Genomic DNA, 144,179 nt, shown 5'->3' with positions numbered 1-144,179 from the left:
AGTAGTCACATATTCCTCACAAATACAGGACACTCTTTCACTTCAGAAGGGTTTCAACTTCAAAGAGCAAGCTGTTGGACTCAGTGGAGCAGAGTTTGAAATGTTTTTTCAGGTCCTAAAGCTACAACACTCAATCTCTTTTACTCACACAGGACATGCCATTGTCTTCACTAGGCTTGAACGCACAGACATGTCCCCTCTCACATGAGCAGAGGACATAAGACAACACAGAGTTCTGTGGAGCTGCCCACAGCACAGATATTCTTAAAATCAATAGAAAATAAGATTTCTGCATGATGGAGTATGTGCTTGCATGCATACAAAATGGTATGTGTCAATTTACATATAAAACTGTCAGCTCCAATATATTTATATTCTAGACACATCCAGTAATATTCTGAAAATATATGGGTAAAATTGTAGCTTAAGAGCCATTTTAACCACTTATTCCCTTGATACTGAAGAGCTGCATGAGAAAAGAGAATAGCTCACCTTCATGACAAGATATTTAATACAGCCTCATAAATCATTGGTGATTGAAAAAAGTTGAATTAATTCTGGTATATGTTTTAACAAATAACAAAAGCAAATCTCCATTCCCTTTGGTGCCCCTCAACCAAAACAAATGGTGCCAACCAGTAGCTTTTAGTAATGTTTATCTTTGGTTATCCTTTGGGCTCTTTGGGTGATTAATCGGACATATAGAAGTAGGTAAACACAGTGCTATTAGCTTGTCTTCACTGTATTCTGATATAGACCAAGCTTTGCATAAGCCAAAGGACATGAAAATCTTACATGTTTAGTGTTTCGGAATTTAGTAAATTAATAGCTTTAATGCATTTTGCCACTTGCTGTATACTTTTGTGGAAAACATATTGATAGGTTGAAAAAATCCTTGCAGAAAATCAGAAGTACGAGGTAATATTGAGGAAGAAAAAAAGAACGGGTTCTTTTATAAGACAATAATCATCACGAGCTTTTATTACTTTAATTGGGGGGTGAGGGGTGAGAAGTAAGATGATTCAGTAAAATGTTGCAATTTTAGTCATGAAATCTTTGTCTGCTGACTGAAACATTCACGAGTTTATAAAAACTACAGGTTATGAAAATAGTACTCTCTCGTGTATGTCTTTCTAGATTATTCATTTGGTGTTTCTGAAGAAACTGCAATTTGTTTACAGATTCATTTACAGAATGTTTTCACATTTGTAACCTAACAGCTTCCTTCTCTAAAGAGCAGTAATGGAAAAGTAAATGTGAAAAAAAACAGCTAGAATAAATAGAGCAGAATCAGAAAGGATGCCAGTAAAAGTACAGAGATCTTAAAAAGAGAAAATCAGCACACATCATTTTAGCTAGAAATGCATATATGTATTTCTTTAATTACAGTTCTTTATGAAACAAACCGGAGACATCTAGACACTTGTACTGATATTCTAGCTTCGCTAACGTTTCCTTTCAAGCCAGTGTTGTCTTACTTCATGAGTTCTAATATAGAGTGAATATCTTTCTTTTGCTTGGTGGTAATGTAATCAGTCACTGGCAGAGCCCTGATGCAGCACTGTGAGGAACTGGGCTGCATTCCTAACTGATCTCTTATAAAGTTGCCTCTCTAAATGTTGCTGTCTCCAATTTCCTTGGTAAATTTTGTATGCATTTTTTTATTAAAGTCTGAACTTTTGGCGCTTTCTGCTTTAGTGAACATTTATCTGGGACTGGAGCATCTGGATACTACTGGATACTGGATACTACTACTAATGCAGACAGTATGATATTTAAATAGCAAAAAAGTCATCCTTTCTCCGCTATATAACTCATATTCCTTAAAGATTAGTGTCTGTGCCTCATTTAAGAATATGATGAAGTTTTCTTTTAACATCTGCAGCGTGTTAACATCTCTAATTATCACACTGGTGAACTGAAAAGGTTTAAACCGAAAAAGAAAAACATCAGGATGATATTGGAACAGTGTAGAAAACTATAACAAAGCAAGTACAATGCTATAAATTTTAAGTAATTAAATTATTCAACAAAAATTAATGGTGATCCTACTTGCCTAGGTCAAAGCCTGTAATAAATTATGCTCATATTTTAGCATTTTGCTAATATGCCAATAATAACAATATGCTTGGTAGCAGGAATATAAGAAAAAAAAACAGCTACAAAAATGTTTTCTGAATTTGACTGAATTTAATGAAGTGTAGGGAAACTGTAGAAATGGAAACACTGACTCAACAACTAGCAAAATCAACAAGAGAGACAAAAATAAATAAATATCTAGATGGAGGGTTTCCGTTTGCTGCATTCTCAGAAAAGACGGAACATCCGCGCTAACAAAAAATTTCTTTGAATTTTGATGTAAGATCTGTTGTAGAGCTCTTCCATAATCCACTGGGTAAGTGGGAACTTTTCCATAGTCTTCTGTAGTTACTGGACAAAATCTTAAGTGGCCAGGTGCAAATCTAGGAGAAAGTATTGCTAGGGCAAGGTTTGTGGCATCCAAGAGAAGAACTGACAAAATGGAAAGGTTACCTGCTGAAATAGAGTCTAGCAAGCCAAAAAGGACATATCACATTATGAAAAATGTAAAAAAAAAAAAAAAAGGTTTCTCAGCAGTCTGTCAAGCATCTGTAAGAAATATTGATTTTGTACAGAATTTCCAATGAAATACACTTTTTAAGAAAAAAGTAAAACACATCTGTCATTTCTGATATTAAATCTTATCTGAGGAAAGATTGATTCTGAATTAGGGCCTGTTCTTAACTTACTGTGAATATATGATTCTCGCTGGTGATAAAAGGAATTTCATAGGAAACCAATTGCAATTCCAAATTTAATAATGAAATGATCCCTCTGAATCCATGGAACAGGAATGAATCCATGAAGAAAAACATGGAGAAGCTCAAAAGCATCTCAGTAGACTCTAAAGCATTTTTATTTTTCTAGTTTCTTTCAGGATTATTTCTGATTACTAGTATCAATTACCTGATTCTTTACAGTGCCTGAGATATGATAATTTCTTAAGAAAAGGTATACTGGGAGAAATAGTTAAAGAATATTGCAATATCTCTTTGCACGGGGCTTCTCAGTTTTTCTTCATGTACCAGAATGCTTGCTAAGAATATATTTTAAGTATCATATAATTTATTATTTCTATTAGAAACCACAAGTACAAATTTACCACTCAAAATGCTATGTTAGTCTAACATTTAGAAGCAATTTTGTGTTAAAAATCTGCATAAGAAAATAGTGATTCTATTACATGGACATAAAGTGAACTCCACAAGAAGCTACTTGTTTAATACACAGTTGAATATTTTATCTAGTGTAATATTCCTAACTGCACCAAGAACCTGAATTTCATCTCATATGTATAGCAATGTAAAACAGCAATGAGCCTTCTAAAATAAACAGCTCTACACTGAGGTGACAATGAAGTTGGATCCATCCACTACAAATGTAGTCTGTTTTCCCATAATTTGAATATTAGACTCATAAATATATTATAGTTATCCTTTTTTTTTTTTTTTTCTTTTTTTCCCATCTCAAGTTCAGGTTATTCTGAAGTTTCAAAATATTGCTAGAAGAGAAAAATAAGGGGCTTACATGGTCCCAGGCCCATTAAAGAAAGTGTCTAAGAACCGTGAAGGAATTTAATTGAAATTGCACTTGAATCCAAAACATCACCCCATCATAACCTTGACTCCTAACATGAAACAATTCCCAAATACTTCTTCACGTCATTTTTCTAAGAAGACAATACAAATCTCATCTGATTTGCAATTATTTTTCTATTCTGTTACTTAACACAAAGATAAATGCAAAGAAAGTGAGTGAGGGAAAGATGGCTGTTATCAAAATGTATTCCTTATTCAAGGGTGGATTAAAAGCACTATACAACGTTATCTTTCTTGACATTTTCCATGGTTTCTTTTTTTTTTTTTTTTCCCTCTGGCCTATTTCAGACATAGCCAAAATTCAGACTTACCATAAAATTCTATTTCTCCGCTGGGAATTCAAAAGGATGGCAAAAATCATTTCAAAAGGGAAGCAACATGGAGATTCGCTGCTTGAGAAGAAAGATGACCACTCATTAAACACAGGTAGGAAATGAAACAGTAAGGCTATCAGATCCAGACTTCCTCCATGCATAGAGGTTACCAAAACAAACACACACAAAAAATGAGGAAAACACTGACATTTGGTCAATCAGGACAGAACTGACTGGAATCATTCTGGTCGGAGTCTGAACTGTTGTGACTCAGATAAGATAGGAAAGCTGTCAAGGGCCAAATGCCAGCAAAAACATGGGAAATATGTTAGTCCACTAGCAGACATCCCACCCTCCCCATGGCTGCTCTTATCTTCCTGGTAAAGCTACACTTGAGCAGTTTGGAGCTTTTCAGATTGCTCTTACTGAAGCTCTAACCTTCCCCTTGTGCTTGGACTGTCCCTTTCCATCTCCCCAAAACTTTTTGCAAAAAAAAACCTTTACAGACATTAGGTCTGCTTTCCACCATGGCTGTGAAGAGGAAATCTCCTCCTCTACTCCATGAACACAGATGCACTGATACGTCTAATAATCCCTAGTGGCAAAAGTGAGATGAAAGAGTAGTAAGAAGCAAAGTCAGGGTGAGCTTTTGACCTGAAGACATTAACATCCACGAGGACTACTATCACTTCATCTGAATTCCAGCCTAGTTCTGATTATGGAATTTCAATAGTGATAGGTTTACTGAGAATCCTGAATTGTTGAGTTTGAAGAGCATTTTTCACGATGATTAGTCTTGATTTTAAAGTGTAAATATCTGAGACTACTTCTCACAATAAACTGCAAAAATGATTAATTACTGACACTTTAAAAAAAGACTTTACATTCAACCTTGTAGGGACTGCTGGATGGAGTATTGAGATCAGAACCTCATCTGAGGTCATTTCTCCTAATTCTAAAAAAAAATTCTGAATTATTTTAGACCTTTCTGTTGCAGAATTTAGGTTATATCACATTCTTAAACTTCTTCTCAAAAGCATCATTATTTTGATTACAGAGTTTTAGTTCCGAGTTGTGAGTTTACAATTTCATATAATCAATATCAGAAAATAACCAGCTATAGCTCTCTTTATCAAAAAGTTGTTGAAGTTACAGTATTAGTAATGTCTTTATAACTGTACATTAGTATTACCTCTGATTCTAATGGTTCTGACCCAGTTAACATGAAGAAATTACAAATTATCAAAGGTCTCAAAAGAAAAATGAAGCCGAAATGTTAAAGTGAATTTTGGTACAGACACTTTGCAATATCGATAAATCTTGAATTGGAGCACTCTACTAACACTGGTTCAGATATGAAAATATGTGCACCTTAGCTAGTTAGTATAAGTGATAGATAGAGAACACACTTTATCTTCTCTGCAATTTTTAACATAGTCATTAGTTCACAATTTCCTTTTTATGTATCTAAGGTCCTAATCCTTAAATGCGGAATGCCACCAGTGAAAGGAATCAAGTGAAATGCATTAAGTGCTATTCCAATTATGTGCTGTGTATGAGCATATTCATAATAAAGGGAGTGTACAAGGTTGTGAAAGACAGATACACAGATACACAGAGAAAAAGTGGATTCTCATTTGCAGAATTCCTCAGATAGGTACATTTTCTTAGTTCTCCTCCATATATTCAGATATCTGTTTTCAAGGGGGAAAAAAAAGCCTAGGAAATTGCTTCCTTTGAGAGTTTAACTCTCAAAATACATCCACTGAGTTGAAATTTGCTAAGGGGTTCATGTGTTGCTGTGGGCACAGTGAAGACTTACGAGTCCTCATATCCCTATGAAATCAGTCCTGAAAGGTCACATCTGTAAATCTTTCAACACAGTTTGCTCATGTATAGCAAGCAGAAACCAAGAAGAGTTTTATGCCACATAGCTGGAGCAACTAGCTCCAGCTTTCAATCCTGCAGTGAGAGTTGTGGAAATTCCTGCAGAGGCTTTTCTCTCATATCACTTGGATCTGCCCATATTTTCTTCCTCTCACTGACAGTTCTGGACATTGTTTTTTTATTCTCCTAGTCAGAGCTCTAGGAAAAAGATGTTGCACGACATGGATGCCATCATATCTGTCATGCTTCCCAACCCCAAATCACAGAATCTCTTCATCAGTCAAACAGGAAGCAGCCTTAGGAGATCTCCAGTTCAATCTCCTGTTTCCAAAGTTTCTCTGAGCCTTATCCATTTTCTGAAAGTCTCAGATAATGGAGATCTCACAGCCTTTGCAGTCTAACCATTCTAGTGATTAACTGCTTCTATGATAAAGATTTCAGTCCTGACATTGAAATTACCCTTCTTTCAATGTGACTATTATGTCTTGTCTTTCTTTTCTGCACTGCTGACAATGGATTGGCTCCATCTTTCCAAAATCCTTCTTTAGGTAGTGGAAAATATCTACTTATCCTTCCTTTCTAAAGAAGTCCAGTTTGCTTATCCTTTTCCTCTCTTCTTCCTCAACTGCTGTGCAAGAACCTGCATGTCAAAGTACATGACAGAAGTGCATAACTATCAAAACACATCACATTACAGAGGCTTGTCTGACCATGTGCTAAGCAGCCATGTGGTGCACCTGGCCTTGTGGCACAGGAAAAAAATTATATTTATCATGCTGCACCTGGGGAGCATCCTTTCTAATGATGATTTTCCCAGTGCACCATCCCACTGTGTTGTTACACCCACTCTTGCAGCCAGGTGCCAAGCAGAGCTCATTACCAGGCTACACATCAGATTGAAACTGTTTCTTGTAGAGGGAAGAAGATCACTTCTACACAAATGTCAGGTAGGTACACTGAGCCTATGAGACTGGACAGGTTTCCTTTAGAAGCCTTTCTATTGCATAGGTCACTCTGAAAGTAATTCCTCCTATTTATTTCCATGGAAATGTAAACAGATACAAAGAACACAATAACACTATTTGATAGAAAAAATTCTCACCTATAAAACACTATTTTTCAACATACTCTCTGCCATTAACTATGAATTTTCACCACCAATGAACAACAAAAGCTTGTATACCATGCTTACAAAAATCTGTACCAGCAGAGGTGACTCACTGTCACTGTCACCACTGTTGAAATGCACAACCTACCACCTCACTGTGCTCACGTCCACTGTTTCATCTCCTTAAACATTCAGCAAGCATCAGTGAATGTCAGTTTTTTCCACACAGAGGAATTCAATAACACACCTTTTCTTCATATGCATTTCTATGTCAGATGCCATTCTGTCAGACTACCCTTCTGCTCCCATCGATCACAGGGCAACAAACTGTAATGGGATATTTGTGGGAAGGTTCAGCCTCTACTGCCATACCACCAATATCTGCTTCTGATGTCCTGGGCCACCATCATAATAAAAGAGCTTTTGGAGCAGCCCTAATACTTTGTATAAATCAGATTAATTTGTGTTCTAGTCCTATTCTACACCAGAATCTGGTGTATTACTTTGGCCCATTCTGGCACAGTCATCAACCTTTCATGATTTTCTGTTTAAAATGAATGAACAAAATGTAGTTAGTATGAAATTGTTCAGAAATGTTCAAAGAAATAAATATAACCCTTGTACTCCAAGTTCCTGGTAGTATAACTGGTTAGCTAATCCTTTTTCCTCATTCCTCATGATCAGGTCATGAGAAAATACAATACACAAGCGCACAAAATCACTGTCCTCTAAATGCAACACTTGTAAATATAGTGAAACTACGTGATGCTAAAGAGGAGTGCAGGTGTAGACATGCAAGTGTTAGGCAGCTAAGTCTGAGTTGATCGCTTTGAGGTTCCTCTAATCTCAACAGAAGGAGAAGCAAGTAAGAAGTGATTCAGCTCTTTGAAAAATAGGCATCTGAGATGGGACAGATAATTTCCCTTTTGAGAGAGCCTCTTCCTTTCCACTCTGAGAACCTGAAATGATTAAAACAAGTACAGAGACTGACTTTTTGATATTGAAAGTATTTGTGAGATTCTCCTCATATGAAAACATTCTCTGTATCATGAGGAAATTCAAGAATTCTTGAGTCAGAAGAATTGATTTCTGTGCATCATCAGAGACACAGCTTTGACTGTGACTGATCAGACTGATCAAAGGACTTACAGAAACTTTGCTTCTTGTTGCGTGTCTTTAAGCCATATTTACTTTCCAAGAAAACTTCCATACTTTTCAAAAGAAGCCCATCTGTTATTTGGCTATAGCAAGAAATAAATCTCTTCAGAAAAATAATAATATAGGAAGTGTTTGAAGAAAATTGTAAAATAGTTCTTGTATACATAAACCCAAGTTTTCAGCAACTTGCTGAGAAGCCTGCTCCTTTCTTCTTGCAGCTAGAAATAGAAAGATATTTTAAAAAGTAGTAATTGCCCACCAAGTTCTGGCAAGATGCTGAGATCAGCTCTGAAATTTCCAAAAACTCAGAAAACCATAGAGTATTCCAATCTAGAAGTGACCATGGGGATCATTGAGTCCAGCTCCAGGCTCCACACAGGACCAGAAAAAAAACTAAACCTTCTGTCTGAGAGCATTATCCAAATATTCCTTGAGCTCCAGTATTCTAGGGCTGTGATCACTGCCTTCGAGTCTATTCCATGCCCACCGCCTTTTGGTGCAGAACCTTCCCATGACACCCATTTGTCCCTCCCTGATGCATCTCCATCCCTTTCACTTGATTCTGTCACTGTCACCAGAGAGACAAGATCTGCTCCAGCCCTTCCTCTTCCCTCATGGGGAAGCTGTAGGGCACTACAAGGCTTCCTTTGGTCAGTTATGTGGATAACCTTGTCATAAAAGGAGATTAAGTTCATTAAACAGGACCTTCCCCTTGAATGCAGATCTTCAGATTGTCTTCAGTAACCCCCAGAATAATCTTCTCTGTAATTTTGTCATGAACTGAAATGAGACTGACAGGCCAATTACCAGGGTCCTCTTTATCATGCTTCTTGAAAACAGGGTCAACATTTGCCAACTTCGAGTCGACTAGGAACTCTCCACATTTCCAAAACCACTGAAAAATAATCGGGAAAGGTCTTGCAATGGCATAAGCTAGCTCTCTTAGTATCCTGGAGTGACTCCCATTGGGCCCCATAGACTTCTCTTGAAACTTGAAGGCCTGAATCCCTGAGCCTTTTGAGGTTCATTATTCACTTAACGTTTTAGAAGTGACTCTATCCTAATCACCAATCCTTGGACTTAGTAGCCCAGAATCTCCTTGAAAAACATTGTTAACGTCATAGGATCATGGATCAGAAGAGAAATGAAACTTCAAAAGGAGCAGGGTCACCCCTCACTAAGCTCAGATCTTTGCAAAGCAAGCTCATAAATCAAGAGGTGACTAATTTTATTTTTTTTTTTAATTCTTTCTTTTTTACAGTGTATAAACTCCGGTATAAGCAGAAGCCTAGTTTATTTTATGGTTATGATGATAGCTGTGAAGAATGCTGCTAAGTGATATGGATGAGACAGTGGCACACCTGTAAACTCCAGAACTGAAAAAGAGAAATATTTGCATCTGTCATTCCAGGAAGAAAAAATACCACGTCCTCCTTCCATAACACACCCTAAATGGAGCCTTGCTGTCCCAAATAAAAAAAAAAAAATAACATACAAAGTATACCTTGTCAATCTTATTCTCAATCATTATGTAGACCCTGGTATGTGGAAGTTTTATAGAGCAATTACATCCATTGTGACTTTGTAATTAGAGTATTAGGAGGTCACAGACAGAAACTTTGCCAACTCTATTGATTTTTAAGGCAAGCCTGAACAGGATATAGATTTGCACTGGACTTGCAAATATTCAATATGTACAGACAAAATGCAGTCTGTTCAGGAGACAAACATTGATAAGTAATGTCCATGGTAGAAGAGGTCCAAATTCTGATTTCTACTAATCTTTCAACATGAATGTGCATAATCTGTGTGGAAAAATAATGTTTTTGAGGAAATTAGTAGTTAGGGAAACATACTAGAGACTAGAGGAAAAGGAAAAACACATCTCTTTATTTATTTGTTTGTTTGTTTGTTTATTTTTAATGAACTTTAATAACTTATAAATGAAAATCAAACTCACTAACTAGCCTGGCTTAGATTGACAGGGTTCTTACTTCTAACACTCTGCCACAGAAAGGGTTGCCACCCATCAGATCAGTCTGATCAGGGCTCCATCCAACCTGACTTTGAGCATCTCCAGGGATGGAGCATCCACAGCTTCTCTGGGAATCCTATTCCAGTGCCTCAGCACCCTCTAAGTAAAGAATATCTTCCAAATAGTTAACCTAAATCTCTCTTATTTTAGTTTAAATCCATTCCTCCTTGTGCTAACACTATCAGACTGTGTAAAATGTCTGTCTCTTTTCCATCTATCACAGAATCAAAGCATCACAGGATTTGGAAGGGACCTCAAGAAATCATGGAGTCTAACCCTTAAAGCAGGTACGCCAGAGTAGGTCACACAGATAGGCATCCAGATGGATCTTGACTATCTCCACAGGAGGAGACTCCACAACTTCTCTGGGCAACTTGTTCCAGTTCTGTCACCCTTATATTAAATAAGTTATTCTGCATGTTAGTGTGGAATTTTCTGTGTTCAAGTTTTAGGCCATTACTCCTTGTCCTATTGCTACACACCACTGAGAAGAGCCCGATTTGTCTCCCACCTCCCTTTAGATATTTACAAATATTTATCAGATCCTCTCTCAGTCTTTTCCCCAGTTTGAACAGACCCAGATTACTCTGCCTTTCCTCATGTGGGAGATGTTCCAGAACCTTAAACATCTTTGTGGCCTTCCTCTGGACTCCTTGTAGAGATGTCTGTCTTTTTTTCAACTGGGGAGCCCAGAACTGGACACGATAGTCTAAATGTTACCTCACCAGGGCAGAGTAGAAGGAGAGGATCACCTCACTTGACCTGCTAGCCATGCTCTTTCAATGCACCCCTGGATACCGTTGGCCTTCTTGGCCACAGGGGCACACTGCTCACTCATGGCCAGCCTGTTGTCTACCAGGACACCAAAGTTCTTCTCTGCAGAGCTCCTCTCCTGCTCCTCTCTTGCAGGTCATCCCCCAACCTGCATGTGATTATTCCTCCCCAGGTGCAAGACTCCACACTGCACATCAGGTTCCTTCTTGCCCAACTCTCCAGTCTGTCCAGGTTTTGTTGAATGGTAGCAAAGCCTTCAGTGTTAGTCACTCTTCCCATCAGCAAACTTGCTGAGAGTGGACTCAATCCCTTCATCCAAGTCATTGTTGAAGATGTTGAACAAGATTAGATCCAGCATTGACCACTAGTTATAGTTCCTTCTGTTGTATCAACTGCACCACTCATCCTGGTGTCATCAGCAAACCTGCTAAGGCTGTACTCAATTCCTCTCTCCAGGTCATTGATTATGATGTTGAAGAGTATCAGTCCCCTAGGGTCACCACTCATCATCAGCCTTAACCTGGACATAGAGCCATTGACCATAACATTCTGGCCACAACTATCCAAATAGTTCTTTATCCACTGAATAGCTTAGCTGTCAAATCCATACATTTTTAATTTAGAATTAAGAATGTGGTGTGGGACCATGTCAAAGGCCTTGCACAAGTCCAAGTAGGTGATATTAGTTGCCCTTCTTTTGTCAACAACCACCATCACTTCATCATATAAAGCCATCAGATTTGTCAGGAATGATCTTGCCTTAGTCAAGCTCTGCTGGCTGTGTCAGATCACCTCCTCTTCTCACATGTGCCTTAACACCTCTTCCAGGAGAATCGTTTCTGTGATCATCCCAGGTACAGACATAAGGCTCACCGGCCTATTGTTCCCTGGGTCTTCCTTTCTCCATTTCTTAAAAATGGGAGTGATGTTTCCCTCCCTCTTTGCAGTCCCTGGGGACAGCCATGACTTCTCAAATATAAGGCAGAGTGGCTTGACAACCACATCAACCAGCTCCTTCAGGATCTTGAAATGTTAAAATATTTTACAAAATCATCTGGAGATGCACAAAGCTTTCCACTCATTCTGATATGATACATCTTTGATTTATTTCAAGCCTGATAAGGTTTTTATATGTCTTTAATACGTTTGCAGAAACTCTGTAGGGAACAAAGAAAAGTGATTTGAAAAAAACATCTCCACAGAAAATATTGAAATGTAAAGAGTAGACACATTTCTTTTTCTTTTTTTCTTAATTGAATAAACGATCTGTAGGTGGCACCACTAAACGTTTTGCCATAAATGGCTTCTTTTTCACTGAAAATAGCATATTCAGATGTTTGGTTTTTTTTAAAAAAAAAAGTCACACGATTTTTGAGAAACCTTCAGTGGGCACTGGAAAAAAATTCCATACTCAATTTGATTCTGAAAAATCTGGAAAAGAATAACGCACCAGTGATATTTAAATCAATCTTCCTTTAGTTTCCTTTTGGTTTCCTACTCTGGAACATGCATATTCTAGATGGATCTGCCTAGAATCTGACCCCAAATGTCCTACAGAGATGATTTTTTGTGTTGTTTGAAAAAGAGAAATGCTTTCAAGGAAGAGAAATATCAAAAAAATATATAAATTAAGTTTTCAGTGGACAAGACTCATTTGCACTAGGATTACTGAGCATTGTGCTGCGTAACATAATGGGAGCATTAAATAAGGGTGAGTGTAATTAATACATAACATTAGTAAGAGTCAATTTTCATTCTCTTCTTGAGGCCAACTGGCATTATCATTATTTTATTTTTTAATTTCCTGGTGATATCACTTTCTTTACTAGCCTTCTCATATAACTGAGATAAGCTGTTGCACATTTTGATTTGAAAGGAAGAGGAATGGTAATTAAGTAATTTGAAAATGAAAAGAGCTTAATCAAGGGGGAGCTTATTCAGTACAAAACTGTGCAGAACCTCTATCTACCTTTGAGAAATACCATCCAAAATCTATCCTGTTAAAAAACTGGCAACCCAATCCTTGTCTCGTCTGTTTAAAGCCTCCACTGGTATCTATGACATAAGACCTAAAAATATTATTTCTTCAAATGGGTGATTGTTATTTTTTTATGCATATTTTTGACCTGGGAATTCGAAAAGAGATCAAGGCAGTTTGAAATCCAAGGTGTGAATTTGGTCTATCTGGGCACCTAGGCATACCAGGTTGCATAATAAGTTTGTCACATTAGTGACACTGAGTTCACACCCTGGGCACACTAGTTTTGAAGACTGCACAATTTTTCTTCCACCCTGTGACAGAGCTTGCTCTGTGCTAGCCTAGTCTGTGAATAGCCATGAGCTCAGTTTGGAGTAAGAAGGGTCATAAAAGAAGAAACTGGTGCTGTGCAGTCGCAATGTGTGAATCATTTCTAGAGCTTCATGCTCAAATGAAATGTTACAGAAAGCTCTTTTCTTCGCCTCAGCCAATGCCATAACTTTCATCCATTATCTGAGAATATTTTAGTCATATTCTTTACTAAAAAAGCTGATGCTGGAACTCATATCCACACGTGATAAATTTGTACAGATCTACAAGAACTGACCATTTACTACAGGGATCAAGCTACTACATTTCTTCACAAGCCAATGGAATTTCCAACAGAGAATAGCAAAAGAAACCAGATACAGGTAGAGCTTGCTTTTCTTCTTGTGCTATTTGCTTTTATTTCCTTGGACAGGAGTAACGCACACCCAAAAAAATGCATGGGAAGAAAACATTAAAAATATATCAGTCTGACTTTGTACTAATTATGCAATTCTATTAAAGCATTATAATACAGAAGTCTTCAACAATTCTTCGCAAAGCTATAGTTACCACCAGTCAAAAGAAAGAGGGTAAACTGTATTCTCATTCTATCACCAAGAGTTTCTCATCCCATAGCTTATGCTCTAAATTATGAAACAAGAAATAAGACTAGTATGTGGACAAAAACTCAAGTTTCCTTTTACTTGAATAACATGGCAGTCAGGACATAGACACATACAGTTATAGGATCCCCCTGGCATGAACTCTGCTCTGCACAACAGAAAAACACATTACTTTGTTGCAGCTCTCAAAAAACCCGCTAACTAGTGATTAGGCTGTGCCTATGGAACAAAAGATGATGGAAGTTTGAAGACTCCTTGCATAAAAACAGACTGACATTTGGTATATCCGCATTCTAGACAAATGATCCTATGTATATTATGCCTAGATAAGGGAGAAAAGAGGCAGGTCTTGTGTTTCCTTTCCAACTAATATACATGTGTATGTGCATATAGTAAGATACAGATTGTCATGGCCATTTTTCTATACAGATTATGGTAATGATTAAATGAGCATGAATACGGACATCTGAAAATGATAACAAGTAGGGGAAATTCCATCCTATTCTGTATCTCTATCTATTCTGTGAACATTACTCTGTTATCTACAATATGCAAGCCTTTTGAGTAGGTGCTATTAATTTAATATGCATTTATTCTTTCTGATTCTTTCTTTAATTTTAAATTAAGTGAAGTTAGTGATCAAAGAAAGGCCAGAATAATAGCCCTGTAGGTTGATTTTTTTTTCTCTTTTTGTCCACAGGAAACAAGATGAAGTGGCAGCATCTGTTTTTATGGGCAAATTCTGCAATACGTACCTAGATGACAAGGTGGCTTGCAGTTACAGTGAGGTACACAGGAGTCACCCAGACAAACAGTTACCAAGTAGAGCAAGGTAGAGTAGTTTGAGCTCTAGGCATTCATATTTATCTTTTGTACTTCAACAGTTGCTAAAAGCCACAAGTTTATTGCTCTAAGCCATTAAAGTCAGAACAGAAAGATGATCCTTGCCCCAAAGAATTTGCATTAATATGTTGTTTGATTCTATGTAACTTAATCTCATCAGGAGTGAAAGATGTTTGCTCACACACCCAAACTCTCAACAGAATATTTAACAATGTTCTGTAAGAATCATATCCCAGACTAGAAACATCCATGAGCTACTAAATTCTTTATTATTCAGCTGAGAACAAAGTAATGTCTATTACAGAATTGTTATCTAAACAATACTCAGGAACAAATGAGCCTAAGATTTTAACATAAAATTTCTTAGAAGCTACTACGAAAACATTTTTCAAGTAGATCTCTAAGAAGGCATAAAAGATCTTCACCTAGCCAAAGGGTCTGTGCATCAGAAAGAAAGATAGAGTATACTTCTTGTTTATTTGTTTGTTTGCTTGCTCGTTTCTAGTTAATTTCATTGCTTCTTTCTTCAAAAGTTGCCTTGCATCCATAGACAATTCCATCCAATTATCTGATAGGCTGTAAGATGTCCAACCTCAGGAGACAGCTCCAGATTGAATAATCATTTTGAACATAGATGCCTCACTGGGGAAAGTACTTAAGCCCTGGTCTGAGGAAATTAGATGGGAGTTTAAAAAATTTCTTGAAAATTCGTCCCACTTAATCTAGGGGCTTCTTGGCTAGCCCTTCACCAGGCAATTCATGACAATAAATATGAAACCCTAAGGTCTGTACTCTCCATTCTGGAATGGCTGAGGAGGACAAATGCTAACTTTAAAATCTAGAAACCAGAAAAGGCGTTTTTTCCTCTTTTTCTTAGAAATGCCATGGAATATATTGAAAACTTTGTATGTTTTTCCTTGACATTTTGAATTGTAAAATGTGTACGTACAAACCACGTCCCAGAACAAATTTTTCCTCTTTCTGGGGTGGACTGTGGGAGTTGCTCATTTCACTGGTACACTATAGGATAAGATGGGAGCCACAGATTACTTTAATATTCACTGCCACTGGGAAGATGATCAAGGCAAGTACAAATTTAGGCACGAGTTTCCATTTCTGGAAAGCATTATTACTATTTGGAAAACTTTGTGGCATACACAGGGTGTAAAGTTAAACATCAGGTCCTAGTAACAGTGGAAATTATCCCCTATATCAACAATAAGAGTAATTACTTACCAGGAGAGTCATCTCACCTAAATTTAGTTATCTACAAGTCTAAGCTAATCTAAGCTAACCACCTAGACTCTCTCTGTAATCAACAGACAGAAATAGACATTGAGAGAGAGATTCATTGCATCCCAAGATAAATGCTCTGCGATAGGTAGACTGAATCACCTTCTAGTGTTGCCTATCTCTCTTTATTGATTGAGGAAGGAACATTGATAATTAGCCATGACTAGACACCTAATTTTTAGATATCCAGGCACCTAAATTTTAGCTAGATGAATCAGAGCTTAGTGATTACCACTAGGTAAACTTCCTCCTGCCCTCATTCATCAGTGAGAGGATGTCTGAAGCCTGAAATAAAAGGCTTGGATTCTTTCCAAATGATTTTTGTGTTTGTTTGTTTGTTTGTTTTTGCTTCTCATTTAGATTTTTTGTATTATTATTATTCTGAGTACTGCATTGCCTCATTATGAGGATATTTTGGTAGGGGCTTCACTTAGACAGTTTGTTACTCTATGGAAATTGCTATTTTTATAAAAATACCTGAAACAATGTGCTTTCAGAAAGGGAAATGACGGCACATGATGGATACGTATATAAAATGCTATAATAGTATAATCAGTGTTTTATTTGCTTGTCTCCTAAATCTGGTATAATTTTATGGATCGCTTCTATTTCCTACTGGATTTTTAAAATTACATCTTTTAAGAAGATCAGTGCCTACAAATAAATCCAGCTTCATTTTATTGCAGTGCAGATATAATTATAATTTATAAATTACAACCTAATAAAAGATCAGAGATCAGGGATCAAACTTTTCAAGACACATCATCTGTTTTTTTCCCCCCAGTAGAGACAGCAAATTATGTTTTTTCTGGTTCTATTCATGTGGTTCATCTGCTTAGGAAATTTTACTAGACCTCCTGCTTTGGTCGTCTAACAATAAGATTCTTCCTATGTCAACAAGTGAAGCTTAGAGGAATTCTGATACGCTTATATGCAATGTGAAAAAGATAGGCAGGAAAGGCATTCTTATTTATTTAAGCACATACTTAGTACAAGATTGAAGTTATTTGCTTACATGTCGCCCTTAATATGGATAGACTTAAAGGCATTTCCCTGTATTTTCCTGACTGGGAAACACATTCTCAGATGTGCAGTAAATTTTCACTGTTGCTTATTTGATGTTACGTATATTAACATTAGACATGTTAATATACACAAATGGAGATAGATCCTTTTAAATAATGTTTGTAGAATGCGATGGGAGCAAAAGAATAGAACAGCAAACTGAATAAAAAATCATACCTTTGGGATGAAATTTTCATGTTGATTTTTGCTCACGTTTCAGGTGTGAAAGAAGTGTTGTTACTTTGGATCCTGGCACATTTCCTCTCATCCTCTCAGTCTATATTTAGTTAAATATTTGGGTAGGGCAATGTATATTTTTCAGAATCAAGCTTCTCTAAGCTTCACTCGATAGCACCGAAAGAAAGACAGGCCTAAACTGACTCTGTCCAGGATTTGTGATAGGAAGTGAGATTTCTTTCTTAAAGGAAATTGGGATGAATAAAGAGAGGTAGGGTTTGTGCTGAGATGGCAGCTCAGCTGCCTTCACAAGGAGTAAGGAGTCAAGTAAAGATTTTACCAACAGCCAAAATCCTCAAAATCATATAACCCATTGCAGTACCTGTAAATGTGGCTATCGAAATTCTAGGGCCAAGTCGCAAAGAAAGTGAGACATTAAAGGAAGACCACATTAAAAAATTATCACAGATCTTCAGGTGATAGTTTTTGTTTTATTGCCTGTGAGAACAACAATGAAACTAAACTGTGAAATAATTATGATAAATCAAGCTGAAGTCTGCAACAAACAGGTGGGTATTATTTTTCTGTTTCTGAAAGGTCTGACAACTTCTTTTCCACAGGTTAAAAGCTGTGGTTTTGTGGCTAAGGTACTGAATTAAGACTAGGCAGTTCTGGATTCTGTTCACAGCTTTCCTTTGGTGTGCAGCTGGGAAAGGCTTTCACATCTCAAGTCTGCAGCAGTACTTAGGTAGGTGCATATCTGGAACCAACTAAAATGAATCTCCCTTAGGTCATCAGTTAGTGAAGTTAATAGAGAACATCTACATCTGCAGGACCAAAACTGAATTTCTCTCTGTCCCACTTCCAAACGTGGAAATTTACGTATAAACTACTGCCATCTTTTTCTGTCTTTATTTGCCCTGTGCATTCAAATAAAACCTTTGAAACATCCCCTTGGTTCTGCTCTGCTTCATTTGAAATACGGTGTTCAGTATTGAGGAAAGCAGTTTAAAAACAGAGTTGAGACAAGAGAGCATCCAGAAAAACAGCAAAAATGTGGCAGACCACTGAGGAGAAGATAGCAAAACTGTGGCTTTCTTAGGGCAGAGAAGAAATATGGTATCAGTCATATGCAATGTAAAAAAAGGTAGCTAAAAGAGTTAATGTGTTCCCCTTGTGCACTTGTGGGAAGGAAAAGTGTGTTGCAATAGAGCACCCTCTCAATGTTCTCTCCAGCGCTATTATTTGTATAAATTTTGTTGGATATAGGATGTTTTCATAGCAAATCCTATGCTTCAAATACATCTCCATTGCTCCTGCAATACGGCAAAACTGGGCGTAAACAAACATCTTTGGGTTGTGGTTGCTTTTGGCCAGAGTTTATAAGAAGTCAGCCATCAAAGAGTAAGAATGCTTACAAGTTCTGAGTTGAGAAAGTGCAGCAGTGGGCTTTTGGGAGGATTTCACAACACTGATTTCTTGGTTTGCAGCAAAATACATTTACAAGAGCATCTGCTGGTGTGAGTCTCTTAAATGTGGCATATACTCCATGTTACAGCTTCATCATCATGTATAATTGGCAATAAACCTATTTAGAATTCAAGATGCATAAAACTGAAAGTCTTTGAAGGGAATAGCTGCTGAGATTATATTTATTGTGCTTTCCCACAATATTTTTCTATGCATAATGTGATAAACCTCCAAGGTGGTTGTAGGCAAAGCTAAAATATTCAGAAGTATGCAGTTATTATGAATTTAGACAGGTTGTAAGACATTTTGATATCAAACTCTTAATGAATGGCAGTAAACATATTCTACATTACTATATTAAAATGCCTATTAAAACATACACATCCACAGAATGATCACTGTATGTGTTTACTTGTTAGTAAAAAGCCCATGAAGAAAACAGCATGGAAATAAATATTCTTTTCCTGCACTACTATGATAAGAATTAAGGCATGCATTTAAGGTTCATATTATTTTCAGTTTGTTCACAGCACGTCCAGATAGACAGATATTCAAAGAAGCATTCCCAGTGAATTCCAATATGCCACCACTCACGGTAAATCAAGTTGTGGAAATGATAACTACAATTGCATGATGGTTTTTGAGATTCCTGAAAACCTGCTCCTTCCAACAAACAGAAAACAGCCAAACAAACCAACCAGAAAAACAAATATACAACAAGTACTTTGACTAATTTTATACATTTCAAACAAATTTATCTATTTTTTCTATTTTTATAATTTTTTATTAGCAAAAAATTTAAAATAAACATTGTCAGATTAAACCAGAAGAGCAGGATATTTCTTTTCTTTTGAATATTCTGAAGTGTATATTGACAGTTTGGGAATAAATATATGTTTATGAGTTGAAAACCCAGGAAAATTTATTCTGTCCTAGTACAAATTTTTTTCTTCACAAATTCCCATTTAATTCTAGTAACAAACGTAAAGCCAAGACTAGCAGTAAGAAAAGAGCTTTGTACTGCACAAGAGGTAAAGCCTTGGCCCCACAGTAACTGGGGCTTTTGTTCCCATTCCTTTTAACAAAGCAACTGTCTTCCCTTGACGTATCAGTTTTGAAGTTTTCAAGGGAAGTCAGATTGTTTGGATGGGGAAACTGAGTCCTGACAAGCTGAATTAACTTTAGGAGAGGTTTGCAAAATGGGTAACTGGATCGCTCTCTTTTCCCTTAACCAGTAACTCCGTGGAGATGACCAGCACTATGGTGAAAGAATAATGCTTTACATCCTGATGGATTTTTCTATTTTTCTTTGCCACAATTACACAATAGCACATTCCTACCTTCCTGTTGGAAGTATTTTCTTATTCAGAAATGAATTTTTGGATAATGTACAACAGCAACATAGCCTACAAAATTCATATTTATACAGCACTGCTGTTGCTATATGAACTGTTTGTACAAATAAGTAACGTACCCCACAGTGTAATATCTTTCACTTCCCTAATGTACTTTTTGACATATGATGAGAAATTGCAACCCTTAATCCCCAAGCCTAGGTTAAAATCACTGAGCAATGTACCATCCAAATGAAAGACTGTCATTGTTCTTGCTGGAAACAAACACACTTATTTTCATGCCTGGCAATAATATTGTTTTAAATATTTTTTTAAAACTGTGAAAAAATTATGCAAGCTGAATCAAATGTTGGAATATACCTTTAGATATTGTATTAATAGGCTTGAAAGAGCATGCATATTAAAAAAAAAAAAAAAACAACACCACACACACACAAAAAAAACCTTTATAAGGAACTGTTTTTCCTAAGTAAATTCTACATGACATATCTTTGTTTACACTATTATAGTCTTATAATACCCCATTAGAGCTTCCAGTATCACTGATTAATGCATTGTGGGATAGCAGATGGACAAAGATAAGAGGATGAGCAGAGAGAAGATGGGAAATAGAGAATTAACGTTAAACTAGAATATTTCTTTGTGTCCTGGGAATGACAAAAAAGAGCAAACTCTTCCCAGTGCCCACACCAGCTACATGTTTCCCCTCTTCTTTCCACCCTTTCCCTTCCCCCCTCTTTCCAGCCCCATTGCTCAACGGAGAAAGTAACAGAGATATTTGAGATTATAAAGGGTTTTGGATGAGTGAACCTGGAGTGAGTAAAGCTCTTAGAAAAGAATTTAAAGGATCGCAGTGGCATGAAGTCATGTTATATAAACATATTCTGAATGGTACCATCATACACCCAACCCTGGCGCCACAATTGCATTAAGTGAAATTTTATACAGAAATTGTGAAAGTGCACCAGGATTGGTTGATTATCTGCTCTTTCTGTTTCCTTTCAGATGGAAAGAAAGAAGCCAAGGTGCTGGAGAAGAATGTGAACAGTGTCAAGAGTTTCCCAATCTAATCTAAGCAAGAGGTTTTCTTTACCTTTTTTTTTTTTTCTTTTTTTTTTTTTTTTCCATTTTTCTTTTTTTTTTTTTTCATTTTTTACAACTTTCTTTTTCTGGTTTGGTTTCTTCCACAGAGTTCAAAGCTGTCACTCCAGTCAGAAATGAACACCTGGAACTGACTGTCACTGAGATTTAAAATTTTCAAACATCAGGAGAGAAGAAATTGGAATAAGGCCATGGTGTAAAAGCTATATGATAACTTCCTGAAATGTCTAATAAATATTTTCTCCAAGTAACTTGACAGTTTTGAAGTCTGGGGGGGGAGGAGAAGGGGGGCTACAATACTATTCAGGGATTGTTTATTCTTGGCACAATAAGTTCATTAAAATGAGGTTCTGATTAAAATGAAAAGGTATGGCTCATTTGCAATATTATTTTAGGCCTTGAATTCTGCAATCTGCCTGCAAGGGTCTCCCTGCATGATCAGGGCTATGCTTGTTAAGTAGTAAAGCATTGTTGCAAGTAAAGCCAACTTTTCTGCTTTTAATGTTGTCTGATCTCTTTCACAGAGCTAGCCCAGGTCTGTTGACCTCCAGGGCAAACTGCAAAACTTCTCTGATGCCTGGACTACGGATGAGTATATGGTTTCTGTTTGAAGGGGGAAGGGAGATGGGAAAATGGATAATGTAGGGCATAGGATAGGTTTGTTTGGACGTTATCTTTCTCAGCAGTGCTCTTACTTGTCCCTGGTACTACCACTCAATGGATATCCCTTCATTAATTTGCATTACTGACAGCCACTGCGCAAGCAGTGAGACAAGAGACAGTCACTATCCAATCACATGTGAACTATATTGAATCATATCAAGTAAAGAATGCAATTCTAAGGCCCAAGTAATTTAAAATATGTAATACATTATATTTCTAGTCCCTAAGTTATGTGAAACTCTGAATTAAACCCTTATTTTTTCACTTTCTCCACACACACACACATACAGGCAGACACAAAAATATTATTTTTGATTATTTATCCTTTTTTTTTTTCCATCAACTCTGATTACATAAATTAACATATCTTCTTGTCTGACTGAGGAATTTAATACTGTGACAGAGCAGGCCCCAGAAAACAGAAAAACTCAACAGGGAGCATCTGTGTCAGAGTTAGCGTCAAGAGAATTTTTCCAAAACCCTTACACAGATGGAGCCTGGGAAATCCCTTCACTGAAATCACATACAAAGCATTATATATAAACAGAGCAGTAATGAGTTCTTCCTATGTAGGAACTTAAAACTCCACCAGCCATGTCAAATAACGTCTGTTTTTACTACAAAATGAGCAAAAACATTGCAAAAATTCCATGTAAATCCTATTATTTCACTGGCTACGCTGACACTGAAACAACTAGCAGAGAATCTCTTACTTTTCTTTAGACAACTCTGGGTCATGCTGGCAGCACAGCACGTTTCAGATCTCTGGAGGATGCCCCACTGTTTATAGCCTCACTAAACAATATCTGCTGTTGGCAGGGCAGCACGGCAGCTCCCTGTGGGAAGAGGGGAAGCTATCAGATTGAGCCAGTTTTCATTTGTTCTGCTGTAGCTGCTGGCCCCTTGTTTCCTCTGAGCCAGAGGAAGCTAAGGTATTAAACTGTTATTAAATCGTTTAACATTACTCCTATTTCTTTTTTGCCTCCCAACCTGAAGAACTCAGATATCAACTTTAACTTAGGCTGTAAGTAAATGCTGGGGTGCAGAAGGGGACCAGGTCTCCAGAAACAAGGACTATCACACACCATAAGCAGCAGTTGTCAAAATATTAATGAAAGTGTGAGAATATCCAAATAGTCATTGAGTTAAAACATACCCACAGCAACAAAGTTATAGAAACATTCCTACTCTCTTCCACATCTGTGGGTACCTGAACAGAGTTCTGAGTGAGGATGCCATGAAAAACATCCTTGTCTCATTATCACTTAGAGGATGGGAATTCCATGGGATACTATGAGATATAAACTGAATAAGAGGCAAGCCAAGCCATTTCAGATTTGTTTACTTGCATTTTATGCTTCCATGGCTCCTCTGCTACTCAGCTTCATTCTCCTAGCTGCCACCACATACTCACTCCAAGGCTGGGCAAAGTTGCAGGCTATCTTAGGGCTGCTGGGAATTGCATTTGCTACAATTTGCCTACAAGAAGTCAGTATTTTGACCTGTCTCGAGGCATCTTTCTGGTTTTTGGTCGTTCTTATTTTTCCCAATGAGATTGAGTGGATAATCTTCAGAACTTGCAGAGATCATCCCTCTACTCAGAAGTGAGCAGCTTGCACAGTAGTCTGTCTTCTTCCCCTTTTGGGTAGGAAAAGGTCAGTTGGGAATAAGACAGAACACTCCAAGAAATGGACAGACACTGAGTGCCTTCCAAATACTCAATGACAGTAATTCTACTAAGTTACTGCATTACTCCCCTCCTGAATAGAAAGTAGATGTCATTCCATTTATATTGAAGTCAGCACATTAAGCATGATCTGGGAACATTCACAGAATAAAGGCTATTGAAGAAGAGTAGAATGTAGGATAGGATTCAGTTCAAGCATAAGATATCTACAGAAAAGTTTCTATATGAGGTGCCTGTATGTGTATAAGAAATCTAATGTGCCATTATAGTCAGAAGAAATATAGGGTTCAGATGCTTCAACACTGGCATTTACTGTCTTTGAGAAGCCTTAGGGTAGTGAGGCACAAACTGAGCGTCCTGAGCATGCCTTTTGTCCTGCTAGGTATGACTTATTCCTTGCAGTACTGACTTAACAGATGAGACAAGGACATGGAAGACAAGAGCCTTTCTGTAAGAACAGCTGGAGGCCAGGTTGCATTGCCCTGAGGCAACTTTAAGTGGCACTAGGTACCTGTTATGGGAAACAGAATCAGGCTCTTAGTGTGATCATCATTTATATCACCAACGTACAGTTACCTGTATCAAAACACTTAAACAAAGGAATCTCAAACTCAGAGTGAATTGCAGTCCTAATTCTTCAGGGCGGTTGGACTAGATGATCTTGTAGGTCCTTTCCAACCTTGTGATTCTATGATTCTGTGATTCATCCACCTGTTTCATGAGTTCAGTCCTAAGGGCCCATATCAAGAAGGCAATGCTCTGGAATGGCAAGGGAAACTTTCATTTCAAAATGCGAGGTGTCTCTAGAGGTTACAGTTTTACAAGTAAATTCAACCATACCAGGCTCACAGACATAGTCACACTACATGGCTCACAAGAAAGACAAACACATGTGGCTCTGCACACCACAACATTGATAAAATGCCACTGCTTAGTAGGCCAAGTAGCATTTTCTCCAACAATTACTAAGCATGATCTGGGACTCAGCACAGGCTAGGAAGTAGAACCAACGAGCAATTTTGAAGCAACTAGATTATTCAGAACTCATAGAACATGGATGTCAGCCATGCCATGCTCATTAGCCTCTAAGCCAAAGAATGATCCTATAATACGTGCTCCTGTAGCTCTGAACTATGTAAGATATGGTTGAGGGTCAGCTACATGGGTTTTATTGGGATTTCCATTTTGAGTTAGGTTCCAAAATCCCATTTTATTTCTTTGCAGCCCGCAGTCCTTAACTAGAGCTGGAAAATAGATCAGGTTTTGATAGGTTAAAATTAAATTTCCAACTGAACTAGTTAATTTCAGGGAACATCACTTAAAATGACATTATGCCACACAACATTTCTGTGAATTTCTGTGATCTGGACTCCCTTGTAGTAAGTGTGCCGAGAGGCATAGAGACCTCAGATCCCATTGGAGCTGTCAGGGTTCCTTTGGTCATCTGCAGTACAGTTTATACATAGATTTGAGTATGGGTCTGATACTCGAACCTCTAGTCAGAATTGAAAATTCCTTCTGAGGTTGCAGAGGCAGTCATTCCTCCTCCAAGTGAATTTGCAAGGGAAGTTACAGCTCTGCCCTTCTCTTCATGGAATCTCATGCACAAACACTAATTATGAGACAGGAAAGAGCAAAGTTCCCCTCCTGAGTGTAGTTTAGCTCACCTGCTCAGCCTCCATAAAATATGCATCCTCTTACATAAATTTCCTGAAAATATTTGTATGTTTTCTTTATACAAAACACCCCCTCTCAGTCCATACTTGTGTTCCAGTCTTGCTGGTGTGGGTCTTTCCTTCCATCACAGTGCAGATATTTGGCAAAACAAGATCATGCGCGGGAGCTTTATTATGACCCAACGACTAAAACTGAAAATTCTGTCAGTGGGATGTTTTTCTGATGGAAAGTGAGGCACCAGCTGCCTCTCAGGGGCAAAACCTTTCCCTGAACCACTACTTCTGTACTTGTATTATGTGGTTCTTCTTCATATATCTCTCTTAATTTTCATTTACATCAAGATTGTTTTGTTAGAGTTGTCTCACATAGAGAAGAGGAAGGAAAGAATGAATAGACTATTGACTGTTCTAGCTTCATATATAATGCATATGGCACTTTTAGCTGCAGAAAATATTATCTTTATAGCAGAATATATTTAAGAGGTCAGAGCATTCAGTTTGTTTTGGCAGTGGAGAGGATTCAAAATGACTAGCCATGTCTAAGTGTTGTAAGAGTCAAGACACTTGGATTCTGTTTTCATCTCTTTCTGCTTTATCTTAGGAAGTCATAGGGCTTTTTTTGTGCTTGTATATGTTATATAACCACTTCCAGAACTGCAGCAAGCTTTTCCTTCACTCAGAGCAGCATATTTTCCTCCAAAGTAGCGCATTTTGATGCCTCTCTTCTAGTTTAATGGGAGAAAAGATAGAGGGAGTATTTACCTGCCTCATGGTGAAGCCACTTTGTTTCAAGACTCTTAGCTCCTTCTTCCAGCTTCCCTACCAGCACTTCAGACTCTTATAGCTGCCTTTGATATAGCAGGGCTGCCTTTTTCTCTTCTCCTGCTAGCTTCAGATTTAGGGTTCATTCAGAAGTGAAGAATGATAGAGAAGGTTCCATGCTTAGTTTGTAAAGGGGTTACTCCTGCCAGTAGGAAAAGGTGAAGCATTCCAGTGAAGCAAAGGGAAGGAGGAGAGACTGGCATAACACTGTGTACTCAGACCCTTCTGCATCTCAGGACATAATGGTGCTTGCTTGCTTAAATTCACCCAGATTCTTTGAAATCTTCAAATGAAAGATAAGGTGATAGCATTGTTCTGGGTCTGCATGAGTACAAAGAACCAGGATTCTCTTCACAAAAGCTGAGTAGGTTTGTTGAAATTTTCTGTTTCACTAGGAATTTCTGCATTCCATAGAGTAGAAACTATTTCATTATAGTGTGCTTAGAGATGTCGAGCTAAACATCTCCCCAGGAGAACGCTCCTCAAAAACATTACTGTTTATACTGCATACACAAATATATTTGAACAAAGGCAGATAGATGCGAGAGAAAAACAGCACTTTCCTGCTTCTTTCACGTACACTGTTGTGAAAGCACTAAATGAGAGAAAAAGAAAGCAACTTTCAGAAGTCCAATTGAGACTGGAGTCATACCATGATAAGTAGAGGCAGTCCCTGAATGACAAAGCAGTGCCTGATCTAGCTCAGAACCTAACAAGAGCATAATTGTGCAGGAGGGGAACTAAGCCAGGGGTTTTCAGTATTACAAGTCGTATGATCCACTGGAGAGTATTTTGGTCTTTCTGAAAATCAAATTTGTGTAACCCGAACTCCTGCTTAAGCACTTAAACCACAGGACTACAGCTGTTACTATGGACAGAAAGACTTAAAGTTCAGCTGGTCTAGAAAATTTATTACTCTTCATTTCTCTTATAGGTTGAAATACAACAAGTGTGTTTATTGCCACTACGCTTCTTGAATTCACAGAAGGTACAAACTTTCAGTCAAAAACTTATGGCGTAGCTACACAGAAATGAAGGATAAATTTGCTGGATCTACTCACCTGATATGCAGGATATGCAATTTAGCAGTTTTGTGTACATCTTCGGTAGCTTGATGATCTTCAACAGGGTGCTCACTTTCTTTCAACCATTTCAACTTAGATGTAGGTGCCCTCTATTCCTACACAAGAACTTTGGTACTGACAAAGGAAGGACACAGAAGCACATGGCGAGAGCCATTTAAGCTCCTATTTCAAGAAAACATTTCCCATACCATTTTGCACAAAGTGGTGTTTTCCAGTGACAAAAGCAGAAAGCTCTTCAGAAGTTTCTTCATGAGCTGGAGATAAAAGTAATCCCTGCTAGGGATGGTTTAGCAGTATGCATATATGGGGGAGGAATTTCAGAGGAAGGGAAATACCCCTCCACCCCATCCTGACTTTTTGATACTACTTTGTAGTTCTGCCCACTTTTGAAGTAGCTTAAAAGAAATGGAAGTAGTTGGAATGTTTTTACACAATAAATACTTCCTTTTGTATAATTAAAATTATTGTGGTTGGCTCCTAAAGTGAGAGGTTCATAAATTTGTTTCCAGTAGCAATCAGAATAGTTAATATTCATCCTATCAAACTGAGTTAACTCGTGTTCATTTTGGGCCCCATCCAGATCTCACTGATGTCAGAGGAAATAAACTATTGATTTAAATGGTCTTTGGAGTAGACTCTACAAGCTGAAGAGAACAGATAACCTGATTATTTCTGTAAAAAAGGAAAGGGACAGACAGTGAAAATAAAAAGGGTGAGATTCAAAATAAAATAATAACAAAAACAGAGACAGAGGGACACCATGACAAAGGTGCAGTTTTGGTTTACTTTGTACGACCCAGAATTGTGACAGAAATAAATAAATATTCTAAGACTTCTGGAGGATGACCACATCAAATGTTAGAAATCAGGAGGCATAATATGATGAGGACAATTTGCCTTTCATATCTTGTACTGTAGGATTAGTGTACCTTTCTATGAATTAATACTTCTCTATCAATGCAGAAAAAGCATTACATGAGGTGGCATGATTTACATGTTTTGGACAGAACTGTGATATTGAGTGTCAAAGATGTCCATTTAAAAAGACAGATTAAAAAACACTATGATGCAAGTATCCTGAATGGTGCACAAACTTAGGGAACATTTATAAATCATCCGACATGTTGGGTGGTTCCAGTCTGGCTGGATGAGCTATTGAAAACTACAAGTACCTCTGAAATGAGTTCAGTACACAGCAGGTTTCCCATGGGAACAGGCATCCGCAATGCAAATTCTGCACCAGAGCCCTCAAGCATGATTGCCAGATCCCAGCACTACAGTCATGAATAAATCCCCTTTTCATCCCCCCTTAAAACAATGAAACCATAAGAAATAAAAAATTCCTGATTCTTTTTAATTGTGTCATGGTTTAAGGTGATAGTAATAGCATTAGATCTGCAAAATCTCTTATTTCCAGCTAAGGATGTAAAAAATGGCTTTATTGATAGTTTAAAACCATCACTGGGATACTCACTTTCCTACAGATCTCAAGTTTCCCATAGATATCCATTTTCTGTAGATCCTATATAGATCTATATTATATATATATATTCCTATAGATTTCCACTTTCCTTATCCTCCTGCTTCGCTCGTCTGCATCTCCTGTGTCCCATTTCCATATCCTTTATTTGATTTCTTTCCTCCAGCCCTTATTGCGCACGTTTTCCGTGACATCCTGGAGGTGAACATCTATCCTACAGTGAAATCAATATTAAAATGCTTATTGAATTCAAGTGGGGAAAGTTTGTGTCGTTAACAATTGGCTTCACTTTCTACTCTGCAACTTTTTTTCTAACATTAAATCATTCTGTGAGTTTCCCTGCTCTGGAAAACCTCACCAGCATTAACACTCATGGATTTCATGTGATCAGGATGCCACAGTCCCCCTGCATAGTCCCCCTGTACCCAAACATGTATGTTTTATGTTTGAGTTATATGTCATGATCTCATTCTCATCACAGTTACAGCCACAGTGGCATTATATAATACCATACACCTGACATTGGGTATTAATTCTTACACATCACTCTGTATTTGTTTTAGTGTGGGTCTTTTTTTTCATATTTTCAAGGTGCAATTTCAGTCAAGTCATGATTTACAAACTGTCTTTCTTTTCTACAGAATTTTAAATCTATGTGAAGCACCATGCCATTTAAATAATAGCTTTGGTATCACAAAGTATCGATTCAAATCTCCTAGACCAAAGAGCTGATGTAAAAGTTCAGTATTCCAAAACCTTCCTTCAGTCTGCAAAATATCTGTTAGGTGATCAGATAAATCAATTGATTTTTACATGCCTTGCAATCTCCAGTTCTGAAGTGAGGTAACGTTTATATTTGGAGAGCAAAATAAGATTAATTCTTCTATTGACAAATTATTCTGGAGACTTCTGTTAATGTAAAGTTTTACTAAAACTTTCCAATAAAACAGCTCTAGCAGAAAAGCAATACAAAGATATGAAAATAAGAGAAGACTAGAAGGGATCTAACCCCAACTGACAATTGAAAATATAAGATTTCCTGGTTGTGAGATTAATTCCTTAATCCCTGTTCACTGATCCATGACAAAGAACAAGAGTGTGGAAAAGAAAAATTATAGCTTTTAGTTCTGTATACATTTTTAAGACAACAGTTTCTTAGTTGTATGTGTGCATAGTGAAAGCAACTTCCTTTTCTACTAAGTATATAAAGGGTGCTGGTTGATTTAATGGTACCAGGAGCAGGCTCTTCACAAGACATTTATTTATATATATATATGTATATATTTTTTTAATGGAATAAAAGGCCTTCATCTTTAAAACAAAGCAAAGTTCTAGACTCTTCCCTATACTAGCCCAAACTACATCATAACTGGACTGTCAAAATGACAGATGCAATTAAAGGAAGTAAATTATAACTACTTGGTAAGTCAAATAGAAGGCTGTTTAATTCATCGCATTAAACGAAAATAAATAAATAAATAAATAAATTAAAAAGTGATTATTATTGTAGCAGTATGAATGCAGATGTAGAGGTAATATTTACAACATTAGTGTGAAGGAAGTTTTCCTGTTTGTTTGCATATGGGAGACAACATTTTATTCCTACATTCAAATGAGAGGGAATACCTCACATCCACAAGCAGATTTACAGGAAACAAAAGAAAACAAAACAAAACAAAAAAAACTGTATATTCAAGTACTTTGCTGGATTCGAGCTGAAGTTATATTGTCTCAAATTAGGTGTATCTTTGTGATCTTTCTTTGTCTTCCCACAGTTGATTTCTCTCTTTAATGAGATAAAACTTAGGTATTTAGAAAAAAATTATACCAGTAAATGTCAGTTTCCAAAGTAAGTGTCTCCACTTGTTTTTTGTCATCCTTAGTCTCGTCAGTGGAGAAATGTGACATTCTGAAATTGATATCATAAATAGATGGGATGGATCATACCTAAAATACTTATGCTTTCCATGAACTCTAAAGGGAATTGAGAGAGGTCAGTTCAGCTGCAGTCTTCTCACTATAGATGATTTGAATTTGATGTTACACGAATCATTTTGTCTGTCACCTTTGTAACTAGAGTAAAGATACAGAAAACCATCAGAGCCTAAATTATTCTAAAACAGGTGGAATAATTTGTCTGATGAAGCTGCCTACCTCTCTTCATACTAGAGAGAGATTTTTGATTCCTAATGTTTAGAAGGCTAAGTTAGACAAGACAAAATCCAGCCACAAATACAATGCAAGAAATCTATGACCCCAAAGTGAACTCTGCTTCTACAGCAGTGCAAATAGCAAAAGCAACATGGACTTACAAACGCAGCTCAAAACAGGCTGAAAACTATTCAGTGTTTTTAGACCAAGTACATCCTTCCATCCTCTGTTGATGTTGCTTTTCTGCGCTGAGCCAGAGGAGAATAATTTGGACTTTACTGGACAAGCAGTGTCCAGACAAGCTAGATACCAATTAGTGCAAATCCCAATTTGTAATCACGGTTTGTGAATTTACTGTTCAAAATGCATAGTTCTGGATTTCTCTCACTTTGTATAAGTGCATCAGAGATACCCGTATATACAATCGTACATGACTCTAACCTGAAGCTTGTTCTCATATTACTCAAAAATACCCATTTCTTATCAGTGAAATCTCTTAAAACCAAGATTATCACCTGATATAGTGACATTAACATCCACATCTACCTCAACTCATATTACAACTCAAATGTCAAAACACCCTAAAAACAACTCTGCAACCAACTCCCTTTAAATATCAGTGCACAACTGACCACAAAACTCATCAAAATCACATCCCTATCTCTTCTCCAGGACTGATCTTTAACTTAACCATTTTATTTGCAGAAATAAGGAAAAATGTATTGGTCTGAGCAAAAAAAAAAAAACCTAGAAAAATACAAAGAAAACTCATGTTGCCCTCCTGCCTGCTGAATGAGTTGGATAAGAAAAGTCACAGTCACCTTCTTGAGGATGTCGCATGGCTACAGTTAGTAATGGAGCCACTTTAGCCCTCCCTTCTATCTAGCACAAGCATACCTAGAATTATAGCTGACCTCTGACAGAGAGATGTGCATTGCCTCCACCAAATCTTGACTCAAAACATGCAAAGTAAATGATTCCTCAGAAATATACTCAGAAAAAGTCTTGCTTGACTGACAATAGAAAGATCCTAAGAAGGATAGTTGGCTTAGAATACAGAAGTAAGAAAAAAAAAATGCACATAATTATATAAAAAAGCCCCTTTTCAGTAAATCAAATTAGCTATGAAAGAACATTTAATTATAAAAAGCCAGCCAATGTTTTAAGGAGGCAGGTTTGCATCATATCCACAAATTCAGTTTGTGGATATTCAAGATACTGAAGATACTGAAGATGATTTTCAAGATCTAGATACATAAAATTACTGACAAAAACCCTGATGCATTTTAATCCATAACTGATAGAATGGGATGCAGACCATTCATACATCTTCGTGTAGATATTCTTTCAGCATTCCCAGCTGAAATGTTTTAAATAGAGAGTAAGAAAAAACATTAAAGCAGAGAAAGAAAGCCCTAATGTGCTATTCACAACTGAGGAGATTTATGTCAGACAACTTGTACAAGTCTTGGGAGACCAGATTCACTGTTTCCCTCTGTGTATTTATACACACATCATTTAAGAAATCTATAGACTAATTGATGGTAGACTGAGTAAATGGGAAATGTGCTGAGGTATATCCTTGTTTAGAAACTGTCTTCAGAACAAAAATGTAAGCAAACAATTGAATAGCAACAGAAGGACTTGACTTAAGAGCCTTGTAATTAACTGGCTTGCCTTTGATCAAAAAGCAGTCTAAGATGCTGTGCATCCTAGAGTGATTCCTGATAATTTCATATGTAACAGTCATTAGACAATGTGCAAAAAGCAGTCTTCAACAGAATGACTGGCATGTAGAACTCCTTCCATTCAAATGACCCCTCAGTCACTAATATTGGTACTTTCTTTTAAGCTTTTTTTGCCAAGAGGAGGGTGAATCTTTTTTTGATAACCTTTAAATAGAGAGTATGGAATATCTGAAAGTCTCCAGAGAGCTAAAGGTTAACATTTTCCTCAGGGAAATTGAAGTTTGGATTGTGCTTCTGGAGAACTTGATCAAATATACTATGCTCTTCATTATTGTTTTATCCATTGCATTACAGTCACAGTAAACTTGTTGGCTTAGTCAGTGAAAGGGATCATAATCATCTATGTGGGACTGTAGATCAGGCAATGAGACGTGAGTAAATTCTACTTTGCCTATCTATTTTGCCCAAATCTTTGGAGGATGAACCATGTTTATATAGTGAGGATGCTCACCCTTCAAGTAAGCGCCGAATTGAAGACATAACTGAATGGAGATATCTTCTCATAGCATCGAGTCAATCAGCTTAAGGTTTAGAAATGATAAGATGCAAGGTGAAACAACTGGTGCTTCATGATTTCTTGAAAGTAGCTGCCCAATCTTTTGTACTGATGAGATATATCATTCTATGGTAGCACTTCAATGCATATATAGTTATATATATACACAAGGCATATATAAAAGACACATAGGATGCTTATGTGACCTGTTTGTCACAATTTATCTAATGCAGTGCCAAAAAATCCTGAGATGTTAAAGTATTAAAGGTATACTGGTAATATACAAATATAATAAAAGGTATCATACTTAGGGATCTCTATGAGATTAATAGAAACTAATTCAATTTCATTAGAAGTTGTCCCGATTCCCAGTTCTGTTAATGCAGAGACTCTACAAAACAAGTGGAAATAGAGGCTGCTGATGTGGAAACACAGCATCCTGAAGGCAGTTTGTTTAAAAGCTCCTATGTGATTGTGAAAATACCATGGAAGACTAAATGTACATGCAGTTTCAGGGCAGATGCAGGGAAAGAATTTGCTACCAAATAATGGTAAGCAACAAGCATCCTGGAAAATGAGCCTCCTGCTGTTGTGAGCTGACAAACTGATATGCAGTGGGAGAGGACACTGCATTTCTCTTGGAAAATGAGAAGCACATGGGAAATAAAATTGTCAGGGTTTTTGCTTGGAATTGAAAATTGTTGAAGGTTGAAGTCTTTAATGTAGGGGGTTTATCAACAGAAGCAGAATCTGTGGTTTTTATCTGACTAGCAGTGAGGTCTGCAAAAGGTACTTCCTGCTGATGAAATTATATAGCTAGAGATTTCAGTCCAGATTTTGCACTCAGGAAGCCCTTGAAAACTTGTTTGCTGCTGTTGAGCTGTGGGAATTAATAGATTTTAAATTAACTACTTACATATTTTTGAGGCAACCCAAAGTGTAATGGGAGTGATCCCAGCTCAAGTGGAATGGAGAAGTGACCCTCTGTGTCATGGTGGAGAGTGCTTCAAGTGACAACCAACAAAGCCATATTTTACATGAGAGGAAGTTCTATATTCCAGGATCAATATATACCTTTTATACCATCATTTCCTTACCCCTTAAATGGATGGGATACAAGAGTACAAGTCATTGTGATCAAAATGTTCAAATATCACTCTTGATTTTCAGTGTCCACAGTGAGATGTCTCAAAGATACCCAATTATCAGAAGCTGGGGAGAAAAAAGCAAAGAAATAATACCCCTTTTACAGGGGTTTAGCAGATGTGTTCAGTGATGGAGAAGCTCGACATCGGAGACTGCAAGGAAATGTCTAGATCTCTATTTTAAGGGTTTTATTAGCTGAGGTGAAGAGTGTTACTTTACTGCTACTCATTGACAAAAAAGCCTACACGTAACTTTAATGCCTTAACTTATATACAGGCAGAAATTGCCTATTCTTGATTGTCATATAGGCAGGGGTTATAGTACAAAATAAAAGGACTCAGTAAAAGTACAGGTAGAGTTTTCTGCTTCCACAGAATTTTTTTGCTTTTGTGAGTATTACACATGTTCCTCCCTCAAGCAGGCCAATGAAGTAGAATGTTCCTTTAGGGCATGTTCTTTTCCTGAGGAAATCAATGAGAGCTTTGCTATTAAAAGTGTTGGTAGCAGGATATAGCCCAAAATCTGATAAGCAGATGTTCTGAGTATATGCAGACCGACTTATCAAAGATATACATAGATAAAAGACTCTTATTTTCACGTCACACATCTTTCTTTGTTGTAGCATAAAAGTCTGTAAAATGTTACTTTAGTCCTTGCTCACAGTACAGCTGTTTTACTTATGCTCAAAATATTTTGCCTTGCCAAGATGTGATGGTGGATAATCTTGTTATGTAGGTAATTCCACACGTGCCTTGTGGCCTTTAGGGAAATGACAATTTGAGACTAGATCCTTCAATTCAGGCATGGCTTAATACTAGAAAATGCAGAGGAGCACAATCTTTTCAGCTTCATAGTCTTGCTATTCTCCTGAGGTTTAGGAGAATCCTCATGAGAAGGACAGAGGCAGTCTGAGGTGGTTTATCTGTTTGGACTGAAGAAAGAGAAGGAGAGAAATCCTTGATGGAAGGTAAATGACCATGTCTACATCAGATTTTGTACAACAGTATAAACCCACACTGCAGCATCCCTTAAGCCGTTGGTATAGTAGAGTACATAGTAATTTAGTAAGATTGCTTGATGGATTCTTGCCTTCAGAGTGTGGGCTCCTCTGGAAGATGTCTCAAGCTATATCTTAAATGGGCAACAAATATATTGTCAAGGTGTGCTGTGGAGTGCCAGCTTCTGATATAGCAGAGTTATGGCTACAGAAATTGTTTGTGCACTGTACAGAAGAATGCCTTTTGCTTGGAAACCAGGCATGGGGGGGGGGAGGGAGGTGCAGTACTGGGTAAGGATACCACATGGCCTCACGCTATGTCTTGGCATATAATGAAAGGATAGATTGAAAGGTCCTCTTACATGATTTATCACAACACTGAAATCACAACTCTCCCCTTGCACACTCTTTTCCATCCCAGAACATTTTGAAAGGACAGCAGTTTGAGGCTACATGGCACTTTCAGCATCATAACATTTCATCAAAGTGGCTGGAACTGAAATCATTTATTGTGAGATGATTCTTAGCTCTTTTCTGGTTTGTTTTGTTTGTTCATTTGTTTTCTCCTGACTTCTTGCTTCTACCTACAACTACTACTCCTTGAAATCTCTTTCCCTTCTGTGAAACATGTGGAAGTCCCACTGTGGAAGGTAGAACGAGTTCTGATCCCCATTGTGTTTGGGCAAAGGCATGTCCTCCTGACTGCCAACTAAGCATGTCAAGGGCCCAGCTTTCCCAGAAGTGCATGAGAGAGTTTTTCCAAAGCTTCAAAATGTCATTCCCTGAGATTTTTTTCACTGATGGAATAAATTGATTCAGCACAGAAATTATGCCCCTTACCTTTCAGGAGTCTATCTAAGCCCGACAGGACTCAGGCTCCAGCTCTCTGTTGGCAGCTGCTCTGAGTTTTTATTCTCCGTTCTCACACTCATCCTCTCGTTCACAGTCCATCAGGTCTGGATCTCAGTCACAGTCCCTCCTACTGCAATTAGAAACATGTGAGAAATAAAAAACTCAGGTGACATAGGAAATATAAGTGAACTTTCAACCTTGAGGTTGACAAATTCTACTTACCCTGCATTTGAGCCTCTGTGGCACTGTAATGTTCGACTATGGATTTTTCCTCTTCATTGGGAAGGTGGATTGAGAATGTTCTAAGGTGAAGGTGAAAAATGTCTTCTTTAAGAGGCCAACATGCCCTTAAATGGCTTTACTGAGAGCCAGCACTGATTCTAATCCCTGCAAAGCTGAGGATACTTCTCCCCTTTCTGCCTCCTTAAAACTCTACATTCATTTGGGACGCCAGTTGGACTCACTCCCTATTAAATGAATAGGAAGTGTTATTACTTCCTCACAGCAGATATAAACTAAAGCTAATGCCTCACCAGATGAAAAACCTCCAAATATTGCATGTGTGGTAATAGGGATCCTTGAGATTTCAGATGCACGTGTGGTGGCCGTGTGTCTTGGAACTCTTTGAATTGAAGTCCATTGGGGTCCTCTCTGTTGTCTACTCCTGGACATCAACCAGTTTCAAAACAAACATGGGGCATCTTGCCGCTTCCTGACAGATTATCTTATTTATCTTGCAAGAGGGCAAAATTATTTCTATATCTGCTCTGTCTAATCACAAGGGTTTGAGTTTTTAAAAATCACACAGTGTTGAGATAAGCCTATTCTGACTCACGTCAGCGAGAATTCAGAGTCTGGTATCTCGGTACATGCAGTCAGTCATGCAGTGTCTGAGAGGAATTTCCATCCCAAATCCCAAACTGTGATTCTATAATTTTCTTCGTAACACTAGGGGTCACCCAATCTCATCTCACTTATTTTGCTTTACATTCCCTGAGACACTTAGGATTATGCATGCCTAGAACTGCTCTTCTGGCAAGATTTGATAGAACCATACTCTTGTGTCTAGACAGCTTCGCTGTCTACCACAAGTTGCTCCTCTGCCCAGGTCTCATGAAGAGGCCAGCTTGGCAGGCATCATCAGAGCTCTCCTGACATGAATCAACAGGCTTGAAAGCCCTAAATAAAAGCACTGATTCCTACCACTTTGTGACTGCTGGACTTACTCTGGCACTCATATAAAACCTCTAGGCTATATCCCTTTCTAAGCACTGGAAAATTTAAGTGTTCATTTCCTAATTTTGTTCGATGGTGCTTCCTCTTTGAAAATGTGTCTTTTGTCTCCAGGCCAAAAGATATTTGGCACAGGAATGTTCTACCCATCCTCTTGATGTTGGGCAACTTATGCAGGAGACATGTCAAGCTGGAAGAAAAATTGTGATTTTAGTGCTGGGCTTGTGACGTTCACTTGGAAGGGGCATACCAACCTTCTTTCTAATGTCAACTATGGCACTGTGCATTGATGATCCTTTGTTTAAGAACAGAAGCCATCCAGGATGCATGGATTATCTATCAGGAATCACACCTTTTTTTTAGAGAGAGCTGTAATTATGAGGCTACAGAACTAATTTCTGCCACATTTGTTCTTTGTTTCTGTTTCTTTCTAATACTCTTTCTCTCCACCTCAATCTTTCTGCACAGTCAAACCATCTACTTCTAGAGGACAGGAGAGTCCTTACTCACAACTGTCTATAGTTTACAGCTCTTCTCAAGAAGTGATGCACATGGCAACACGAAGGAGCAAACTAGGGAGCATTTTTCCTCATAGAAATTTGGGATTATAGCTACTTTGAGCATCTTTAATGCAAACTTTTTTATCTGATCTAGTTTCCTTAGATTCCATTGGTAAGCAATGGGATTAATTGTGGCATAATTCATATGATTTATTTTCACAACTACATCAGGATATGAAAAATTACTCCTCAATATTTCCTTTTTTTTTTTTTTTCTCCACTCAATAACAAAGGCAGCTGAGGGAGAGTAGTAAAACTGTAAATGTAAGCACTACTGATATTTAGAGGTAAGTGTCATGCATCTTACCATCTCACCCTTGACATTTGTGGGACCTTATTCAATTTGAGATGACACAGTACAGTCCATTCAGATGCCTCTAGACTTGGAAGAGAAAATGGGTTCAAGAAGAGATAAAATTATGTACTCTGGAATAATGTCTAGTCTACAAATATATTTATTCATTTTATTCCAGAAAGTTTTCAGAAAAAGTAACATCAAGTCAATAGATATCAGTCTTACTGTTTCTGCCAATGAGAGACTAAGGTAATTCTATGATTGATGACAATCTTCTTTGTATTTGCTGAATTTCAGAGGAGGAGGATGGAGTTCATAACAGGCTGAAAGATTCTGAGCTGAACAATACCTCTTAAGGAATGTTGACACACACTACAGTAATTCATGAGAATGTGAAAGCAGTCTCTGGAACATGACAATTCAGTGACTAGCTGCAGTTAGCAAGTGATTGGAAACGTGATCTAAAACTTCAGTCTCGCATTTATTTCAGACTAACAGTTGACAAAACAGTTTTCAAATTTTCTAAAAGGCAAGAACATGTTATAAGGATTCAGGCAAGCATTTCTTGCCTGTAGCTCCTAGACACCTATGCAATGCCTTTAATAGTTCTAAACTAAAAGAGGAGAAATTTAGGTTAGATGTTTGGAAGAAATTTTTTACTCAGAAGGTTCTGAGGCACTGGGACAAGTTGTCCAGATAATTTGTGGACGCCCCATCCCTGGAGGTGTTCAAGGCCAGGTTGGAAGGGGGCCTGGGCAGCCTGAACTGGTGCATGGCATCCAGCCCATGGCAGAGGTTGAAACTGGATGATTCTATCCAATCTAAGATACTTATGATTCTATGTTTATATGATTGTTTAATAGTGTAAGCTGATCAGAGAAACCATTAGCATTCCTTGTTTTTTACCATATACGTGTGTGTGTATGCATTTATACATATGTATATATGTATACACATTATATTTAAGTGTATTTATATTATATGTGTGTATATATATATAGGTGTATGTGTTTTAATCTGATAGCCTTACAGTTTGGAGTTTCTACTAATATTGCTTTTCACCCAAGACTATCATGCTAACACTGGTTGCATGACTATGACGGACTGCAAAAGGAAAATTTAACACTAATGTGATGAAGCATCTCACAGCTTTTCTGATCTCCTGATAAACAAAGGTGAACTGCTGGCTTGAGGAAGGAGAAGGTCAAGTGCCTCACAGCATCCTCCATGGAAGGCTCACTTTAGGTCATGCACTCTGCTGCCTCATAGCACACCCTCAGTGAAGATGCATCTGAGCAGGAGGTCAGACCACAGGATCCTGCAGCAGAGCTCTTGTTCATCTTCTTGTTTACTGACATGTAGGCAAGTCCCTGCCTGACAAGCTGTAATTTCAGTAGAGCTCAAGGTCAGATTTTCCAAGCTCCAAGCTAGGGCTATGTTTTTTCAAGATTTCACACCTGTAGTTTACCTAGTCTTTAAAAAGGTTAGTCTCTGCCTTATTTTACTCCCATGTAAAAGAGAGTGAAGAATTCCTACCTTCAGGTTAAATATGAAGCAAAAGATCTAATTTTGAAAGGAAAAATGCTGGAGACTGGTCCATTCTAACCAGAAAACAAGAGTGCATTTATCATTCTTTAATTCTCAGAAATCAACCAAGATTTTTTTGGTAGCAGTATAAGTAATATAGGAAAATAGAGACAGATGTACATAATTTATTAGAGTTTCCTCTGAACATACACATGATACACATGCACATAAGTCTAACAAAATTATTTTTTTAGCACAGGACTTACAGCCACTTCAGTCTGACAGAGGTCCTCCACCAAGCATCAAATTCTCTCTTCCAATTTTGCATTCCATAGGGTCTCCCTTCAGTCTGTTCATGGATTTTCCTTCTCCACCTTCTTCCTTCTTACAGTTTCCCATGTTTTGACACTCTAGCCCAAAGGCTGTGCTAACCTATTCAAAATTACTATTCTTATTGCACAGAAAAGGAGTCAGTCTTGTAGAGCTTCTTCATTCAAAACATAAATTAAAGCTTTGTGTTAATAATTTCCTTCATGAGCAGGCCTCAGTTCCACCAAGCATATTTGCATTTTCCACTCGAGAATGTAAAGTAGTTTTGAAGATTGGGCTTTCATGCACGTGAACATCTGATCTCCTAGACAGCAGATCAGGAGCCCAAGAACCCTTGAATTCAATCTGAATGTAGCTATTAACAATTTCCATTGAATTCCTTGGATTGAGTTGGCTGACTTCTCTGATCAAGCAAGCTTTCTAAATTTAGAAGAATATTTTATATTGTGCTTAATGGAAAATCTACCCATAAACACTGATTTTGATGATGATAAAAACCCTTAAAATTCAAATGTTCCAAGTAAAACTTATTGAAAACTCATGCTTTCATAATAATTATAATTATGGCTAAGTATTTCCACAGAAAGCATGAGTGAGTGTTACAATCTAATCTGAGCCATTCACTTAATAATTTTCTTTTGAAGTAACAGCAGCTCCTGACATTCAGTGATGCAGCAAATGTGTAGTTTTGAATTTAGATGTTGACTGTGGGTAGTACTTACTGGTACTGGTATGCACCACTGTTTAAGTCTTGGAGACAGCACAAAAAACTAGGATGAGAGGAAGAGATTGCCCATTGTAACAAAGAAACAAAACCTGTCCTGATATAACTGTGGGAGTCTTCCATCTCAAAGGGAACTTTCCCTCCATTTTTGAATAAAAGTAAAATTAAAAGGAAAAAAATCAATCAGCTTCCTGGATATGAAGGACGTGATTGAAATTTGACTTCATTTTTTAGGTAAAGCTCAGTATTAGCTCAGCCAGCATCACAGTGGGCAGTCCTGTATACAGTCTACTTTATGACCACACGATAATTCAGCTGAAAGTCATCTACTCTGGCATTCTGGACTAACTGTGCTGTTACCAAGCACTGAAGGCAGAGAAATCACCATAACTTCTCACTATAAAACTTTGTTTTTCCAGCACTCAATTCTAGGTTCATGCCAAGCCGTATATCACATCGGAACACTCTTTGCTTAAGTAAAGGAAAAGCACTGACATTAACAACTTGATGTCAAAATCTGATTCACGTTGAGCAACTCTTTGCAGATTGTGCTGATGGCAACTGTTTTTGAAGATCCTTCACAAATCATCAGCCTACTGAAAAGCTGGCTTCACTCTGGAAAGCAACATCTACAAGAATAAATTCTTATTTCAAGACCTATTTCTGTGTGATTCTTAATGGAGCCAAAGATATTCTTGAAACACAAATATGATAATATTTCACACAGTATAGTTTTATGACCCTTGGAATGGCTAGTTGCAGAAATAGATCATGTCTGAAGTCTGAAAAAAATGCAGTTCTTAAGGTTTATTCTCTTGTATTTAACAATTGGTTTCAATTTGCAGAACAGAGATTTACTCTTAATCAGTAATAGACAGAAGGGTGACTTTACCAAAATCTCAGAGTCCTCTGCAATCTATGATGATTTTTCTCATTAAAAGACATTATTATTAATAGAGATATATCATTAATAAAGAGGTGGATACTCTCATTCACTAAAAGAGTTCACAGAAGCATAGGTCACCCTATGACAAGTGGTAAGGACAAGAGGCATTGATATAAGCAGAAGTATCACTAATAGAATGAATTTTAAAAGTTGCTTGAGACTTTCATTTTTTGCTAGAGGAGAGAAAACATAGAAGCCCTGTCATCCATATCTTAAATGATGGCCTCCTATACAGGAGACTCAAAAAGAGGAAATCAGTATCTGATTATATGATGCTCTGCGCCTAAGATGTTCCTTGCATAACAGAGCTTGCAGTCCAAATAGAAGCTTACACTTCAGAGGTAAGTCTAATAAAACAAGAGGCAGAAAACATTTTCTGTTCCATATTATTTGTCCTAAGATTACAACTACTAAGCACAATACATCTTAGATTACATTGCCAACCATAAAAAAATCAATCTCAGTTTACTCAGTTTTGTTTTGGTTTTGTTTTGTTTTGTTTTTTGCAGCAAAGTGTTTTGTTTCCAAATTACATGCATCATCATCTGTACTATCTTTCCATGACTGAATGAGATGAGCTTGTAGGCTGAGCAGTTTCTAACTTCCTTTGATTTTTTTAAAGAAACTTCATATGCACAACATGAGTTGGTTATTTTACTTCCTTTTTTTTTCTTATAGTCAAAGGAATTGTAATTCAGAGAGTCTGTTCTGTTATTATGTACAATATTCAGAAACCATTAAGCAGCCAGCATGTTATCACCTACTCAGTAATTCTCCCCATATTTTTCCCCCTGCTAACAGGTTATCATCTTGCCATGCTCTGTGCTTTAGATTCAGTCATCTCTGGCATGCAAGGAAAGCCTGCAGCAACCAAGCAAGGCATTCCTTCAATCTGTATTTAACAGTTAATTGCAAACCTGTGCCTTGAAGTACTGCCACAATTCCTTGCTTCACTGCAAAGTCTTTGATATCAACCTACTGCTTTTGGAAAGATTACAACTTGTACACTTGGCTACTCTGGTCAGATATGTGCAAGAACATCAAGTATGAAAGTAAAATTTCTTACTGCACTGCATGTGAACCCAACAAACCTCTCAATTGCCATGTTAGATATGCTTCAAACCAGTGTAAACCTGAGAAGAAGCTGCATTGAGAGAATGGAAATTTCCAACAAGAAGGCATTCTTTCTGGGTGGGAATGGGGGAAAGAAATGCTTAGGGAAGCAATGATTTTGGGTAAATTCACATAGGCTGTTAGAGCCATATTTACTTCAGATAAAGATCTATCCCCACCCTAGTACTGGAGCATCAAACATTGTTCTCATTTCCACTAGTACAAATTCAGAGTAGCACCCTCAAAGTCCATTCATAAAAAATGATTTTAATCAGGATTAATAATTTCTATCTGTGTGACAGACATTGAATGAAAGCTTAAAACGACACTTTCCAACTAAGTAGTTCTGTTGATAGTGAGTTAAATTCAGAGCATACAGAATACAGAGAGTAAAACTTGCAGAGAATCAAATGTGCTGAAGGATACAAAGTGTTATATGACTTCCTCTTTTATGTTGATATTCTGAGTCTACTAAACAGATATGAAGTTACTTATCTTCTGCATAGTCACATTTGTGTAATTTCACTGTCCTCAGTACCTCTTGCACTTCACTAATGTTTTACTGAAGTCCATGTCGATATTAATGCATTGCCCCAAATGTATCTATAGTCTGGCATTAGAGAGTCATGTGCTTAAGTGCTTAAACTGACTATGTATTGATTTGCTCTTTCTTTCGTGGAAAAGGACTTTGAGAAGAGAGAGGTCAGGAAATGTTGATAGTATTGGGAGTTTTTAGATATCTTTGGCTCCAAGCAGTCTTACTTTATACCTGGGTATGGTCCAGGACTTACATGGGCTGTGTGTAAAGATATCAGCCCATGTTGATTTTTTTTTTGACTCATGTAATATGTTGAATACTATTTGACTATGAGAATCTCCATAAAGTTTTCCAACTTCTCCATGTATTTAATGACCTTTTCACCACTTTTGTACAGACAGGAAAATTATTTACCCATCCATGCAGCTCACCATCTGCTCAATGTATGTCTTCACAGTAGGATGTAGTAACTTGTTCATTCCCGGCTTGTCTTGCAAGATCCTACTTCAGTCAGGAAATCCTCTGATATAGCTATAGACATCCCTATTCATTGTAGGGCAGTTGTACCACATGGCACTTAAAGGTCCCTTGCAGCTCAAATGATTCTATGATCCCATGACCATGGTCATTGTGATACCTCTCCAGCATTGTTGAATCCTGTTCTAACCTGTATACATAGCTATGAACCACAGTGCATATTGACAGGGTTAGCAAAGAAAATTCTTGGACTTGAGACCTGTGAATGAGCTGATGGGACTCCAGTATGTGTAAACAGTTGCTCAGACAAGCCTTTTGCATCCATCCAGCTGAGATCAGGAGTTACATGAAGGCATTTTGAGTTGAGATTTAGAATTGTAAGGGCTGGAAAATTCTTGTAGAGACTGGAAATGTTATCCTCACTATACCTATGCTAGGAGAGAAATGCTTAGATCAAAACAATTCACAACAGTAACTTTTTTTTATTTTTATTCTTTTTTATTTCAAGCACTGAAGAGACTGCTGCAGTCATTTTGCAGAGAGGCCAAATAACTTCACTAAAGAGTGAATATTTTTTGTTTGGAACTTGAACTCAAATTATTCTGCAGTATTCAACACTTCCCAATTTGTTTACATCAGGTTTTATATATGAATAGCAGAACTACACCTATTATTTTACTATTAATCTCAATGATGTCATGCATATGAATAGCATTACTTCTTTACGGAAACTCAATAACCTACAGATTTTAGATACTAACATGCATTTCTGAGATATTTAGACATCACTAAGTAATTGTGTTACCAAATCATTTAGAAAGGCTTTGAGAAATAAACCTATGATTATCCCAATAGCACCCTACATTACTTGAAGAATTCACTCAGAATGTTATTTTCTTCATGCAGGTGAATTATTTAGCTAAAGATATAAGATTCCAACAAGTGATTTTGTAAAATGAATTTTAACTCTGCAAACATTGTTTCAAATGCAGTTGAATAATTTTTTGCTGTTTCGGGGCTGTATTTACATGGTAGTGGTACTTACTGCAGATCAAGTAAAGGACTATATTTCTTCTTTACTTCTTTTTCTCATGTAAAAAAAAAAAAACAGATCTGGAGAAAAAAAAAAAGAATATTTTCAATGGATTGTATGCACATAAATCACTCTAGAGACTTCAAACAATTGCATATACAAGGTTATAAAACTGAGAATAGAGAGCCCTAACGTAAAATCTTGGAAATTAGCAACGTGAAATGCTGAGCGTACTTAAAAACTGGATCCGGAACTGAAATTTTAGAACAAAATTGTTCTGACTTCCTAAAAACCAGTAACAAGATAAGCGTGAATTTTGGGAAGTCCAAACACCACTCATAAATCTGGGTGTTGTTTCATTTCTAAAATGTGTAAATACCAGGATGGATACAACAGGTTAAGAAATTTTGCTTTTGAGTTCAAGAGAATCAGGTCTGTTACCAGGTCACCTTTGCCATTATTACTAGCAACATCTATTGAAAGCAATTTATCAGTCATACGTTTGGAAGTTCAACTTAAAAACATATAGTCTTGTGCTTTCCTTCTATCTCAGAATATAAAAAGATCTCTACCGTTACTCCTCACAGAAGAATGGATTGTTTCTGTGGAACAATTAACTTTCCAGTTTTCCACATCAGGTCTTTATTCTCTTTATTGCTGAGTTTACCATACAAAGTCACAAACATATTCATTTCTCTTTTGCTAGCAATTAGTTCTTCAATACATGGGCAGATGTTACTCTTTAGCTGTAGCCTAAATATATGAGCTCCTATTTGCCATAAGATGTAATAGATCATGTTCCACTCTACAATTTTCAAATGACTTCAAACCTTAATCATAATAAAGACTCAAGAGTTAACATTTCTTTTATCTACAGATTATTACTGAACATTTCTAATAATCTAGTTAAGTTGTATGAAAAGCAAAGAAAGAGACATGAAACAGATTTCTCATTTTCTTCAGTACTAAGGGAAAGAAAAAGACATACCCAACAACATTTTTTTTCTTTGTCTTCTTGCCTTAACACAGTGAGTGATTTTCTTTGAAAGAAAATAAGTGTAAGCAGCTAGGAAAGCTATTAAATGTTACTCTTGTTTTCTGTGCCACCTGTGAAATATCACACATGAGATTTTAATCTTTGTTTCAGTGCTTTTTCCTTAAATTTGTTTATTTGAATGGAACTACAACTCCTTTGATTTAAAGAAAACTACAACTGCATATTCAATTTTTATGATTCATTATATGCCTTTAAATAACAAACTGTACATTTAAAAGGTATGACTTTGTTGACAGGCTGGTGATACGCTTTGGTAATTGCATTATACCAGTCAATAATTACCATTGCCAATGAGACCTTCATATCCTGCCCCAAGGACAGATAGGAGAAAGAAAAAGGAGAAAAAGAATGAAAAGTGATTCCCAGCCAGGTGGGAGTTTGTGTAAGATCTTTTGTCAAGTTGAACTTGTAACAGTTTTTGTTTCTCATAGAGTACTCGAATCAGATTAAATTAATTGACATGGCCTAACAGGCTGGATATTGACTCATAAATCAAGAAAACATTCCATGAGCTGGAACACGTGGGTTCATGAGAAATGCAGTTATGGCAAAGAACCCAGGAAGAAACACTGAACATGACTCATCTAAGCTACAATTTCCCTTACTTTGCAACAGCATAGCTGGGAGCAAATGAAAGCCAAAGTAACACAAACACATTTCAACATTTCTGACAAGAGCTCATGAGAGTTTTTCTTTGCCCTAAAATGTGACATTTTGTCCCAAAACAGAATGAAAATAAATGTTAACAGAGTGAAAATTTCTCTGTGTTGAAATTCCAACTTTAGTTCTGATAACCCATATTTGGTTGAAGCCACTGGACATTTATGTGTTATTTATTGCTGTTTATATTCAAGGTACCCTATCCAAACCAACATGAAAATATTTGGCCTCCGCTATTTAGTTCTTGTGTCATGCTATGACTTAAATATAAACTGTTCTCATATGGAAAAAAGGAAATCAACATTTAAAAAGAGAAAAAAATAGAAGAGTTGCTTCTATGATTGCTTCTTTTGATAAAATCATTTAAATTAAGAGAATGAGTTAAAATATGTGCTTGTCAGGAATGACATTTAGGAGCAGGCTCTGCCCTTCCTGAGGAAAGTTCTTTAGAAACTGAGCCATCAGTACGATTACCAAAGAATCAGAATAATTGAATGGGTTAGGTGGAAGGGACGTTAAAGATAATCTAGTTACAAATCCCTACTGTGGGCAGGGTTGCCAAACACCAGATAAGGTTGGCCAGAGCCCCATCCAACCTGGCCTTGAATACCTCCAGGGATGGAGCATCCACAGCTTCTCAGAGCAGCTTGTGCCTCATTAAGAATTTCTCCCTAACATCTAAATTAAATTTCTACTATTTTAGTTTAAAGCCATTCCCCCTTGTTCTATCACTGTCAGTCATCTTCCTCTTGATTGTAAGCTCTCTTTAAATACTGGAAGGCCACAATGAGGTCTATCTGGAGATTCCTCCAAACTAAACAAGCCCAATTTCCTCAACCTTTATTCTTAGGAGAGGTGCTCCAGCCCTTTGATCCTCTTCATGGCCCTCCTCTGGACCCGTTCCAACAGTTCCACGTTTGTCCTGTCTGGGGGCCCCAGATCTTGATGCAGTACTTTAGATGGGGCCTTACCAGGACAGAGTAGATGTGGACAGTCCCCTCCCTCCCCTGCTGGCACCCCTCTTATGATGCAGTGCAGGATACAGTTGGCCTTCCAGGCTGCAAGCACACACTGCTGGCTCATGGCCAGCTTTTCATCCACCAGGACTCCCAAGTCATTTTCCACAAGGCTGTTCTCAGTGTGTTCTCCTCCCAGTCTGCAGAGATACCTGGGATTGTCCTGACCCAAGTGGAATACTCTGCGTTTGGCCTTGTTGAACCTCATTAGGTTCTTATGCACCCACTTTTCGAATCTGTCCATGTCCCTCTGGATGGTATCCCTTCCATTGTGTCAACTGCACCACTACATAGAGCAGGATATGCTTGCTTCCCTGCCCACTCAGCAAACATTTCTCCATAGCTCTGCTCCACTGATTGGAAAGGCTGCTGCTTAATGGCTTTTCACTGCAAACTTCCTTTCAGGGCCCAGCCCAGCAATTAGGCCCCAGCCATGCTTCACGACCTCTGGCTGCCTCTCTGCAAGCTTTGATCAGATCTTTGCTCGCTGACACACATCTAATAACCCACTGTGGCACCAACCAAGCTATCAGGTCCTAATTTATCCCCTACCTTGCATCCTAAGCCAAATAGGGGGTGTAATTAGCTATTATACTAGCCAGAAGTTTGACCTGACCTCCTGTTTGAAAGTTAGGCAGGGAAAAGGAAATAAAGGAGAAAAGCTACTGAAAATTATTGTTTTGTGGGTCTTTGTAAAAAATGCAAGATCTGTATACAGGCAATAGCCCCTTCTCAGAGAAGCCTACACTGATATCAACATTTCTGCTAATTACGTAATCTTATTACTAGTCAAAATTACAGTTTGTCCTCCCTTTACCTGGAAGCGTCTGTTTCATTTTGGTTGCAGATAGTTCCTCTAAAATATGTACTGTTGTTATAAAGATGAGTACAGTTAGACGTATGAAAAATGCTAAGCACAACAGATTTATGGCTAAATATAAGAGTTCTGAAAGGCCTAGATTTAACTATCATTTTTCCTATACGGCTAATTTTATTTTTAAGTAACAAAAAAGAGAGGTGGAAGCAAGGCAAACAACACCAAAATAAAAAATTTCATTTCTAGTCTTCTTTTCTCTAGGCTGAAGTGAAATGTTTTGGTTCTGAACCCTTGAAAAGGATGTTTATTCTACTCTAAATAAAACTAAAGTATATTTTTAAATGAAACATCACCTCAAATTACTTTGAAAGAATCCAAATAAAAACATTTACATTTTTTTTCCAGAATCTCTTTCCCATTTTCCTACTGCTTTTTTAAATTTATTTTCTCTCAATTGAAAGAGTTCCCTTCAATCAGCATGAATTCACAAAGCATTCACTCAACTGACTTGTCTAATTGCAGTGGGAAAAATTCTTGCTTGTATTAACAGTTCCATACACTGTGGGCTAAAACTGCATCAGGGCAGTGCAGTGCATACTCTCATTTGGCACAGACACTCCAACGTGCAGATATCCATCAGCCAGAGCAGGCAGAAGAAGATTCTTCGTGTATCTCAGTCAGATAAGGTTGAGTGCTTTATGAATACCCATACCTCTACTTCTAGTTAAGACACAAACCTCTGTGTTCTTACCAGTAGAAGAGTAACATAATGCACTGTATCCAACATTCAACACAATGACCAATCTCCTTTTGGCACCTTTAGGCCTGCTGTGGGATCTCTGACAGGAGCAGCTAATGGTACGAAAATACTGGATGGGTTTTTAGTTTCTCTAAATACAGAGAAAAACTTAGTACAGAGAAGAGTTAAGGAGCATCACTGAGCGCAGGATGGAGAAGTGTCTTTGTTGGGCTGACTGATAGATACCTAAGATTTAATGCTGTTCTATTTCAGCTATGTTACAGATCATAAGTGATTTTTAAAAACTGCAGGTAGACTGTTCATGCATTATTGCCATCAGTTATTTTCTATCAAATTTACTCGTATCTTGCACATAAATTTAGTACCGTGCCTGCTCTTTAAAACAGGACAGTCATAGAGTAGTTAGTCATTAAAGTCAGATCTTTTTTTTTCAGGAATGGTATCAGGTTGAGTCTATTGAGATGTTCTTGATTTTTAACAAGATACTTCCAAATGAAATTTTCATATTGAACTGCTTTTTCAGAGCATTCAAATTAGTGTCATTTTTGCTTTGACACATTCCAGGAAAACTTAGGTTTCAGTAGCAGAATTTCCTGGAGGAGAGTTGTTATTTCTGAGAAGAAAGTTTTTCTAAGATGGTAGGGTAAAAAGCCATTTTCTTGGAAGGAATGGTTTCCACATTAGGACTACATATGTATTTGTGAGGTATATAGGACTAATATATATGTGTAGAAATGGATATGGGTATAGATCTAGATCTAGATGATATAGATAGATGAGTATATTCAGGGCTCAATATTTTTTAGAAAAAAAATAAACTGCTATATACAATCATTCTTACATGGGATCTATGTGCCTGCCCACACAGAGATCTCCTGGGGAAAAAATTGGAAAAAAAGGTAAAACTCATGGGTTGAAATCAAGACAGTTTAAAAGGACAGAAAAAGAAGTAATAATATAATAATAGAAAATGATGCAGAACAAGTGATGTACAATGCAATTTCACAAAACCCTCTGGTCAGTTCAGGTCGGATGCTTTGGATCTCTTCCCTCCCATCTACTTGTACATCCCCAGCTCCTCACTGGCAGGGCAGGATAAAAAGCTGAAAAATCATTGACTTCACGTAATCAGTGCTCTGCAAAAACTAAAACATTGGTGTGCTATCAACATTATTCTTATTGTAAGTCCAAAACACAGCACCATACCAGATATTAGGAATAAAATTACTTCTAGCCCAGCTGAAACCAGAGCAGCATGTGAATGTGCAGACACTGTAGAGCAGTAATAGAACATGAGTTTATGGCCTTCTTAGTTCCCTGTAAGCCAATACTCAGGCTTTAAACCAGTAAAATATTGGGCATTCCTGTCTAAAAGAGAATATTCCTGAGTTCATAACATGATCAGATATTCCGGAGTACAAAGCCATCAAACACAAAATCTATCTTTTTTTTTTTCAAGAAGCATCACAATGAGTAAAAAATGGTGATTTAAAGAATATAAATATCAGTTTGGGGAACTTTTTTTCCTTTTTTTTTAACTAAATAATAAAACTCCAACGTCTTTTTCCTGATTGCAGTATTTCAGACTGCCCTGAGAGTAAGAAGCAATCTTTCCGCTGGCATCGCAATCCTGCTGCAGCTGGAAGGGGCTTGATGCACATGAAGATGTGATTATCCACAGGAAGGAGAGATCCTGCAGCCCTGGCCATGTCGGGGTGTAGTGCTGACTCCACAAAACATCCCCTGTCAATTTGACAGCTGCGTGGTTTGCAGTTTTGGAAATCCAAGCATCTTTCTGGGTATTAGTCTGGAGGCTGTGGGCAAGAAAGAAGCTGCAGAGTGGTGGATGTGGGATTAGCAAGTGCACGGAGGTCACGGTATTAAACAATATGTAAACTTCACAGGTTAGGCCTTGCTTCAGCAAACAGGGTCAGGAATTGAACAGAGCTATTTTCTTCCATCTTTGACTGTTCTGAAGTCAGTACCGCAATAATATTTGGAAGCTGACAACAGAATTGTGTGATTATAAAATTCTTTTGTAAATACCTATGTGACAGAGGCTGGTTACAAAAGTGCTGATAACCCCAAAGTAAAGGTTGTGAGCACAGGCAGATGCGATCCAGGACATCCTTCTCTGCTTTGTTTTGTAGAGGAGACAGTAGGTCTAATGCTCACTTTTTCTGCTCAGTCTTCCCTATCAATCTGTGCTGGGTTAATTTAAGGGGCACACAGTCCAGCTTTGAATATCTATTGAGGTTTAAGGAGTTACTACTGCTTTATTGCTGAAAGACAAAACATGGGAAAGTTTTAAGTGCACTGCAATACAAATTAGTGGCAGTTTGAACAGAGCCAACAGGGAGCTCAAATTAAAATCATAGAATCATCAAGGTTAGAAAAGGCCACTAAGATCATCCAGTCCAACCAACAACCCCAACCCCACCATGCCCACTAACCATGTCCCTCTGCGCCACATCTGTCCTTCTCTTGAGCACTTCAGGGACAGTGACTCCAACCCCTCCCTGGGCAGTCTATGCCAGTACCTCACCACTATCTCTGAGAAGAAATTTTTCCTAACATTCAATTTGAATTCCTGAAGTTTCTGCTGTGGTGATGATTCTCCATGTCACAGAGAAGACAACTGTGGCGCAGAGGGTTATAGTACGGCATGATGTTGCTGCTGTTAATACAGGAGCAGTGAAATAAAGACATTTGCATTTCACATTTAACGAAGGCTGCCAGTCAGTGCAGCAATAGCTCCTACCAAAGGCTTGTTTGGGTCCTTATTTCTGAATAAGAAGAAATGTCATTAATGTTTCAACATCTGGACAGTGGTTTGGAAGGGAAGCCAACCATCCACATCATAGATGCAGTGCTGTATGAGCATTTTCCTTCATCCTCTCTAAATGGATTAAGAGCAGAAATGTGAACTGCAGGAGGGAAAATGCAAGACCTATGGCAACTTTTTCCTCCTTCAAGTATTTTGCTGCAGCCTGCCTCTCTTCACTGGCTGAGCTGGGTTAAGTTTCCATGATAGGAAGTCAGGAATGTAGATTTATTCAGACTTGTTATAACAGTGGCACATGTCCCAGGGAAGACAAATAGCCTTTTGTGAGATAATTTGCTAACGCAGTTCCACCCTAACATGTATCTCTCTTGTTATCGAATGAGTAATATGGACATAACCCTGTGCACTTTTATCAAACATGCATATGTATGTTAGCCTGATTTGTGTCTCACTGGTTGGGTGAAGAAGCCAACAGTCTTGTGCCCAGGCAAAACTTGTTGCACTGCGATCAAAATCTGCTGTGTGTTTTTAACTTGTTGCTCATGCCTATTTACAGTAAATGGCTTCAGTTCAGATGAGCACTTGCAGTAAATCTGTTTTCTTTAATTCAGTCATGTCTTTTACATATGAGGAAGAAATCATAGAAACAGAATTTTTCCTATTCACTGCCAACATCACAGTACTTTCTGTTAGTCACCTTACTCTTTTGGTTGAAAGAATGGTGGGCATTTGATCAGGAGAAAAATCTACCCCATAAGTAATCTTACACCATGAGTAATAAATACTCTCTTGTAGCATTTTAATGATTGCTTAAGAATTCTTTTTCATATGAATGACTAATCTGACGTCAATGATGTTATTACTCTTGCTGCCAGTTCAGCAAAATTTCTGCTAAGTTTAAACAGAAAACAGAGGTCTATTGGTTTCAGCACTAGCACAGAATTCAGAAGATATGGCTGTGCCTCTGCCACGGATTTCTTGTGTTCATTTAAACCTTTAAAGTGAACAGTCGACAACAATGCTGCCCTCACAAACTATCTGGTTATGTTGTGAAAGTTTTAGGGACAGGAATAATTCTTTCTCAAACAGTCTTTGCCATAATTGAGCTCTGCTATTAGTGTTAGTAAAGAGACAGAATGTTGCTGAATAAATTTTGGGTTGAAAAATAATTTTTTGATTCTTTCAAAATACTTGACTTTGACAAAGTCAATCTCCTTGGAAGCTGAATGCTTCCATTTTCCAACAGACATGAAAATTTCTGACAGTGTGCTTTGGACAGAGGTCCCTGTTCCCTCCATGCAAGTAGTACATACTGTGACCTACTTACAAAGAAATTTAGCCAAGAAAACAATCACTTAACTCCCAATCAGGATAAACAACCAATTCCAGGCATATTCTAGACGAGATTTCCAAAAGTACCTACATCTTTCTCTTCAAAACCAAACAAACTAAGAGATCCCACAAATAATCATCAGTGTTCATGTCTTGCTGAGAGGTATTTCTTTACATCCGCTTGTGTTCCATTTGAAAGGAAATCAGAGTTCATAATTTTATTATTCAGCATATTTTAAGATCTAGTACAGCTCAGGTGGATTATCCTTGAAACAGTTATCTTCATGCTTACTCAGCAGTATCAATCAAAGGTAAACTTTGTAATATTTATTAGACCTCGTTCAACCACCCTTAAAAAGATGTAAAGTACAGAAAATATCAGTGGCATTATGGATTGAGGAAGAACTGGTCCTTCTGAATCTGCATTGCTGCACAATTTGGCAGAAGTGACTGCATTGCCCACGAATGAAGAAATTTGTTAGCAACGCTAAGCCTGCTAACAGTGCTTATTTTTTGGCATAACATAAATCAGGCAATGAGTCCTTCCAAACACCATTCACACTTCTCTGTTATTCCACACTACAGGATGACAAGAGTTTTCACCACTCATAATAAATCATTCCAGGAAGACAGTAATAGGGCTGGGATGGGGGGAGTAGGGAAAGAAAATGCCAATTAATACCTGAATTACTGCGAAGTAAGTGCTTTTATTGGAATTGCTTTGATGTAGAGAGTAGACTCAGGTGCAGAGAAGTGGATTTAGTCGTAATGCATGGATTAAGACAGACATGGAGAACAGATTTTCTGTATGTTGAGTAAATTCTGTTAGTTCAATTCTGGTACATTTTCATTTCAACTTACTTGTTGCCTCTCCCAGATAGATAGATGTGCATACATTTAAGAGAGCACACAAAAGCAGAAAAAGCTTGTGCACAAAGATTGTTCACTTTCAAGGAGCTTTGTGGCTTGCTCTTTCATAAGACTAGCCTTCTTTCTACCATGTTTTGATAGAATAAGTAATGCAAAATGTAACTAGGAAAATTTCAAAGCACCTGGAACACAAATTTACGGTCTAACCCAGCTGAGTTATTCTAAACATATTTCTGGTGATCACTGCTGTGACCGTGTAAAAGCCCTTTGATTCCAAATTACTGTGGAAATGAGTTCAGCTATTTTTAAATTTCTACATCCCACGTAATCTTCCCGAGATCTCCTGATTGTCAGGATGTGTCATTCATATGGGCTATTTTACACATTCATTTTATGATAGGGTGAACTTTGTGCTAAAGGTGAATATTTTCTTCCACCAATCACCAAAGAAATGTAACATAGATATAGTTTTTAACTGCTGATGGCTATGAAGAACATAGACATGTTCTCAGTCTCATCTCATGCACCCAGTTCCTGTTTAGCTCCAACAGCTGAAGCCACACCATCACCATCTGTCCCCCAGGCTGGTCCCTTAGCTGGTGATTATCTCCTTGGTTGCAGAGGCACTAGAAGCAAAGAAGAATAAGATACTTGGATATCTCAGCTAGATATCCCTATCTGGGAAGTTAAACCAGACTGACATGAGGCTGTGAAACAGCAGAACGAACAGGTATATCTGTGAAAGACAATGTCTGGCAGGCAGGTGAGGCAGAGGACAGGAAGCAATGGGAAAGGCAAAGTGATCGTTATCACTAGACTTATCAAAATCCAAAAATTCTGAGTCATAATCCTGTTTAGGATCTTGGTGTGATCTAAAGTAGCTTTCAGTTTGCTACTAGCTATACGGGGAGGCCGCTGTCATTTCCAGCTCACTGAAGAATCAGATAGGCGGTCTAAATAGATTGGTTGTAACATTCTAAGCAGAGCATGATGCCATAGTGTGATGCAACCAGTAAAACACAAGGAAATAAGCAATAAAAAATGTTTTCTGCAATTATTTTTTAAGTTGACCTGGACAGGCAGGAGGGCAGGGCATAGAGGAACATGCCTGGTTCAGCAAGAGCAAGTGTAGAGCCTGGGGTATTCTTGAGGAGGAATAACCACACACATAAGTACGGATTGGTGTCTGACCGGATGGAAGGGGGCTCTGCAAAGAAGCACCTGGGTGTCCTGGTGGACAATAGGTTGGCCAGGAGCCAAAAACATGCCTCTGTTGCCAAGAAGATCAGTGGCATTCTGAGGTGCATTAAAAAGAGTACAGCCAACAGGGCAAGGAGGTGATCCTCTCCCTCTGCTCTGCTCTGGTGAGGACACCTCTAGAGTACTCTGTCCAGTTCTGCGATCCCCAGTTCAAGAAAGACAGATAAGAGAGTCCAGTGGAGAGCAACAAAGACGATGAGGAGCTTGGAGGAGCATCTCTCATACAAGGAAAGGTTGAGAGACCTGGCACTGTTTAGCCTGAAGAAGAGAAGACTGAGAGGGGTTGTTAACAACACTTATGAATATCTACAGGTCAGGTGTCAAGAGAATGAGGCTAGGCTATTTTCGGTGATGCACAGTGTCAGGACAAGGTGGAACATAGAAGTTCCATAAGAATATGAGAAAAATATTTACTTTGAGGGTGACAGAGCACTGGAAGAGAGTGCCCGGAGAGGCTGTGGAATCTCCTTCAATGGAGAGATTTGAATCTGCCTTGGCACTATCCTATGCAGCCTACTCTAGGGAACCTGCTTTAGCAGATGATCTCTAGAGGTTCTTTCCAACCCCTAAGATTCCATGATTCTGTGAAGTATTTGAACAGGATCTTGAAAAGCAGGATGTGAACTCCAGCATGGGTAAAAATGCTTGGATGGAAGAGGCCTGTAAGTATATTTTTTTCTGATATTTAGCAAAAAAGCATATGCCTCAGATCTGTTTGTAGCATTAATTCTGTTTTAATATATGCTTCGCAATGAACATGTGGGATATGTTCATATGCAACTTCAGCTCTGACATTTCTTTGTGTCGGAAATTCCCCTGGATTTATGTTTTAAAGGAAAACAAAGATTAAATTAATCTTTGAGAAGAGAGTTTCCCTTTGGAATTTGTGAAGCTGTCTGAAGAAATGATCTTTTCTTGTAGGCCATTCCACATCTAATTATGAACTGAATGGGAGATGCATGCTGCAGGAAGGAACTTTAGGAGAAGACATAGCATCTTTAGTCCGAACTGAGGCCAAACACAATACGGTGATTTGGGGGATCTGATTAAGGAACTGACTATATTTCTCCTTGTCACCGCCACACTTGGTGAAATCCCTTCCTCTATCATTTCATCCTTCATTTATAATGATCCACCCAGTTCATTCAAGTCCACCACAATATGACTCTGCCTACTCTGAGGTCACACCAATAACACAGCTGAATTACACCCAGTCATGATACAAGATAGTGACCTCATCTCACTGTGCCTATTGTCCAAGACAAAGCATTGAGTTCAGATAAAGCATGTCAAAATACATTTAAGCTTGAGTTTTCCTACGTATGTAGATATTTTTTTGTCTATGCATGCAAAATATGCATTATCTAATACATGTGCATACGTAGTGAACATACATATATTACATTAATGAAAAGGTGCGTGTGTATGTATATGGCATAAATATGCACAAGTTCATTACTGTATGTCAGTCTGTTTATATGTGTGCGTATACATAGAAATATGTGTGAATATATACACACATATATAAATTTGGGTATATCATATATGTATTCATACCTGTACCTACATAGATTAATTCAGTAGTGTATGTAAAAGGTTCTGCCAGCTTATGCATATGAATACTTGAAAACTTTGACATGTTTGAGGGTGTGTAAAACACCAAGACAGAACCATGGACAAGTTTACCTGTTACAGTGCATGATGGTGCCTAAGCATTATACATATGCACGTATGTCTTTGCTAGTGTTTAGAAGGAAAATATTAATTATATTTACATATATACTCACATCACTTTATTTGGAAGAAAGTGCTGTTTGAAATGCATGGGTTTTTTTTAAGTCACAAAGAAGCTGTGAGATTTAAGCAACCATAGAAAAGTGTCATCTAATAGTCCATCAAACAGCTCTTGTCACGCAGATAAACCTTTTATCTCACTCTCCCAGATTCTAATCAAGGGTGCAGTTTGCATGTATTTTGTGTCACTGCAGCAACCAATTCAGCTGGGATTTCCTATGCCCCGGGAAATAAATTCATCTTGACCCAAATGAGCATTTCAGTGTCTTGTTTTATCTCTTCACATTAACATGTTGATTATTATTTGTTAGTCAGGACAGAAAGAGTACATTTTCTCACCAAACGAATGAGCTTCAAGGCATACTGCATCTGCTTATTTGGAGAGTCTTGCACACAGAAGAAGACCAAAACACTTTCTGGGAAATGTATTCATAAGACAAAGTTTGCATTGTATTTACAAGATCACTGTGGAACTGGAGGCCTAAAGAGTAAGCTCCAACATTTTTTTTTATTTTAAAATTCTGTTCATAGTTTCCATGATCTTTCTCATTATTTAAATATATCACTGGTAGTGTAGAAGAAATTTTGAAGTTTCAAATTTTATCATAATTTTACAATAATAGCACTGTTGCACATTCAAAATGTTTACTTCACTTTAGTTATGCTTAATCAGTCATCTTTCCTAGTACTGCATAATTAATTACTCACACTGAAGGCAGAAATCAAGAGACAAATATATCACTGTCTAAAGCTAAGGCTTAACTCTAAAAGTACAAAAAGGAATCTTTTATGTCTTGTTTTTGTTACGTGTCTTATGATTCTTGATGATGAGTTCAACAGTTTTGGTTTCTGAAATTGTTTACATCTAGCTTGCATGTTGTTGGCAAGCAGTTTGAGAAAAGAAGACCTTGGGCTATGTCTATAATAGTAAATTGCAGCGTAGGGAACAAGGCCTGAGCTGCCTGCTGGGTGATTTTCACCCAACAACATCAGCCTCAGGTCCTTTTCACTTGTTTGTTGGATGCAAGTAAATAAAATTCTACATTTGATATTTTTAGTATTTCTTATTTTCTCTTGTGTATTTGAATTCTTGGCCATGCTCTGTTGAACAAAGTAAGCACAAAGTTCTAGAAAAAGTACAGTGAGTTGGACAACACTTGTTCAGAAGTATGGACTCAATGCTCAGGAGTTGGAGTCGATGATCCTTACGGTTCCTTCTGACTTGGTATATTCTATGATTATGTGATCTTACATATAAGCATCAAGAGCTGACGCAGTTGTCCTCACCTCTGTTCACTGATACGAAAGAAAGAGGAACTTTTTGACATGTGATTCCTGTGATGTATTTTCATGTCTACTTTTGGATGAGGTGATGCCTGATGACACATCTCCTCCCTCTTTCAGCAGAGGAAGGTTAAAGCAACCTACCCTGGCTTTGTTTTGGAGCAGCAGCTTGCTGCCTCTCCTTACCACAAGAGGGGATTTCCCTTCTCTCCTCTCCAACTGATTGAAGAGGTTTTTTAGGAATTTTCTTTTCTTTAAGCATTGTTCTTATTAAAAATAGTTCAGCACCTTAGGCCATAAAAGAAATTCTTTTCTGATCAGGCCTCCTGCCTCAAGCAATTAAATAAATAGCATCCGTTTGAAGTAGCAAATATGAAAGCTGCATGTTTACTTCTTCACTTTGAAAAAAATATATAATAGAGCTTTTTTTTTTTTTTCCCAAGGTTCATGTTGTTGGAAAATAAACAGATGTTTGGGTTGGGGGGGGGAAATGTATACATTTTAAATGCTTAAAATACTCCCAGTCACTCTGATTAACAAGCATAACAAAGGGTGATAAGGAAACAGAAGACATCAGAAGTCAGTGGCTTTGTTTTTATTATGTATTTTCTACTGCAAAATATCTGGCATTGCTAAAAAAATAAAACTTGCTTTGAAAACCAGGCATCTGTTTTCAGAGTCTTTGAGACTGGAAGCATGAAATGTAGGAAACATAGAAGAAAAGACCCTAGCAAAGAGTCCTGTGTCCGGCCCTTCCCCCCCCAGAACATGAAAAGCTACAAGAAAATCAAATCAAAATAAATATGAGAAACCATTTTATGAACCAAGGTTCCTCTTTCATAGAAATAGTTGTGAGCCTCAGCTTTCAAACCTGGACCTACTCATAGCAGTTCCCAAAGAGCTTCTTAAGGGACTCTCATCTCAGCACTTCCTGTGCAGATGTATGAAGCAGATATTTAAGTCTTCTCTGCTGTAATCACATTCCTACATCACTGCCCTGTCTAAGCATCATGTAGCGGGGGATTAAGTGCAGTGACTGGAATTGTTCACCTTATATGCCCTCTCATACTGTAAGAAAATAAAAATGAAAAGCCAGGGCAGATCCTCCCAGTGCAGACTCCTATTATTTCCAACCTCATTCACCATAACAAACCCATTAAAAATTCATATCTGGGACCCAGATGGTTATGCAGATGGCATGACTGATGTAGCTACACTAACGATCATAGGAAACAGTTACCTATTAAAAGGAAAACCAGCCAGGGCTGTGCCACCTATTTACTTTCCTTGCATGTTATTTTATGATGTTGACATATTCCAATGGATCTTTGAGGACGGAGCAAAAACCTGTAGGACTCCACAGGCTTCCACTATTTTTGGATCATGGTTCAAGGTAGTTTCACAGTTCTGTGACCTGTTATTGACATTCTTGTCACGCGTGCATTCACTCAGTCTTTTTCTAAGTTACTGTTTTAATGTATACAAACTTGAACTGTCAGATTCTTTCCCTTGGAATTAATTTTTTGCTTGATTTTCCTCCCTTAAGTAGATGCAATTCCTATACGCAGTTGCCAACATGCAATTTTGCAAACATTAAACACGTGGACAATTCTGGTTTTTATTCTACAGCATTAAGGAGAGTTGTTCATGTCCTGAAGGCAAGGACACAATTCAGCCTTTTTTGCAGTCCTGCTTAGTCCTTTACCTCCATAAAAAATGTTTTACCAGCTTTTACTTTTCACACAGAACATTGATTCAGTGATTGGGCCAGTTAAACTTTTAATATTTAATTTATAAGTATCCAGATATTATATTTGAGTAGTTTTATTGCTTTTGAAGATTCAGATTTGACAGAACAGAAGTGAAATTTACCTCACTGCAAAGGCCATGCTATTAAAAAGCAACATAATCAATTTTTCCAAAAACAGTGGCATTGAAGTTTGAACTGGAAAAGCTGATTACAGCTTTTGCCTGATTACCTGAACACTGATACATATAGCACAAAGACATGATTTGTTTAATGAATGAACTCCCTCTGAATTTGAAGACCACCACCTCAGTCTGCTGTTTTGCCAGTCCTTTCAGACCTCAGTGGGCTACTATATCTTTCCACTTCACTTGACTGAAAAAGTTGAAGATGATTAGATACAGAATCATAGAATCACAGAATCATTAAGGCTGGAAAAGATTACTAAGCTCACCTAGTCCAACTGACTTATCACCACTATGCCACTAACCACGTCCCTCAGTGGCACATCTCCACATTTCTTGAACACCTCCAGGGATGATGACTCCATCACCTCCCTGGGCAGCCTGTTCCAACACTTCTGCACTCTTTCTAAGAAGAAATTTCTCTTAATATCCAACCAGAATCTCTCTGATGCAACTTGAGGCCTTTACCTCTCATTCATATCTTTTATGTGAACTTCCCATTAAATAAGTAGAGGCAATGGAAATAGAAAAGTGCTTTTGATGTCAGTAGAAGAATGCTTTATGCACCTAACATGCTAAACCTATAGTAGGAAAGCACTTTCCTCTGATTTCCTGCAAATATGTCTTTCTCCACTGAGCATCCACCTTGGAGCCCATCCGAAGGTTGGTTTGCTACACACCTAACACACGGACACAAGGATGACCATATTTGCACTGGACCCTATGTAATAAAAAAGCTTCCCGAGATAGGACAAGGGTGACAGGACAAGGTGATAGGACAAGGGGAAATGTTTTCAAACTAAAAGGGGGAAATATGGAGAGGATATAAGAAAAAAGCTTTTTACAGTAAGGGTGGTGAAGCATCAGCACAGGTTGCCTAGAAGGGTGGTGGATGCCCCATCCCTGGGGACATTCAAGGTCAGGCTGGACAGGACTCTGAAGCAATCTGATCTAGCTGTAGATGCTTCTATTCATTGCTGGGGAGTTGTGGTCTCTTCAAATCAAATGATTCTATGATTCTAAGATAAAAATCACTTATCCACTAAAGCATGATGAATTTTGCCCCTGAGAAACAAATTTTCCAGGTGTGTTGCATGTTCTATTGGTGTTACAGAAATTCATCCTATGGAAAACACTATGGTTACCCTCTATAAGCCACTAAATAGATCTCTACTAATAAAAAGGTGAAAATATCCAAATTGATTCTGAGCTAAAAAAATAATTCTTCATTTATTAGCAAGATGTAAACTGGTTCTAGAGGATCTGCTAGTATTTCCCTTGTAAGCCACAGTTTTTAGCACTTTTGTACATTTTTGGCATGTGACACAACTCAGAAGAAACACTGAATTCTGCTTTCCTGCTGCCCATGTTCACCACCCATCAATTACACAACTGCAGATTTTGAATGCACTGCATTTCCCATCCACTGACAAGAGGACAGGAACATGCACACACAACATTTATATTTTATAGCAACAAGAATGGAATAATTACAGGAAAAATAGAATTAGCTGGAGACAAGGCTACTGAGGATGTGGGGACAGAAAATCCTTAAGGTTAGGCTTGTCCCGCTTCCTTATGCAAGCAGAAGGAATGTAAATCTATCAGTTGCCTCCCAGAGGAAATTAGAGGAAGCATGATATGGGCTGCAGGTCAGCCAGGAGCATAGGTGGTACCTCTGTTGAACTACATATGCTTTGACTATATTGAAATACAGCACTCCTGGAAAAGATCCTGCTTCACCCCTTCACGAACTAATGAGATCTGGGGACCTGATTCTTTTCCTGTGTAAATATTCACATCATAGTCTGATAAACATGTGTTTATCATGTAACATATTATCTTAAGCACCCTTAAATATCTGACATAATTTTGTCTTCAACAATTGCTGCCCAGCAAGAAGCAATGTTTTTGTTGTACTAAAAGTTTGCCTCTTTGACTTACTCTCACCTTAATTAATAGAAAGCTTGTATTAACTAGCCATAAAAAACATAATTTCTATGCATAAAATAAAAGTTGAGATGTTTTTTCTTTCAAAATGGAAGCCTCTATAAATAGGAAATATGTAAATATATGTTGATATTACATATTTTGAATTTGCTAAAAAGGTAATTTTTACATGTATGATTAATTTTTTTCAGCTGGAAATCTATCTCAAGTAAGTAGTTTAGGGTTGGAAAACCAGGCTTCAAAGGAATTTGGTATGCCTTCTTCACCTTTGAGATTCAAACACTGGAGCCAGCATTGAAAACCAAGGTATTTCAGGTGTCTGCATTTAAAAGACTTTGTTTATGCTAAGGCTTAGGTCACCTTAGCAGGTATGTTTTAATGAAAACATTACCTCTTGGTGACCTTTGGGATTTGAAGGTGAAAATGCAGTCACTGGAAAAAGGAATCCTAATTGTCATGGATGAAATCTTCAGCATTAAAGACAGTGTTTCTTATCCTTGTGAAAGACTTAGTACAACCATACAATTTGCTCACTTTACAGAAGAGGGGACAGGGTGGCCCCTGGTACGTTGTCTTTCCTAGAAGACACAATTCCAAAGCATGAAAAGAATTAAGGAATGGCTTATAAAAATTTTCTGTGTGTGTCCCAGAAAAAAAAAAAAAAAAAAAAAAAGGTTTGAGATTTGTTAAATATTTTGCAATGTATGTGAACCTCAACATATGTTGTTCAAATATAAATAAATCTGTGCTGCTATCTGTGTTTCAGGGGGCATTATCTAGTTATTGCTGATTTATCTTATTCACGGTTGTTCAAGGAATAATATCCAGTCATTATAACAAAATAAAGTCACATAGCAATAACACACTTTCCGTAAGCATAGTAATTTATAAATTATGTCAGACATCTGGGACAGAGGTTCTTTATGTCAAATATTAAATGTATTTAGCAGTTTATTTGTAACATATTTGCAACTTCAAAAAGAAAGGAAGAAAGGAAAGGGAGCGGGGGTTTTCCTACATTTTTTGCATTAATGAAACTGACAGCCCTTATGCATTTTCAATAAGTCAATTGAAGTAAATGACTTTTTACAACCCTTATTAACTTCAGTTGTCACTAGGATGTCATCAACAAGATATTCATTGCAGTTCTAACTGGATCTTTTATGTAGAATAACATCAAAATTGCTGAAATTTAAAACTATTTTTTCTTGAAAGGGACAGGGATGGTGAAAAGAATCTGTCGGTTCCCTAAATTCAGGTCAAGGCGAAGCAGGAGGGAAAAAAGCTAATGTTTCAAAATCATCATTTTACACTGGTCTAAAAGCCTGAGTGATGAGCGAAATACATCATATTTCCACTCAAGTCTTGTGCCGTCTGAACAGAAAGATGGGTTCATGAGCCATTCTCATGTTACTTATCTAAAACAAAATCCAAACCAAAACAGAACTCAGAAACGCCCATCTCCCAGTGTTTGAGGGAACGCTGTTGTGGGAGGTGAGCAAACAGAGACTGTATTTCCCCCTGAACCCAAGCTCACTTTGTCCAGGCATTTCTCAACTTGGAGAGGAGCCAGCCTTCAGCTGGAAGTGACACAGACCCATTAGTGCTGTTGAAAAGTATACTGTGGACACCGGAGATATGTCTGCATCATCAGTCTCACAGCTCCCCTGGGCACAGCTCTGGGATAGCTCACTCCAGGGACTGCTGTCTAAAAACATCATGGTTAAGACCAGAGCAGCTTTGGATGCCCTTTCAGTATCTAAAGAGGGGGCTATGGGAAAGAAGGGGGCAGACTCTTCAGCAGGGTCTGTTGTGATAGGACAAGGATAAATGGTTTCAAACTAAAAGAGAGGAGATTTAAATTGGATATAAGGAAATGTGTTGTTTTTGTTTTTTTTTAATATAAGGGCAGTGAAGCTCTGAAACAGGTTGCCCAGAGAGGTCATCCCTAGGACAAGCTGGACCAGGACTGGGATTTGGGTAACTTGATCTAGCGGTAGATGTTCCTGTTCATTACAGGAGAGTTGGACTAGATGACCTTTTAGAGTCCCTTTCAACTCAAACAATTCTATCATTCTGATTCTGTGTCCACCCTTTAATACCATTCCAGCAGGTCTTCAACCTGTAGATCAAGTCATGACACCATGACAGCATTCTTGGGAGGCTACAACAATCACTCCATTTCTTTGGTGGCCTGTGTCCTCCAAAGACCAGTGTAATTTCCACTCATGCAAAATAAATTAAGCAATCAAAGAAAAGTGGACCACATACATTGTAGCATGGTATTGTGCTTTAATATAGCAGGTAGGTAAGCACCACGGTCATTCCCTCACTTCCCCCTCCCACCTCCCTGATTCCCTGTGGTACAGGGGAAAGAATTGGGTAAAAAACAAAATAGAACTCATGAATTGAGATAATACTATTTACTAATATAGAGAAAAGGAGAAGGTTACTAGTTATGGTTATATACACATATGTATATGAATGTATATAACAAGTGATGCAGAAGCAATTGCTCATCACCCACTGACCGATGCCCAGCTCTCACCCCTCAAGCAGCGGAAGAGAGAGAGTTAACTACCACCCCCTTCAAAACACATTCTGCATGATGTCATATGGTATGGAACATCCCTTTGGCCGGTTTAAGTCAACTGTTCTAATTCTGTTCCCTCACAGCTCCTTGGGCCCTTCCCTGAGAATGGCCTTGATCCTGAACAACACTGCTTAGCAGCAACTATAAACATCAGTGTGTTATCAACATTGTTTTTCTCCTAAAATCAAAACATAGCATCGTATCAGACACTCTGAAGAAAACAATTCCTTCCCAGCTGAAGCTAAAACACATGAATGCATATAATCTATCTAGAAGAAGACCAGTTTGTGCAGCGTGGACTAAGCTTTCACTGTAACCATCAGCTTGGGACAAGGATAGGTGTGTGAAGTGAGTGGATGTTTCTAGTAATGGGGTCAGTGAATACTCCAATATGCAAGGTTGCAACAATAAATAGCAGATATCTAGAGGACACTTAACTGGTACAAACTTGGGGTCATTGATATCTCTCCAGCTATAATACCACCAGAACAGGAGATCTATAGACCTACAGATCTATTTTGAAAGAAGTATAGGGAGAAGAGGAGAGATGCAGCCAAGCGACAAGAAATTGTCCTAAAGGGTTCCCAGGTCAAATGGACAAGGCCAAGTTGTTAAAGTTAAGGAACACCCCAATACAGGGAACATAAAGGGCTGGCCTGGAAATAACATTGCACTTGCAGCCATGGTATTGTCCCACCTCCAGCCTCCTTTGCACAGTGAAATTGTTTTGTCTGTCTGCAACTCCTCTATGGAACTCATGTTCTGCTCCACCTGAAACCAGCTCGTATGTAAGACAGTCTTTTTGCTTTAAATTCTTGAGCTGGAAAGTGATCTCATTTTCTAAACATCTGAGTCCTGAATGAATGCCTACCTCTGCCATTGTAGTTTGACACCTGGAATAGGCAAAGTGCTGGCATGGTTTGAGTCATGAAAAGTGAGAATGAGAGACTGCTCCTAAAAGGTGAGCTGAAAAGAGGTGAAAAGGTAAAGAACAGATGAGACAAGGTTAAGATGTAACTGCAGCACGTTGTTTGAAATCAGCTTCTTCAGTCACTGCTGGCAGCAGTGACTTTAGCAGAGTTGTAACTTTGTTCTGCATGCACTTCTCAAGCAAGTTAGCTGGACTTAGCTCAGAGGTATCGACACAGTGTAGTCATACCTTGTCCTGCCTTAAGTAAAGAGAACGGAAAATATCTAGATCTTCTTCCTGGAATGAAAAAAATAGCCTTCCCCAGTTCAGTGAGGTCAGGACACTACTGAAAGCTGGAAGAGGCAGGAAATCTTAACTTCGAAACTTCTTTGTACAAGGGAAAAGAGTTCTTTATCTTTGGTTGAGGAACAACAAAAGCCTTTGCTTTAACAGCATTCTAATAATTTGTAATATTGTATACATTTGGCTAGCAAAATGCAGCATTAATTGCTTTTGTGTAGCGCCTGAGACAAACACAAGGAAGGAAGTCCAGTGTTTGACTGAATATGCAATTAGTTGCCACCCTGAAGCAGGGTTTGAGAGCAATGAATTATCTTTTCAGGATTAAAGAAGTGGAAGTGAAAAACAGGAAGTCATAATTAAAAAGAAGAAAAAAAAAAAAGATTTAATAATATTTGTGTTGAAATTCCTCTCACAACACAAATTATTGAGCAGCCAAGACCTAAAGGGGCAGGGATGTGAAAATAGCAAAACATCTGAGCTGTAGGATGCATCCTACAGGCAAAACCCTGTGACCACACGGAGTCATATGGGGCTAATCCCAGCAGAACTGCCTCTTTCAAGTGATTTCTGTGACGGTGAATTCGTAAGTACAACCATTCTCTTTGTTGCCCTTCAAGTCTATTGTAATAAAGCTGGAGGCTTGAGTAGCATCTGACTTCAGTTCTCATTTGAATCCACCAGCAATTTTGCAGTCAACCTTAGTGTAAACAAGATCAGGATCTAAATCACTGAGGGAGGTTTTCAGCCAATATAAATTGCCTTCATTACAAGATAGGGCTGTAGCAATTTCAAGCTGCAACAATTTACACCACTGAGTTATGACAGTTCTGCCTTGGAGGTAGTATAAAATGTCCTGTATATCTATGGTATTTTTTATCTGCTTAAGATCTGCCCTCTGTTTTAGAAACTACCTATTCAGGTGGTGCTCATAATCATCACCAATAGCTGCCTTGCAGTAACTAAAAGGGGGCTATAAGAAAGAAGGGGGCAGACCCTTTAATGGGATCTATTGTGATAGGACAAAGGGAAGAAGAGGAGAGATTTAGATTGAGTATAAGGAAGAACTTTTTGACAGTAAGGTTGGTGAGGCACTGAAACAAGTTGCCCAGAGAGGTGGTGGATGCCCATACTTGGTAACATTCAAGGTCAGGATGGACAGTGCACTGAGCAACTTATTCTAGCTCTGGATGTCCCTGTTCATTGCAGGAAAGTAGGACCAGATGACCTTTAATAGTAGTTTCCAATTTGAATGATTCTGTGATTCTATGATTCTATGCACTACGTAAATCTTTCAACTCAATTGAAATCAGCATGGTTTTTGTCCCTCACATCAGCAGGAATAAAATTCAGCTCTTAATCAAATAATTGTAGAAAAACATCTATCTGAGACCACGTGTTTCAAAAGGGAAAAAAAGTCAAGTTTGTATCATCAACCTTGAAAAATAATCTGTCCTTTGTTTACTGATGCTGTGGTTGTAGATAGCAAGAGGGCAAGATTTTTAAATGATTGCATACAGTAAGATCTGATCTCCAATCTGTTCCTTTTATTACCTTTGCAGAAAAAAAGCTGAGAAAACAACTATAATAAAAATATCTTCCAAGAAGCAGATTCTGAAATAATTAAAGGAAAACTTAAACTCTCAACTGCAAGAAAAGGCGTCTGTTTACATGAATGGAAGACGTATTTCACTGAATAGGAGATTTGCAAATATGATGTAACTCTGACAAGTGTGGCTTTGTATCTTGGCAAAGATAAGTTTAAGAAAATACCGATGTACATAGGCACACATGCACATAAACACACATAGACAATGTATGTTGGGCTTAAATGTTTATTGTTCCAGAAAACTTACTGAAAGAGATTATGTGTCTCTTCATGTCTGTCCAAAAATAGAGCATTTTAATGTGTTTTTATTAGCTTGTTTTAGGATTACCTTAATCCTGCCCAAAATATTTTACCTCTTCCCCATGGTCCAAATTACAATGGTAATCTGTTTATGAAGGTTGATGTTAGAATAACTGTAAATATATTTCCAACAGAAACCAAACAATAAAAACAAAAACTGCAGCTTAGGGGAGCTTTGGTTTGCAGCCTGCAGAAAACCAGGCTCTGCTAAGCAAACCCTGCAATGGATAGCACTCCACATCACATCACTGAACCATGGGAAGCTGTAAAGGTTGGGATTAATCCAAAGAAACTTCTGTTTGCTGGGAAAATCCTGGCCTCATTTCATTTTCATGTGGTTGCATGGGTATAACTTAGAATGATTTGGATCCTTATGTGGCTTTCCGCATAGACGTAGTCAGTTATCTTAAAGATTAAAATAACCCATATTACTTCTAATTTTATTTAGAGAAGATGAGAAGATTTTTGACTTTTTTTTTTTTTTTTTAATTATTTTAGCATGGTTCATGCTTCATAAGTTTGGAAGAGTCTACTTTGTGTAGACCAAGCAAAGGATATGGCTACAGATACAAGTACTTTGTGTTGTATCAAGGTGCCCAAGTCTCCTCCTGTGCCAGTCAAAGATAGGAAGGGATGTGTTACATCTCCTTATTTAATCTACATACAGAAATTTCTGTCACACAGAAACTGTGGAGATGAAGAGATCTGAGTGTAGTTGAGATTCATGCCTGTAGAGAATCATGTAACAAATTTGGCATCCCCAGGCACTCTATATTAGACATAGCTTGAACATCTTGCAAATACAGATTGCCACATAAAAATATAGTTAAAATGAATTTATTTGGTAAATAACAAAATGAGTAACCTTACTTACTTGAAAATGCAAGCCTGATAATGAGAAGTGGGTTAACTCTAAATTGCCCAATTTAAAGTGAGCAAATTCCATTTACCTGGTTGTATGCTGAATTCCAGGAAAGGTGTTTCTCCATCGAATCCAATAAACATGACCTCTCAGCAGTAAGTATTAAGCCATGAGCAAGTAGAAGCCTGTGCATTCTTGTTTAATTTAGGTGCATAACTAATTTCACACAATGAATCAAGTCGATGTACTTATTTCCCAGCTACAAGCCACCTGGAAGAACAGTGTAGGGAGCAGAGGTATCTGGCTAGAACAGAATAGGAAATTTTTTGTTGTTGTTCTAACTTTCCCCTTAAGGAAATATTACTCTTTCACTCTCTAGATCACAATATTACATCAAGATCAAATATAATAGGTGGCTTCAGGGGTAAATCAGATGCTTAAAAGTGATCCATGTAACTTGGAGTGGAAAGCAACCTCCATGGATAAGATAGATTCCCAAGACCAATTCAGGTGAGGACAAACAGGAGGATGTGAATTTTGACCAAAGTCCAGAGACCACTGTCATAGTTGGCCTGGAAGTTTCCACAGAGATTTGGAATACATTCGAAACCACCTCTATTTCACTGCAGACTAGACTAAGGAAAAGACTGAACTGCAGCATTGAGAGGCCTGGCAGTACAGGCAGTGGAAAGCCTTTAAGTAGCAATCACTGATCATGAGGCTGAGTCTTAAGCCAAAGGACTTTTAGAGGAAAAGATAGTTTGCTCTTGGATCTTTGAAGCAATTAATAACATCTGTATTAGAAAAAATACAAATCCCTAGCTCTTTTTCTCCATTCTTCACATACCGCTTCACCTAGATAGGTTGCTCTGAAAGTAATGCCTCCTATTTATTTCCATGTGAACCACAACAAATGCAAAGAGAACAATAACACTATTTGACAGATCAAATTCTCAGCTACAAAACACTATTTTTCAACATTATCTTCACTATTAGCTATGCATTTTTGTCAGTGACAAACAAGAGCCAGCATGCAGTGTGTGTAAAAATCTGCACCAGCAGAGGTGATCTACCATCACTGTTGCCACTGTTGAAACACAGTACCCATCTTCTCACTGTGCTCACATCCACTATTTCATCTCCATAAATGTTCAGCAATCATCTTTTAATGTCAGTGGTGCCATTTTTTTCACATGGAGGAATTTAGTGACACCTACTTTCTTCATATGCACTTCTATGTCAGAAGCCATTTTGTCAGACTGTCCCTCTGGTCCCATCCATCGCACAGTCACAAAATGCAGTGGAATGTTGGTGAGAAGGTTCAGCCTCTATTGCCGTATCACCAACATCCACCTCTGACACTGTGGGCCAACGTAATAAAAAAGGAGGCATTGCTTTCAGAGCAGCTCTTGTACATTTTATAAACTTGCATTACTGCAGTTCTGACTTTATACAAATAACACGCACTTAGTAGAAGGTATAAATGATTTATTTTTTTTTTTGCCTTCTAGGTGCTGCCATAAAACCAACAGAAAATTAGCCATCATAATTGTCTCAATGGTGGAACAAAATCCCCCTTGAAAAAGAAAAATTAAAAATAACACTTGGCCAGGGAAGAGGGAAAAAAAGGTGAGCTTGTTAATCTGTTCTAATAATAAATCCTTATCGCTTATGCTTTCAGTTATTCCTTCAGCCTCCACATTCTATATTTAAATACATCTGCTTCACACATGCTTTGCCAATTAGCTGGTGATATTAACTGTTCAGCACTATCTATTAGCACATGGAACTGCTGAACAGCACAAGAGACAAGCTTGACCAGAAGAGATAGTCATTCATGAGGCACACATTTCTCTCTATAACTCAGAAGTAGGAAGATAGGAAAGTGGCACAGCAATTGACCTAGGTTGTACATCAAGGGTAAATAGACATAGAGTAAATTACAGACAAGTGAGACAAGGTACTAACTGTGCCTTTAGCAGCCCATAATGTCAGTAATTCTATTACAACGATTGCTAGTTATGCAATACAGTTGACATGCAAATTTTTCATCTTTTTTTTTTCACTCTTTCTGTCTTGCTGTCTTTCTGCATTGTAAAATCTGAAGCCCAGTGATTGAATAGATACATACAGGGACCAGAAAGGGTCATTGTGAGCATGGATTATGCCTCAACAATTCTTGCTTTGACTAGAGAGCAGCATCAAAACAAACATTTATCATTGTCTATCGTGCCATAGAAAACAGTACTGAAATATCTACTTGGTTTTAATCTCTTGAAATGTGATAATGTATTCTTTGATTGTTTTTTTTGTTTGTTTGTTTCTTTCTTTCTTTTTTTCTCCAAACTGAGTCAGATATTGAATTAGCACTAGAATAGTAGCTATGTTTACATTTCTGAACTAAACACTATATATTCATTATTCATAGTGAATGCTTGGACACCTGGATCATTCCTATCACCTACATTAAGATGTCCTAAACTGTCAGTTGCAGTCCATTCTGAAAGGTGCAGATCTTCTCTAGATTTTGTATTATTTCTACCAGTTCTCTTTGATGTTTCAGGTGCCCTGTGACATTTCATGTGGAAAACAACTACACTGAATTCACAGAACACATGAAGACTATTCAGCATATCTCCCACTCACAGTAAAGTTGGGCTGTGGATAAACAAATTGTGGTAATGGAAATAAGCATAGAATAAGAAGAAGAAGAGAAATCAGATTTCTTTCTGGTCCATCTTATTCCTTGCAGGCTAACAGGAAGATTCACTGTCTTCCTCATCTTATTCATCTAACAACTCTGTCTTGCAGACAGTGATTTATAGGAAGAGTGGATTTTCATTTTTTGTGAAGCTCTTATAAAATACAGTTCAATATTTCTTCTTGAAGGGCATGAGAAAGCTACATTTTGGATCAAGCTATCACAATAGTGTTGCTATTCTGCTACTGGTTTCCTGAACAACATTGGTGCGTCACTAGAGGGGAGATTTCATAGCCATCCATAGGCTTAGACTACATGAGAGTGAATGTCTATTCAGAGAGTTAAAGAAAATGAAGTGATGACATATCCTTTCCCTTTTCTTTGTCTATTGTTTCTTTGCTTACCTTGTGATACATCAGGAGATGCTTTGTGCAAAGTCAGAGCTGAAGGGCATTCTTGTCATGGCAAGTGAACTGCATGGTCATGCTCTGTTCAGTCTGGCTTCTCTTTTGCTGTTACTTAGAGCGGAGCTGAGAGCAAGTGAAGAAATGCTATGTTTTAGATAGAGATATTGTCTCTGTCCTATCAGGAATGTTCTGAAAGAAGCTGCCACTGAGGTATCCATCAGAGTCTCTCTTCCAATGTGAGCTGTGCTAGCATGAAGATAACTCCTTCAAATCATAAAATATTAACTGCTTATCACAGGTGGAATAGATAGATATACCTATGGTTTCATTTAGTTATTTTTCAGACCCTAAGAAATCCTAAGCACAAAACAAGGGAAAAAACAATGGCAAAAATATTATTCAGTCAATTGGAAAGAAAATTAGGTTCAATTCCATGGTGAATTCAAAACCAGGAACAGTTTTCTGTTCCTTTGCAAGTTTTTGCAGCATAATTTTTGACAGACTGTAAAGATACATGAAGATGCTTGGAGGATTTGGCAAATGAAAACCAGGCTTACTGTAGTTGATTGAATTACTGGCATGTGGAAACCTTGTGAAGAAATAGGAATATTGAAATTCCAAGAAGAAATGTTGATGACTTCTGATGACATCAAAGAGTTTCTTTACAAATAGATGGATCTAGGTTGCCTAAACACAGGCACCTGTGCTGTTTGAGAATCCTGAAGGAGATAAGAGATAACACTGACATGCTGTAGGATTTATAGGAGAGCTGTACCCCTGCAGTCACAACAGCTGTTAGTATTGCAAGATCTCATATGTGACCAAAATGTCTGTGTTTAGGCAAATGAGCACTACTTTCTATGTCAAAACAAAAAGACAGCCATTATAGAATCATACAGTTGGAAGGGACCCACAAGGATCTTCGAGTGCAATTCCTGCCTCCACACAGGACCACCCAAAATTCAAACCTTACATCTGAGAGCATTGCCCAAATGCTTCTCAAGCTTTGGTAGGCTCAGTGCCATGACTGCTGCCCTGAAGAGTCTGTTCCATCCTCTTAGGGAAGAATCTTTTCCTAATAAACAATCTGATTTATTTGGAATTAAAATCTACTCTAGATATGGAGCTGGCATAAACATTGTGCAATGGTAAAGGCAAAGGCTTAGTGATGCAGCACTAGAAATTCTAAATTACCTATCACTCTGTAAATCTAACAGAAAGAGCAGGTCATATTTCAAAGTGGGGGCCTGTTGCATGCTCTAGAAGGTGCACTCTGGAATCCTCTTTTACCTTGCTGGCCACAGGTGGACAGAAGCACATTCTGAGCTAGATCACCATGCTTATATTGTATTTAATAACTCTCTTCCAATCTAGACAATTGACTCTTTAAAGCATCTAATACTTAACAAATAGATATTTACAGACAGAAGAAATTCCTAGATGTTTTGTAATTCTAATCCTAAATCTGACACTGTTGTTCCTGTACTGTGGGAAACTCACTATATACAAGTTCTTGCTGATTTGCAAGAGATGACTTAGCACAGTTATTTTCCCTGTCAAGTTCTGGGAAAGATTTGGCATAAAATGCCTTAAGAGTCCCTTAAAGTATAACTAAAAAATGTCATAAAAGTACTAAGACATACTGTTAATGCAAGTGGTCAGGAAACATACGAAGAGCTACTAAGTTTTAACTCATATCAATACACTTCATACAGAGCAAAAGCTTATCACATAAGGAATTCAAGACATATTTGTTCAACTATCATGGATTCATACCTCTGAATGAAGAGAAGGAATGGTTGCTACTCCAAAACAGCTCTTCAAAATGAAGAGCTTTTAGAATCTAAAAACTTCTGGAAACACATGCAGTTATAATTTTGGGAATATGAAGGTTTCAGCATGAGAGGTGGTTTTACCAAGTTTCGAGACTACCAGTATGATAGGGGTGCACCACAGACAAAAGTGTATCTGTATCTATCGAAAAACAAAGAGATTACCTCAAATGAGGATTGTGGCAGAGATCAATACAGAAAAATGCTGAGGTTTAATACCCTCAGAGAATGTAGATGCTATGAAAGTGACAAGTGACAAGAGCTAAGAACATGGTTAATGGGTAATATTGGGGGAAGGTGAACAGTTGGACTCGATGATCTTAGAGACCTTTTCCAACCTTAATGATTCTATGATTCAACGAATAAATTGGAAAATGTATGTAAAAAAATGAGATCAGACCCATAGTCTCTCAAATGAGGGAAAATCTGTGCTTTGTTCTCCAATAATTTGATCTGCTTTGCTCTCAGGAAAGAGCCCAGTACTAAACCTGGTCTGAGGGCCATGGAAATGAAAGGATCACACAGTAGGCCCCCAACTGCTTGTTTCCCCTTTGTCAACAGTTCCAGGCTATGCTTAGGTATGGAGGTAGAAACTGCTTAATTAGACCTGCCATGAAGTGCCTGAGACAGGTGACTTGTTGCTGCTGCACTGGAGATGACAATGAGTAATCTAATGGAAACCTACACTAGCTGAGACATGTCAGACCTGTCACATGTTGTATGACCTGATAAATTGATATCACTCTGTCATTTGAGATAAAGTGTATGTTTTAAGGTTCCAGATGAGAAGGTGAAAAGTCTCCAAGAAGATTTTGACCTGCCCTAGTGGGATGAGACACATACTTTCATCTTCTAAATTGTTCATCTTATGAGTTGGAGGAATTGTGAAGCCAATTTGAGCACTGTACAGTATGGAGTCCAGGTTTATTTGAAATTATGCATTTCCACTTTGTTTTGAAAATCTACCTGGATTAAATACTATTAAAACAAAACTCCTTAACACACTTTATTCAAAAATCTTTGCCATGCTTACACCTCAGTGCTTTTTTATTCTGCTCTTCATAAAAGTCTAATTCATTATTACTGAGATATCACCAATGGCTAATCCCTTTGTGATCCTTCTTACAGAGACTGTGGGAATGATAATTAAGCTGCTTTGCACCAAGCACACCTGTGAAGCAGGTAAACTTTTATTAGCTCATTTTAAAAAATTAATTAAAAAAATATTTGTTGTGTTCTCTGCACCTTTTCTTTTCCTTGAAGGCACAGAGAGATGAAGCAACCATGGCCCATATTATGAAATTAGAATGCAATTATTGCTTTAAGTAAAACAAAGCCCAGCCTCGCACAAAAGGTGTGGAAACTCAAATTGCTAAATGATCCAATCGTAGTCACACTTGGTAATCAGCTCCAGTGGTTTTTTGGCAAAAGATCCTGCCATGAATTATGATGGGAAAATTAAAAGACATGTCTTGTCCCATGCCGTTGCCATGTAAATGTATGCTTCATGTAGAGATGTAAACATTGGAAAGATCTTGAGTTATGCTGCCTGTGAGTAATTGCCATGTCTATAAGCAGACTATTTGGAGTTGTAAGAAATAGGAAAATTATGCCTTTTGTTCAAGATTTGACAATGCAAAAGAACTGAGCCAGACCTGTCTTGTTTAATCATGTTAGTTCAGCAGCAAAACGAACAGCTTCTTTTAAAGGGAACTTGGAGTTCCTGTAGGAGGAGGTTGTAATTCAGTGCATGCTTGCTCATAAGCTTTTTGCAGTTACGGTGTTAGCATGAAGAGCCTTGAAGGGATTCCAGGCTGCATTGTTTCAAGAAGAAAGCAGTCTTCTAAGTCATCATGTTTCCAAGAAACCGACATGTGCCTTTTCATGAAGTCAGAGTATTAGCCCTTCTACAATTATCTTTGGTGCCAGGGGTTATATGTAGTCTCACAGAAGATCATCCTCAGAATGAAGAAATTCAAATAAATATTACCATCTCCATAGGACACTTGGGAACATGAGACACAGACATGCAATTGTGCACATGGTCCATGGCAGAGACCCAAGGAAAACCAACGCAGGTGGTGGTTGGCTCAGAGGGCATTTACCCTGAAGCCTGCCCTTCTGCTAACTCTAGCCAGGTGATCTTCCCTGTGCATATCCCTCCTCTAGGGTATGCCAACAAACACCTGTGCATTAGCACATCCAGGGTGGAGGGGGTGCATTTAATAAGGAAGAAAAGTAGACCAAAGTGCTACAGTCTGGATCAGAAAACAAGCAGTGGGGCAATTAATACATACAAATGTACATATATGTTCATAAACTTAAAAAAAAAAAAAAATTAAAAAGTGGCCCTATCTTCTCCAGGGTAGTTGTAGAAAATGTCTACAATTTGGTTGAGATTATGGTTTCCAGGTATAACTGTGTGAACGGGAAAAGGTATACCACCTAAAGTTTGTTCAGGTGTTGTTCAGACTTCTGTCTCTGATCCCACCACTTCATTATAGTCCTTGACTGAACAGATATTCAGGGAAGAGAAGATTCAGGCACATTTGGTGCTATTTGCTATCTCTACTCCCAAGAGAAAGAAAAGAACAAAATCCACCAAACCAATTTGCCACATCCTCTACAACCTATAGCCTCTAGATTAAGAGACAGTCTACCAGAGAAGAAAGTTTCTGAAAGTCTCTTGAATCGCTAACAGGCGTCTGACTCGCCACATAGCTCATGCCATAAAACAATCTCAAGTCCAGTTTGAAGGTAAGCATACCCTTGAGGAAAAAAGTATGCAGTCCCTATTTTTTTAAGTGCTTAGCATTAAAGAGTAAACATCTTTGAAATCTTCAGTTTACAGTTCTGATTGTAAACAATCCGTTTTTAACCACAGTTCTGCGGTTAAAGCTTACTTGTTTGCTATCTGAGTATTTCTTGTTCTTATTTTTGTTTGATTAGATATTTTATAGATTGCTGGCCTAAGAAAACTATAATCTTTATTATGTAGATGTACACAAAGTCAAATCAAATCACTGCTCAGTCTTCTCTTTGATAAAGTTAAAGATTGAGGTCAAGTCTTTTATGCCAATGCAAGTCTATATTTCAATATTTCATCATTTTCCTGACCAATCAAGGTGTGATCAAAACACTCATACCTGAAAGGAAAAATCATATCCATAATGAATATACGCCCATAGGTTAAAAACCTTGTAACCTATAATGCACTCTGAACAACAAAAAGCGGTATGGGTGTCATGAGTCCCTCCTTCTTCACTAAGTTTTCCATTAGCACTTCCTAAGCTACTTTATGCCAAACATTTTGTCATGAAGGTGAAATTATCTGCGTTGTTCCCATTAAAACATCCAGCATTATGTATTTTCCGCAGTGGTTAATGGCTATTCAGTACACTCCTCTGACTGAGTCCTGCACATCAGGACGAGGTGCTGATCAAGGCTGTGCTATGTGCGGGCAATGTCCTCAGAGCTCAGAAAGGAAAGAACAAAATACATCTGTAAGTTGGTTGTTTCTTATCATTCCTCCCTATTCTTCTTTATGTTCTAGTACTGCTGGGCTTTGTTTATTTGTTTCCTTTTTAATACATTTTTTTTCTTCAAGATTGAAATAGAGAATTCAGACCAAAATGATCCAAACCTTTGAGTTCTGACCCAAGCCTGTAATATGTTCAGATTGCTAAAACATGACTGATGAGTCAAACATTGTTAAGAGAATTTAATCACAAAAAATCCACTCTAAAACTAATAAAAAGTAAGGAAAAAGACCACCAGCCCTTTTATACTATATGAATAATCCTGTCAGGTTTGCCTACGGACATTTGCATCTCATCAGTCTCATTGCATTCACTTAATATTAAATCTGATAGGCCAAAACATCATGAAATGAAGCTTGTTTATTCTGGTGAGAGACACCCACCCAGAACTTATGAGATGCAGAGCCTTGAGATATAAATTACACACAGTGCAAAATCAAATCTATACGCAGTGTTCATGATTAATTTCTACAATAGAAACTGAAGGTGCTGAGGAACTAAAGCATTCCTGACAGTGGGAACTATCGGCAAAAAGCGTGCAGGATCTTTACTTGATGTTCTACACAGGACACAGAAATATATGAACCCTGTGCTGTCTATTCAAAAGCAGTCTACATAGCCAGCACTTTCAACAAGGGAGAAACATAGAAACTATAGTTCTGTGGGTTTTGTACATCCAAAAAATACATCTATGTTTTTGATGGTTTTGATCTGATCAGACAGCTTGAATTTTAGTTTCTTGTTTTAGTTTTGTTGTTTTGTTTTTGTTTTTTTTTTAAAGCATACTAACATATTACTTAGGTGCAGACACTTCACTGAAATTTATGAAATACCTTAATACAGAAAGACAATCTGATTGTATGGGGAAGAGCTCTGCTACTTTTCACAGATTTAAGATCTTAGCTGAATTCTTTGATTTTTGTATGAAACAGCTTTCATAACTCTTAGAATGTACGTGACCTTCCCACGTGTACATTATCTACAGTTCAAAACATGGATTTTAAAAAGCTGAAAGCTGCTTACACTTTTGTGGACAATTTGCTTACTTACTTACCTAAACCTGTTGCATCAGGTCTCTAACTAATCCTCTGTGTTCTTATGTTTTCTTTTTGTCTCATATTGGATAGTTAGATTTATTAAGGAAGCCTATTATGCTGTCCAGCACTTTCCACTGTTTGTAATTATCTGTAATTTTCAAATTTCCACTGGGAAGGCCAGAAGGAGTTACCAAAAAAGTTATTTAAACAGATACATTAGCAGCTTTTGGTTGGCAGATATTGTTTATTTTAGCCCCGTACACTCAAATGAGCAAGATTTGCAATGGCTAAGACTAAGCTGAACTGAATGGCAGAGAAGTAGGTGGTTTCACTCTGCCATTGTGGGTTCTATAGACTCCCTATTATTCCCACAGCATCTTCAGCTATTTCAGAAAAAGCAACCAGCAGAGACCTTTGTGGGCTCTGTGTGTGCCATCACCTACTGTAGGCCCCAGCAACAGCATAGTCTGGATCTCTGTTGGCTAGAAGGGAGTTCAGATACATATCTTGCCTGGAGACAACTGCATGCCAAAGCCTAAAAATAGATGCCTTAATCTACTGATTAAGCTGAAACCTACCCTCACAGAAGTTGATGAGAAGAAACCCACTTCAAGACTCCAAACCATATAAATACTGAAAAATCAGCAGATTCTGAGAATAAAATATTTTACTGGACTATTTCCAACATTTAACAAGGAGAACCAAGGAAAACCCCAGGAGAAAACCAATCATTCTGTCATCAACAGGTAATAAATAATGGCAGAGGGGACCACCCACAGAACAATGAAGATGAAACACAGTTTTGAGTAGATGACAAAGCACGCATCCACCAATCTGCAATCTGAATGAGGAAAACAGATTTTTTTTGTAATACATGCACAAACGGGCTGGAAAACTGAGTGGAGGTTCACATGGACATATGTAAGCGACCAAAGCTCCATTGGTACCACTTTAGGATGATGTAGGCAATAGGAAGACTGTGTTGTGATCAGCAGCATACTGATGCTTTGGGGACAGATTTGGCTTCTTCCTGGCCAAAGAGAAAGTTTGAGTCAGTGTGCACCTGTTCTTTATACTACTGTTTTCCTTTCCCATTGATGAAAGTTTTAGAATTATTCTTAAGTAGATTTTTAGGTGGAAAGAAAATAAGATCAGAATAAGAGATGTAATTTCACTAGATGTTATTCCAAATTATGTCATGTATATACACATAATACTCTGAAGACAATATAGAAGCACAGAAAGGCATATCTGAAGTTTGCTGTTATCCAGTTTTAGTTATTAAAGTTACTTTGCTTAGATAAGTTTCTCCATAAAACAATAATGTAAAATAATAATGCAAATTAGGTATGTATTAGGTATGCTTAGCTGGAATTAATAGTTAATATAAAGTTAGGTTGACATTGTTGAATTTTCATAGATATAAGGATATAAATTATCAGTGTGGTTATTTACTGTGTATTCAATATGTTCACCACGTGTCTTCCATTATAATGATTAAGTGAGGAAAAGCAGTTTATATGTCACTCTATTAAAGTCATTCCTTCTTATTCGATACTTGTTTTGGAAAACTTGAACAGAGGCCAGTGGAAAAAAGGAGAGACATCAGTATCAAACTTGGGGTGAGGTTTCTTACTACTCTATTGTACTAGCAAGTGTGTTCTTTATGTCCAGAAGTTAATTCAATCAATTACTGTACCAGAGAAATTGTCAGATGTATTACCCCAAAGTAAGACTACTCTTCAAATGTGCTCTGTTCCCAAAAATAAAATACTGTTTTAGGTGAAGAAGGAGCATCTGGTAGAATCCATTGAGTAAAATCTGTGGGGAAAAAAAAGGATATCATGGCATAAGAAAAGGTTGAGTCCCCAAAATTACATTTTTCTCCAATTCCCAAATGTGTTTGCTCAAGGAATTCTGTTGCCTGAATGGTGTGTGAGCTTCTATACATAATATCTGAACTAAGCCCAGCATGGGTCCCAACATGTGGATTGAATCCTAACACACTTTGTTAATACAGGCTATTTGTATAGGAGACACACACCTGCTTTTTAAAATTTCTGATTCACAAAAGAAAAAAGGCGTCAGCAGTAGTCATAAATCCATCATTCTGGTAGCCAGTAATCTTTCCAGCTTCCTTGGCATTGTAGCAGAAGGATGAGAAAAAGAAAAATACAGCATGCCAACTTTTATTATTATTATTATTATGCACTCCCTTTGCCAGTGCAATGGCAGCTATAGGGTCCATGGAGCCATTACGTGATCTCAGAGCCAGCTTGTCCAGTTCCCCAAGTTGATGTCTCAAGAGGTGTCCTCCCCATGAGGCAGATCACCAGCTACAGGCTGTCAGCAGCAATGGCACTAAGTTTAAGACACTCTGTGCATGGCTAAATTCACTTAATTATAAAATTGAGTCTCACACCGCATAGCCTTGAAATTTGCCACTTTGTTGAATATGTATTTGGAGAAGTGATGGAAGATCTCCTCATTTTGGTGGTTGTGGACCTCCATGTAGATTGAAATGGCATAAGTCATGAAATGAGAAGTTACCCTTAGTAGCAGTCCTTGTCTTTGCTAACAGTAGCACAATAGCCAATTGTACTCTTGGAAAGAAAATCGGCCACTCAATTTTCATTCAAAAGAGATCAATAAAAAAGCCAAGCTTGTTTCTGGCGATGTTGCGGACTTCCACTTCGACCATGCACTATTTACAGAGAGGAGTCTGTCAACTTCTCTTAGTTCTTCTAGATTCACTGTCTACAACTGAGCTAGTCCTTTGATAGAATCAAAAGAAAGGTTTCTTCAGGCAGGAGGTTGGACCCTGCATCTTGATCTAGTAGCTGGCAACCCTGTACACAGAAGGGGGTTGGAATTAGATGGTCTTTAGGGCCCCTTTCAATTGAAGCCATTCTATGATTCTGTGATAATTCATTCTAAGCTACCCCACCAAAGCCCAAATCAATTGCCTGTTGTTGAATCAGCTGCATGTTGCTGTTGCCTCCTTCTCTCTAGTTAATATAGAACAGCTACGGTCAGCACTTCTGACTTAAAAATCCACCTTTTTTGTTCTGATAATACCAGCCATAACCCACTGATAACTCCATTTAAATTTCTTATTTTACAATGGTATTTCTTTCCTCTCTTACTTATCAGATCATATTTATTTAGTTTGTAAAAATGTATGTGAGGAGATTCTAGGCTGATTAGCTGATAGATAAATACTACATCTTAGATGTCTAAGCTGGAATAGATGTAATTCATTCATTACATCTTTGTAAAAATGTGTAACAGCAAGTCACTAACCTCAACTATAAACAGTACTAACAACTGATGTTATTATTATAAGTAACCATAAGCTTAATTATTCACAGAGACATCTATGCTTTAAGTTAGTCCTGATCACATATGATAATAAGTAATAGTTGTTATCAATACCATCGATACCCCTTCTAAACATGTAGGTTCTGCCAGCAATAAATGGGTATTTTCAATTTTTAGAGCTGCAATCCTAACTCCAGCTTCAGTATTTATTGTTATTATTTCTATTATCCTGAATTACCATGCAGATAGAAAAGGGAGGAGGGATGGATTGTTTCTGAAAGATCGTCTCTTATGTCTAGGCAAGACATTGATGTGCAGCCCATACAGGAAATTTCATGGAATTCAAAGGAAGGATGAAAGACTGTCTCTTTCCTGCTGGTATTTGAACTTGCATTTTCTGCAAGTTTGGGTATTTCTAAAGATATATTCAGAGCACTAACATGTTACTTGCAGCTGCCACTTAATTGATTAAAGGCTATATTTAATTAAAATCTGTCACAAGAACAGAGAGCTTGAAGGGTGAGCTAAAATTACATTTCAGCCCACCTGAAAAAATGAGGATCCAAATACACACTGTGTGGATCACACCACTAATTTGGAAAGTATTTTCAAGGGTAGATCCGGAACCTTTCTAGACAGATGCAAGAGAACATAACTGTCCATCTGTCCGTATTACCTGTGGATCCTTACCTATCACAAAGGCCACAAATGCCTTTGTGTATTTTGGGAGGGAGTGTGTTGAAGAGGGCAGAGTTAAAAATCCTATTGAAAGACCTGTTCTATCCGTTTTGCAGAATTGAGATGGCAACAATAGAGTACATAGCTGAATGTAATGTCCACATTTAAAACATGACTGCACTCCCTTTAAAATTCATATAACATCCCCTCCATGCTATAACTTCAAAAACATCCCAGCTCTATGGGGGCTTTTTTTTTCTTTTTGGCATCAATTCTTTGATTGCAGCTGCCCATTTCTCTCGTCTCAGGACAGACACTGCTGTCACTAGATCAATTACCAGTATTCATTTTTCTCTTGCTGTGACCCAATGGACTCCTTGTTCTCCTTCTGTTGACAGCTGGAGAAGGCTCCAGCCAAAGTGGCCGCTAGCTACTGACCCCTCTACAGACATCCTTATTACGGTAATTGCAAGGCTGGAAGCAGCAGAGACTGGGGCCCAATTACACCTGTCCTTGTCCAATTCAGCCAGGGCTTAAGTTACTTGGATGGGTCAAGGATGGTAGTGTGCTCAGGTGAACAAAAGGTTTCCTTCTATTCTTATGCCTTTCAGAGACAGACATTCTTAATTATGCTTGTCATTGAGACATAATAAGGCTGATTTCTTTAAATGACATCTTTTTTCATTAGAGAAACTGATGTACTGTCTTACCAAACACCACCACCGAGCAGCTTATGTATTTAGAGTAAAAGGTAGTATTTGGGGTTTTCTCTTTAAGTGGTTATTTTCTAGTCTGGAACAGAGACAAGTCAGTGCTTGGTGTGCATTATGTGCCCTTATGCATACAAATGGTTAATGACAGTGGTGATAAAAGCATGAAAAAGTGTTTCATAATGTTTTCCCATGACAATGGCATGATTCTGAGTCCATTCGTTCACTTTTGTTTGAAGAAAATAGTCATTCAAAACGTTGAAATGAGCCATAATACTGATCTATGGACAAAGATCTTAAAAAAAACAGTAAGACTAAAGGTTGAACTTAGAAATCTTAATTGTCATAATAAGGGACTTCATTACTAAAGTTAGGAGTTCTGTTATATCGAAGGAAAGTGATATCCTTAACACTTTCAAAAAGCATTCCTGTGTTCAAAACAGATTACAATACAGATATATTAATTTACATTTTAGATTCTCTCACTGAAAAATCTTGGTAAATTACAGATGTACACAGGGATGTATGTCTGTATTAATACATTTATCCACTGAACAACAACAAAATAATCTGTATTTAAATTGACAACAAATTACAGAATTTTAAAGATAAAAAGTATGTGTAGCATAAATACATTATTTTTCTGCTTATTGTGCAATATAAATAGATTGTTTCTGCTTAGTTCCACTGTCATAGTTTAAATAAGTTGTTAAAGAAACCATGAAAATGTGAAAGTATATTTTTGACAAAAGTAGTAAGAGAAAATCTAACTTCATTTATTAAACTTTCCTTGGATACTTTAATCAACATTTTATAGGATCTGTAATAAAAAGTGAGTCCAAACCACACATTAATGCATTTACTTCCTGAAAACCTCTTTTCAATTCCTGCAAAGTTGGGTTTCAGGAAAGCAATTACAAAAATTAAACAGAAGCTATTTATAGATGCTGATAAAAATCAACAAAATATGCAAATAAAATGTATGAGTACATACATCCTTCTTGATTTTCAAAAACTCATTTTCTAATGGGATAAAAAAAAAAAAAAAACCTAAGAAGTTTCTGTTAGAAGTAAAGAACAGACATGTGACCTTTTTTGGAGTTGCTCATCTTATGGGAATTGGGATAATGAATAGAGTAGAGTAGAGTAGAGTAGAGTAAAGTAGAGTAGAGTAAAGTAGAACTCCTAATCTAGTCTTCTGATATTTAATATACCTAAAATGTACATCACTGCACAGCAAAATGCATAGTAATCTCTACAAGTTTTCTTGACTGAATTTTTATGGGTATTACTGGCACCAGTTACAAAGTAGTACAAAAACAAACCAAAGGAATACAGCTTCCTATTGCAACCATCTTTTGACAAAATGAGAGGTGAAATAGACATACATGTGTTCTAAATCAGACCTGTCCTAGTAATTCTTTTCATGCTGAAATGATTTTGTCTGCAGAAAGTGTGTTAAGATCAGCAGCAAAGGACTCCTTTTTTAGCACATTTAAATAAGACAACACTTACAATTTCACAAGAAAAACACCTAAGAGTGGCAAGAAAGACAGTCAAAGTGAATGGTAAATTCTATTCAATTTCTAGCAATCCGATTCAGTGCTAGGCTGCATCACAGTGCATCGGACTGCTTCCAATTTACTTACAACATTTCTCTGCATTCTGTTTGATCAGATCTGGCCCCTACTATTAATAAGTGCTATTTTCCATGACATCCTGTGTTTTGCCTTGTGGAAATTGGTTACAAAACCATATTGCATTACTAATCCAAATAATAAACTCATTTTAAACTTGTAGGTTGGAATCTATCTACCTTAAAAAGGTGCTTTAAAAGGAAGAGATTCCTCATGTTCTGAGATATGGTTCAAAAGTGAGTGAAAAAAGTTTCACAAGTGTACATATTCAATTATAATGGCTAAAATAAGGCAAAATAAACCTTGTGCAAAGGATTTAAAAATATAAATATTATAGAATAAAACCAAGAAAAAATATAAGACATGACCTCTCAGGTTACTCCTAGGCTCAAGAATTCATCTCCATGCAGTCCCAATATGTCACTGACAGTTTCAACATTGAGTTGCAAAAGCGTAACTGTGTATTGCTTACTGCTTTAGCTTGAAGCTGCTGTTCTGGAAAAACTATTATTAAAAACACCTATATTTGAGATTAAAAAATATAACCTCAAAAGACATCACAGGATATTATTTATAATGACTTTTTACGTTAGTCAAGGACCTAAATATGCTTTATAAACACCATTTAAATGTCATCATTCTTTTGGGCAAGCCATTAAGAACCACAGTAGATATTTCCTTGTTCTCTCTAGAGATGTTCTAATTTTATCCGCCTTTCCATAATACTCAGTACACATAGTGAGCAATGAAGGCTTTGTACACATATTTAAAAAGCATCAGGAAGAGAAGAGAAATCTATCTTAATGACACCCACACCAAAAATGTGAGATGAAGGACAAAGGTTTTGGTTCTTCTCATTTCTAAGACCAAGTAACTTAGGCTTTGATTGCCTACTTTTCCCTGTTATTTTGAAAATTATCTAGTTTTTGTCTTCATGCAGAATCCTTGTCATTAGGCTCAACTCTTTTAAGCCTTCATGAACAGGCAGTGTCTTCCATTGCAAAATTCCTCAGGATTCAGGGATATCACTACTTTGAATAACTTAAGAGAGGACTATGATTCTGGGTCTCCACATCACTGCTGATTATTAGACCACTGGGGCACTTTTGCTCCTGTTTGTCCATAAGGCCAATAAGATGTTAGTTCATATAGAATAAAGGTTAGAAATAAAAACAAAAGTTAAAAAAAGTCAATTTGACAGTATCAATTAAGGAATGTGCAAAAAAACCTGAGAGGTTTTTTCAAAGCAAGTAGATAAATATTGAACACGTGTCATTAACATCACAGTGGGAATACCATTAGTGGGAAAGAAGCTCAACATAAATAAATTAATAAATAGCTAATTAGATAAATAAATAAATCTTTTGAAATAATAACTCTTGATTCAGCTCCTATTTTTGCTAGTAATGTGATATATGTCATCATACGTCTGTGATGCATCTGTCAGTGTAGTATGGAGCACTTTGTACACAAATGGGAATTGCACTATCTGGGTCAGATCACCAGCAAATTTTACCATGTTATAGTGTGCATTTCAATTTGTACTGGCATAGATGAGATCAGAATCAGCCATGTGAGTATGGAAGTGAGCATAACTCTGTTTCCCATTTAAAATAGCTTTCTCAAGTGGGATTAAGGGATTAGGTTTTGTGGTTGTCTTCCAGAAGCAATGTCACGGGGTGGTTTTTCTACAGAAAGACCTGGTGTTTCGCCAGTGTAAAATAGAGTGTGCTGGCAATGTGAATGCAAAATCATTGAGACAGAGTCTCAGTTCAGCTGCAACGGCATAACCCAAGTTACATGAGCTCCAACTCTCCTGCAGCCGTTGATTAAAATTAGATGTTGAACTTGTGAAATTCCCCTGCCTCTCTACTGTCCTTCTTCCAAGATTGCTGCTATTCAGCAGAAGCTTCTGAAGCAGAGTTTGAACAGTTAGAGTTCACATCCCAGTGTTGCGAAGAGTCTCAATTTGAATTTATTTAAATATTTTAGATTGATTATCCAACCTTGATTTCACTTTCCATTGGGTCAAAAAGTGTAATAGTTCAGGAGTGGCTCCAAAAACTATTAAATCATCTTACTGGTGAGTCTGTAAGATGGAGTGGAAAATAGACAATACTGACCTCAACTATCCAGTTTCAAGCAGCTGCCATATGTGGGTGTGAGCCATATCTTTGTTTCAGCCCATGGAGCATGACTTCAATGCATATGAAAATAACACATCAGAGGTGTTAGAGCACCCTTCAATTCACCAGACTGACTTCTTCAGTAGCAACTGAAGAAAGGCTGAAGCAAGGAAAGCTGGGAAGGGACTTTTTTATAAGTGTATGTAGCAATGGACAAAAGGAAATGGCTGTAAACTGGAAGAAGGTGGATTTAACTAGATATCAGGAAGAAATTATTTACTGTGAGGGTGGTGAGACATTGGAACAGTGAGGTTGTGGATGCCCCCTCCCTGGAAGCACTCAAGGCCAGGCTGGATGGGGCTTTGAGCAACCTGGTTTAGAGGGAGGTGTCCCTGCCTATAGCAGAGGGATTGGAATTAAAGATAATTAAATTAAAGATTATGTGAACAGGGAATGTTGACTAATTTATTTAGTGTGATCTGGAATTCCTAATGATTTTTCTAAGATACAATCTCCATTCATCTTGAATGGGGAATTTTCTATTGTATGGACAGAAAGGTAACTAGATTTTGTCTAACTCGATGTCTTCTGGGTTGGAAAGGTTTTTCCGTCTCTTTTCATGTCAACACTTGGTGATGGAGATAATTGCTCTTTCCTGTTTTGCCTTTGATGCTTGTAGAGAGAAAATCATCAAAATAATAGGTAACAAGTTGATAAAGTCTGATCATTATCTGAGATCAATAATACTCTCCAAGGGCATTCCCATCTCACAGACTCCTTCAAAAATCTTAGAACAACGGCACAAACTTGGTCATAAGAATTATTTTTTACAAGATTAATCATACCTGGAAATTATAGCAGAGCTGCATCATAGCAATCCCACCATAGCTTTCATCTACAGTCCAAAAATGACAAATTTTTCTTCACAAAAAAATCACAAATATTTGCACGGAATGAGAGGAGAAAACCATTTTTAAACCTTTCTCTAGAATTCTGAAGACCAGAAGACTCCACATTCTACAGGTGTCCAGCTGGAGCACATACATCTAAAGGACTACAACACCCTCCTGGCAGAACAGCACAGAAACTCCTTGAACTGAAATCCTATATATTCCCATTCGCATAGTCCATTCTTTGGAAAGAGACTGAAGGCTGCCTGGAGGCTACTGGTAGGAAGGAAAAACTGACTGACATCTCCATTCCCTCTTTTGATAGAAATAAATAAAATGCCCTGGTAGTGTAATCTGCATCTGTGTTCCTAGGAGGAACTTGTGGCTCAGTTTGAGGACGACTTGGTCACACCAGATCAGTGATTCAGAGTTGAAGGGGGTGAATGTTTCCTACTGTGATGTCTGTCCATAAAGCCCAGATAAAAATTGCTTGTTGGTTGTAGATTAGAGAAAAATACATGTGCTGGGTCTGGGGAGAGAAAAGAAGACAAGGAAAGCAAGCAATCACAGTTGAAGTACAGATTTAACATGTAGGTCCTTTCTTTTGCCTGATCCTAACACCTTTACAAATGATTTTATAAATATAGAGCATAATATCCTTTATGCCATTTGAAGTTGAACTGTTCACTTTTGGATAACTTACTCATTCACTAATTTTAGTGGAATCTTTTCCCTATGACTCTCGATTTACCTGTTCCATGTACTGTAATATCTCCATTCATCCCTCTTTCATTGAAAGGAAAAAGTGTATTCCCAGGGAATAGAACTGATCCAAGATCCCAAGCGATTTTCTCTTTCCATTTTATATCCTCTAGAAATCCCTTCCTTCAGTTTTAGTGTTTCAGATTGAGGAAAGGGTATTGGAATCGACTTCTCTCATGGATTATGCAGGGAAGCTTCAGGTTTTGCTTGGTAGAACCAAGACTTATCAGTCATCTTACAGCTTTAAAAGAGCTGTATTGCTGACCTGCTCAGTAGGATAAGGGATGAAAGGACAAAGGGGAATGGTTTGACACTAAGAGAGGGGAAATTTAGATTAGATATTAAGAGGAAATTTTTAACTCAGAGTGTGGTGAGGCACTGGAACAGGTTGCCCAGAGAAGATCACCCAAGCAGTACGTGCCAAAGGGCTTGCTGGGACACCACAATGCTAAACCATAAGAGGAAGAAGACCAGATTTCCCCCAGTGAGACATGTCAGATGGTGGACAGTCAGCTAGCTTTTTATGGCCTGCCAGTCTCAACATTTTGCATGGCCTGACATTCAAAACTGAGGAGATCTGTGCTAGGTGTACATGCTGATTACTTCACACACTTTTTTACTTACTTTACTTTACTTTTTTTACTTCACTTTACTTTTTGAACTCATTATATGTCTCTGTAGCAAAAATTGCTCCACTGTTTTGTATTGGCATTAATCTACACGCTGAATGATATAACTGTGAAAAACTGTGGATTGAAATGGTTTGCCATGCACTTTCAAGATTAAAAAAAGAAAAATACAAAGCACAGTATGTCTGCTGCCAGTGCTCAGAAAATGCTGTTGCATCACAGCTCCCTGCCTCCCTTTTCTTCTAAAAGAATGACAATACGACAAGAAACTTCCAACTGTCCTTTGTGGGGAAAAAAAAATAAAAATAGCAGAAGTGATATTAAAAACATATAAATCAGAGATGTAATTACTGTCTGGAAATCTGTCAGAAAAAATTTTATAGTGAAGGTTTTTGAGACTTTCCCTTTGGGCAATGCTGGTACCATGATACTCTTTCTAACCTTTCCCTATACTGCATCATGGTTTTACGTGTGACAATCATATGGTGCTGATATAATTCTCTCTGTCTCCTAATTAGCACCATTCCATTATCCAACATACTGCACAGATCAGTTTCATTTGTTGTAGCATGTAGTATGTGACAGCTACTAGTAATTTAAAAGATTATGATAAGTCACCAAACACATATTCTTCCGTGCAGTTATTACCCCCAACACTGGTGTAACAAAGGGAAAAGGAAAAAAAAAAAAAAACATTTCTACGTGAAGACATTTCACAATTACAACAGATCCCCAAATTTTAGGCTTCATAAAGACCACCCAATTAATCTACTTTGTGCTGCTCTCAGTAAATCTTTTTAATAACACAACATGATTAACTTATTCCCTGATTTTTCATCTCCAGAGATTTATGAAAAGTTGCTCAAAAAACACCTGTGTGGAAAAAAAACATAACCCAATCCATCACGGTTTGATGTTTGCCCATAGGCAATTTTCTTCAGCTGAACTAATGGCACTGTGTCAGGTGAGAGTCGTATCTTCACACCACAGAACTATTTTGCCTTTGGGAATATAAGGATTTTTTTTTTTTTTTTTTTTTTTTTTTTAAGATTTTTCCTGCTTGTTACCTTTGTAGCAATATATTTATGCAACAGGTGATACTCTGAAGATGAGAAGTGATTCCACTAGAAAACTGCCCTATGTTTAAGGAATATCTCTCTCTTTTTGTGGCAGTGTTTTCTTCCAGATGAGTAATACTTAGTATCTTCAGGTAGGATATTTCTTCCAATGACCTCCAGAGACACTGGAAGCTATCACAAATTAAACTGATTCATAATATCAAAGAAGAATGCAGAAACTGTGATCACATTTTTCTGTTGATCAACAACTTGATATATTTCTTCTTTAAGATTCCGAGTTGAAGATAAAGAGAAAACAGTAGAAAACCTGGACTCTTCTGGTATTTCTCTTAGTTTTCCACCTCACTTCTCTGCATTTCATTGTCAGCTGTTACAGTCTGGCTTGACTCTAGCTATGCATTAAACTACAAAGAAACAAGCTAGCCTCACTTGTGAAAGCATAATCCTGTTTCTTACCACCATCCCCAATGGACTAGATAATTTTTTCCAAAATGGTAGAATAAACCAAACAACTGCAGAAGAGCCAACAATTTCCAGCACTATTTTTTTTTTTTTTTTCCTTTTTCTAGGTTGAATGGTTTTGGCCATTGCTAAGAGCGTGAAATACCTGAGTGGCAATTACTGACAGCTGCTCATCTTTATCCCTTTCATTCAAATACTGATTCTTCTTTTATCTATCAAAACATTTAATCATCAGAGCATTTTTCCAGTTATTCTTTCATTTCAACTATCTTATCTAACCTCTGTAAAGAACAGAATTTAAGGAAAAAAAGAGAGAAAATGAGCAGGAAAAATCTTATAATCAAATCTGCTTTTCACAGTTTCTGGAAAAAAAAAACAAGTTGTGCCAAATAACAGGGGACAGATGAGTGGTGCAAGGCTGCTGTGACATTCATAAGAAGTACAGACTAATACAAATGCCAAGATGCTTAAGCGTAACAAACAACTGTATTTCTTTGTTTGCTGGACTTATTATCCAACAGAACAATAATGCACATAATGCTGGAAATGCTGGAAAGTTAGCAGCATTCATAATGTAGAAGTGGAAGCAGCCAATGGTAAAACTACAGCTATTAAAAAGAAAGTGCAATCTGTAAGTATGGTTACAGCTTAATTGCAAGCACATACATGCATGCATTTTCACACCTGGATTGTTTCTCCACTGTTTTTTGAACTAGCCCTAAACATCTCGCTGACATACATACAGGAAGAAAACATTTTGGTTTGCAGTCTGTGCTAGTGAACTGGCAGGCCTACAAGAAGAAAATGTCATAGGAAAACGCACAAAGAAGGATTAAACACATTGGTTTTGGTCCCCACTTCTTACTTGCTTCTATTGAAACACATAGTTTAATCATAAAAATTAGTGAACTAGAAGTGGAATAAAGAAATAAGTCTATTTGGGTCTAATACTTAAAAAATAAAAAATAAAAAGGTTATATCAAGAACAAAGAGAGGCTGTATGGTATTTTCAGTGGTACAGTCAAAACTTAAACTGACTCTTCATTTTTTCATTTTTCTTCTTGATATGTAAACTTTAAAACTTTATGTTGGGCTTTTGTGGAATTGCTTCCCCAGTCATACATGTCATTCATTTCTGCTTATCTTGGCAGATGAGCAAATCTACCAGGGTTTCACTAAGCCCCTGAGAAAAGGTGACCCCTATATCCAAATTCTTCAGAAACAAAACCAATTATTTTAAACCTTACAGAGACCTCTGTTATCATTCAGGAAGCTGAAGTATATTGTCCCAATGGTCCTAGTTGTGTCCAGTGGGCCTGAATCCCCATGTTCTTTACCTTGCACATGCATGGCTACAAGTTGTTCATTTAACCCTGGCACCAACTATGGTGACAAGAACTTTAGAGTCACAATTAGTTCCCACTGTGTGTTCAATGTCAATGAAAAGAGACCAGTTATCAAGTCAGCCTCAATATATAGCTAGAAATCATAGGGACTGCCCTATGATCTGTAAAGACAAGCTAGGCTGACAAGGGACAGCCACACTTTCGCAGATTAACTAGTGAAGTCACTAATGTGTTTGATGCCAGACCTATGCCCCTCTAAAAGTACCTGTGCTTTAGAGGGCAATATCTAACTTTTGCTTCTTCCATGGAAATGATACAGCTGCAGATAGTATTGCTTTCCTACATCATCCCTACCCAAAACAAAATAAGAGAGAATTAACAAAACTGGCAGGTGAGTCCTTTCATCATACAGCAGTTTCTTGTTGATACAGAATCCTTTTTCCACTATGACTCTTCTTTCTGTACTCTGTATTAGCTCTTTTTCTGATCTTGAACATCTGCTCCTCTTTCAGGAAAAACAAAACAAACAAACAAACAAACAAAAAAAAAAAACAGGCTAGTGTGGGGGAAGTAGTGGAAAGGAGAAAATACTGCAAAGTGAAAGCATTTTGAGAGCAGCTACTCTATTCTCCTAGGAACTAAATGTCAGTGGACTGAATAGGTCTCCTGATGGGTATGAGCACATGCCAGTGATCACAGACAATCACAGTAAATTTGCCTTAGCAATATCCAACAGACCAAACTGTGATCACTGATAACTGAGCCCTTAGGGACTTACTTGTAGCCCATTCAAAAACGTATATGCCCTCAAGGGAAGGTTTGCCTTGTTTTCCTGAGGAAATTAAACAGACTCTTTATAGAATTAGCAAAAATCAGCAGGGGTTCAGATTTCCCTAAGTCTTTCACGATCTGTGGTTTAATAGCAGACTTTAAGTTAATCTATATCAGATACATGCATTTTGATTTTCCTTTCACTTATACTGAAGAAAATACATTGACTTTAATGAGTTACTCCTGATTTTCACATTAACTGAGAGGACAGGAAGGGTCACAGTGTTCAAATACCTTTCTCAAATCTCAAAAAATTTATATTGGCTTTCTAGACTAGACAAATAGCACAAAGCATTTATTAGTTTGCATTTTCAAAGCACTTACAGAAGCATTAGGACAAATGCAGATGTAATTATTCTAGTGCTTTGATTATCTACCAAAAAAAAATCCACAACGTGCTCTGTCTGTTTTTCGACCTGACAAAGTTTTATGATTCTAGGGGTGGAGAAGAGCCCATTTTTCAACACAAGTTTAATATATGTATGTATATATATGCAATAATATCTTCATTAGCTCTGGATATTTGTTTTCAGAGACCCGGTGTGACCTGGGAGAACTGAGCTTCCCATTGTTTTGTTTCATACTGTATATACTATATATAATATATACTGTATTATAGCAGATTGCAGAGACCAGGGAGATCTGAAGTACTGCCTCTTGCTCTTCTACCTATGACATCACAATAAAATATGCACACGTGGTCCTGGTAAAGCTCTCTCTACTGTAAAACAGGAGAATATGCTTTGCGTTCATATGCTGGGCTCCCTCAGACTGGTGAAAGAATTGTGGTTTGGGGCTTTGCAGCCCTGCTAATGAGAACTAAGAGCTTCAGTTCTGTTGCTTCATGACTGGCATCACACTCAAGATAAGCAAGCCAAAACTTCTCAGCACACCTGCCATTCAAATCTCCTCATTTTGGGGACAAGAGATCATCAATTACAGCAGCTTTTGCAGGCGGGAATGTCAAGAAGCTGTGCTGCTTTGTAAGGCATGAAAGATGAGTGTGGGTTGAAAGAAAGCAGCAAGACATCAGGCGTGCTCTCTTGCCTCACCTTCCCCATTTACTGTCTTGTGAAATCAATTGTCCAAGGATGATTGATTGTCGTCTCTCTCTGGAGTCCCCTACTGTGGAGACCCTAAAAGTTTACTGAAATTTATAATGGTCAGATATATATATATATTTAATCCTTCTGCTTCTTTTGTGGGATTTTCCCCTTATTGCTCCACTAGCTGATCCACATCTTTTGACAGAGTGCTTATTTTCAATGTTGTTTTTTTTTAAAAAAAAAAACTTGTATAGTTAAGTACCCAGGAAAACTTGTCATTTAAGGGACTGTTACCCTTATTCTCAAACACAGGGCCACCAAAGTCACACACACACCTGACATCCCCACTCAAGAGGCTGCCACTTCTCACTCAGACATATGCAAGAGACATCCCAGATTATTACTATTGATAATATTCCTTGCTAGCTCTTTTCCTGCTTTCCACATTACTGGAATGATAATTTGCCATTTTACTTTCAGTGCCTCTCTTAGGAATACATACTGTGGAGCAAATCACGTTCACCTGTAATATAAAGGAGACAGGATGTAGCTAATAAAGAACAAGGCAATTCAAACTTTTTTCCTGAGCCCTCAGGAGGAATACCCAGGTGTGCTGTAGAAGATATGCTTGGAAAAAAAGAAAAGAACCATTCTGCAGTCAATCTAAAAGCACTAGGCCTCCTTTCATGAATTGATTTACCCACTGGGTGACATATTGGCAATTTTCTGTTACCTACCCAGTGATATGACTAAGTAGATGAAGCTCAAAGGCAGGTCAGATAAAAAGACTTTAATCTAACAAAGGCAGCCTGAATTTCACGTGTCAAGGAAGATGATTTAACAGGGAATAGCAGCCTAAACGTGATACTGAATCAAGGTGGAGAATCCATAATTAATGTTATACTGCAGAAATGTTTACTCAAAAACAGAATGACAAAAATGATTCGCCTTTCCTATGAAAGGCCCCAATTCAGCACAATGCATCCCTGCAGTCTTTATGTTAAACATATGCTTCAATGTCATTTTGAATCTGGACCTGCATGGGAAGGAATGCCTTTGAATTAACCTCTTTACAGTCAGTGCAAAAAGGGCAAGAATTGGTTGTGACAGATTTTAAAAGGCAGAGATTGAGTACTGCCATAATTTTATGAATATAGCAGGCTAGTTAAACTTGACAAATATGTTGCTGAGAGAATTAATTAAAATTGTTTTCTCTGAGGAAAGTTGTGTTTTGGGAAAACACTAATATCGTAAGCAAGTGACATGAGGCTTGTTCAAGTGTTTTCAGGCCTAAAGGGTGAAATGCCTTAAGGAATAGTTGGTCGTTGAATAATGAATTTATCTTGCAGTTATGCTTCACCATTTTCCTACCAAGGTTAGTTGAACTTCCTGAGCAACAGCCCAAAACATTACCTCAAATCACTAAACAACACCAGCTCTGGAGAAAAGGAAGGCCATATTCTGCTCCCCACAGTTTTTTATTTCACCTTCCCTTCCCAGTTTCTTCTTTATGCTTCAAAATTAAATGTGTAAAATTGCTGTATGGTTAATTCATTTGCACAGGGGGAAGGAATGGATGATTGCAGCCCCTAACTGGACAAGGACTGCTCAGCTCCTTGCAGCAGATACAGAACAGTGAGGCCTAACAGCTCCAGCTGACTTGGATGGCATGATGGCTTATGGTTGGATGGCTGCAACACTATTTTTGCCCTTTTAATTTTAAAATCCTTGAGTCTGATGTACTCCAGTCCTCAGATGAGCTATTTCTGGGCCATGCATATAATGGATCAGGGATTATTTCCTTGTCCTTATTGGCACTACCTCTAGCACAAGATAACCCCTTATCTCAGTAAATGACCATCTTGATCTGAAGTAACTCGACATGAAGAGACAGCAGTCTCTGGGGTAAAGTAATCTGGGTTGAACACTGTGAGCACCCACAGTGCAGCCTGAGGCCTACTGAAAGTGGATCCCCAGCTGCTCGTTCCCCTGAGACAAGGAAAGAAGAAAAAAAAAAGATAAATTCTAAAGGAGGCTGTTGATTAATTATCTTCATTACTCAATAGTTTAACCTACCTTGTCAGCTCTTCCCACTCTGCCTTGCAGGAGGAATAAAACTTCCAAAATGCCTGGAGCTAACAGCGATGGGGAAACCACACACAGACCAAAGTGCTGATGAGAGCAAAAACCCACTCCTCCATTCAGCATCCCCCAAGTTCCAGAAATGCATACAACTTCTGGCCAACTTCCATGATGTGGATTAAAAATTACGCATCAGACCCTTTGCTCTTAGTTCTGGATTAAGGATTTCCTTTGCTCTTTCCCAGGTGGACAGGTAAAACTCATCTCTTCCACCTGAACAGAGAAGATTTAAAAACTGCTCTTGCACAACTGACTTCCAGTGTGATCAAGCATATTTATATGTCCTCTGCTACAAAATTATGAGTCACAGCTGAGATTTAGCCTGAAACACATCTCAGAGCAAAGGCATCTTGGATGGAGAGCATGGATGTGAAGAACAAAGATATTGTTATTTGGGTGGGAGGTGAAGGGGACATTCTTCTCTTTTTTAGGTCTAGACACCTGCATTCCAAATGTGACTGTGGGATGAGATTTAAGGACCGCAGTTTTGAAATTAACAGCCCCACCTGGCTGCTCTGGACTAATCTGTAAGAGCTTGGACTGATTTCCTCAATGTTTTTGGTTAAACTCTTGTAATTCTGATTAGTAGCTTCCAGTGGTTCTTGCCCTGATTTTCCACTCCTCAAAATTTTTCCACTGTCAAAACCAGCCTGAGTTTGCCTTCAGACATGGTTATCTAACTGCAGTGCTTGTGTAGTACAGCACTGCTAACGAAGAGCTGAACCACCCACCCTTGCAGTAGAGCAGACAATGGGGGAAATAATAAGTGTTGGATTTGTTCCAAAGTAAAATGCTGAGATACATCCTCCTGCTTTTCATCAGTAACATTAGTGTCACTGCCATCTAAGCTAAATCAAAAACTATCTGTAACTTATTCTTTATACTGCAGAACAAATGTTGGAAGATGTGTGAAGTGATAGGATTAAGAACATTTTTTCTGCCACAGTTAGGGTTCTTAGCCACTGATTTTACGAGCAGCTTTACTCATAAGGATAAAGTTGCACAAGGAGAAAATAAAAAAGGTTCTTGTCTTAGTTTTATTTTAATTGCCACCAAGTTCACTCTAGACCAGGAGGAAATTGAAGATTTTGGAGTTCTTTTAACAACATTAAATTTTACCCCCGCCTCACTGAAGAAGAATTTGATACAGCTGTTTCATTGTTGACTGTTCTTTATCAGCCAATATCAGCTTATCAGCCAATAAAACAACCAAATCTAACAAGCACAGGCAAATTCATCATCCCAGGATGGGATAGATTCCTACTATCCTATGCAAATATGCCTTAAATAAACAGAAGAGTCAGTATTTTACTTTTTTTTTTTTTTTTCAGAACTTGTTCTTTTGTGACAATTCAATTTTCATAATTCCCCCTCTCCCCATACCAAAAACAAGCAATCAAACAAACAAAAAACCTCAAGGCCTAAAATATTTTAACTTTGCCCAACATTTAAAAAAATAAAAATAAAAAGTGGGACAAGATAAGCAGAAAGTGGGAGGGAGAGGAAAAGATTTGGCTTTGCAGAAAAGCTGCTTGCCTGAAGATGTAAGAACATCTTCCCAGTGAGCTCAGCATTTAAAGCCAGGCAGACAGAACATGCTTCACAAGAGACAACCTCCTGTGAACTCCTCACCTTTGTAAGGTAAGTCAGTGTTCACAAGGAAATACCCCACCACACTATTCCCTTTGATGTCTTCATTCTGCAGAAGGGAACGGTGGTCTTTTTAAAGAATTCACAATAGAGAGTGAAGGGGAAGAGGAAATTCTTTGAAGAAAACAGAGAACCTCTTCTCATTTTGCTGCTGACTAGAAGACACCCCTTTTCCTTTGTGCCTTACACAAAAGAAGATTTGCAAGCCCACTTCCCCCTCAACCAAATAGACATTTTCTGAGAATATCATACTAAGAGGTGGCTTTCCAACATAGAGAACACAGAGGGGGAAGGAACTGTATGGCTTCACACATCAACCATAAATCAAACCTCTAGAAAAACGTCTGTGTGGGGCAAGGTGGTACTTCCTGTATCTTCAGGATGAGCAACAGAAGCACACACATAGGCCCACAAGCAAAGGTCTTTGGAAATCCTGTATCTTCCTTTGTTCTTTCTTGAATAAGAATGGATATGTTGAACGTATTCAAACACTAGAGCCAGATGGGATTCGCCTCAAGTTGCTGCAAGAGCAGGCTGGTGTTATTGCAAGGTTCATGTTTATTATGGCATTTAGGCCAAAAATCTTCATTTTGAAGATTATTTATTATTATTATTATTAATATTATGCCTAACTTTAAGAAAGGGAAGACCAGGGAACTATAATTTGGTTGGTCTCAACTCACAGCCTGGAAAGTTCTGGGAGTGCATCCTGTTCCTCATCTGATCTCTTTCAGATCACTGAAAGATAAGAAGAATCAGGAATAGACTACCGAGCTTTGTCAAGGGCAAAATATGTTTAATCGACTTGATTGCCTTCTACAATTAAATGACTGCCAATCAGGACAAGGAGAGGCAGGAGATGTTACAAATCTTCAACACAGTGACTATTATGTCACCCACAGTCTTATGGTTGGGGCGCTAAAAAAGAGTAAACTCTTAGGGAAGATGAAAATTGGCCAGATTCTTGGCTCATACACTTGTTACAAGTGACTCGATGTCCAGTTAGCAATTGGTAATTAGCACATGGCAACTAGCTGATATCTGAGTTGTAGAATTTCAAGCCGAGCAGGTTTTAGAAGCTTAAAAACTGGAAGGGCAGAGAGAACATTAAGATCAACAAAGGTAATACAAATTTCTGCACCTGGGGTAAAATAACATCACGGAACAGTAAAGGAAGGGGACAGGCTGAATAACAATCCAGCCTCAAACTGGATACCAAACTGAATGCAAGACAAGAGTAGCCTCTCACCATGAATATAAAAATCTTCTTGTTTGTTTACATTAGGAGGAACATGACTAGTAGGGTACAGAGATTACTATCCCACTCCATACAAAAGTGCAGAGTTTACACTTGAAATTCTGTGTCCTATTTTGGGTCCCAATGCACAAGAAAGATGTTGAAAAAATGTGTACAGCTCATCAGAAGACTAGCAAGATGTTCAGGGTCCTATATCACATAACCTGCAAGGAGAAGTTGAAGGAGGTGTCTAGCAAATCATAAGTCAAGAATTGACCTATTTGTTGATCAGCCTTCAAATATGAATCAATCTCTTCTTGTTTGTGGTAGGTCTTAAGGCAGTGGTCCATGGCCACAGGTTGTGACTTGGAAGATCCAGACTGGTCACTGGGGAGAGCTTCATCTCTAGGAAAGCATTGCCAGACTAAAAAAGTGTGGCTATCCAGACAAGCTCATGAGCTTTTAAGACTCATCCAGACAAGTCCATGGTTGACTTGATTTGGCGTGTTAGAAATGAGTCTGCTTCAGGCTAGAAGTTGGGTTGCAGATCTCCAGACACTTCCTCCAAACAGTATTGGTATGACCCAACAACTGAAATTCTAAAACTCCAATAGCAGTGAGGAATCATTTTGAGTTGCTAGGCAAGAAAACTAGGCAAACACTACATAGACCAACTTATCTAAGCCCTTTGTTTTCAAATTATCTCTTAGACAATTTGGGGTTTTACCATAATCAAAAGCATTTCTTGTATTTGCTAATCAGACCAACCACTGACATTTGAAAACATCCAACTGACTAGACATGGCCTTTGTGGCTGGAGAATTGGTTAAGAGAGTAGGAGGTGAGTTCACCAACTGCCTCGTGTGGATGCCTGTTTTGCCTCGTGCTGACAGCATAACAACATCTGAGATGTTATGAGTGTCTAGAGAGCAACTCTACTATTCTTGCAGAGTACGTGATGGCTTGTCTCAGCATGAAGAAGAGGAAGAGAGTGGAGAACTAAAGAGTTTCTGCAGATAAAAGTGCTTTCAAGTCAACTGTGATTAATTTTGAAAACTAGATACTTGTGGGTGATTTGCAGCAGAAAACCTACTGAATGGTGTGGGCCTTTGCACGCAAGGACAATAAGAAATGTTGAGGCCGTACCTGCAAACCACTTCTTAGATATACTAGCCAATGGACAGGGCATCCATCACGCACCAGATTCATTTCCTGGCCTGTTAGTTATGACAAAAATCTGCCCCCCATTCACATGAGTTGGATTTTGCAACTGTGTCTGGAAAAATGCTTAAATTCCAATATCCTGATGACAAATGGTCTGTAGAAAAAATGGTACTCAACAGGAGACATCCTAAACTCCCACCACCATTCAGAGCAAACCAGGTTTATAGACCTCCAGAAATATGGAAGGGAGAAAAATTCTGATGAAGCAGATGACAAAAGTGGAGGAACAGTATTGCACATTTTCCCTGATTGCAACTATATTGATTAATGAACATTAAGCAAATTAGAAGTTATCTGTTTTATAGCTATTGTATGAAAACATACCTACAAGAATGAATATCTTCTTTTTCTTCTTTTTATTTTTCTTTTTTCTTTTTTTTCTTTTTCTTTTTCTTTTTCTTTTTCTTTTTCCTTTTCTTTTTCCTTTTCTTTTTCTCTGTTTCTCTTTTTCTTTTTCCTTTTCTTTTTTTTTCCCTCTTTCTTTCTCTTTTTCTTTTTATAAATGTTTTTCTTTGTTTTCTTTTTTTTTAATATTGCAGGAGACATCAAGCTAACTTAATCTTTGTATTAAAGCAAATAAGCAGGTAGAAGACATGTTCACTGCAGTAATGCTCACTACAAAGTAAACAGAGGAGGCAGGTGGCAAGACTGGTTCCCTCTTCTTCTTCCCTAGACATCTATATTTTGCTTTACTTCAGAAAATAACCAAGAAACTACATTAATTCTTAGAAAGTGTTCTTCATTTTTCTTTTCTCTCCTTCTTTCATCATTAGCTGGGATTTTTTATTTGAAAATTGGAAAAAAAAAAAATGAATTAACAAACATTTTGTTCCAACCACTTGACTTTTAGGCTTAGAAGTGTAGCTATGCACCTTTCCATGATCACAGACAAGTAAACAGGCAAACAGCTAAACAAACAATAAATAAATAATAAGAAAAAATATCCTGTCCTACTGGTATTACATTTTGCACATAAAGTCATTGAAAAGCTTGTATACAGAGACTATAATAATGTGTTAGAAGACATTTTTGGCACAGAGACAAGGTAAGATATTGCCAGACAAAGAAAACACTTATATTACAGTTAATGGCTGGAAAAGTTACACTCTTCTGTTACTAATTAATTTTCCATATTTACAGTCAAACAAATGGGAAAGACTGTATAATCACTCAAGACAGCAGTAAGCAAAGTGTTAAACTATCGCAAAGTCGTACAGTATTCTCATCCTAGATGCTGCAGTTGTCTTCAGGAAGGTTTGGATGAGAGTAGAAAGAGAAAGATTGCTAGAAAGGGCAATTACAAAAGCCAGAGATTGACTTTAGAATATGTATTTGTTTGCTGGAGCACAGCTGAGTCCGTACAACTCCAAAGGGACCAGAATGTGACAGAAAGGATGTGATGTGATCTACACAAGTGTTCAGCCACCTGCATGTGCTCACACAACATTCACACATATAGGAAATGCATCTCCTGTGGGAGAAGGGACATGACCATGCCCAAAGGAAACCACCTGTACTGGTTAAAGATTTGGTGCTATTCACTTTTACTTGCCGGAGCTGCATGAAGAGAAAATCAACAGATTTTAATGCTTAATCTTTGTTTTCTTGTCACTTCCTATTTCAGGCAGCAATTGAGCACTGAACGGAGGATTAACACTAAAAAAATTTTTCTGCTGATTTGGTTCAGTTTCTGAGTTTACTCATCGCAGTTTTAAAATAAAGTCATTCTATTGTGGAAAATTGTTGATGATTCAGTCCTTCACATATTTTGTATCAACTGTGTTTGAGAGGTTGATTTTCTAGGACCAACACTGATGATGTGTACTTCCAAAAAATGAGGAGATGTGTGGCTGAGGATAGCTGACTTGCCTTTAGTCAACCTAAAAACATTTCTTATGAGGTTTTTTTGGTGAAATTAGAACTAATAATTATCTCACTCAAAAGAAAATATTTAAACTCCTTTTCAAGTTTTTTTTCTAAAATCATTTTGGCTGAAATTTCAAAACAGATGTTTTGGAACTTATTGCTGTTTTCAGTTACCTTTTTTTTTTTTTTTTTAAGTTTTGATCTGTGGGAGAATAATTTTTATGTTGGTTCATTGGCTTGTTTTCTTGGTTTCTGTTGATGTGAATTTCTGCCTTCTGCAAGAAAAGATGTGGGTTTTTGTACAAAAAAAAAGCTTTTGCCTTCAGAAAATAGAAACATATCTTACAGAACTTACACATGATTTCACATGGATTTTACAAGGATTAACATCTTTTTAACTAAATAATTAATGGATTTAAACACTACCAGTCAAAGAATGTTTGGACACTAGAACTTTGTAAAGAGCAGACATTCTGTACTGGGAAGACTTAAATATTTTAATAGTAAATTTCTTTTCAATTTAGAACAAAAATCTTCATTTTTATCCTAACACCACAATGGATCCTGATTTCTTGATCAGCTAGGTATTCAGACAGAAGATATGAGTCGTGGTATTCTGGCTTCTTTCTGTATCTTTTTCCACCCAGAAAGAGATCTTAGAACTTTTAACTAAGTTTTAACATATTTGGGATCCTGATTTTCTGCCTACAACAATTCTTATCAGAAGTCGGTGTGCTTCATGGTTATCACCATGCCATGGCATTTTGAAAGTCTAGTTTCCAGTGGAAATCTAGTCATAAGAGGTTAATTGTACTCAGTTTAGTGTTTCTCATACATGAATAAAAACTGAATCATCTCAGCAAAACGTTTAATTTACTGAGAATCAGCTTTTTTTTTTCAGTTGGCAAAATAAACAAATATTCCATTAAGGTATTTTCAACTAGATTTAGTGAAACTTGACCTTAAAATAGATTGTTGTGTCTTTCTACCTGGAAAATTTGGCAAAATTTTAGAGGAATATGTGATAGATAATAGTTTATATTTCCAAAAGTTGATGGTTATCTTGGTCTAGATAAGAACTTGGACTAATTGAAAAGATTAGGGAAAAGAGAAGGAAAGGAAAAGCAGAACAAAATTTCTGGGAACCAGGAATTAATAGTTATGATAAACATTCTTTCTGCATGTATTCTGAGCTCTGTTCTCTCTGAGCTACAAGGCCAGTTAATAAATAACACTAAGTTGGTTCTGATCTTTTACAGGAACTGTGGAGCACCAGAATACAGAGCCTGTGATCCTTAGAGCCACAGAATTTTTCAAGTGGTTATTTTTGGATGCTTCAGTTCAGATACTCTGGAGGAATTTGATTTCCTGAGAGGGTACTCAGCATTTCAGAAAATTAGATGCCTTTGAGACATTGAAGATTTGGCTTTCCCTGAAAGCCATGTACTGTTGCTTTCAAAACACACAGGTGGGTTAAAACCAGCTTGTGTCTGATGGTAAGCATCTAGACATGATTGAAGAGTTGGAAAGGATATATAAATCTGAATGAGATTAACAAAACCTCCATTTCTTTCAGACTGCAAACTCTTGATTAGCTAAATATATTAAGATAAATTTCCTGACAATTGGGAGAAAAGGAGGTTATCAGGAGTAGTCAGCATGGGTTCACCAAGGGGAGGTCGTGCTCAACCAACCTGGTAGCCTTCTATGATGCTGTCACATGCTGGGTGGATGGGGGAAGAGCAGTAGATGTAGTCTACCTTGATTTTAGAAAGGCATTTGATACTGTCTCCCACGACATCCTTATAACAAAGCTGAGGAAGTGTGGGATAGACGAGTGGACAGTGAGGTGGGTTGAGAACTGGCTGATTGGCAGAGCGCAGAGGGTCGTCGTTGGTGGTGCAGAGTCTGGCTGGAGACCTGTGACCAGTGGTGTCCCCCAGGGGTCTGTGCTGGGTCCGGTCTTGTTCAACATCTTCATCAGTGACCTTGATGAGGGGATAGTGGCCACCCTCAGCAAGTTTGCTGATGATACGAAGTTGGGAGGATTGGCTGACACACCTGAAGGCTGTGCTGCCATTCAGCGAGACCTGGACAGGCTGGAGAGCTGGGCAGTAAGAAACCGGATGAGGTTCAACAAAAGCAAGTGTAGGGTCTTACACTTAGGGAGGAATAATTGCATGCACCAATACAGCCTGGGGGATGAGCTGCTGGAGAGGAGCTCTGCAGAGAGGGACCTGGGCGTCCTGGTGGAAGACAGGTTGGCCATGAGCCAGCAGTGTGCCCTCGTGGCCAAAAAGGCCAATGGCATTCTGGGGTGCATTAAGAAGAGCGTGTCCAGCAGGTCGAGGGAGGTGATCCTCCCCCTCTACTCTGCCCTGGTAAGGCCTCATCTGGAGTACTGTGTCCAGTTCTGGGCTCCCCAGTACAAAAAAGACAGGGATCTCTTGGAAAGAGTCCAGCGGAGGACCACAAAGATGGTGCAGGGCCTGGAGCATCTCCCCTATGAAGAAAGGCTAAGTGAACTGGGTCTGTTTAGCCTTGAGAAAAGACGACTGAGAGGGGACCTGATCCAGGTTTATAAATATCTGAGGTGTGGCGGCCATAGCGGTGAGGCCAGTCTCTTTTCAGTGGTACGTGGAGACAGGACGAGGGGAAACGGACATAAGCTGCAGCATAGGAAGTTTCGCACGAATGTGCGTAAGAACTTCTTCACGGTGAGGGTGACGGAGCACTGGAACAGGCTGCCCAGGGAGGTTGTGGAGTCTCCTTCTCTGGAGATATTCAAGTCTCGCCTGGACGCCTACCTGTGCGACCTGGTGTAGGGAACCTGCTTTGGCAGGGGGTTGGTCTCGATGATCTCTGGAGGTCCCTTCCAACCCCTACAATTCTGTGATTCTGTGATTCTTCTCAGAAAGAGTGGTGAGGCATTGGCACAGGCTGCCCAGGGAAGTGGTGGAGTCGTCTTTCCAATCTTAATGATTCTATGATTCTATGATACTAAATGGCATCAGAGGATGCTATTAACCTTGAAGACCAGCTTAAGCAACAATCTGGATCCCCGCTGAGACAGTGCTATGATTTACATAGTCAACACTTCCCTGACGGAGATTTCCTTTGCTCACTGAGGTGTTGACCAGAAGGTCAGCTTGATGAGCAGTTCAAAACTTCATCCTGTAAAACATCTGCTTTGACTACAACTCTGGTTTTATTAAACAAAATCCTTCAACAACAGTTCAGTTTATTCCAGTCCTTGTCACTCAGGACTCCTACAAAGAAATGTCAGAAATGCTGCCTGGAGCAAACTGGCAATTGATACCTGGTATTTGCCAGGTATCACCCAGCAGCAGAGCTTGGCACAGGACAGATCATTTCTGCTCTGTAACTAGCAGAGTGCAAACCTATCTAGGCCATGTCATTTTGAAAACTGTCTCATTTTACCTCTCGTTCTGAGATTTATGACAATTAGCTGCTGAATCCATAATTAGCAAGTGGTAACAGATCAGCATATATATCCAGTTCTGGTGACACCTCTGACAGATTGACGCTGACTCCCTAAATCCCTGCGAGGCTTCGTGTTTTCCCTGTGACCACTCTCAAGAAGAGCTTTGGCAAGGCAAGAAGAAGAGGGAGGGTTGGGGAAGAACAAGTTCTCACAGGCATGACAGGACCCAGGCAGAACCATGTGGCTTTGCAATTAAAAACATGTTCTATCTTTCTCTGCGTCACTGAGGGAAGAATACAGGTAACAGTTTCTCTGCAGCCTGCTTGGGACGCAAACAGAGAGGTTTGGGTTTCTGCAGGTGAGGTTTTGTTTGCTCAGAGGAAGGGGCGTCTTTTTTCCCTTCACAGAGATATTTCGAGGGGAAGAGGGGTAAAGGATGTGGAAGGAAGAGGAGTTTGTGTTTGTGTGCAGAGCCTACTGTTCAAGCAGTGCAGAGTACCAGGTTCAAAGTGCAGTTAGGGATATGGTTTAGCAGGCGATAGTGGTGGTATTGGGTTGTTGGGCTAGATGATCTTAGAGGTCTTTTCCAACCTTAATAATTCTATGATTCTAAAGTAAGAACTGGGAGAAGAGGCTTCTTCTGAACTGTTCAAATTCCATTAATCTCTAATTCTTTAACAGCTCATCTAAACACAATCTGAAATTCTTCATCTGCATCAGCTTCATGTACTCACCTCTGAGATGTACCAGCCCTCTAAGCATGTTACGGGTATCTTTAAATCATTTGCAAACACTCAGTGGTATCTTCACCCTTTCTAGGTAAACTCTCCCAGATTTCTAACTCAGTCATTTTTTTCCAACCTCAGTTCTTAATCTCAAGTCACTGCATATCACTTATCTCAGCACATCCCTTACTAGCAGACATTTGTGCATTTGTCATTTGCAGCCATAACTTTAACTCCAGACATTCATTTTTCTAGCCCTGCTGGGTATAATATTTGAGAGCATAAAAGTACTGTGTTTATGCAACTCACCATTAGGGGAAAAAAAAAAAAGATATAAAGGTACAACTTAGATTACTTCTCATATCCTAGGATACTCAGAGTCTGTGGTTGATTCCCTGATTCCTTTTACTTCAGCCTGGCTGGCTCTTTTGCCTGAATGATGAGAACCACATTCGCGTCATCTTCTGTGAATTTGTAACAGAAATTTCATAGCTAGTTATTACTTTGATTGTGTCGGAAATCTGACTTACCCATAATCGCCCCAAGTAAATATTCCATTCTTGCCATGCCTGTCTGGATTATAGTACTGGTGATGTACAACCTAAATTCAGGCCTGTTTTGCTTTCTCTAATGACACTTTTTAATTTCTATTTTGTTGTTGTTTGTTTGTTTTTCATTTCAAATATCTCTGCTGCAGGATGACAGCTATGTGAAGGCTGTGACACAAAAGGCAGCTGTCATTCAGAAATCTCTGGCAATGATAAAGAGGACATGTCGTTGTTCCAGATTAATACCAGGCAGAATACATCTGTGGCTATAATAGAGCAGTAGAAAGGAACATAATAATTTTTTAAATAATTATTACTATTTTCTTTAATGTTAAACTGATGGAGGAAGTGATGGGAAGTTGCCAAACAACGTGTTTATTTGTTGGTTTATCTTTTTGCTTGAATCAATACTGAGCAAAGTCTCTCTCCAATAATGGTCACAGTTCTGCTACTTGCTAGGCTGCCCAGGGGAGCTCAGTGAAGAATCCCAATTCATTTTTAGGTTAGTTCTTAACAGGATTGTCCCATTATATTTTGCTTATATAGATAAATAAATGAGACCAATAGAAAAAAATACCACAAGGGAGAGGAGAGGAGAGGAGAGGAGAGGAGAGGAGAGGAGAGGAGAGGAGAGGAGAGGAGAGGAGAGGAGAGGAGAGGAGAGGAGAGGAGAGGAGAGGAGAGGAGAGGAGAGGAGAGGAGAGGAGAGGAGAGGAGAGGAGAAGAGAAAAGAAAGAAAAGAAAAGAAAAGAAAAGAAAAGAAAAGAAAAGAAAAGAAAAGAAAAGAAAAGAAAAGAAAAGAAAAGAAAGAAAAGAAAAGAAAAGAAAAGAAAAGAAAAGAAAAGAAAAGAAAAGAAAAGAAAAGAAAAGAAAAGAAGGGAAAGAAAAGAAAAGAAAGAGAGAGGAAGGAAGGAAGAAAGAAAGAAAGAAAGAAAGAAAGAAAGAGAGAAAGAAAGAGAGAAAGAAAGAGAGAAAGAAAGAGAGAAAGAGAGAAAGAGAATCCTACTCCTTCATGAAGTACAAAACAATTTTATTTTTTTTTCTGTCTATTACTGTTTCATTTTCTGATCTCTGATGATACCATAAGCCACAAAAGGACTGAATTATCTTTTATTATGGCTAGGACACAGATATTCTAATTGTAGAAGGGTCAGGACTGATTCCTCATTGCAGTGACATTAGGAAAAAAATTTCTTCTCAGAAAGAGTGGTGAGACACTGGCGCAGGCTGCCCAGGGAGGTGGTAGATTCACCGTCCCTGCAGGTGTTCATGAAAAGGGAAGATGTGGCATTGAGGGACACGGTTAGTGGGCATGGTGGGGATGGGTTGATGGTTGAGCTAGATGATCTAGTGGCCTTTCCCAACCTTAAGGATTCCATGATTCTGTGATTCTAAGACAGGATGTAATTCACTTGTGTGTCTGCCAGGAGACCTCTTCACGTTTGTAGCTTACAGTGCGTTCTTGTCTGTTACAAGCTATATGTTATCTAGTGATGGAACTTCTCTCATCCACCTTTTTGCTTCTTTGTTATTATACATATTTATTACCTTATCATAGTCAAACCTGAACAAAATACACCCCACCCCCCAACTATGATACTTCTATTTTGCAAAGAATTTTGTTCTACAGAAACAACCATTGATTTGTTAAAAGAATTGTTTGCAAGATTACTAGATTAGATTAATTAGTTAATGTTTATAAAGCACTTTGAAGATTAAGAACACTATATAAGTGTTAAGTATTATTGTTATTATAATAGATAGAGAAGGTAGATAGCTAGATAGGTAAAGAGATACAGCAGTCAGATAACAATAATTATAATACTTAGCATTTCTATAGGGCTTTACATCTTTTGACTGTTTTACCAACATTAACTAATTAATAGAGTTAAGCAGACAGATAGCAGATAAAATAGTAGGTAGATTGATAGATAGTAGCAAATTTTGCCTTTGGATATATGAATAGCAAAGTCAGTGGAAGTTGCATGTCACTGATGAGGGCTAAATTTTGTCCACAGAAAAACTTGAAGGTAAATTAGTGACTTGTTTCAACTGCTTTTAGTTGTTTGTTTGTTTGTTTGTTTGTTTGTTTGTGTGTTTTTTGGTTTTGGCTTTGGTGGGTTTTGGTTGTTTTTTTTGTGTGTTTTTTTTTTTTTTTGGTAGTTGCTATTGTTGCATGTTTTCTTGTCGTCTTTTTTTTTTTTTTTGTGGGTATTTTTGTTTGTTTGTTTGCTTATTTTCACAGTTTGTCTTCCCAGTGAGTAGATACATCATGCAAACAGAAAGTTAAAAGGTAAACTGGAATACTGAAATGAATGTATAAAATGTGTACAAATGTTAGAGTGACATATTATGGAATCAAAGCTCATCTTTAAGATTAGTCACATTATAGTGACAGTGACTCAGCTTTGCAACATCTGAAATCCATCACAAATTTGGAATACACCTTCAAAGCACTGGATGAAACAGCATTATCAGTGTGCTTGTTTACATCCTGATTATTCACTTCTCTTTGTGAAAATGCAAGAATGTGATATATTGAGAAAAATATAAAGAGAGAAATTAGAGCCATATATAAGAAGTATATTTTGTTTTCTTGAAATAAAGCTGGCATAAATTACAATGGAGTAAAAGAGTTATATAAAGATGTAGAGAATGGAAAAGATACTAGTTTCCTTTAAATCTGTCTTTCCTTGAACACCCATGTGTTTCTGCAACAACTTATCCCTAAAAGTACTCAGGTATACAGTAAAATAACTATTTCATTTTTAGGTGAAGTTCATGTCCTAAGTGCTTTTGAAATCCAGCTGCTATTGAGGTCCAGAGGTCGTACAGTCTCTAGTGTGTTTGCATTATATTTTCAAGTTGAATATTAGGAAAACTATTCTCAGAAAGAGAGGTTAGGCATTGGAACAGGCTGCTCAGAGGTGGTGGAGTCATCATCCGTAGATTTACTCTTGATAAGACAGTAAAATGCAAGAGAAGGATATATCACACTTGACAGCTATGGTGTAGATATCTACATTTTAGGTAGACACCAGTCTTCCTTGGCAACTGACAGAGAGAGGGAAGCACTTAAAAGATCATTTTCATCTGCTGTCTATTTATGTCTATATTAAGATGAGATGAACTGCATCCCAGAAAGTCTCACATCTCTTCATTGACTGTCAGTGAAGCCTAAGTAGCTAAGATGAGGCCAACTGTGCTATAGATAAAGTGAAGAGAGAGACAACTCATACTAAATGTTTCCTTTCTTACTTCATCTTCAAGGCCTAGCTTTTGGATTGTTCAGAGTTTACCTACCCAGTGAGGCTCAGTAAGACTGATAAAGAGAAGGTTTACCTGGAAACTCACTGGAAAGCTGTTGGCCAAAAAGGCAAGATTTAAGTCTACATATTGGTCTTTACTGTTTATATGGTGATACCTTTATATCTGCTTTTATCTGGTAGATGAAAGATTTAGCTATATCAGGATCAGAGGCCAAAAAGATACAAAAACAAGAATATGTCTTATCTCCCTCTCAGTCAAAACCCCCATGTCATGATGCTAGCAACATGAATTTTTCTTTAGTAGCACAGTCTTCCAGTGATGGGAAAGTTAATGTTACAATGCCAGCCCAGAAGGCAATAGACCATCTGTCTGACTCAGACAAAGAAGCAACTCTCAAATATAGTACAGAATAAACATTGTACAGAACAAATACACCATTCATAACACAACAATCCTTTGATCACCTTAAGAAATAGGCATGAAAAATTAGGCAGACAAGCAAGAGCAAGAAATAGTGTCAATACTCTTTTTAGCAGGGGTGGACAGTACACACCTTGGTAATTAAAACTCATAGCTTTCTTCTCCAGGAACCTGAACCCAAGTCTCAAGTTATGGGTGAATATTCACAGTGCAAGGTTTCAAGACAGACCTGTCTGAAGCTCTCTTGTTGATGCCGTTTTATTTGTATACCATAGTTCACTATTTCCTGGGTCACAGGGAGAATGACTTTCTAGTTTAGTGGTTAGAGTATTTACCAGGAAGGGGAAGTCTTCTGTTCCTATGCCTGCTTCAATTAATGTTTCTGTATTTTTTGTTTAAGTATTCATTGATGTGCATAATGGAAGCCAGGTTTCTGCTCCCAAATGAAAGACTATACCATGAAGATATATAGTCTTTTGCATAGGCTTGTCATCTTCTTGTTCACGTGAATATTTAATTAACGTATGCAAAGTGAAATGGTTTCAATATGAGGAACTGAGAAAGCCATGCCTCAGAATATTCTGTAGCCTAGTGGTTAGGGCAGTCAGGGAAGTGGAGAGACAAGTTTAGATCCCCTCAAGCAGAAGAGGGAATTGAACCCGGATCTTCCAGAGCTTAGTGGGTATTCTTAGCATGATGTTAGTGGTGAGAAAAAGGTAGTATCTTTGCTTTCTTTTCTGGCCTGAGCTAATGAGACACCCTGCCAACATGCTTATCATACTGGAAGATCATCACAGAGTGCAAATGTTATAATCTTTATTAGAAAACAAATGATTTCACAATGAACTTTGCAAGAAATGAAGTAAATGATGTGACAAAATAATGGCTTACCACAAGGGAGCATACTCACACCTGTATTATTCACCATCTAAATAAACGATCTACCAATCTGTAATGATGGAAAAAGGTTAAGGATATCAAAAAGTCAACTCTGATTCAAGGACTTGGCCTAAGAAAGGCCGTGTTAACCTCAGCACTCTGCCAGATCACAGAATATTATACGAAAACTTTGAAATATCCCCATAGCTTCAGTGCTACCAAGTCTCTTTCTTCTTTAAAGTTCAAGGACCAATAAACCAAACAAAATAATCTCAAAAGTGATATGACTCAGGATCTGGGCTGCCTATTACTGACACTGGACTACTTGCCTTTCCTTGGGGCACAGAGAGAAACAACAAAGTGTAAGGTTAACCTATGGTATAAATTACCAAAGAAATGTGAAGTCCCAACTGAAGGTCATCTCTGCAGTGCTGTAAACTATGGCACTTGCACTCTGTTATCTAGCAAATAAATATTTATGTCACACACAAAAAAACACTCACATACCTATACCAATAAAGAGGTATTCTGTTGAATGAAAGTGGCTGTTTTTTTTAATGTATGCCTAGGCCGGCTGAGAGAAACAATCTGTCTCCTGGTTGGGATCACCTCATCGAGGAGATGAAAAAAAAAGAAGAGGAAAACAAAACAAAACAGAAAGAAAAGAGGGAAGTAAAGAAGGAAGACTATGGGCATGCCATTAAATGCCCACAGTCACTGAATTGCAGACTGGTAAATTTTAGATTACTCTGGCTAATAAATTTCCATTTCCTTCTACTGTCAATTACTTAGAAAAAAAAAGTTACTTGTATCATTTTCCACCTTGTTTCCATTCAAGCTCATTCTGAAAATGAAACAAGCAAACAAACAAACATAAGTACTGATACTTTTCTCTGATTGTATTTTTATGGACAATGTATAATTCAATACCCTGTATAGACACTGAATTCCCTTGCTGTCAACCCAGTCTGAATGCACTGCACTTTAAGATGGCTTTGCCATAGACTCTAAGGAGTCCTCAGGAGATCTTCAGATGAGAGCATCTCTATGATCAATCAATTCATAACACAGAGAGATTAAATGCAGAGTTGTACAGAAAGAAAGCTGCAGACAGGCCAATCTTTGTGAATCCCAGTGCAAACTTTATTGAGGCATTTTAAAGTAGGCATTTTTAGAGTGCAAGCATGGACTTGCAGAAAGAAGGATCGTGTCTGTTTAGGTTGAGAGCTCTCTCGGGCAATGACTTTCTCTCGGATGTATGTATCCCACTTCCTAGCACCCGCCCTGCCATAATAACACTAATAATAATAGTAACAACAGCAAAATAATAATAGAAATAATAATAAACTCATCCTGGATGCTGCAAAGCATGGAAGAGCTGAAGGGCAGCAGGTGTGTTGGGGAAATAATATAATACATCAAATCCTGTGCAGTGAGCACATGAGTGTGTGATATCAAAGACACTACCTATGAAATTAATTTGCCAGTGACACTGCCTTGCCTACCATCCCTGGGCGTTGTGAGAATTAATTAATGCTTGCAAATCGCCTTGAGAACTTCAGAGGAAAGACGTTTTATATATGCAAAGCCCTGCTGCCTTTCTCTGGTGTCTGTTGCACACCTGTGCCCATTGCATCATGTGCCGCCTCTGTCTGGTTATGGAGTGCTTGCTGTGTACATATGGCCTCAGCATGATTGATGGTTGGAATCGGGTGCAGGCAGTGGAAGCTCTCCCCTGTCAGCAAGGAGCTTGCCCACACACGTCCATGCACCATCAGCCTCTTTCCTCCGGCACAGTTGTCAGGTTTCCCAAAACAATGATTACCTTTCCCCAGAAACAAACCTCCATTCTGACACCTTTCCTGGCTGGTGTCTTGTAGCATGAGGGCTCCTTTGTAGGGGTCCACTCCCTACCTCCCAGAGCTCTTGTGAAACCTCATTCCTTCATGTTTGTAAAACATGTCAAGAGGCCAACCTATGTTGTGTGAGAAAGAGAGAGAAGTTCATACTCACTTTTTATGATCACTGCTAACAAATAATTATAGCTATGCAAGATATCCAGCTTGTACTGCAAACGTCCCTACATTCCTCTAGGGAAGGACAACGGAGCTGAAGACGTGAGCAAAAAAAAAAAAAAAACCAACAGGGTGAGGCTTCTCCACTTTCAAAGTGGCCAATTGCAATCTCAGAGGACCTGAGTGTGCCTGGAGGTCACAGCAGCTGCTCTGGAAGAGCTGCAGGTGCGTTGTGTCTGCAACACCAATGCTGAGGGGACTCCAAGTTGCCAAACAGTCCTTACATCCAAATGAGTTCCACTCATGGTAAATAATAATTTCCAGTGAAGCAGAAAGTTTATTTAGATGAGTTTTCCTTCTTCTTAGGTATTTCATGCATTGTTTTAAAGCATTAACATCACTTCTTAGGATGTAATGTCTTTTAGTGTATGAATTTAGACCCAATTTCCAGGTCATCCTTTAACACCGCTACCATAGCAGACCAGCCATGTCTGCTTCAGAAGAAACAGTGGAAGATTTTTCTTTCAAAACAGTGGTCTCTCCTTATGCCATATAATATCTCCATAGTTACTGGAAGGTGGTACCTTTCTGTTGCTAGGTTATTTCAAGCAGCAAATATTGGCACTCATCTGCCTTGCTCTGTTCCAACTGCAATCCACAATGCACAGCAATGCATTGTGGGGAGGAAAAAAATAGCAAGATAACATGTTGGAAGGAGTCAAGTCTAGTTTCATCTTCCACCCCCTTTTCTAACTTGAGCAAGAAGTGAAGAACTTGCTTCATAAACTTCCAAGCATTATTAGCACCATGAAGAGGTGAAAAATAGAATATAGATTCACTGAATCTGAGACACTCAGTATCATAAATTTAACTATAACCATCTTGAAGCCTAATATGACCCTTTGTCTCTGGGTTCGTTATCAGAACACTATGGCATGAAGATAAGGACATTGAGAGGAGTTCTTCAGATAACAGAGAGAAGATCTCTCTGAGCATCACATGCATATTTCTTGGCCCAGCAATAGAAATCTGTATAAGAATGATTTCTTTGAACAAAAATTTCATGCACAAGTCATCTTCCCTTAAGAATCAGCTTTTTTTTTCAAAATTAAAGATTTTACATAGTTACACATGGGATAGATAGGATTGACCAGTGCTGGTTGCAGTGCTTCCCAAGATCATTCCAGAGGGCAATCTTGGTCATGGTTATTTTCAGTCAAGTGCTTTCAAATTTAGTAAAGAAATCAGAAGTCAAGTAAACTGCTTTGATTTCTTCCAACTTTGGTGAAGACTCGTCTTTCTTTAGTAGTCAGCCCAAAACACATTTTGTATGAAATGTGTTTTTTTTTCAAGAATCAAAATATTTATTTTTCACTGCCTGAACTGCAGATGAAAGGTCATCGCTCTTTTCCCTCCACAAAAGATGGATATTCTGATGTATAATTGCAGCTTAATTTCTCTGACCATCATTGTCATAGGCATTCAGATGCTTTCTGCTTCATCATTCCTATTTTACATAAAGAGGAATAATAATCCTTGGGAAGGACTGGTCTAGGGAAGTTAAGTGTTATAATGGTTACTCCTTTTAAAACTGCTCAGCATCTACAGAGATTAAACAGAGCCCTAAAGGGAGAAACATCATCACGCAGTGCAATATCCCTTTGACTTTCCTGTTCACCTTCTCTCCTCCTCTTCCATGCTTTGCATGGATGCTTGGGTTCTGCCTCCTCTGAAAAGCTTCAGCTCAGTCCAATCCATATCCACAGGCAACTAATAAAGGTCAATCTCAGATATAATGAAAGGGGACAATGAGTTTGTTCTGGCCACTCCTACTTTTCCCTACTGCTTTTCACAAGCTCTGCAGGTTCTTCTGGTTCCTCCACCAGGCCTGAATGTTAGGGGGAGGCTGTTCCCACCACCAGTCCCAGCTGTTCTTCAACAGTCCTATTTCTTTGAAGATGCACATTGTTATCATGTTATTTCAAAACACCAAAGGTCACGTTATCTTTCCTTTCCCTTCCTCAATTACTGAGTAAACAAGGAGTGGGTTTGCAAAGTATTGCAATGAAGCTCTCAGGGATACAGACAGGCTTGTCTGTTGCATCCAGAACTCTCTTCTCTTCTGCTCCTCAGGTATACTAAAGCTTCATGAGCAAGAAAGTGGTCCTAGGACAAGGCATTTTCTCTACACCTGGGTTGGCCCTTTTATCACAGAAAATATGGTTAAGCGTCCAGAAAATGATACTCACAAGGCAACAAAAAGTGCACTTTTCCCTTCTAACTTTTACCTGAAATGCTGTATTAGAGTGATGGAACTGATTTTTGCAGTCAGCTTAAAAAACAGGAGACACTGAAAATCACACAGTGAAGGCTGTGGGAAATAAAGATATCTGTAGGCCATAGGGCACCCAAATTCTTGATGATCCTCTGCCAAAATAGCAATAAAAGATGACTACGGGCTATTGTAATTGCAATTCCTCCTCTTCTATCCTACTTACTTTTACTATCATTCCTATGAGATATGTTGCTATGTTGTAACTAATAAGTCTACCTCACTCCCTTCAGTTCTCCCAGTTACCGGCTGCATAGAGCTGGGCCCTTAAGAAATACTTTTATGGAACTTGTGAAAAGCAGGTGGTCTGATGCACAGAAAGTATCTTAGCACAAATGATAAAGAATTTCACAGAAAGATAATTGTTTGCCTAGCAGCTGAATTTATTTTTGTTCTCAAGTTGTAATTAAGGGAAAAGATGCAGTTAAAAATGCAGCATGTTTTTCCCTTCTTTTTCTTCTTGCCTAATAAGCAGAGCAAGTTGATTCATTTTTATCTGCAAAGTAAGAGTGTATCATTTTACTCATACCTGATCTGAGTACACAAATTTTACTGAAATGCATAAAAGAAAGATAAACAGCTGGAGAAACCTGAGGGGAAAAAAAAAAAAACACGAAAATAGAGGTCTACTTTCCAGAGTTTTGCATTTCTGGAAAAGAAAAAAGAAAATAGAAACTAACAACCCAACTTCTCTTTTATTGAAAACCTATTCTTAATTTAGCTAGGTAAAGATATGTTTAGCTCTCAAAGAAATCTTGTGTCCTTCCTTTCACTCTCCTTTGCTCTCCTCTTCCTTCCCTCTTCTTTTTCTTTCCCCAGATATCTTGAAATATTTCTTGGAATCTTGATAAACTTTCAGGATAACCATTAATCAAAATGAATTTAATCAGAATTAATCAAAGTGAGCACATCACATGAGGCAAGCAGTAATATGCAATCATTTGGTGTTGCAAACACAACTGCATAAACACCCAGACCAGCAATTAGCTAAGCCACTGAGATGACTGGCCTTAAATCCAATGCTGAACATTTTGTGGATTCACATGCCCACCCACTGCTCCCTCAAAACCTGAAATTGTTTGGATTTACATTTTCCTATCAGATACTGTTCATAGATTGAGAACTTCAGAATGAATGAATAGGTTGTTTTTCTGAAAGTGAACCAGTCAGAAATTTATCAAGCAAGGCAATTAAAAATGTGCTAAACATAAGCTATGAGTGCTTCTAATGATTAAAGTCATTTTTTATTAAAAGAAAATGCTGCTAGTGATTTATTGTTTTCCATAGATACACCTCTAAGAAACAAACTCTGCTACAAAGATTATGTTTTCCTCCTGTCTGCTGAATGCTTCAGGTATTTTCTGTTTCTCTGTGCTATCAGTTCATCCATTTAGAGCAGCAATTTTTGGCACATCAAGCACATTAGATAATTATATGTCAGTTGAGAAACTTTCAGCTTCTTGTCACTGGTCTATAAAGCTCTCTGTAATGTTGTAATACAGTATCACTGATATCTCAATGAGATAACATGTTAAGTGTCTACTGGCTATATAATTTGAACCAAAAGTTAACAAAGAGAACTGATCTTTTGGTAAACATATAGTATATTTTTGTCATCTCTTCCTGATAGTGGTTTTGATAAGGAGATTTAGATGTAGTATTATCCTCTGATTGCCTTTGCAGTATACTTGCAAGACAGGGAACTCCTTCATAATTCCTCAGACAGATGGTTGAGAGGAATTTCTCAAATACCCACAGATCAAAGATAGTTCCCTGTAAATGGCGATGATTACTGATATTACAAATCCAACCAGACATTTATACTTCCTCATTCTCAAAACGCTTTCACTTTTCTCAGCCTAATGTGAATTCTCATTAGGTGGGAAAGAATAATTTTAAGTCATCAAGAGGTAGTGTGATACCCTTGGATTGCTCATTAAGAACCAGATTGTGCATGAAGGGTAGATGACAAAGGTCTATGAAATCAAAGTGGCATGGAAATTAAGAGCAATTGCTCACTGTCTCTTCCAAAACAGGAGCAAGGGGACATCAAATAAAACAAGGAGGAGAAGGGTTCAAAACAAAAAAAGGGAAATGATTCTTCATATAATGCGTAATTAAGCTGTTGAACTCCTTGCCACAAGATGTTGTAGATGCTGTAAATTTACATGAGTTCAAAAAGAACTGGACAATTACATGAAAGAAAAAATCATCATGAGCTGTTAAATACAAAGGCATTTCCCCTGGCTCCAGAAGAAGCTGAAACACAAATCTCTAGATGTTGGGAGAGTGTTCTGAGGAAGTCTCATTTGGCTCTTTTACTCTTCCCCAGGCATGCATTTATTGTTGAGCCCAGTCAGAAAGAGGTTAATGCTTCAGGTGGGTCCTTGTACAGCTGGTAGAATGCTTTTTATGCCATTGTTTCATACAGCTGTTTTAGTCAGGGAATTTATAAAGTGATGGCCATTGGTAGAGCTACTATTCACTACTATTCATTTCTAAATGTTCCTCTGACTAGTAGCAGTTATCAAAAAAGGGGTGTATTGCTAAATACTTTTATTTTGAGACAGTTTAATTTCCCAAATTTCTGCTTAGGAGGCTAAAAAAACCTGAAGCTGGCTGGCTGGCTCTGAGAAAGGATTGCCTGTCAGAGCCCTCTGCACTCTCTGTGCTTGAGCTGGTGATTCAGGTAGACTTGTACGGGTGCCAGTCTCAGCTCTTTACCTCTCTGGGCAAACAGGCTGCCGAAATAGCCACACCAGTCCTAAAAATGTAGTGATTCAGGAGTAGAATGCACACATCATTTAGAATGCTTAGTTAAGTGAAAACTGGCTGGAAATCCCCTAGGAAAGCTATTTATTCCTGTTACTTCTGGCACTTGGCAAGCCTACCAGTACCTCTTAGGTTCGAAGTTAGCCTGGTAATGAGGAAAACCAAACAAGAATCAGGGAAAAGTACCTCCTTCTTACAGAGTGCATCCTGGTGTTCTACCTGGAAAACTTTCCTTTCAACAAAGCCTTAGAGGGAGAAATATCCCCCCTGACTCCCACAGATCCCACAGCTAGGTTAGAGGATAGTTAATAAAGGAACAAGTCCAGTCCTGCACTGGAGTACTCCTGCAACTTCATCGGTTAAAAGTCTTTTTAGGGAGTCCTTGGTCCCACAAGCCCATTTTTACGGTCTAAATTGACACTTTGTTGGCAGGGTCTTGGAGAGCTATTGCAGAACTAAGGCTAGCTGAATGACGTACAACCCTTCCCATGGGATCTTAGTGATGAAGAAGATATTTAGCTTCAGGCCACTTGCAGGTATCTCAAATTGGTCACACCAAAACAGTAGAAGCACTCAAAAATGAAAATCTCCACAGTAGGATTTATCCTGAGATTTCAAAAGCCATCCTTCCCAGCACCTCTAAAAAGCCTTTTGGCCAAGGAAGGCAACTCTTCAGGCTCCACAGGTATTATTATTCAGAGGCCTACTTTGTATTCAGAGTTGGCTTCTCCTTGGGTTCACCTAGGCATTTTAGTGCATGCATGCCTGGGTGTATACTGAATGTGTCTAATAGCTGCAGTAGGTGGAGAGGGAGGAAGCTGTGCTCCAAATGATGGGAACACCTGGAGGGAGTTGTCTTGCCACTGGCATGCTGTCAGCATGCCAATAAATAAGAAAGTAGAGATGATCAGAGGAAGTTACCTAAGTATATAGATAGATATAAACATATATATATATAATAGTGATAATTCTAGTTTGCTTGCTGATGGGACATAGGAAATGCATTCAGTGACCATCTTTTTCCCATGGTTCAGGTGTGATATTCTGTGAAACACAAAATAGCCATAAATTGATCCTGTACCCCCAGAAAAGCCCTATGACTGCTGCTCTTTCTTTCTGTCACATCATTTGTGCTGCTGAACACCATTCAAAAGATTGTTAATAAGAAACATGGAATGAGAGGTTGTTCAAAGGCATCACAAGGTCTTTGCATGCAGGTATACACTGGGCAAAACTATCATGATTCTGGAACAGAGATGGTCACTTTTGCTGTTGCAAATCTCTGCTAAATTCACTGATGCTCTAGGGCTTCAGATCTTAGCCTTACATGAGCACAAGTTTAGATTTTGATTGCTGTGAAGAAATCAGCATCTAGAGGCAGGAAGATAGGGAAATTGTTCAGTTATCTTCTTAGTAAAGCCTGATTTGGGCAGGTAATCTCAATAACTGGGTGATTAAATGCATACTTGTTCTGGGTATGACCCCATTTAAAGCCCTGATATTCTTAACAGGCAGGGATGGAACTGAACCTAGGTTTTTCACTCAATGATTAAAATGAAAATGCAGAGATTAGTCCAGTCATCCATCAATTCTGTGCTCCCCCTTTGTATAAAATATTCAAATGACATGGAATGACTATGTATTTTAACTTTTAGTCCATTCAAGTGGGAGGCATAGACCTCCTCCAGTGAGGCTGCAGAGATCTCCAAAGAGATTCTCCAAGACGTAAAGTGAATGTTTCAGATGGCTATTGGAGACACGGTTCATAGACTTTGAAATATGAGTGAAAGATGATATGATGATATGATATGAGTGAAAGGGAAAATGGTTTTAAACTAAAAGATGGGAAATTTAGACTGAATATTAGGAGGAAATCTTTTACTCAGAGGATGGTGAGGCAGTGGCACAGGCTGCCCAGAGAAGCTGTGGATGCCCCATTCTCGGAGGTGTTCAAGGCCAAGCTGGATGGAACCCTGTCAAATTTGTCCATGGCAGTGAGGTTAGAAATAATTGACCTTGTGATCTCCTCTGATCTCCTTTCAATTTGGAACTGGGCACCTAGCTTTCTAACAAGAAGAGAGCACAAAATCCCTGGACCTATCCTTGGCTTTTGCACCATCAAACTGGGCTTTTACCTTACTCTGATATGTGCTGATCCTTTCTTTAGATGCTTGGTTCCCCTCCCCATATATTGCATAAGAAGCTTAAATTGGGCAGTACACTACCAACAAAGCTCCTGAGAATTAGAAGCTACTAAATTCAGTGCTGTAATATGTAAGTGCCTTGATAGATGAAGATCTTTGATACTACACCAGTGATAGAAGAGCTAGAATAGATTAGAATGGAAAATAATAGAACAGAATAGGAACTTTAATCTTTATTCATTTGTATCTAGGATCTTTAATATCTGCAGCCTATCTGAATCAGTTTACTTTATTTAACACGGCTCAAGTACATTTGATCTACCTAAGCTGGCAAACTCCTTGTTCCTCAGGCATGCTGTTTATTATCTTTTACAGATGAGAGCACTGCCGTCTGTCTGTCTCTGTCCCTCCCTTCCCTAAGCTGACATTCAGTTCTTCCCAAGATCTAGTTGAGTCAAACTGTGTTCAATCTTCCCTCCTCTTAAGCATATTAAATATGCCCAATCAGTACATAAACACAGTCATAAGATTTTTGTATTCAACTACTAGCTCCCAAAGCTATTTGCCAGTGACAGATGATTTACAAATAAACCAAGCTTCCTCTGTTCACTTGGTGATATTCGCAGACTCGTCAGGAAGAAGCTGAGATTTTTGTTCGGTAATGATTTTGCAAAAGCACAGCCCAATCAAAAACCCCAGAAACAAACCTCACCTAAAATATCTTCATCTTCACCATATTTAAAGAAAAACTACTAAAGCTTCTCCGTGATTTATGAAGGTAGGAAATATAGTTTGCATTGTATATTTAAAGACAACTTCACTTGAATATTCTGGACATGTACAACCACAATCAACTTATGTTTAAATACACAAGTAGATTAAATGAGATATAAAAAACTACTTGGATGATCAGAGAGACAGAGTGCTTACTTCAAAAGAGACAAAAGAGAGGTTTAAGGGACAAAGGAGAGAGGGTGTACATCCAGTTGAACTAACGCTGGTAACAACCAGAGGAGAGCTGACACTGACACAGTTATAGTGTTTACAAGACCCCAGATGATATCACTACAGCCCAGTGTGCTATTGTACATAGGCATATCAGTTATGTTTTTATTTGTCTTTTGTGCTACATCAATATAACATGTCTGAGCTAGCTCGTTGGCTTTTAAAAAAATGCTCGGTAACAAGGAGGTTAGAAAAAATAGGGGTTAGAAGTGTACTTTATAAATAAATTGGAGGATAAGCAAAGGAGAGTAAGAAAAGTTCTCTGAGCTATGTTGTCACAATATCCAAAGGGAATGAAAGGCTGTGAATGTAATTAAATCAGGACCTATAGAACTTTAGTCATGTAAGAGGGACGAAAAAGCAAAAAATCAAACAGCATGAGTTCTGAGATAGGTCCTGATCATCAAGTAAAAGGAATTAGTGATAGGCTTTTTGAGATAGAAAATGACACAATACACAGGGATGCATCACATACCGTATTTATTCTAGAATGATAAACAACCAAATGGAGTGTTTGATTCGTTGCATAGCTTCAGAGAAGAGATTATGTAGGGGAATTTCTTTTCTTTACCAGATATAAGATGTTTTATACTGCCTTACAGGGGGATAAACAATAATATTCTTGTAGTCCTTTTATTTCTCACAAAATAACTAGCAAAATTTCCTTTATGCTATCCTGTGAGGTTAACTAGAATTTTCTTGTTTGATATGGTTTGTATTTATGGAGTATGATCACTGCGAAGACAAAGTCAATGAGTGTAGACACTTGCCATGCTCACATGGCATTTTTTTTTGCTCTTAGGCTCATATCCAGTGTCAGAAACTGTGGATGCCCCATGCCTGGAGGTGTTCGAGCACAAGTCAGATGGGTCTCTGTGCAGCTTGATCTGGTTGGTGACAGCCAGCCCATGGCAGAGGGTTGGAACTAAATGGTTTTAAGGTTCCATTCAACCTAAGTCACTCTTTGATTCTATGATTCCCACAGTGCAGTTCTATCCGTACAAGCACGATCTTCTTGTGTTTGTCCTCTCTTGCATCAATCTGAGGACAAGCTCAGGAGCTTTTCTTCTTAGTCTCTATTGTACTGGTGGTGCAAAAGTTAGTCTGAACCTCAAGAAAGATGCTGTTAAAAGGACTAAGTGTAGGAATTATCTGTATTGGAGTAACCTTTTGCTCATAGATGCTCCAAAAAACAAGTTTCACCTCCAAGCAAAATGGAATCAGTCTGTAACCTAACTTCTGCCTTGCTGAATAAATGTGCCTAGGTTTAAATGATATCCCAGTATCTTCAAGACCCAGTAGGTGAGGGTTTTTTCCTGCACGAATGGTCAAGAATTTCATATTACAGTTTGGGTAGATTGTTTATATAAAAGAGACAAATCCTAAACTAATACTGAAAGAAAACCAAACATGTAATTTACGTCAGAAGCTGACAGAAGATTTTATTTTGTTAAGGTTATTTTTACTGCTAAGTTTCAGATGTTCAGGCTTTCTGAGAAGAGATGAAGTTTACTTCGTGTAGCAGTGAAAGACCTGAATGGAGTTTAAGACATGGTGAACTTTTTCATTAACAGAAATTTAAATACTTCAAAAAATCCACTGGTATGTTGGGCTGTGTTTCTCTGCTCCTGACTTTTTATATTATTATTTATACTGTAAGAGATTACACTGTGCTTTAAAAATAAGTTCTTATTGCTTTGTATGGGGTACATCGTAGTTTGAATGTCTGAGAGTCAGAAAATAATATTACATTATTTTATGCTCATTATTCATCCTGAAAAAAAAATACATATAATGCAAACAGCATAAATAATGAGAATGAATAGATTTTTTTTAAATCATATTGATATTAAATAAAATTATAATAGGACATTATTAAAAGATAAAGAAACTCCCTTTCTAAATCACCCTCATTTAAAAACTCTCAGTATTCACAGAAAGGGATGTTTTAAATGTCTACATTTTAACGCGCCTCTTTAAATGTGTACACAGTGTACATGGTTGGTGGTTTTTTTTTTCCTAATGTTCAAAATTAAGCCCCTCTGTATGACTTCCATGCTGAAGTTTATAACCTCAGCCTACACAAGTCCAGTGCAGAAAGATCTACAGCCTCCAGGCAGAGCTAGGAAGCTCTTTAAAGATGAATCATTTTCATAAATGAGTGCAGAGGGAGGTCAAGCCAGGGGACACAGAAGGTTACATGTGTGGCTGAGATAAGGCCTCATTCATCCACTTCTTACTGTCAGGTCTTGATGGGTGAACATTGCCTTGAGCTCCCATAAAACATGTTGTTTGCAGAAAACTTGCAGGTGGTTCATAAAAAAGTCCAAACTGTTACCAAGAAATTTATCTCTCAACTGCTGGATCTGTTTATAATAGAAGTGAAGGATCTCATAGAGAAATTAAGTATCAGAGACTGACTTATATTGGCTTGCCGGACTGAAAAACCCAACCTGCTTTCCAAATGCTGCACTAAAAATGTCAAAGCAATTGTATTGATGACATCTCGACAAAATACTGTACAGGACTGTTAAAAAATACAAGAACAACAAAAGAATGTTGCCTGTTTATGGAAAACTTGTCCCTGAGGAAGGGATGTGGGTATTTAAGACACCTTTATGGATGAAATTCAGGTTGTTATTGCTGCAACATTTGTTTTAAAGAGCATCAATTTTTTGTTACAGTGGTATCTTTTTGAGAGCCAGTTTTAAAAAGGATGTGATTGTTTCTCTCAGCTTTTCAAAGCAAATAGTCAGATAAAGCTGGGTTGTATTGAGGGAGAGGGAAAAGTGAGAGTTAAATTGAATGCAGAAGGCATCCACTGGTAGACAGTTTGATGTTACTGCAAACCTTTATCCACTGAAGGCCTGATTTGAGACTTGTTGAAGTCAAAGAAGTCTCTTTATTGACTTCACCAGATTTTAGCTCCAAGGAACTGCTCAGAGACTTCCAGCTGGTTGCACATTAACCACTTCTGAGCCATCAAACAGCATCAGGTACCAATCTGAAAAGTGTTCACATTCATAACCAAAAGTCAAAAGACCCTTTGTCTATCACGTCTACTCCCCTGTCTCCTCCACACAAAAATACAGTTAAGTTTTCTGCATTTTTCTCAACTTGCTCTCTCATGCTTTCGTATTCATAGATTTTTACGGCCTGAAGGAGCCATTATGATAATCTGGTGTGACCTCCTGAAATCAATGTATCAATGGGATTGCACCAACATTATGGAGAACAGTATTTGGCCTCTAGACATCCTGCCATATAGAGACAACACAGAATGAATAAAAATGGGATAGGGCATTCATTATGAATGATTTGCTTTGGGGGCTGTACGTCCAACGTTCAGCCACACTCGCCTGGCTTGATTTTTTTTTTTACTGTAGTCAAATGAAGAAAAATAGTTCTCCAGAAGAATCTCTGCATAAGTCATGTGTGCTGTTGCTGCAGTTCCTGGGTAAAGTCAGAAATGGGCCCAAAGCTCTAATTATTGCTTTCCAAAATGTTTTGATCAAAAATACAGTTTTTCACTTTGCTGTCTCTTGGTCAATTCCTTCTCACTAATTTCTCTTGCAACACTTCTTGCCAGCTGTATGCAGTGCCCAAGAGGTGTCATTATGTAATAGTGACAGCCCAACTGCCCGCAGTGGAGTCATTGATAGCAGGAAACACGCAACACTATAGTGACAATGTCTGGTGCCCCTTTCTCAAGAGATTGCTCTACCTGCTTTGTACACTTCTGACGATGACTCATGGATGTATGTAAAAATGTCTTTCATGTAGAAGGATCAGTAACTATTGGCCTACAGTCTGCCGATGTGGCCCATTTTCAAGGAAGAGCATGGTCTCACCTAACACAGATCCTTTTACAAATACAACTTTGAATCACATTCTTGTATCATACTCTGAAATTGGACACGGGCAAGGTCATTTTCAAGGAACAGTTGTAGTTACGGTAAAATAAAGCCTAATGCTATCAAGAGCTTGAGAATCCCAAAGCACGTAGGAAGCCTCGGTTCAGAGCTTCCACTACAAAATCAAAGCATATGACTTTAACTGTAGCAGATCCACTTCTGCAGGCTAAAGCAACTCTCACTCTCAGGAAGTGTCAATGATAATTTCAATCACAAGACCCTAAATACAAGGCAACTGCTGCTTAATTAAGGGAAAATTAATGAGAATTGTTGGTAAACAAATATCAGGTGATTATAGGATGACATGTCCCCACAGATTACTCAGTAATTGCATTTCTCTGACCCCAAAGGAGTTTCCATGCAACCTGCAGGCTTAAAAGACTGAGATAATTAGGACTCATAAACTTTTTTGTTTTTTTTCTTTTTTTTCACTTCCAAGCATACAACAATTATCAGAGACTGGATCACCTTTTTACACTTTAAATTCTAAATAAAGAGATGATAACTTCTCTGGTTCCCCTCAGCTGTTCAGCTTCCTTCAGCTGCTGCCAAGATTTTGTTATCTTCAGCCTTGAAACTCCAAAAAGAGCAAGGAGAACTCTCCTCATCTGCCCACTCCTTTGCTAGAAGTGTATTTTGTAACCTCTGGAAGGAAAATGATTGTACTATAAATACCATTTCCCATCTCAAATCCACCATAGAAGGAGTAAAGTTTTGTTAAAAACACTTTCTCGGTATAGAGCTAGAGTAACACAAATGGAGGCTTGTGCTATTAACATACGTTAGTTCTCCTGATGTAGCAGGGTTGGCTAATACTGATTTGATTATATAGCTTTCTACAAGGAAAAAGCTGATGTATCAAAATCAAGATGTTTTTTGGGGAGCAGATTAACTGTGATAATACACTTGTTGGCAGCATTCCAAAATAACTGCAAGATGAAATGGAACACTGAGTCTGACCTTCTCACCTTGCTTTGTTCAGAATTTGTTTTCTTTGATTTTGTTTTCTGTTTTGACTTTTAACATTAAAAAAATGTGTAATATTCACAACTAATTAGGATGACAGTATACAATGGTACAGGAGGTTTCACTTTGACTGTCATCTCTTTGACAATGTGCAAACATTATGAGATAAAGCATTTCATAGCATAATGGGAGAGCAAAGAGCAAAGAGGCAAAGATTTCAGGAGAACTTCCAGTCTGACCCTTTGCCTTGATGTAACATCACGTATATCTTGATTACCCCTTGACATACATTTTTCTAACCTACTCTAAGAAATCTCCAGTGGAAGTCATTCTGCAGCCCATCAAGGTTATGTTTTTCCTGCCCATCAAGTTAGAAGGTTTTTGTGATAACTAATCTAAAATCCTCCCATTGTAAATTAAACCCATTTCTTCTTTTCCTACCAGCAATGGACACAGAGAACAATCAATCACTGTCCTCTTTTTAAAAACCGATTATACGTTTGAAGACTCTTATGACTTCCTTCTCTTGCTAGTTTTCTAGACTAAACAAACTCAATTCCTTCAACTTTTCGTAATAGGTCATGTTTTCTTAAAACTCTTCTCCTTCATGTTACTCTCCTCTGGATGCTTTCCAAATAGTTTATTACTTATTTTAGAGTTTGGTGGTTAGGACCATATACCTCAGGACAGCTGAGTCCCTACCTGTGCCAAGTAGCACAGGCTAACGACCTCCCTTTAGATAAGTGTGTTTCTGTGTTTCAGTCTTAAAATGACTTGGATTTTCCATTCCATGAAACATTGCAATTTCTAATTACCAAAACAAATTTTGAAATGCTGGAGTTCACCACACAATTGGAGTAACTTCTGGCTTGTTCTGCTACATAAGAAAAGGATGCTCCTGTGACTGGAATACATAACACTTAGACTGCAGTATGCTGCACAGTTAAAATATTTACCTTTCACATACAGGGCTTTTACCTGTAGACTTCATATTGAATTAGGAAGGATGTATCTATCTACAGTTTACTGATGCAGAAAACCAAGAACTAAAAATGTTGATTTCTTAAAATAGGAACGATCTATGGTAAATAGCAGGCCTGCAAAGATTAGATTTTGGGATCATGTATATAAAGTAGAAGTGGTGCCACACAGTATGAGGAGAAAAGCAAACAAAAGCTTGCAATCAAATTTGGGTCTCTAGTGCCCTACCCAGCTTAAAATGCACACATACATATGCATCAGACTCTATATATTGACTTGCAGAGGGACTCTAGAGTCCAGTGATGTCATCTAGTATCACAGGGGACTAATAACCTGAAGAAAAAACTTTAATCCAATACACACTGCTAGACTTAAAATCCATTACCCATGCAAAACTTTCATCTCCTTAGCTTTTAGCTCAGGTGAGATGTGTGTGCTCACCCTGATATTTTTGACATTTGCATCCTGTTCCTAGCTCCTAGCTCTGCTTCAGGGAATCATTGCCAGGTGATTCTGGATAAATCACTTCCCTCTGCCTCAGTGCCCCATCTGCCAAATGTAGTTATGGTCATGTTCTTCCAGGGAGTTCTTCAGACTGTCTCACTGAAGTCTCTAGAGAGAAGGCAGATACTCTTCTTGTTATTTAGAAGGGAAATAAGGAAAAAACAGAAGCGTAGAAAAGTGACAGCAGATTTACTTTTGTGGAAAATAGTGACTCCCTTGATGAAATGAAATAAAGTGTGTCTGAGATTGAAAGGAAAAATATGGAATGTAACATTCAGGAATGCCCCCTGCTCTCCTAAAAGTTTGCGGTAAATGAGGCCCTGATATGAGTATTTAAACATAATAAAAATATCTGCCTGACTGGAAGGAATCCAGAATTTTGTGAAATACTTTTATTAATATAATTTCCTCTACATCAGCCACAGAAATTACTTCCCATGAGTGCTTTGGGGTCAGAAAACTCTAGTACCCAATTTTATTGGACTCTAGTTTCCAATTTTATGACTGGTACTATCACAGAACACAATGAAGATATCCCAGTACTTGACAACAAAGGAACTCTGCCTCTGCTGGAAATGTCCATTGGAGATGCTTTGGGGAAGACAATGATTCTTCAGAAGAATTAAGAAATCCAAAGAAAACACCTGTAGGGGTAAAAAATGGAGATAAATACAATTAAATAAATGAATGGAAACATCACCACCAAATACTTGCATTATGAAAATACTATATAGGCTGTGAAGAAGAGATTTCATAGTTGACCCAGGACCCATAAGCCTAAGGCAGCTTAAGAGTAATAAGTAACAGAAATGAAGCTCTCAGTAACATCATTCTCAGCATGTCTTTTCCTAACTTTCCACTGTCCCTCTGAGAGTTGTCTGCCCCGTTATGTTAAGACATTTTATCCAGACAACTATGGAGCTCTTCTGCATGGAGCTTCAGTGGGGATTTCCTTTGACTTTAAATGGAGTTTCTTCAAGATTACAAGAGAAACCAAGAGCCTGGTTGAGTGCCACAACAATATGAATTTTAAGAGTTAAAGTGGGAGTCCGTGGTTTATTCATCTCTGGGTTCCAATACGTTATCTAGGCAGATAGAAAAGTCCCAAGAGGCTGCTGTTCCCAATCCTGTACCAGGTACACCACCAGGCAAAAAGCAGAAGCCATGTGTTATATACTCTGACACTTTTTGATTTACAAAACACGTCAAAGATTTGTTGCTCAACACATGCACTGAGGCTTTGAGCAAAATTTGGATCAGATTCTGATTTCTGCTTAAGCCAATCAAAAATAACTGTAGTGAAAACTGGGCCTGAGATCTCTTGATATTAAACCTTGCATTTTAGGGCATTGTTGTCTCCTTCACTCACTCAACAGTAATCAGACTAGATTAACTAACATTGAAGGGCCTTTTGAAAGAAGAGGAGAGGAAAATTTCATCACATAACTTACATTTTTACATGGTGCACTTAAAATCCAACTCTACACTCTGGGGAATACAGTCTTTTTCCATGCCTTCAAAGGATGAAGGGTCACCTCACATGTTCTTTATCTACTATAGTGACCACGAAGTCAAAACAACCTGAAACTTTCTGTGTCTTTTCCCTGTACAGTGCTGTCCCCTTATTTTAAAGGCACCTTACAACTTCCATTTCAGTGCTTACTTCCTCTTCTCCCTTCAACTTGTACCTGATTTTATCTTCTGAAAACAGTCAATCCCCTTTGTCTCTGTTTTTTTTGTGCCCCTATTTTTGTCATTGTTTTGGTACTTGCAAAGTATTTGGTACTTACAGTGATAAATATCATCCCTGTACCTCCATGTGGGCGCTAGTCTCTGTGGTGTCTTCCACCACCCACACAAGCCTTGTGACCTTTATGTGCTGTCTTTACGTGACAAAAGTCCCTTCCTACTACACATGTTTTCAACTAGATTTCCACTGCTGCTTTCTGTCTCCTTTTCTTGTTGTACCTGCTCAAGGAGAATTACCTATAACAAAACACACAGGGCCATTTCAACCATATCATCCTCATAGAGTTGCCTTAACCCTTTACATAACCTCTGTTCCCTAACCCAAACTTCACTGACACATATTGTTCGTGTGCATGCAATTCATTTAATTTGTGAAGAATTAAACCAGGTGCTGCAGATAACAGCTGCTCATTTCAGGTTTCCTTTCTGTGCCTGAATCACAAAGGAGTCACACCAGTTTCAAGAACAGCTTCCATAAATGACTCTTTAGCTCAGTAGTGACAATCTATGTGTCTGTATATGATTCACTACCAGCTCTAGGAGAGCATGTGTTGTACAGCAATATTGCCTGTTGTCTACACCATCTGTGTCTATGTCATAGTCTAATTCTCTGGCCCTGCAGGCAAATGCTTCTGGACAGGCCCATAAGACTGTATTTCCTTTTCTTCCCTTAAAAGAGAGAGAAGTCTCCTTTCATGCTAGATGCTAGGAATTATCCACAAAGCTGTGTCAGGCAGGGCATTATTGGGGAAAGTGCTAGCTAACATGTGCCAAAAACACCCTGGGAGCATGCTAGAAATTAAAGAAAAGGGACAGTGTTCAGGTCTGTGCCTTAATTAGTCTGTTTAGTGTACCTGTAGGAGTTCAGCCTGTTTAAAAATAAATAAATAAATCTAAAACATAGAGCCAGATTCTGCTTTTTTTTTCTACATTAATATACACAAATAATATAATATAAAGGCTGCATTTGGCCTTTTCTTCTGCAGACTTACCATCCAATTCTTATCTTTCTCAGGTTTAACATTGGTAACTCCTGATTTCACCTACAGTGAGGGTGGTGAGACATTGAACTGGGTCACCCAGAGATGCTGTGGATGCCTCCCTCTCTGGAAGCATTCAAGTCCAGGCTGGATGAGACTTTGAACAAACTGGTCTAGAGGGAGGTCTCCCTGCCTATAGCAGGGGGTTGGAATTAGATGATCTTAAAGCTACCTTCCAACCCAAATCATTCTATGATTCTATGGTTGTGGATGACTATAACAATCATCCATTAATGTTAGTTCATCAATCTATATTCAGCTGCTTCCAAGAGTAGTATCAGAGATGGCAGAGCAATTCATACCAATAAGAATAAAATTTTACAGCTCTTCATGATACCTGACATCATGAATTAACCATTGAGTGCAGTGAGAGCAAATTTAGAATAAAGTATTACTTTGGTATTAAGTAGTGGTAGGGAAATCTGAAGAAAGGTACATGAAAATAATGAAATCAAAAGCAGGGAGCCAGTGCGTGGTTGACCAGTTAAATAGAAAGTTAGGGGATTTTTCAGAGTACAAGAACTCTGCATTTAGAGTAAAGCAGACTTTGCAAGAGGCACATTGCTCCTGACTGCACGCAAGCAGAGAGGTTACTGATATGGAAAATTACTTGGCCATCGGCCAACATTTATTCAAGTTTGTGAAAAGGGAAAGAGAAAGTTTCAGAAGAAAAATCCCAAGGTAATACACTGACTAGTTAGTATCACACTGGATAAAAAGAGACAGTAAATCAAAAAGGTTTAGAAATAGGATATTTAATACACGTAGGATAATGATGCATTACGTGACAGGGTACCATCTGTGATATTTCTTTCCAAAACATATTAAAAAGAACTAGGTAAACAGTGAACTGAAATGAAGGTAAAAGGTACCCAGATATCAAGTTGCCCAGGTATAAAATAAATTACAAAAATATAGTAATTAAGTACTACATATATTTCATCAAGTATTTTATTAGATTACAAAAATATTATTGTATTCTGAAGGTATCAGCTCTGGCTCAAGTGCTCTCTTTCCAAAGTCATATTGCTTGCTTTCAAAGCAAGATGGACAGATGATGGGCACTTTCTCAAAAAGCTGTTCCATAGAAAAATCTGTGTAGTAGGACTGCATTACTGCATCCGTAGACAGAACTCATCTGAGACCAGAATGATGATCTAAGTGTTTGCTACTGTGCAGTTTCCTTCTGACAGTACTGTGTTCTTAGCTCATAGTGTTTAAAAGACTTTTCAGTCATTAGCTAGAGGGCAGTTTCAACACAGCTATGGGATTGGCTCATCCGGTTTCCCCACAGTCTGAATGCCGTGCTTCTCCAAGTGCAGTGTGATTGTGGTGGGAAACATCCAGAAGCCACACTGCTCCCAAATTGCTCAACATCTGACTGACAGAGATGTAACTTCATTTAGCTCCCTTTTCTGCTGCTATAATTACCTGCACCTGGGAAAAGAGTCCACCAGTCCACAGTGGACAAAGGAATGAACTGAAGTGCTTAAGAGGAAGGTGGTCCTGGTTAATGACGTTGAAAGTTGCTTTAGGCCTCTCCACTGCTTAGCCCAACCCTTTTGTCAAATGGGCAATCTTGTTCGGATGCAGATTAAACTGAGCCAGCAAGATTTACAAAACGTGATATGGCTGTGTCAGGGTTTTGCCTGCCAAATTCAGCATCCTCTCATGAGTATGCAGAAGTGAGTCATACTGGAGAAGGAATCAGACTGGACTGAGTAAGCATGATGTGACCTATCTGTTATAGCAGAACTGTAACATAGCCCTCATTTCCTTTCCATCATATAGTTTTAACTGATTTTAATGTGGGAAGAAACAAAAAGACAGTGGGTTTTGCTTTTGCTTGCATATTGCTGAGCTCCACATTATCTCTTATTTTATGTTATAGGATGAATGTATCTAATGTATGAGTGTGTCTTGCCCCTGATCACTTCTGTTTACCTTGAAGTTCAAATGCAATGCTACTGTCAATGCAATTCTTATTTTTCAATGTGCAATTTTTTCTTCCTAGAATTTAAAAACTTCTGTGCAAACAGCAAGCCTAGTTCTGTACTGAGTGTTTGACCTGGCACAACTTCGCACAATCATAATACTGAACAACATGACAGTCTGTAAAAAGTTCTTGTCATATCACTGATACAGGAAATCACACTGAGGGACAAAAGCCCACCTGCTGTATATCAGAACTTTTCTATTACTTTTGTAGAGCTATGTCAATTAATATGTGCTGAGAACTGTTCTTACTGTTATTTATATATCCTTACTCTTTTGCCCACATATGTTTTGATACAAAAAGAAGAAACCATGGGAAAGAAACCACCTTTTCAGAAATTTCTCATTGATCTCAATTAAAAAAGTCACAGTATCAGAAGGATAAGTAGGGGTAGATAAGACTGCATGTTTGAAAAATGTCAAGAAACATCTGGTTCCCATTTGTGAGAATTACTGAGTCTTCTTCAGTTCCTTAACTCTTTCATCCACATTGTGTCTGCTTGCATATTTTATGAGTTTTATTTTTGGAATTCTTTCTGTGAGAGAAACTCGATATAGAAAACAAATCTTTTCTGCAAGTCCCTTCTAAGGATTAAAAGAAGAACGGATTTGAAGAGCCTTCACTCCCCAATAGTCCATGATACCCAAATCACTTCAGTGTAGGGCTGTCTCAACATTTCTGACATAAATCTTTCAATTTCATATGCAGTGTTCCTACTAGGCTGGGAACGTAGTTGGTAAGGTGTCAGCTTGGGAGTAATTTTGGCTCTGACCCCAAATGGAAAGGATTTAAGGTTTTCCCTTAAAAACATTTAGGGGTGGGGGTATGTAAGTTGTTCCAAAATTACCCAGTGATCACTCATTTTTGACAGAAGGGTCCTTAAATTTGGTAGATATTCTCTGGTACTTCCAAATGTTGATTTTCCAAAACTTCTGAGTGTCAACTGACTGAATGTAAGATTTTTCAGGTGCCTCAGTTCTGGTGTCCAATGGCAGAAATGTCTGTACTTCACTCTAGACTGTTGCTACAGTTATGCCTCTAGCATACATAGCTTTTCTTTCTTTCTTTCTTTCTTTCTTTTTTTTCATTTATTGCTAAGGTGGGATAGGATGTTAGTCTAAATGTGAAGTCTGACTACATTAATGATTTCTGAGTGAGAAGATTCTAAAACCCTCTCTTCTAGCTTCATAGATCAGCTGCTATCTCTACAGAAGGACAGCATGTACTAAAGTTCTGCTCCCATTGAAAAATCTTGTTACTTGAAGTTGTAAAACTGAGAAGGGCTTGGAAAAACCCATGATGCCATAATATCTCATCCAGCCATGCACTTGGCCATGAATATACAACCCAAGGAGGGCCAGACTACTGTGAAGCCATTTTCTGTAGAGACCTCCTTATGTGCATTACTGCCTAATTCACTGCTCCCATCAGGCAGCGAGGAGCAGAGATACTGTAGTTTCTGATACAATGCCAGCAGCTCCTATTTTATCCCTTCAGATCCACTGAGCACTGGTAGATCTAAATGTCCTTGAAATATTGATGGAAAATCAGTTCTTAAACAGGAAAGAAGAAAACAGAGAACCTGGGAAAACTAAAGAGAAACATAGGTTAAACACAAAAGTACAAACCTTCAGAAATATATTTTCAGGTGCCTTAGGTTGAATCCTAATTTAAATCAAGTGTTTGGAGCACTGGTTTCCTTATGGCTTCCCTCAAAGGAAAAGAAAAGTAGTCAGTGTTTGTGTCATCATGGTACGGAGCAACTGTGAAAGCTTCAAGGGTAGATATAATTCGTGTCTCCATCTTCAAGCTGGGGAAAACACTGAGGACTCTTCAACATCTTCATCAGTGACATAGACAATGGCATCGAGTGCACCCTCAGCAAGTTTGTGGATGACAACAAGCTGTCAATACATTGGAAGGAAGGGAAGCCATCCAGAGGGACCTGGACAAGCTGAGAAGTGGGCCCATGTGAACCTAATGAGGTTCAACAAGACTAAGTGCAGGGTGCTGCACTTGGGTCAGGGCAATCCCAGGTATTTATACAAACTGGGGGAAGATATCCTTGAGAGCAGCCCTCGGAGAAGGACTTGAGGGTCTTGGTGGACAAGAAGCTGGACGAGATGCAGTGTGCACTTGCAGCCCGGAAGACCAACTGTGTTCTGGGCTGCATTAGAAAAGAAGTGGCCAGCAGGAAGAGGGAGGTGATTGTCCCCCTCTGCTCAGCTCTTGTGAGGCCCAATCTGCAGTACTACATCCAGGCTGGGGCCCCCAGCACAGGAAAGACGTGGAGCTCTTGGAGAAGGTCCAGAGGAGGGCCACTAAGATGACCAGAGCACCTCTCCTATGAGGAAAGGTTGAGGGAATTGGGCTTGTTTAGCTTGGAGAAGAAAAGGCTCTGGGGAGACCTCATTGTGGCCTTCCGGTAGTTGAAGGGAGCGTATAAACAGGAGGGGAAACAGCTCTTTACAAGGATGGATAGTGAAAGGACAAGGGGGAATGGTTTTAAACTGAGACGGGGGAGGTTTAGGTTAGATATTAGGAGGAAGTTCTTCACACAGAGGGTGGTGATGCACTGGAACAGGTTGCCAAGGAGGTTGTGAATGCCCATCCATGGACGCATTCAAGGCCAGGCTGGATGTGGCTCTGGGCAGCCTGGTCTGCTGGTTGGTGACCCTGCCCATGACAGGGGGGTTGAAATCCAGTGATCATTGTGGACCTTTTCAACCATTCCGTTCTATGATTCTATGACTTTTCTGCTATTTTTGGCTAACTTTTGAATCAGGCCTTCAAATGCCACAATCTCAGTGGCAGAGCTTCAGTGGATCAAGAGGTGCTCTTTTTCACGGTGGTCAAAATGTCTTGACTTCAGCCTTCGAAACTGAGACTCAATATAAGAAAAAAGTTTTTTGTGATAACGATAGGAAAGCACAGTAACAGATTCGCAGAGAGGTGGTGGATGCCCCACTCCTGGAGACACTCAAGGTCAAGCTGGAGCAGGCTCTAAGCATACTGATCTAGCTGGAGGTGTTCCTGTTCACTGGATGAGAGTTGGAATAGATGATCTTTAAAGGTCCCTTCCAACTCAAATGATTCTATGATTCTCCTGATACTCCTTATGATAGATGGTTGGAACTGAAAGCCTAATTTTTCCTGTAGAAAATACTGATTCTACAAATCATGGTATTGCGGAGGGATACATTGGCTACACCAGAGAGTTCAATGTGCAGCTATTAAATGTCTCATTCCTCTAAAGTCAAAATATTCATTGTGTTTTTATTCTTGTGATGAGATCAGGAAATATAATGCAGGGTAGTCGTTGCCTCATATTGGCTGGAATAATGCAGACAAAAGAGAATGTTTCAATGAGGATTAAACAAAGCCTATCCAAATACTTAGCTTTATGAACAATTCTGTGATTTTATTATTTTTTTCTAAATTTGAGATTAACCTCCCTCTCCCCCCCATTCCCCAGAAAAGGAGAAATCTTGAATTCCTCAAAAAAGAAGATAATTCTGTCTGTTTTTAACAAGCTCTACCTAATTTTTTAGCTGAACATTTAGCCCTGCATGTACGGACATGCATCCATTAGAGACAATGGGATCAGGAATACCCTTTTAAGGACTCTTTTAAAGATGGACAAAGTATCCAAATTACCATTGATTAGAACTGGAACAAGAAGAGTTCCACATCTTTGAAATTCAGGCCTCAGATGACTATCAAATAATTAGGAACAGTTAGCAGCAGCCGCTAACATAAAACTTCATCAGAATTTCACATGCTGGCACAGACTGGGGAGTCTTAAAGAATAACAGAAACTAAGTTATACAATCAAAGCATATAAGGATAAATTCTCTTCTTGATAACATCTGTGGGAAAATTGCCATTGAATTCAATATGACCACCAAGATGTGCCCATAATTATTAGCAATGCATTAAACAGCTTGGACACGTGGTAAGGCTGCGTACATGAATTGTTGAGCTTTAACAGGGAGGATCCAAACTCAGCATAACAAGTTTGTTGGCCTTATTACAGGAATTGTCCACAGGACAGCAATTCCATTTTACCACATTTTTTGAGGTTGTGAAATTTGATTTCCTCTGCAATGAAGAGGGGAAGGAAAAAAAAAAAAAAAAAAAAGGAAAATAAAAGCTTTTCAAATATTTTGGCAAATTTTAATGAGACTGGAATTTTAATAACACTTTCATGTTATCCATTATCTCATGTAACAGAGATCCAGGCTTTGCTTCCCTTTGAATTTCCTCCTTGACCAGAGCCTTGAACCTCAAAAGTTCTGTCCAAGAAAAATGTCAACAAAATAGACAGTTTTTACAAAATGCTTCAGCTTTGATGAAACATGTTTTAACAAAATGTATCTAATTAACAGCTCTAATTAGAATTCAGTGTGCAGCTCCAGAGGTGAAAAGAAACTCTGCAACATACCAAGAATGTTCCATTACAAGCTAAAGTCTCCTGTTTTTTGGAGGGTCCCTTGTTTTTCTCAGTTATGGTTGTCAGTAGGCATGGATACTGTCAAAGTCCTTGTATTCCATGGTAGTTAAATAAATCTAAAAATTAAAAGTAAAAATCCTACAAGGCATTCTTTTTTTTTTTTTTCAGAATTTTCCAAATAAACATTTTAGAGAGGTTTCTTCAGCTTTTAATATTTATTCCACTTGGTACATCCGAAGAGAAAATGGGAAATCTACACTGTGATGATGATTTCAGACTTCAGTCTTGTTGGGTCAGTTGGCTGCTCAGTCAGAAGTTTACACCATTACCTCTTTCTATGCTTACTTCATCTCCTGTAAATGGAAGACAACTTGAAAATTGGGATTAGAGGATGAATGCATTCAATTAGAAGGTATTAAAATCTTGGGGTAATAGAGACAAGGTACTAAACACAGACATTTAGATAATTACAGAATCAAAGAATAGATCAAATTAGAAGAAATCAGTGGAAAATATCAGGTGTGTCTCCCACTGTGCTGTCAATGCTGGAAACTAGCTTTTATTAACATTATAGTAATGTTTGCTGTTTTCTCTTAAGGATCCATTTTCCAAATTCAGGACAGCTTTTTCTTTTTTTTTTTTTAGAAAGCCTTATTTTAGGTAAAAAGTAGTTGTAAGCGAAATGATCATAATCATTAACAAATTTGCATGAAATACAGCAAACAGGTTTAGATAGAAAATATCTTTTAAATCAATGTCTCAAAGCTTTGTAAATGAAACCTTCCATGTTTCTTCTTTCAACTCATGCTTCATTCTCAAATTCAGCTGCACCAAGTATATCAATAGATACAATGAAAATCAAAGTAAAATACTGAATTTATGGCCAATGAATATGTTTTTTTTTATACTAGTTTACTTTCATTTTTATAAGGAAAGCAACATTATTTCCAGTTTATGTCAGGACAGTGGTTTAGCCACTGAAGCTGAACAGACCAAAGCCACTAACCAGATGCTACCTGTAGCACTTTTGGGGGTAATTGTTTTTTTTTTTCCAGTTGTACAGTTTTTGAAAAAGGCTATAAATTGAGAATCAAAGTAGCAATCTCAAAATAAAAGAAAATAAAACAAAAAAGAAAGACAAAAAGGCAAATATTTGGAATTGATTCAGAGTGTATCTCTAGCAATTTTCATCTTTAACTTTCCTTGATTCTGCCATTCTCTTAGCAAAAAAAAAAAAAAAAAAAAAAACCTTGGACCTCCATTGAATAGAAAAAAATGGTTGATAAGATTATTCTCTTGTGGTTAAAGAAACCTCATTACTCTTCTTGAATCAACAAGCATATCCCAAGGTGAACCAGACATATTCGCAGGCCCTCTCCATCCAGCTGCACTTCAAGAGAACACAGTGTTAAGCTCTTCTCCAGAACTAGTACTAAGTGAAGAGGTGACCGCCTGTGCGCCATCCAGATGAGATCACTGCCTCCCAGCTGAAAGCTACTATCTCAAATCCAGCAGTAAAGCTGTTGATATGGCCTTGCCCTCCCTTTTTCAGTCAAAATAAACCAAGTAGATCTACTGATATAAATACCAACTGTCTGAGAGGTACCACTTTGCCTGAAGTAGTTGGAGCATGCATTCGAGATTTCATATCTTATACACAGAAAGGGAGAAGAATGAGGGAAGCCCCAAGTCTCACCTTGCTTCTTTTGAGGAACAAATTCTTCCACCAAAACTAGCCTGGAGCAATCTCTTTCCTTGAGGAGAACAAGGAATAAGACTGTGATTAGTAAGTCTTGCAGTTCTGTGGACTTTCAAAAGGCTCTCGGAGATATAAGAGTACAAATCTGATGGAAAGTTAATGAAACTTTCACTCCTAAATCTCTTAGGGTCTTTTGAAACTTTCCTCACTTATCTTCAAAGCTCTGTTCAGGCATAAGCCTTGGCAATTTGTGTGGGTGATACTACACAGGAATTAATAGCCATTTTATGGATGAGGAAACTGAGGTGAAGTGACGTGCCAAAGGCCACACAAGAAGTCGTGTCAAAGGATTCAGATGGAGAAGGATTAGCAAGGGGAGAGAAGGGTTTTTCATCACTTAGATAGAAAATTATGGAGAGAAGAAAGACAGTTCATCAGATTTATAATTAAAATTCCAGGCTGTTCAGAAGAAAAACACAACCTTTCTCCTAAAACTCATAATTTCTAAAATTTTGTGTTCTTGGCCATTTTGAGGGGATCTTTTTCTCATTCACTTTCTATTTTGTCTTTCCTTTTTCTAATATGTTGTATCTCTATCTTTGGGGCAGGGGGAAGGATCGGAGAAAGAGATACAGGATAAAAAATCTAGACAAATATCCAAAAGCTGAAAAGATGAAAAAATATTCTGTATCAGAGAAAACTTTGCTGTGACTTCATAAATGGAAAGTGTAGCATACAACTGTGATAAAGCTACTAATAATAATGTGAATATTGTTGTGGCCTGAAGATGCAAAAGATGTAAAGTTTACAGAAAGAGAAAATATCAGCTGATAGGGCTGTGAAAAGCACATGAGTTCTGATTTGCTTATATCTTTCAGACCTGAGACTGGCAGTGAACTTCAGTCTAACTAAAATTCTTAAGCATTTGTTGTGTTATGTTAATCATCTAAACAATTGGAAACAATAAGGTAGCTTACAAGCGTCATGGCAGAAGTGATAGATAAGGTTTTACTCCCTCTTGGACACCAAGAAGAATGAGTAATTGCCTATGGAACTAAATGGGATTATCTAGTGGTGTGGGAGAAATTCTAATATGCAAAAAAAAACCAGTTAGGTCTTTAAAAGATTTAGCTGAGGATCCATTGGACAGTTCAGGGCAGCGTGGCTCGGCCTAATTATTAGTATTCACTTCATACCCTGGTTTTTCAGCCTACACATCATTCCCTGAAACTACGGCTGTCCTACCCATGGTAGTCCAGCAAATTAATTTAAAGGCAGCTCGGGATACCTGCATGAGCTTCAGTGACTGAAATATAAACATCCCCAAGTGTGGGTCAAAGAATGGGAGCAAAGAATGGGTGAGTCACCTGCTGAGACAGGAATGTGCCAGGCAAAATCTTTCCAGGAAAGCATGGAAGGAAGTAACCTGTCTATCAGTCACAGGCACTGGTTGGGCTGAGGGTGGCTGGTAAAATGCTATGGGGGAAGTAGCTGTTCAAAAGCTGTCCCTTCCATGGTAGGAAAAAAATTGTCTTTGCTAAAAGGCAAATGTACATCTGCGCTTGCCTGGTGAAAAGGGCATAAGAGGTAAAGGATCTGTCTGGGTTTATTTTCCAGGTTGTCATGAATTCTTCCAACTCTTTTCCAGTTATGAAGCAATTGAATGCACTATTCACTGCTTAGTGGATGAGAGCTGCTAAAGACTGGCTAAGTAATTTGCCAGAGGTTTCAGGAGAGGTGAATTCATGACTATGAAACTGGGACCCCTGTCACTGTGCACATTAAGTCATTGGGAGCTCAGGATGAGATACATTTGGCCATGTTCTAAAAGTCCTTTGACACTTTAAAGACCTGTTAATTTCTTAGAATACCTCCCTAGCTCAGGTTCTTGGAAGTACTGACACACCCAACTTCCACAAACATCATTCTCATCTTGAACTGGTGGCCTTCCAAAATCTGACCCTGAGCTAGTACCTCAAGGCCTTGGCCTTGTTTCTCAAAGGTGTTGATGGATTTCTGCTCAGCATCAGGTCTTTCATCACCTGCCCCTTAACTGCCTCTATCCTCAGCACTTGGGGCTAGTGGCTTGGTCCCAAGCCTATCAGTGACAATCGAACGGCTTCCATTGGTTTCAATGGGCCTTGGAACAGCTTCTAAATCCTTAAATAACCTGCTCTGAAAGAGTCTATCCCCTAAATTAATCTACGGAAGGAAGGTCTGTGAAAACACAGCCATCTACGTTCCCAGATCCCTCCCAACCCCTCCCTTCCCCTCCCCCATGTTTCAAGCACTTCTGCAGGTGATTTCTGTAATTTTAATTAATTTAATTGCCTGATTAATTTAATTGAAACACCACGGAAATTAAATGCTCACATTATGATGTGTAATTAACATTAAGGCAATGACACAAACTGGACGGAGTGGAGCGAAGGTCTGTGTGCTCTGTTAGTGAATCATGCATTTCTATTGCTGGTGCTCAGGAACACAAGTTTGGAAGGAGTGTGAGACACTGGTGAGGGTTTTGCAAGAGGTGCTGCTTGCTGAGAGAAAGCCACAGAAGGCTGGGAAGAATTATGGGTGGCATGGCATGAAGCCTTGTTGATGAAACCTGCCTTGATCTGGAGAGTTTCGTCATGCCACCTGGTGAAATGAATGTGGGGTATGGGGTGGGGTGAGGGAGAAAGAGTATCCAGAGCTTTCCTCAACAGTGAAGAAAAACTTCTCAGGATGATGCAGAGCAGTAGTAATAGGGATAATTTTTTCTTTTTACAAGAAGTGTAAATATTGCCTTTAGAAGACAGCTACGTTCAGTCTTTCCATCTGTGCCAGGAACCATGAATGTATTTGCATGTTAATTTTGAGTGTTCATTAGAGTCATTTTTTTGTTTTCCTAACCTGAGGCCTTTTTTATTATCAGGAGGGTGGATGGATATTTTCCATGATAAGATCTTGTTTGCTGGGTTTTTTCTTGTGTTGTGCTTTTTTTTTTTTTTTCGCTTTCTTTCTCTAACCTGGTGTGTCAAATTCCAGTCTGTGTGAAAGGTGAGGGCGTGTTAGAGAAGACAATGAAATGTTCTGCATATGCAGGGAACTCTGGAAAAAGCTTAGGGCTTTGCTCATCCCACCCCACTCCACCCCTGCCACTCCCGAAGAGCAACACAACACTGACGGGTGAGATCATTGCTCTGAGGGGGTAATAAAACAAAACCAGAAAGGTTAATTTAGCAACACTATATATGGAAAAATTGGCCAGTTTTGTGCAACCACTGACTACTGCAAAGATGCCAAGCTGACAGAGGTGGATCAGATAGGATCTTTCAGATCACGACTGTTAAAGGCAGAAAGACTCTTCTTTACAGGTTTTATAGGATTGACACAAAGTTTGGCCGTTTTCTCTTAGCAACTCAAAGTAACTCTTTGGTTTTGAACTGATTTGTCCTCAGTTTCAGGCTAGTTCAAATGGAGAATTCTAAAACTCTACACGTCTACTACTTACTATTAGCATATCCATTCAAAAGGAAAACATGGAGGCTTTGCCAAGACAATAAAATTCCCCATTCTCTTTTCATAGACACAAATTCTTCCAGGCCCATCAGACTTATCTGTGGCTATCACTGGCTCCTGGTCCACCAAACCATTCTCAGAGATAATCTACCCAGCTGCACACACAAGTATGCTCTCAGCACTTTCCAGGGTATGGGATGGCATTGACAGTCAGGGGAGTGTGAATAATTGTTTATTTTGCGTAAAGGAAGACTAAAATTGTTGGGTTGTTGGTTTATTCTTTTCCCAGAATGTCCAAGTGGATTAAAAAACAAATGTTGAATTTCCAGCACTTATAAGAAACTTATGTCAAATATCCACATTGGTACTCAATGTCTGAAGAGCCATCCTATTCCCATAATTACAAGGTAGTGATAAGAGCTTTCCTTAAGTTTTAGGAGACCTGAATTAAACTCTCTCCCCTCTCCAAGTGGATTCAAATTCATGCCTCCTACGCAAGAAGAGCCTCCTAACCAGGCAGCATTAAGTTTTGCCAATCCCTCTCAGTTGATGCTGTTCCACTTCACAGCCCTAACCTGGATCTGAGATCCAGGTGCCTCCCTCCCAGGAGAGCAGTCTAATCAGCAGACTGGTGACTCACCTTGGCCTTTTTTTCTGTGTGAACTCTGAATTATTTCCTGCCAAGTGGAACAGCTCCAGAGCCATCCCGGATCACGCTGCCCTTGGATACCCTACAGCTCAGAAGCTGGGACACTCACCAGCTGGGTGGGAAATGCATGCTCAAATCCAACTTTCTTCCTGATTTAGCTACCTTCTTGGTGAATATCCTACTTACCTCCCTGAGCACCCTATGGGAGCCTGGTGCTCTTTCTTCATCCCATTGGATTTAGTTCAGCCTTGAAAAAATATTAAAGTATTAGTTGATGTAGAAAGTAAATAGACTAATTCCTGAGGGTGATGCTTAGCACATTCTCTGTGGTTCTCATGACATGATCACATGAAATAAGACATTTTGGACTGGAAGGGTTGAGTACATTCACTCTTCTTCATACATTAGCAGCACAGGCATTCTCTAGGAAAGAGGAAAAATTGAAGCTGAGTTTGCCATTTCTGAAGGAAGAATGCCAGCAATTGAGAAATCTCTGATGAAATATTTGTGTTGTATTGTTATTTCTCCTTCAGCATTTGGTGAAGTTACTCTACAAATGTCTCTCCCAGGGGAAGTTACCAGTAGATTTAACCTGAAATGTGCATGATAGCTGAAACAGTGCTTCCCAGCAAACTTAGCCTATGACCAAAAGTAATCATTAAAAATACTTCAGTATTTCCGTGTTCATCTTGTCCAGTTTCATTGAGGATGCTGAGGAAGCTGTGGGTGTCACCGTTAGGTCCCTCCTCTGACTGCAGGCATAGCTCAGCGGATGCCCTGCTCAGTGTCACAGCTACTCCAAAGTCACATGTGCACATGAAATGGCCTAACCTGACCTCAATTCCTTCTGGAGCCCCAACAAAACAATACAGTGGTCCTTGGTATGTGGAGCAGGGCTCTACTCCTCTCTGTGAATATTTGGAGTTCCCTCCTTTAGATCTTTTTGTTTCTTTATTTGGATATAACAGAAACAGAGGAGAAGAAAAGAAGGGATAAAGAAAGAAAACAGTAGACATTACTCACAGTGCTCTACCAGTTGGTCTTGATTGTGACTAAGAGATTATTCATCCCATCTTTAAGGAAAGAAGGTCATTTGTGCCTGTCCCTTACTGAGATCATTACCAATGACTGTGCATAGAATAACCTACCCAAGTTGGACAGCAAAACCACAAACACTGTT

At 38.2% G+C, this 144,179-nt stretch overlaps 1 long non-coding RNA gene across 1 annotated transcript in view; it reads right to left on the bottom strand.

Annotated features, from left to right (window-relative positions):
* Positions 1-136,370: 136,370 nt before the first annotated feature.
* LOC146545187 (uncharacterized) overlaps positions 136,371-144,179 on the bottom strand; it is a 94,757-nt gene continuing 86,948 nt past the window's right edge. The window contains exons 2-4 of the long non-coding RNA XR_014880862.1: positions 143,186-143,246; positions 138,844-138,901; positions 136,371-137,500 (exon numbers count right to left, since the gene is read on the bottom strand). This is a non-coding gene — a long non-coding RNA (uncharacterized LOC146545187). The remainder of the gene's footprint in view (positions 137,501-138,843; positions 138,902-143,185; positions 143,247-144,179) is intronic.

Source organism: Meleagris gallopavo, chromosome 1 (assembly GCF_905368555.1).
Source record: "Meleagris gallopavo chromosome 1, MGAL_WU_HG_1.1, whole genome shotgun sequence".
Taxonomy (NCBI): Eukaryota; Metazoa; Chordata; class Aves; order Galliformes; family Phasianidae; genus Meleagris; species Meleagris gallopavo.
Note: the sequence above shows the minus strand (reverse complement) of the source record. Positions and strands in the feature narration are given on the sequence as shown.